This window comes from Mustela nivalis (genome assembly GCF_964662115.1).
Source record: "Mustela nivalis genome assembly, chromosome: 6".
Taxonomy (NCBI): domain Eukaryota; kingdom Metazoa; phylum Chordata; class Mammalia; order Carnivora; family Mustelidae; genus Mustela; species Mustela nivalis.
The window spans coordinates 151,297,007-151,402,145 of NC_139025.1; the positions used below are offsets into that span (position 1 = coordinate 151,297,007).

Below are 105,139 nucleotides of genomic sequence, written 5' to 3' on the forward strand. Positions count from 1 at the left end.
TCCCGTTTGCTGTTTACTCTTTCCATATGCAGCTTCCCCAGGTCCCTTCTGGTGACTTCCCCCTAGGGACCTGGGGTGCTGCCGCTCCTAAGAGATCAGATGCTGTAGTGGTTTTAAACTTCCCGCTGTCCGCTCACCAGTGGCGGGAGGACATGTGCTCTCCCCACCCCGCTTTCTTTCTCTGGGGAGGCTACTTGAAGCAGATGACCCTTAAAAAAGGCTAACCTCCCGGGCTAAACATCGCTTTGCTGTGATTCAGTGAACAGGTAGCCGACTTGGGTTGGCTCCTTCAGAAGGACTGGCAAGGTGGTTGTTTTCTGTTGTGGTTTTCAATCATTAAATCTCGCTTTGGTCGACACTGTTGAACAGGAACTGCTAACAATGAAACTGAGAAAAATAAACACAAACATGAACAAATGACCTTTTATTTCATACAGAGATACAAAGGCAATTGTGTGCAGCGATCTGATGGGCGGTCCGAACGGCTGGAAGTAAATTCACGAGAAATGTCACCATAGCCGGTGGAAGAGAAGGTCAGAGGCGGAGGGACGAGACAGAGAAGGCGGCGGCTAATAATTAGGAGGCCGAAGGGCTACGTGGAGTCAACGCCGCAACGTGAGCTCGTCTGGACGCTTCCCGTGCGATCCGAACCGTAATGCTACCCAGCGACCACCAAAATCTTGAAGTGTGTTTTGTGCTACTTTGCATTAGGAGCTGTATCAAGGGAACTACAATCCTCACAAATAATCCAAACACCGTATTTTACTAAAGGAGCTGTAAACTCTGCTCGCGGTCTGCTGCGCAGGCCCGATGGGCATCTGGGATGGGTCTCCTGTTAAAGTGAAAGGGTTGACGCTTTGGTTGGTCCCAGTTTTTGAGGTGATGCTACTTGTCACAGCATCTGCTTTTGAGCTGAGGAAAATATTCACTGAAAAATGATCTTCAGAAATACAGGAAAAAACCAGGTCAGGCTGATGGCGTGCCACACCTCACCTCTTCCTGGCTGGGGTGCGTCAAGATGCAGGCAACTCACACTTGCACAGCGGTGGCCCATCTGAGCAAACGGTCTCTCAGGAAAGACACATCTCCAACGCTTACATTTGTAATAGGGACACATCACGTGATTTGTTATTAATGAAACAGTTTATTGGTTTCCAATATAATCAATAAATTTTCAAATGTAAGTTTATTTTGTTAAACTTTCTGTTTTATGATAAAAGAATACTGAACCAAAACATCAGAGAACACAGAGGCTCAGTAGCATGATTTCCAACATATTTTCCTGGATAAACAGTTGTTTGTTTTTTTTTCCAAGTATATGACTTTTTATGTAATAACAAAAGCTTCTGAAGCTCAAAGTTTAGAACTGAATTGTTTTGGACTAAACCCAGAAAAATGGGAGCTCATAAAATAAAGGCAGGGCAGGCATGGGTAGCAACAGAAGAGAAAAAAGTGGGGAAAAGTGATCTTCATACCAAGTTTATGTCCATTGGCTGGTTTTGTTTGTTTTTGTTCTGGTCTATTTAAGGCAGGATTAAGTCCCTGCAACCCTGCAGATAAATCCTAGTGTTGTAGTTATATAAGAAAGTTCTAAGAGTTCAGATATACAAATAAGCCAATTTTTAAAAACACTTTTCTTACAGTATTCTAAAGGCTTTTAAAGCATATAAATCTTCCAAATTTCTATCACCCACATTTCAAGAAGTAAATCTACACTTTAATAAGGCACTCTTAAGATAGAAAATAGTTTTGAAGATAATTCCACTCTACGCTAGGGCTGGCCCGTCCGCGCCTCAGGGACAGGGCTGAGTGGAGCATCTTCTGGAACAGAACCCCCTTCCGCGCACCAGCAAAGAAAAAGCAGGCCCGGCGGACCGTTGTGGCCCCCCCGCAGCCGGGTGTGATCAGTGGGGGCTCTCCCACCCCAATCAGAGCTACACCAACAGCACTGCTCACATTTAATGGTGACATTTGAAAGCCGTCTCTTCCCTTTGCTAGAAATGTTCCCTTTGAACCCAGAACAGGGACTTCTGTTAGCTCCTGTGCATAAAGGAAATCAGGATGGACGAGAACCAAGGAGACCCTGGATCCCTTCATCTGACCGACAGGATGGAAACGTACAGGAACTTCACCTTTAAATGACAAGCTAGTGACTGGAGATGACCTGACATTCGAGTTGTGTGCCTTCCAGCGTGTCCTTAGTGCCGAGCGCACCCACTTCCAAATAACAAGAATTCAAGTCCCACCAACCCTGTTGCTAATTCACACAAACACCAAAGCCTACAAGAGGGTCATGCAGCCTCTTAGCCTTGTACCAACCAAGAGGGATTTTAGTGGAGCATCTGCTCCTTCCTAAGTGACGGAAAAAAAGGAAGGAACAAGAGGGTCAGACTAAGCCTGAAATACAATTTCACTATGAAGAAAGGGCAGTAGAAGTCCCATTAGATCGGGAGGGGTTAAGAGGGTGGTGTTGGGAGTGTATCAAGTTGAGGCTCTGTTCAGGGCTGGGTCTTTGCTTCCAATGATGAAAGAAGGACCCGAGAAAGGGAACTGTGAGGAGCTTCTTTCCTTCATCCTTCTGGGCTGGCAGCAACAGATCAATTACTTCCCGTAGAACTTTTTGTTGAGGAGGAAGATCAGAAGGTTGACATTTACTTTAGCTCTATTAAATAACTTCATGACTGCGACGCCTTCATACTGTAGCTGCAGCAGGTCCTGTTCAAAGAAACATTTGGCCCGTCAACCAAGTCTGTGGCACGAGACAAGACACAAGGTAGGGAGGAGGGACCCGGAAGGAACGAGGAAGGACAGACATGAAGTGGGGTGAGAAAGGAGTGCCCCAGGACAGAACCATCCCCGGCACAAGCCCCCTGAGAGCCCGAGGAACAGGGCACACTGCTCAACAGAATGTCCTGGTCCACTGGGAGTTAAGACGACACGTGGTTCATATCAAAATACACAAAACAGGGAAAGAAAAAGCAGCATGTTCATTCAACATACAGACTTCCTACTTCAGAAGCAACAATATCATGTCTCCAGTTTGTTTAACTGATGGGTCACCTGCAGAAGGTGAAGGCATTTCAATCTAAGATAAACACACGCGTCACTAAAACCAGGACACGGCCACTCGGGGCGTCGTGATGGGGTCCGCTAGAGTCTTACTTCCTATTTCACATGAGAAAGCTTTTATGTTTTGAAAACATGGGGGGAAAGGACCTGTCTATTAGGTGTCTACTATGTATGAGTTCCACACTGGGTAAGCACATCAGATAGTGTCTAAGTGCTGATAAAAGTCTTAGAGGTGTGATTATCCCAAGTTTAAAGATGAAGCTTAAAGATGAAGCTAAAGACGGAGTGGATCTGGACCTGAGTAAAGCCCCTGCTTCTCCCACTGCCCTCCACTGTCCGGAGCACCTTTAGGAAGTTAGCGGTCTCACCCATAAACTTCAGAAGAGAGGCAGGCGATGAGAGAGCAAGAATCAGAGTGCTTGAAAGAACCCCCAAGTTCAAGTTCAACCAGTTCAGCTTCTGGAAAAATCCTAGGGGCTCCATGAGAACGAAGGCCCTGGTGGGTCACCTGATCCTCACTCCATATTTAATGCCCCCGCGCACGGATGAGCATGCCACCCGAGCCGGGCTAGTGAGCCCGCACAGCCCTGGGGATCCTGAAGGCCTGACGGGGTCTCCTTTCACAAAAGCACCTGGGCATGTGCACCATGGAGTCATGGAATCACTGAGAAGGCAATGAAGATACACTACAGTCCTTACGGAGCTCACAGTGTGGGGAGTGCTGGTCAGAGCGGTAACATGTATAGAGGAGGAAAGGACAAGGACTTGTGGGAAGGGGGAGGTCAGCAGGTGCAGAGAGGGCCCCTGCCCAGGCCAACAGGGTAGAGCAGTGAGAAGGAAACGGGGCTGATGAGGACAGAGCCCAAGAGGCCTCGAGGTACCTGGGGCTTTGCTAAGGTGTAAAACCTAGAGATACTACAGAATAAAAATTAGCTAATATTATGTTATAAAATGATTCACTGCAGAGTTCTTCCTGAATTTAAAATGGGATTTAGTTTACAAAGATGCAATTTGCACACAGCTTGTCACAAATACACCTTTAAGCCCCTACATCAAATCAAGATGAGAGAAAACATTTCAAGCTACTGAACAACAGGAAGCAGAAGCTTCAGACAAAAGCTTGGAGAAGATATCCCGGCCTGCCAGAGCTCTCCGGGAGTGCAGACCATGGCAGAAGCACAGCAGCCCTTGCTCCTTCCCCGGCTGCATGCAGCCCAGCTCACTGCGGGTGTGGACAGCCATCCCCGACCCAGTTCCTTTTCACCTACTCTCCTGCCCCGCTGAGAACAACCACTTCACATCAGAGCTTTCGGTTCTGCATGGTGCGTACCCACCTGATAATGCAACATAAACGTCTCCATCTGAACGCCCATGAACTTGGCTTTCACTTCAAAGTCTCCAACTTCTTCTGTTGGACTGATTTCAAAGATAACATTCTTAAACCTGTTGAAACATAACATCGTAAGGGTGTGATTTTTACGTTCTCGTATAAAAATATTTTATGAAATGTAGAAAGGAGATTAGCAATCTTCAAGGGGCGCCTAGGTGGCTCAGTTGGTTAAATGTCTGCCTTGGGCTCGGGTCTTGATCTCAGGGTTCTGGGATCGAGCCCCCTGTTGGGCTTCCTGCTCAGCGGGGAGTCTGTTTCTTCCTCTTCGTTTGCCCTTCCCCCCTCTCATGCTTCCTCTAATAAATAAAAATTTAAAAAAAATCTTCAAGAGTGAAAAGGGGTACAAACTAAAGGTCCAAAGTATTTCCACGGGTGAAGCAGGGAGGGGCCGCCACTCTAAGTGCCACACGCTTGAAGACCTTGGGAGAGGACGCAACCTCTGCCTGCAGCCCTCGCGTTCACAGCAAGAGGGACCACTGAGGACGGCCACGAAGGCCTCTGAAGGGATGATGTCACACGAATTCTCTTGGCCTTCCCTGTGGCCACTGCTGAAATCTAATGATAAAAGCATAATCAAGAGGAAAGAAAGGGAGGAAGGGTGCGTGTGTGAATGCACCATGTTTGACGATTGCAAGGGGTGTGTAAGGAAACTAAAAGGAGTAAGAACAAGAAGAGCCATGAGGGGAGCTGCCCTAGATATCAAGGCACTGGGTACCCAGTACCACCAAAGATACACTGCTATTTCCTGAAAATATTTAAGGTATCATTCATTCTCAACCTGTTATGAATTGGCTTGGAATTTTTTTTTTTTTACACGAGCTTGGAGATTTTATAGCAACAGGAGAAGGTGTTGTTCCCCAGATGATCAAATTATATCAGCCCGAATTTCTGGAACTCAACTACGGAGAAAACTTATCTCCCAGAAACAGAGCTGAGAACCACGAATGATGCAAAAGAGGCCAAGGAGAAGCTACGAGAGAGGTCACAAAGTCCCCGCACGGAACACGAGCATCTGATTCAACAAGAGGTCCTCACTGGTCACTCCCTGAAGGTAACTTCCTGTGATAATTTTACTTTAACCAGTTTGCTTTGTTATCTTTTTTTTTTTTTTTAGATTTTATTCATTTATTTGTCAGAAAGAGAGAGCACAAGCAGGGGAGCAGCAGGCAGAGGGAGAAGCAAGCTCCCTCTGCTTTAAGTTTTCTTTTCTTTTTTTTTTTTAAGATTTTATTTATTTATTTGTCAGAGAGAGTGAGCACAGGCAGACAGAGAGGCAGGCAGAGGCAGAGGGAGAAGCAGGCTCCCTGCCGAGCAAGGAGCCCGATGTGGGACTCGATCCCAGGACGCTGGGATCACGACCTGAGCCGAAGGCAGCTGCTTAACCAACTGAGCCACCCAGGCGTCCCTCTGCTTTAGGTTTTCTGATCTGAAGTAACATATATTCATTATTGAACTTTGGAAATTGGTAAAGCATGAAGAAAAAGAAAAGGCACCTATAATTTCACAAGCCAAAGACAATCTCTAAAATACTCAGTGTATGTTCTTCTGTGCCTCTGTTCACATAAAGTTTATCTAACCACCCACTTACTTATCTACCTTTTTTTTTTTTTTTTAGCATAAGTTATAAATATAGTCCTGTAACCCATCTTCCCTCTGGTAACATTATGAGAGTTTTTCACATTCTTTGAAAGCATCCTTCTTAATGGCCACGCAATATTCCAAGTTAGAGTTAAAATTTAACCATTCATCTACTGTTCAACACTTAAGTTGATTTTACTGTTTACATTATTACGCTTATGGTACATGTTTATATGTAAATCTTTGGTTTTTACCTCTGATTGTTTTTTTATGACAGATGCCTCAAAATGGAATTTCTGGTCAGAGTATTAATTTTTTTCATTATAAAAACCACAAGACAGGGGTGCCTGGGTGGCTCAATTGTTGAGCATCTGCCCTTGGCTCTGGTCATGGTCCTGAGGTCCTGGCATTGGGCTCCCTGCTCAGAGGGGAATCTGCTTCTCCCTCTCCCACTCCCCCTGCTTGTGTTCCCTCTCTTGCTGTGTCTCTTTCTGCCAAATAAATAAAATCTTAAAAACAAAAACAAAAAACTACAAGACATAAAATTTACCATCTTAACTATTTTTAAGTGTGTAGTATGTATATATACGTACATACATATGTATATACATATGCATATACATACATACACACATATACACTGGAATATTACGCAGCCATCAAAAAGGAAATCTTGGCATTTACAACGATGTGGATAGAACTAGAGGGTATTAAACCAAGTGAAATAAGTCAACCAGAGAAAGACAATTATCATATGATCTCACTGATGAGGAGGAATTTGAGAGGCAGGGTGGGGAGTTGTAGGGAGAAGAGAGGAAAAAATGAAATAAGACAAAACCAAAGAGGAAGACAAACCATAATAGACTATTAATCTCAGGAAACAAACTGAGGGTTGCTGGAGGGGAGTATTCTGAAGGGATGACATCACAGGAATTCTCTTGGCCTTCCCCATGGGCACTGCTGAAATCTAACAATAGATTGGGTGGAATGCGGTGGCTGGGTGAGGGATATTGGGGAGGGTATGTATTGTAATGAGCACTGGGTATTATCTAAGACTGACAAATCACAGCCCTGTACCCCTGAAACAAGTAATACATTATATGTTAACTTAAAAAATAGTAATTAATAATAATACATACATATTTTTCCATGTTTTTGAATTCGGTAGTTAAAGAATAGTATCCCATTTTAAAACTTCGAATTTTTAGAGTCTGGCTGAGTTTGCATGTGTATGTGTGTTTGTGAATCATGGCATACTATCTGTATTTTCTCCAGTCATTTTTCAGTTGGAGACCTTGGTCCTTTAGAGGTTTTTTTTTGTGTTGAGCACTTTATGTATTTTTTGAGTTTGTCTCATATTTATATCCCTTCCCTTCTTTTTGTCATTATTTTCTACTGTTCAAATGTCACCCACTTTTTTTTTGCCTTTCTTCTTTTAAATTTGCTGTTAAAGGCTCTGAAACTAGGTTACAGGGACACCTTACTGGCTCAGTCAGTTAGGCATTTGCCTTTGGCTCAGGTCATGATCTCAGGGTCTTGGGATCAGGCCCCACATTGGGATCCCTGGTTAGTGTGGAGCCTGCTCTCCCTGTCCGTCTTCTTTTGCCCTTCCCCTGCTGCTTATGCTCTCTCTCTGACAAATAAATAAATCAAATAAATAAATCAAATAAATAAAAATCTAATAAATAAAATAAGAAAAAAAAGAGAGAAATTAAGTTTCATCTCAAACAAACCTGTTGTTTTACCAGACTCAAAATCAGCAAGCTCAGCTGCCAGAGGTCACAGGGCCAGCTGAGTCGGTATATAACAATGCCTGCTAATGATAGCCAGGACAGGTTCAGGAACCATGTTGACAGCAAGCTGGCACATCCCAGGAAAGAGAAGGAGGGTAATCCCCTGATTCCCAGCCTCAAATGGAATAAAGTAAATTCCTCTTCTTGTTATTCTTATTGATTCTTGGCTTAGACACAGGAGAATAAGAAATGGCATCCTCCTTTAAAGAGGAAAGGTTAAGATGGGGCCCACACAAGCAGGTACGAACACAGCCTGGAGCAAATATTCCACAACAAAGGAGAAGAAATACTTTCCCTTCTATGACAGACAAATTAACTCTGACTATTAGGTCTAGTGCTGTCCTAAACAGATATATAAGTAGATAGAATATATGAAAATGACCAACCACGTAACAGAAATAAAGGCAGTAAGATAAAGAGGTAATGAAGTCAAATATAAGACAAAGTAAAAAAGTAAATACTCACTGGTTCACTTGTAGGTCCTCAATTTCCAGAAGGACTCCTTTTTCATGTAGTCTTGCTGCCGTGTATTTCAGAGAAATCTTTTTGCTTTTCTTTCCTTTCATTTCCCTAGGCTTCTTGGAGACCCTGTGTGTGTGTGGGGCGGAAATCACGCCATTATCACTTTCTTTCTTTTTTCTTTTTTTTAAAGATTTTATTTATTTATTTGACAGAGAGATCACAAGTAGGCAGAGAGGCAGGCAGGGCGGGGGTGGGGAAGCAGGCTCTCCGCTGAGCATAGAGCCCCATGTGGAGCTCGATCCCAGACCCTGGGATCATAACCTGAGCTGAAGGCAGAGGATCAACCCACTGAGCCACCCAGGTGCCCCCATTATCACTTTCTGTATGTAACTGTGTACTACAAGTCTGTCGATAGTTCAAGGATATGAGGTCAGAAAACGAACTTCCCATACACCAGCCTGAGTAACATACTGATTCTAAAATGGCAAGTTAGTATTAGGATTAACCTGAGCAATCTCTGCAGAGGAAACATCACTAAATAGCTTTTGCCTTTAATTGTACTTGCAAACCCACCATGAATTTAACCTTCTAACACCAACATAAAGGAACTATATTGAACCTCAGGGGAGTCCCTGTAAGCCCTGTGCCCTGGCAGGGCAAAAATAAATATATCTCAGAATAAGTAATGTTTAGAAGACTTTAAACCAGTATAGCAAATACAGAAGAATGGGGACAAGTAAAGAGAAATAGACCTTAGGAGGCTATTGGGATAATCAAGGTAAGAAGTGATTTTTCAAAAATAAACATGGGAAGACTAGAGATCCCTGAGAACTGGGATTTGAGGCTCCACAGAAGGCCCTCAAGAGATGGGGCGGGAATGCTGGTACAGGAGTTAAAGGGAGTAACCACCATAGAAGGCAACTGAAAGATCTATAGGAATTACACCTGTACAAAATCTTTGATCCAGTGATTCCACATCCAGGAATTTATCCTCAAAATATGCCCACATCTGCAAAATAACCTAGGTACAAGAGGTTTTGGTATTTGGTGCAGAATTTTTAAAATTCTAATAACTAGAAACAACACAAGTGTCTACCATTACAGACCTGATTACATCAATTGCTGTGTCTCTGTATGCAATGGGGTACCACAGAGCCACTCTGTCTGCTTAGAATGCCTACAAGCAACAACGACCCTGTGGCAACGAGCACATCTAGTGCATGGATTTTGGTTTCTAAACACCACTCTTCATTAGAAAGCACCAGGAACGCTTAGAGAAATGGCTAATTCCAAGCCTGGGGAGGGGAAAGTACAACTTGAGCCAGAACACCTGTGTCTATATGAAGTCAAGAAGTACTCAAAGAATGATGGGGAAAGGCCAAAAGGTCACGGGAACCAGCCCCACAAGCTGGGTTGGGTGGGCCCAACTTTCATCCCTGCCTCACCTCGGTCTTCCAGGGAGGGAAAGAGAGAGCCAGAGTGCAGGCAGAAGAGTAACGAAGCCAGAGAAGGGGAGCTCATGTGGTAAAATGCCAAAAATAGGTGAAGGGTATATATTGCTCTCTTCTCTCAACCTTTCTGAAGTTGGAAAATTCTTAAACTTAAAACTGAGAAGTACAAAATAAACTAACCCTAGATAGCAGTGCAAGTAGAACTTGGACCTACCACCCCATCTCTCTGGGTCCTCAGTTTCCCTCCCTATAAGATGGGCATGTTGCTAATCGTCACTGGAGCCAGCTGGGAAAAAGCTGGGGTCTGGGATCCTGGCCCCAGGAGGTATAGAGAGAGGCCAGGGGATCAAAATGTCTATCATATTCCTTAAGTGATTTTGAGGCACAGCCGGGTTTGGGGAGCTCTAACTAACCCCCTTCCATGATTCTTTCATTTCTAGGGTCAAGAAGATATTTTAGAACAGGGATGTTTAGAAATAAGCACCCTGAAGTACCCCCTCCATTATTTATTTACATCACACAATAACAAATGGAACTAGGTAATCATGCAAACAATCAGAAGCAAAATCAAGAATTAAAGCAAAAAATAACACACATATTTTAAGTAAGAACTTCCAAGGTCACTTCAGTTGCCTCTATTTCTTTTTCCCTTGATGCTGATTCTTTAAAAAAAAAAAAAAAGTATATATATATATATATACACTCACTTGCCCTTGCTGGCCAAGTTATCCAAGCAGGTTTTGATATAGCTTTTGTAGTAATCCACCTGCTCTCCATAGAAAGTGGCCTTCGAGTTCAGAGCAGCGTAAGTTTGTTGCAATTTCACCAGCTCCGCCTTCCTTCTCTGTCTGTATCTCCGCTGATTCCGAATGTCCTAAGACACAATTTTCAAAATGAGGAAAATGACGGTAGGTGTCACATGCTTCTCATATCATCCATGGCAGAGCCTAGCAGTGCTCAACTGTTTGCGTGATCACACGCAGCAATTTTTAAAGATTTTATTTATTTATTAGAGAGACAGCAGAGCACATGCACGAACAAGCCATGGGTGGGGGGAGGGGCAGAGGCAGAGGGAGAAGCAGACTCCCTGCTGCTCCATCCCAGGACTGGGTGATCATGAGCTGAGCAGAAGGCAGATGCTTAACCAACTGAGCCACCCAGGTGTCCCAACAACATCAGTTTATGTTCAAAAATTAGCAAAGAAATTCAGATCTCATTAATCTTTATCCCTGTCTATATTTTCCCCATCTGTATTACAGGCAGGGAAATATGTTACTTTTTTTAGATTTTATTTATTTATTTGACAGAGAGAAATTACAAGTACACTGAGAGGCAGGCAGAGAGAGAGAGAAGGAAGCAGGCTCCCTGCTGAGCAGAGAGACCGATGCGGGACTCGATCCCAGGACCCTGAGATCATGACCTGAGCCGAAGGCAGCGGCTTAACCCACTGAGCCACCCAGGCGCCCCGGGAAATATGTTATTTTTACAGAGTTCCATGTTCTTATAATTTGCTTGCAAAGCTGGTTTAACCTCTAAATACGGTGTCAGGAGAGGGAAGAAAAGATCATCTTACTGTATCAGTTAGCAAGCTCCCTAGTGTGCATGGTACGGCCTTACTGGGCCAGCCCACACTCTGGGCCCACACCAGATCCCCTTACTTGGGAAGACTGACACAAATCAAGTATTTCATGACCCACTGGATGTGAATTTATGTGTCACAGCAGTCATTAAAAAATCTTCCTTAAGGCCAAAGACAAATCAAGGCATAGGAAGCTCTGATTAGGGTCTCTCCCTAGTGACATAGGCCATGGAGTAAGTCATAAAAGGGCAGGCAAGGTCCTTGTGCTGGAGAAGCTGACAACAAGCCCTCAGAGAAGAGGTCCCTGACCTGACTGTGCACTGAAGGCATGCTGTCCTCCAAACAGCTACAGTCACCTCACAAGCCGCTGAGACAGGTTTGCGCATGGCCAGGCTGCCCCTGCCCGTGCCCATGCCGCACGCAGTACCTTGGCAATGTCATTGATCAGCTCCTGGTATCTGTTCTTTGGGTCCACTGTCCCAAGCTCTGTTAGCTTCTTCAAGCCCGACTGGATCTTCTCCTTCTTCTCCTGGAGGGTGAGGTTGCTGTCTTCCTTTACGAATTTGGACTTTTTCATCTTGTCGGGAGTTTTGGCGTCACGAATAGCGCGCCTCTGCATGGCCCTCTGATGTTCTGCTTCCTACAGACACAGAGAAGAGAAAGAAGTTGCTGCCAAGTTCAGCACACTAACCCAAAACTCGAGTCTATAGAGCATATCCACACCCGGATTTATACAGCTCTGACAGTTCATTCTGGAAACAGAGGGAACAAACCTGCCCTCTGACAATGGACAGAGAAACCGCATGGTGCACAGGCGGATCTCCTCTAGAAGAGGTTACATCGCTGAAATCACACGGCCTCATGGGACTTCTGTCCTGGATTCTCTCGTACAGTTAGGAGACTGGGCTCCAGTGCTACAAAATCCCTTGTTTTTTTCCTATCACATTTTGAGCCACGAGAGTCATTTAATTTTCCCAGAAACACAGCTTTGCCCTTGGGTGAATGTGGTAACCACACCAAGGCGATACCAGTACTCAGTTGATGCTTTTTGCCACCTAGACCAGGCCGGGTCACGCGGACGGCCTCCCCCCGCTCTCATGCATGCTGTAAATGCCAGTGTCTAGAGAATGAAAGTCCTTCCTGTGATTCTTCTTTAGGCAGTCAACATCCAACGTTTGCCCATTATGTCTCTGCCCAACATGACCCACACCACTAATCCATTTTTCTGGTGCTTTCTTCCTTCTTCAGCTCCCTGCAATCTGGCTTCTGCATCTCTACTCTCACGCCCAACTACCACCCCTCATTCGTACCCTCTGCACTTTCTCCCTGCCCTAGGCATGGCTTTGGTACCTCCAAGCAACCCGTGGCAGTTTCTCTCCCATTGTTCATTCTCAAAACCTCATTCATCAGATCTATGCGGACAGATCTCACATTTCTGCGGCTAAGCCTCTGGTACCGCATTCTGAACTGTCTGTACCGGAATGCTCCCATTTGGAATGGCTTGTGACTCCTCCCGAACTGGAGCAACTCCCTCTCCCAGAATGCCCCTTCCTCCTGCTGTCAAGACCACTCCGCAACGCACAAGACGAAGGGCATAAACCCTGGAGTCAGACGGAGTCTGATCCAAGATTGGTTCTACCTTGACACGCGGACGGCCGTGGGCCAGTTATGTGACCTCTAACGGTCTTAGACTCCGCGGCTGTAACAAGAGGATGAAAAGCCTCACCTTACAGAGGTAGTGGGAGGAGGACATGAAAGAACACAGGTGAGAGGCCCACACTAACAGCAGGCTCTCATTAAAGACGGGGTCTGCCTTTCCTCCTGTCAAACAAGCTGCAGTGGTTGGTTATGATTCTCTTCTCGTCCCTCCCACACATCTAGTCAGTAATCAATCATAGCAGGTAAGAGCTGAGAGTTCATTAAAAACAGTGGTTTTCAAGGAGTCCTGGGGGCCGCAATAAGGGACACCCACAGGTACCCAGAACCCTGGGGGTGGGGTTGCAAGGGCCCGGAGCAGCTCCTGTTTTTCCTCCTTCATAATCGGGTTTCCCAGTAAACTCTCGTCTAACAAAAAGGATACGTGTGCTCAACATTTCAAACAAATGACCTATTCTTCACATTCTACAAATGCAAAAGAGGGATCTTAGACAGGAAGTGCCTCATCCACCACTTCCCACCGCCAAGCTGCCCCCAACTAGTGGGGCCAGACTTGATCCCACAGCTCAACTGCTTGACCACCATTTGCTGTGAGAGTAGTAAATGGTCCCAGGGTTACAGAAGTCCTTTACTCTGCATCTGTCCAGTGCTAAGCAGAGGTTCTACTTAATTTGTTCTCCGGTCTTACTCCTCCCTGCTCACCCTCACCCACATCTCCATTCTAGAAATGTCAGACCAACTATATGTCAGGCCCTTCCCTCCCTCATGCCTCTGCGTGGACTCTCCTACCCAAGACGCCTCTCGTCTATGCGCACACCCAGTCCCATCCACGCCTCCTGAGTGTGGCTCAAGTCCGTGTCTTCTGACACTTTGCTCCTCACTGGCCTCTTTCCTGAGCTTTGGCTATTTTTAAAGCCAACATCAAAGTCAATTTTTAATGGTTTTCTAAGTATTTCAGATCCGTATGGCACATTTCTCCAACTAGATCATGAGTTCAGTGAGCTCAGGAGCCACATTCTGAAATTTTCTTCTATCTACCAAGGCACTTAACAAAATTCTAATGATATTAGACAGATTATTAGACAGACTTGCCAATTTCGCCTCAGTTAATTAAATTAACACATACACAGATTGCATGAGCCTTATGCCCTGAGAGCAGCGGCCTCTTGACGTGGGAGCCAACAACTTTCTCAGCGGGCTCCAACCACCACCTTGCCCCGGTCATCCGACAGCTGATGGACGGGACCACTGTTCTGGGCTGCCCACAGGGAAGCATCTCCTGGGATTCGGGCCCCACCCCCTCGCCCATGGCCCGCACCAATCACGGGAGCTCCTGTGCCCTTTGTTAAGTTTTACCTGTTCACTGGTGGCTGGGGTTTCCAGGATTTCCGTCAAGGTCTCGCCTGGCTGGAACCGGATGACGTCCACAATTAAACGTTTCGTGCTAAAAGGAGATGGGGGGAGACCGTCACCGTCACCAGGTCTCCCACCTTCCCTTGAACGGAGCTGAGCAGCAGCATACACACGCCGCTTCACACAGGTCCTGCAGGGCAGCTGCTAGCACAAGGCACTCGAGGCCCCAGGCTGACAGCACGGTACCAGGCTGAGGATTTCTCAGGTGTGAGTTTCACCTCAGCCTCTTATTAGCAACTGAGGCAGGTAAGCCCTGCGCCGAGTATAATAGATAAGGGCAGCCGGAATCATGACAGGCTTAAAAGGTCGTGGTGATGGTTTCAGGGATGAACAAGTGGACATGTCCGCCAAGGCCAAGGCATCACTGTGCTGTGTCTGCCTCCTTCTTCCCACTCCCGACACTCCCAGCACTCACTTCAGCAGGATGGTCCGAGCGTCCATTTCTGCATTCTCGTCGCCAGGCACGTCAAACTTGTTGGTCAGCGTGAGGGACACTTCTGTCTTAGCCAGCGCCTCCTTATTGGGGTCATTTAAATTGCCAGCGCTCTCTCCTGCAGTTTGGGGAGAGGAGAGAGGATCAGCATAACAAAGAGAGGAGACCCTGGAGGACAGATGTGAATGCTTGCCTAAGGAGATAGGAATGCCAGCCTAAGGTGCCTAAGAAGATACGTGAATAAGCCAGCAGCTCTGCTGTGGCAAGGACACCTTCTTGTTGAGAAATAAAGAAACTAAAGGCCAAATGACATAAGCAAAGGATCCATAATAACAATTTCATAAATGCTAACAAGCCATTTCAGTCATTGTAATATGACAAATCTCTAAGATAACCTGTTCATTTCCTTTATAGGACTTCTAATTTACTTATAGGATTATGTGTATAATATCCATGTGTAAAAGTCCCCCTTCCACTGGACCTCAGCTTCTCAGAGACGGGGGTGGGACACATCTGTTGTCTTCCCTCAGGCACACTCAGAGCTGGAGGGACACAGAGGCGGAGAAGGTGGCAGTCAAGCCTCCCTCCAGCACCTTCCCTGTCACCTTCTGGGTGGTTAAGCCAGAACTTTACCTATCAGGGACTCGATGGTGGGCACCTCGCCCAGGTCGTCCAGCAGCTCATGGATGGGATCGTTGTGTTCTGGAGCAATGGCGTCCTGATGATCCAACAGGAGCTGCATGGAACACCCAGAAGTCAAGTCCATGTGCGACACAGCCCATCGGCCCTCAGCCCCACCAATTAGGCCCAACAGCACAGAAGGGTCTGATAACCAAGCTCCTGCATTCAAAGAACTGACGGGCCAATCCCCAACAAATCAAGCCAAGTCAACCGTATAACACATGAAGCATCACGCTGGCCTCTGCTGGATGACTTAGGGGATAACGCAGGGAGAAGAAATACCAGTACAGTCTCTACCTCGTGGATAGGAGGGATTTAAGCGGACCCTACATGGGGGAGAATGACAAACCCCACAGACTTCAAAATCCAAAGTTATAATGTACCCTACAACAAATTCAAAAAATTCACATGCACACTCGTACTTAATGTGTGCTACTTACGGCATCTCTTAGGTCAGAGAGAAGTACACTGGACCCATGACCCCAGTGTCTTGGGGACACTGAAGCAGAGCCTTTAAGATACTATTGTCCTAAGGGATACCCTCAGAGAGTGTAGTACCTGAAATTTCCTTTACCTTTTTTTTTTTTTAAGATTTAATTTATTTATTTATCAGAGAGAGAGAGAGAGAGTGCATGAGCACACAAGCAGGGAGAGGAGTAGAGGGAGAGGGAGAAGCAGGCTCCCTGCTGAGCAAGGAGCCCAGTGTGGGACTCGATCCTAGGACCCTGAGTTCATGACCTGAGCTGAAGGCAGACACTTAACTGATTGAGCCACCCAAGCTTTACTTTTTATGTATTTCCTCTTCTGTTTCTCCAAATGAGAAAAGAATGAATTACAAAAATATTGGGGGGAAAAAGAGCACCCAAGGGAAACCACTCTAAGGGCCACAGAGGAAAAAGTGGGTATTTTAGATGTTGAAAAATTAACACCGAGGGCCACGACAAATAGATCAGTGCTCACAATGGTGACTCTGGAGCCCACCCGTGGCGACTCTGTTTCAGTGGGCCTGTCGTGGGGTCCAGGAACTTCATTTGTGACCATCAGCCCAGGTGACTCCAATGCAGAGGGCCTTGGATCACTTTGAGACACTGAGCAATCTTGTTAATACGCAAAGGGAAACAAGGCAGATGTGATGTCAGCAAGACCAAAGGAAGGGGAGGTATCCGGCTTTCCAGAGATGGTAAGCAGCACCCAGGGAAGGCAATCAAGGACAGAACAAGGAAGTTAAGTAATTAAAGAAAAAATACTTACAGTGTGGGTGTTGATGATTTCACCAATAGAAATGTAGATCACTGGTTTGGTGAGGGTCACTAAATCAGAATATTCATCCACATTAAATTTATCCTGAAGCTCTGGGACATCACAAGCAGTTTGGAAAAACCGTCTGAAAATAAACAGGAGAGCCAGATCCCCAGGTGACACATGTGCAGAGCCAGCGATTAGAAATCCCACAAACCTCCGGAGTGGGGCGTTCAAAGAGAAGACCGTCAGTCCAAAAATTCCAGAGAAGTTGCACATGTTCGCTGCTCTTCCTGGCCTCAGGGTGGCGGTTCTAATAACTTCTCCCTCCACCCAGTTTTAATTCCACCCACAGGAACTGCTCACCCGTAATTTAAGACCATTTGCAAACACTGGAGTCATTAGGCAAACCAACTTTATCTTTAAGACAATGTCCTGAACTCACAACTGGATGTTTAATTTGCAAATGCTGAAAGCACTCTCCAGTTCTTCTCTGATTACAAATTAACACCTGCCCAATGTGGGTTCACTGCTTTTATGCTAAATGTGGGCTACTCTGTTGGAATATATTTTAACAGCTCAAAAGCCTCTTCTTCACATCCAGAAGCTATGAGCACATCAAACATATATCCAGCAGCATAGCAGGGTCCAGGGAAAGCCAAGTGTGGTATCTATTTTTGTCCCGACACTCAGAGATAGAAACACGCCCACAAGTACCTTGTTCCTTGCCCCCTACCTGAATTTCTGGTAGGACTGGGAGAGATACTCGTTAATGATGCCCAGGTGCGCATTATCTCCCAGAAACATCTTATTGGAAGCTGCATGCTGGAGCATCTTGGCAATGGAGCCAAGATTTCGGCGTTGGTCTGTGGTGAGCTGGCCTCCGGCTGACAGGTCAATGATATCAAAGGCATCGGGAGCAACAATGGCTGGATTCATGTATCGATAGTAAAGCAAGTTACCAATAATCTGCAAACAGACGGAAAAGAGAGATGGGTGTTAAAAACCACTCCACCGAGCAAGCCACAAAAGACTTTGCTAGCAAAGAAAACCAGAAAATGCAGTCCTGTGGGGAAAAGTAAATACCATGCACGCACCCACACATGCATACATGCACACACTTCCTCTCAGGGTCTGAAATTAGCACGACCAAACATCCCACAGTTGGATACAGAGAAAAAGAGAACGAGAACAGAACTGAATATCACTACAAGGAAAGAGCAGCTTTAGGAGGTAACAATGACAGATTTAAAGTCTGTCACTGAGTGTTTTAGGGCATCCTCTGTTCACATTATCACAGCAGCAAATCGGGCTGCCGTAGCCTGCATGACCTCATTAGCATAGTGTCATCTGTTCAACCCCCACCATCCTCATGCTGCAGACTTCAACGGTGGACAAGTTCATGCCTCTGAAATTAAAGTCACTCGACACACATCTCCACAGAAGAATTCAAGGATAGTCATAGCATTTCCCTAGGAGTTTCATTAAAAAAAAAAAAAAATTAATTCACCTGAATAGAAAGTCTAGAATCGAGGCCTCATTGTAGGAAAGCACAGAACTAGGAGAGAGAAAAAAAAAGCGTTCAGATTAAGGGGAGGGGAAAAAAAAGGGGAAGGAGCATAGCCGAGTAAGAAAGACAGTTATCAGCAACAGCCTTAGCAGAAACAGCGCTTGATGCCATTCACCCGACCACCAGCAGAGGGAGAAATTCTTCAGCAAAAAGATAGGACCCAAGAAATTTCTCTTCAGATAGGAAAATCCTCCTCCTCTACTTGTTGGACATCTGTGTGCCATACAGTAAAGGAGCTACACAGGGACTAGGAGAGGTATCATTTATGATTTACGATCACCGATCACTTTCAAGAGCTCACAACCAAATGGGAGCTATTGTCGGAATCTACGCTTGCACACTAGCTGAAGGGCTCAGTCGGGCCTCTCCTCAACAGTCTGCCGGAGGACAAGGACGGGCCAGCATCCGGTCTTACCTTCAGCAGCTCATCCTCACCGGCGTCAGGGAACTTCTCATGCAACGAGTCCTTCAGCACTTTGGCGATGAAGCGCATCCCATAGCTGTGGGACAGACAAAACTCCATGAGAGTGGCCGGGGGGGCAGAAGGGCACCCACACTGGGCTCTATCCGGACTCCCGACTCATGGCACTCACGGGATTTTGTCCACAGAGCTGATGATGGCCGAGAGGAACTTGTCGGTCACGGCCCGCATGTTCCTGATGGAGTTGTCTAGCCGTGTCTTGACCTCTTCATGAGCCAGAGCCTGCTCAGGGGTCACATCATAGGGCAGTTTGCTGGGAAAGCAAAAATCACCCCCAACTGGGTTAGGTAACAACCAGGAAGAGCCCGAGGCAGGACTGTGTCTTTCAGAAACAGAAAGACCCAGAGAGATCAGCTAAGGTGCTGATGCTCAGACAGCCGGTCAACGTGGGGCCGGAATCTGAGCTCGGGCTTTTCAGGTGTGCACTGGGTACCTAGAACTACGTGCCAGGCACTGTGACAAGCCCTTGGGATAAAAGCTATCATAAGACACGACAGCTTCCCGAGTCTCTCACAGTCTGGTCGGAGAGACACGCTGATACTGGTAAACATACTACGCCGTACAATAAGGCAACCGGTGCCCCAGGGCAGGGCTGCCACTCAGATGGGAGGAACGAAAGAGACACCTGAACTCGGGGAAAAGGAGAAACACTGTCCTCCAGGAAGGAAGCTCAAATGCAGAGCAATGGAAGAGGAGAAATGAAGTGGTCAAGTAAAGAGGGGCTGGGTTGTGGAGGGCCTGGTAGGTAACACTGAGAGGTCTGGACTTCCCTGGACGCCAGGGAGAGCCACCAGAGGACAGGAGACCTGAGCCTGAGGAAGATTTCTGTGGCTCCCCATGAAGAATGCATTAAAGACGGACAGTCCCTGATGAGAAAGATGGGTTAGTGCCACAGCCTGATTAAGAAATAATGAGGGCATGAGCATGGTTGCAGCAGTGGGGACCAAGGAGACAGATCTAAGATGCTAAGGGGACACAATCAGTGGGATGTGGTGACTCTCTGGGTATTGGTGAGGGAAGTGACAGTTACATACAGAAACTGAAGCCTGAGGAGCTGATAAGATCCCTCAGAGAGAGTCTAAAGAAACTGGCAAGAAAATATAGTAGACATGCTAGGCTTAACTGGGAAGGATAGGAGGCGCTAAAAGACAAGAACGAAATGCTGGGATCAAGGTTCTGGTACTGCCAACGAGGTCAAAAAGGAGTAACGATTATCCTGGATTATCTGGGTGGCTAAAATCCAATCATAAGTGTCCTAACGAGACAAAGGCAGGGGGAGATTTGACAGACAGGGAGGAGAGGGTGCCGTGACTACAGTGATCCAGCCACGAATCAAGGATGCCAACAGCCCCCAGGGAAACTGGAGGCAAGGAACGGATTTCCCACTAGAGCCTCCAGGGGAGCCTGGCCCTGCCGACACCTTGCTTTTGGCCCATTGATACTGATTTCGGATTTCTGGTCTCCACAACTAAGAGAGTAAATTTGTTAGTGTAAACCACCAAGTTTGTAGCAATTTGTCACAGGAGCAGAAGCAAACAGATACAAGCAGATAGATACAATGGCATTTGTCATGTTATGTCTGAATTACAACTAAGCAGACTACCAACACCAGACTTCAGCGAAAATCAGTAAAAGCATTCTGTTTGAAACTGTCTATGTGGAATTTGTAAGAGTAGCATATGTTTTGTTATTTGTAAGTTATGTGTTCTGTACATTTTATATCAACAAAATGTTTAACTTTGTGTGTAACTGACATTTGGTAAAAAATAGTAATGAGAAAAGGGAATGAAAGTGCTCAGCACAATGAGTGAAGTCAGAGAACAGAACGTTACATTTCTCAGATTTTAGAGGCAAACATTCCCAAGAGGGGACCAGGTCCCAGTCCCTGTGTCTAGCGTCTGAAGCTCAGGGATCCGCGACGCCCACAGGCAGGATCAGCTCCCACTGCACTGTTACACCTCCCAGTTATCACTGGCAAAAAATGTATTGAAATCAATTTCCATTTTATGAAAAATATAACAAAGTAAGACACCAGTTTGTGACAGGCGCTCACGGGGCGGGGGGGGGGGGGCAACCCTGGCATGCCTACCAGAACTTTGATCTGAAACGGCCTGACTCATGGACCATGAGAAAGGGTAACTCCGCACCCTTGAGCCAGTGTCCTGTAGGGCAGGGACACCCTGGGTTGCAGGCAAAACTTCTCAGTCTGGCACGGCATTTGTCAACCACAGTCCCAGATCTGAGCCTCAGGTTTCAGGGCAAAACACAAATGCCCTTTCCACCACACCCAGCAATGACCCGCCTCCTGGTGACAGACACACGGTTACTGAGAACAGATCAGGTGCCCAGTGATCCAGAGGGGATAAGGCCTTTCTCAGAGTCAGCAGAGTGTCAGTCCTCAATCCAGAGTGCGCCTTCCCCTTTGCCTGGGGGCCAGGCACCTGGACAGCATGACACTGGGCAGCAGAGCTCAGAGCGGGAGCTTGTGCCAGTCCACGACTCCATCTGGGACGGGAAGGAGCCCGAGCCAGGATGGAGTCAGCACCTTGCTTCCTTCCCTGAGAAATTGTGGTTATGAGAAATACCAGCTGAACTCCACATGTGCTGAGGTGCCCAGGATTTTCAGCTACTGGCCCACAGAGGACGCTCTAAGTAGTGACAATACGAAGAGCCAACCTTGCTCAGCTCCAGGGAACTTCACGCACAACCTTGACCTCGACCTACTCCATGACTGCCAGGAAAAACCAAAAGCACCTGAACCAAGCTGCTCAGTCTCTCCGCTCCCACTCAAGCTGGAGAAAACCAGACACATGCTGGCTCTAGGAACTGTAATTTCCCAGCATCGCACACTCTACTGACACACCTTTCTCTAGATGTGTTAATGCTGGTGGTTAAACAGCGCCCTGGCCCAGAAATCCTGAGTTATGTTAGTCCAACCTGCCCCCAGGGTTCCAGGGCCGCCCCACACCATCTCCTCCCCTTTAACAAAACACGCTGATCTCACGCACCTAAGTCCTCCCGTCCAACTGCATCTCCAAAGATGCCAGTGTCCTTCAGGTCCGGGACCCCCAAGCACGTTCTACCTCAGAGCGCTCAGACATGAAGCGCCTACACCTGGCTCTCAGCAAGACCGGCCCCATCTTATTAACCTTCAGGCCACAGTTATGTGAAATTCCACCTTCTCAGAGACGCCTTCCCTAACCACTAGACCTAAGTTACTTCCGTCCTGTACTCCCCATTATAGTTCCTGAGGCAAGACTTCATAAAACTCTCAATCCGTCATTTCATGTTCAGGTGCCTGTCTCTCCCATGCAAGAAACCATGAACAGAGGGCAGAGGGCCTGTCTGTTCCATTTGTACTGTACATATGCCCTACACAGAGCCTGGCACGTGGCAAGCACTCAATAAATATTTGTGGATAATAAATAAATTGTGCACTCAATAAATATTTGTGGATAATAAATAAATTGTGCAGGGATAAATCACCAGGTCAACAATGTAAAGAGGAGGCTTCTAAGGAAAAACTATCTGAACAAGTATTACTTTATAAATCAAAGGTTAAATGCTTAAAAAAGAAAATAACAAAAATACCAAAAAGGTGTTGCAGTTGCCTTACCTTGCCTCTCCCGTCTGAGACTCCATCTGATTAACCCAAGACTTGTATATATCCACAGGGTCAGTTTTGATGTTGAGAGACTTGTCATCCATAATCTCCTTCACGACGGGGGCCAGGATTTGTCTCAGGGCATTCTGGCCCCGTGCGCCTCGGTTAAAACTCACAACCATCTTAATGACTGTAGGATTTCCTGTCACGATCTCTTGAATCTGATCTACTTTTGACCTACAAAACATCAGACACAAATTCAAATTAAACTAATCATGGAGTCTATCAACGTACAGACAGAACATCTACTCAAAGAAGGCCCCATCCCCTGGAAAGAGAAACCACTGGAAGGAAGGAGGTATGTGCTCTTTGTCTAGAAACACTGCCTGACACTGACCTGAACCCAGGACCCTCCTGCTGTTTGCAAACTCAATCACGGGAACATGACTAAGACCTTTACTAAGATAAAAATGTGGCATCTTCGGGTGCTTGGGTGGCTCAGTGGGTTAAAGCCTCTGCCTTCGGCTCAGGTCATGATCCCAGGGTCCTGGGATCGGGCCCCTCTCTCTCTGCCTACTTGTAATCTCTCTCTGTGTCAAATAAATAAATAAAATTTTAAAAAAATTTAAAAATGTGTCATTTTCATGTTCGGATCTGCTTTTTAAAAAATCGTTATCTTAATGTAGAATCTTCCTAAAATCACTTCAGTGAATCTCTAACTCTACCACTTCCTTGAAGCAGCAACACTTTGTACTTATGATTTAAAAACTGGAAGCTTCTCTCGAGTCAGTGTTTCACCTAGATCATAGTGTTAACTGAGGTCAAGCAGAGGATGGGCAGGCCTGAATCTCAAACTGTGAGTGAGTGTGACGGGGTCCCGGCCCAGCAGCCATCTGCTCGTACTTGATCTCCTCCTGGAGCGCCGTCTTGAAGAGCCGTAGGAGCAGGTACTCCTCTCGCTGGTTGGACGCGTAGTTGTACAGGGTGAAGATTACAGAGTCCATGAATTTGGTGGATTTGTTCTGGGGCATCTGAAAAATCAGCTTTGCCAAATAGGTGGGGTTCGTCTGAAATAAAACCAAGGGATACATAATTTCTGGGTAATATAAGGACTGGCACGGATATTCACACTCTGTTGAACTTGAAGCCTTAGGATGTGTGGAAGTAATCAGGAAAAGTAGACATCCCTTTGCACCCCTCAGGGGAAGCCAGAAATGCTCTCACAGAGATGCATGTTAGCTAAGGTCTTCTTGTGGGAAAGGAAGCAGGTTAAGCCTTCTAAGAGCGGCTCCAGGAACCACTCACCTGCAATAAATAAAAGAGGTGTTGGTAAGCCTCCAGCTTCTCTCTCTTCTCCTTGCTCAAAGCCTTGAGCCCTCCCTTCTGCTTATTTAGCATCATCATATCAGACAACTGCTCCTTATTCTTCTTGGTAAGTTTTTTACTGTGGGAAACCACATCCTGGAAATGAAAACATACACATAAATCAAAAAGCTTTGAAAGATGAAACTGGGCACTGCGGGAAAGGCCTTGGAACCCCAAAAAACTTGCAGATCCCATTAACTATTTTAGAATCTCTACACTGTAGCCTATTTTCAGCACACCCATCAAATCTCCTACTTCCAGCTCCCTCTTAAGAACTTGCAGCAGGGGCTCCTGGGTGGCTCAGATGGTTAAGCATTTGCCTTCGGCTCAGGTCACGATCCCAAAGTCCTGGGATCAAGTTCCGCATCAGGCCCCCGGCTTAGTGGGAAGCCTGCTTCTCCCTCTGTCTCTCCCCCTGCTTGTGCCTTCTCTGTCTCTGTCTCTCTCAACTGAATAAATATCATCTTTAAAAAAAAGAACCTGCACCACAAAAATGTCCATAGACTCAGAAAACCAACTTCTGGGAATCTATATTAAAAACAAAGTCTTAAATACCACAAAAGCTATGTGTTCACTAAGACATTAACTACAATGTTATTTGTAATAAAAACTTGAAAACAATGAAATGTCAGGTAGGTGCTGCCATTAAAAACAGTATTTAGAACTAGTGATCACATGTGAAGCATCTTATCCTCTAACAGTAAGCGAAAATGGAAGATACAAAATGACCGTGGGGGGGGGGGTGGAATTCTGGGATGATTTTTGTATCTTTTCCTCTATTTAAAATTTTGCTACTGAATTATTTTGTTTTTTACGTAATTTTTAAAGAAGGCATTAGCTGAGAAGAAAGCCAGCCTCCACCCTACCTGCAAGTCAGAACAGGTAAGACAGAGGGAACCAAAAGCAGGACAAAGGGCCCCAAGGCCTTTGCGGGTGCCAGATCATACCTGCAGTGTGATTTTATTTTTCACGAGCAGTCCAATTTTGATATCCATGAGATTGAGGTCATTCTCCAGCTGTTGGTTAGAACGAATGAGGGTAATGACCTCCTCCCGCATCTTCATCAGATCAAGTTCCTCCTGAAAATCTTGGTCACTTTGGTCAAGAAGGTGGACAAATTTTCGGACCACGATCATCGGAGGATCCTCAGCATTGACTGACAGAAAGAAAGCGTGTGTCAGACACATAATGCAATTACCAGAAGAAGTTCTAAGTCTTGGGGAAACGTCAGCCTTGTCTTGAAAAAATAACTCGACACACACATAAGATACTTGTTTATTTTTGAGACATGCAAAGGCAACTGGCAAGTGTAGCCTTCTCGGTCATGCCATCGCTATGTTATTATAACAAAGGTTAAGACGGCAAGCATCAAGACATCTAGCCATGGGTTAGCAAAGGGACTTACATCACAAAGCAGCACCCCAGCTCCCAAGCCTTGCCTTCAGAACCCGAAAAGAGATCCGTGGAGAATACCCAGAACCTGGTAGCTCTCAACCACTGCCTCAACTCTTGTCTGCCGAGCACAGTTACTCACTGAGAGTCTTGTAGTCATCACGAGCTTTGTTTGCCCGAATAAAGGCCTGGATTTTGATAATGTCATTTATCTAAGGAACAAAGAAGAAATTCCTTTGTTCATCTGTTCACCAAAAATAGAGCAAAACTAATTCTACTGGTCCTCATCCTCAAGGGTACTTACATGGTCTCGGAAATACTGCAGGCGATCTCTATAGCGCTTTCTAGCCTGGTGCATCCTTGCCAGGGACTGAATCTGTGGAGAAGGGATCCTGGATATTAGAACAGTCGCCCTTCTCAACACAGAGCACACTCACGTCCCCCGCTGAGAAGCGCTGCTGGACTCCCGTACCTTAACAACTTCATCTTTGTGGGCACGCAGGTAAGCTAAGCGATCTTGATATGCCTTCTTCTGCTTGTATCCTCTCCACTGTGACTGAAACCATCAAATATGAGAAGACATATTATTGTCCAAGGAGCAGAGGGAGTTAAAAAAAAGTCTCATCTTTGTCAATTACCCAAATGCAATTCACAATGAAGCTTTCCAAAGAACCATACCCAGTGACAGGAGAATGAGGGCGTGGGCTGTCCCTCCATCAGGGGAGCACAGGGTTACCTCCCCCTTCCCCTATGTTAGCACAGCACTTCAGGCCTTTCAAGGCCACCCACACAGGTTCTCTTATTGGCTCCTTACAACAAATCAGGTGAGGAAGGTAAGTATTAGTATCCCCACTTGCAAACGAGGAAGCAAACTGAGAGGGGCTCACCCCCATCTGGCAGGGGTGGGGACCTGATTGCTAACTTGGAATTCTTCCAGTGACACCACACTACCCTGTCACTGCTGTCAGACCAGATTCAGATCTGACACAAAGGAGCAGTGTTGGAAGACAACGAGGTACCTAGGAAGAACCCTGTCTGGGCCAGACTACTCACCCTGAAAACCCTCCAGCCCACGCCGATCATTCTGATCACAACAATAACAAAGAGGAAGTACTTATCAAAAAAGGGAGAGACCAAGAAGAAGTCAGAGGGCAAAAACCACTCCCACTGGATCGTAAGAGCTAGTGCTTCTTACCCCTGCTCCTGAAGCCCCCTGCCCCCATGCGGTCTGCAGAATGGGCTCTGAGATACCTGAATGCAGGTGATGGCCGGGATTTGTTTCTTCAGGAAGTTCATCCTGGATCGGAACTCTTTTCGAACCAAGTATCCACGGCAGCGAGCCTGCAGCCTGGTGATCAAGCCTTCGTTGGCTAGCCAGAGTTGTTCTCGGTTGTACGCAGCCGTCACCCCCGAGATGGAGCTCTGGAGAAGCAGCCGGTCATGTCAGAGGACACACACGGGGGGCACGGACACTTTGACCACTCTCCTCCCCTGCACACACACCAACCCTCACGCCCAAGTCTGCCCCACGTCTCTAATGAAGCAGTGGGAATGAAGACTTCAGGGCTATTTCCCAGGGCCAAGTTGTTCTCACATCCAAAAAAAAAAAAAAAAGTTGCAAACACACATGTGACCTTTACACACTCACCAACCCAACCCTGCCTGCCAGAAGCATGCTTGCTGACAAGAGAACGGGATGGCAGGTATAACCCAGGAGCCCCTAGAATGCCACAGTCGAGGAAGGACACCACAGGGAAATGGCAGGACTGCAAATGGCCTTCAAAGTAGCCCGGAGTGTGTGGATTGGGACCACAGGCACCGGAGAACCAGCACGCCTTCCAAGAGAGGAATGGAGCCAGGAGACTGATTTTAAGAGAAGCAGCACTGTTATCAGAGCAGCCGGCAGTGGTGAATCAGAACGCTGTTACTGTAATCCAAGTGAGGGGTGACCCGGGGCTGAGCAGGGGTGGCAGCCGCGAAGACAGTGGGAACATCTGGTTACCCCCCTCATATCCACATTCCCCTTTTCCTTGGTATCAGAGTCCTGGTATCGTTTTCTGGCCACCAACATGTGCAAGTAAAAGACTCCATGAGCTGGGGGTGGAAGCAGCCCATGCAGTGTACGCAGTTGTCTGGGGAGACTTCAGGGAAGGCTCCCGAAGAGAGACAGATAGGGGACATCCTGCCTTCTCTGCTCTCCTTCCCTTCCTCCGATTTCCTGCTTGAACTGGTAACTGGATGGCTGATACTCCAAGAGGTTATTATGAATGACAAGGTGACCTTGAGAGTAGAAACACGTGCTAAGAATGGCAGAGCAGAGAGACAGATGGATCCTGGGAACAGACGGCTATGGAGTCACGACACCTTCACTGGACTGCCAGACTTCAGAATTACTTAATGGGAGAAAAAAATTACACCTTTATATACTATTGGGGCCTGTTTTTCTGAGACTGTGTTTGAGATGCCTGCTGGACATCTAGACTGCAAATGGAAAGGCAGACCTGGCGGTTAGGAGAACTGAAGTCCAGAGGTACAAGATTAGGGGGTTCGTAAGCGCCAAAGAGAGAGCTAGAGCCACGGACCTGAATGAGGCCCCAGAGATGATCAAGCAGAAGGGAAGGAGGCCGGGGGCATTCTGTCGTGATTCAGTGGGGGAGAGAAGACGGATTAAGAAGGAGCCCTGGAAAGTGGGAAAACCAGAAGAGAAGCACACTAAAGAGGCCAAAAGAGCCACAAGTTTAAGGAAGAAAACACAGTGAGAGGTCAAATAGGAGGAGATCTCCTAAGTGAACCTGGCAATTAAAAGGCTATCCGTAAGTTCTAAAGCAAGAGTTCTACCAAGGTAAAAGCAGGACGGGAAACCACAGTGCTGTGAGCTAAGAAGTGAATGGTAATGGGGGATGAATTAGTGAGGGGCCAGACTAACTTTCAAGGCATTCAGCATGAAGAAACACATGACAAATCTGTAGGCAAGGCCACATCAGGAAAATGCCACAGGATTTTAAAAATATTTGTCCTTTTTTTCCCTACAATGAAGGCAGCATGCCTACATATGTAGGCTACTATCAGAAATGTACCCTGGGGCCAACGGCATCAGCGTCGGGAAGGGGGAGCCGGTCAGAAATGCAGATTCTTAGGCCTCATCTCATACCCACAGACAATTCAGAAAAGCACAGATCCAGGTTCCCTATGAGAATAACTGGAACTATGAGAAGACAAGGAGCACAAGGTGGTTGAGGAACTGAAAGAATAAAATCAGAGACAATATGAACGATAAGGTTTGGAGAAGAAAATGACTAAGGATTCCATGAAGATCCAAACTGACTCAAAGGGCAGAAGTGGAAAGTGGGAGAATTCAATTTGAGGGCCACTATTTTTTTTAAGGAGGTTAGTGCCTACACCAAAGTGAAGGAACATCCCTCCCCTGTTTAAAATTCTATTAGGTCTATATGCAAAACATTAAGTAGGCGCATCTCTGTGGAAGTTAATGAGATAATTGAAGGGGTGTGCGACTCAAAGTTAAAAATCACTGTTAGAAGAGGTGGCCTGGTTCCTTACTGGGGTATGTCAGGCCCTGGAAACTCACCAAGGCCTTTCCCCACATGCCAGTAGACAGGCCCAGGACTGCTCGTCTCCCCGTAAATGGCCCATGCTCCCCAGTGTCTTTCCCCACAAAGTCCCTTCCCCTTCTCCACGCCTGCTAAAATATGATCTGTGCCATCTTTCTCCAGAACAAAATTAACTGCTTCCTCTACATTCCCTCTACATCACTGTTTTCGAGCATCTGTTTTTGTCTGCCTCTCACTGCAGGACCTCAGTCCCGTGCTATCTTCACCATCACTCCGGGAAGAACAGGAACCCAGAGACTGACACATCTTTACATCCCATCACAGAGTTTGAGCGCTTTCCTTAAATTTTCTCATGGTGAAATCATCAGCAAAGAAGGTGCAACACTGACCAAGAAGGTGAGAAGAGAACTTCAAGCCCGAGGCAGAAACGCATCCCTCTGATAGGTGTTCTGAATAAGGGGACTATCTCACTTTCTGCACATGTGGGCACCGCAGTTTTTCTTCCCAGGATTTGGGAAGTGCTGCCCAACAGAAGCAGATGGCCTGTACTGTCCTCTCCTTCTAGGAATCTCAGTCCGCAGGGCACCTGACAATATCTCAAGGTCATAAATTTGAGCCCCCCCACGGTATGCATAGAGATTACTTAAAAATGAACTAAAATAAAATTAACATTTCTAACTATGACCTAGGGGAGCTCCCTGAACATCTCCCCTCCATACCTTTTCCTCTCTTTTAATGTTATAAGACAACTCTGGTTTAATGCACATGAACCCAGGACCAAGTAATGTTAAAAGTGCACAACAGCCCATCAAGGACACAAACCCTGCAAACTTAGAGGCTCACTTTAAAAACCAGAAGTGGGCATGAGACAAGTACAGACATGACTAAAATTCAAATCCAAGTTGGTTCAATTCTGAATTACTATTAAGTTCTTGGGCGGGAGGCTTCAAATGAAGTTGGAGGGGGAAAGGAAGGGAAGTTTTAAAAGATTCATCGAGGAGGGAAGCCTGTCTGGCTCAGTGGGAAGAGTGTGCACCTCCTGATCTCGGGATCATGAGTTCGAACCCCACATGGGGTATAGAGATTACTTAATAAACTTAAAAAAAAAAAATTGAGGAGGTGACACTTGAGATAGGTAGAAGTTTGACAGATATACATGGCAGGGAAGGGACACCTCATGACAGTCGGGATTAGTGTTGTCCACGACTGCAGCCCTACTGCTTAGACGAGAGCCTGCTACACTCATGGAGGTGGGAGTAACCACTGAATCCATGAGCAACCAGTAAGAATGACCAGCATAAGCAAACACACAGAGGATGGGGGAAAAGCACTTTAAAAGCGGCTATACAGCAATGTCCACAATAGCCAAACTATGGAAAGAACCTAGATGTCCATCAACAGATGAATGGATAAAGAAGATGTGGTATATATACACAATGGAATACTATGCAGCCATCAAAAGAAATGAAAATCTTGCCATTTGTGACGACATGCATGGAACTAGAGGGTACTATGCTTAGCAAAATAAGCCAATCAGAGAAAGACAACTATCATATGATCTCCCTGATATGAGGAAGTGGAGATGCAATGTGGGGGCGGTGGGGGCTAGGAAAAGAAAAAATGAAAGAAGATGGGATTGGGAGGGAGACAAACCATAAAAGACTCAATCTCAAAAAACAGACTGAGGGTTGCTGGGGGGAGGAGGGACGGGAGAGGGTGGTGGGGATATGGACATTGGGGAAGGTATGTGCTATGATGAGTGCTATGAAATGTGTAAACCTGGCGATTCACAGACCTGTACCCCTGGGGATAAAAAGACATTATATGTTTATTAAAAAAATTTTTTTTTAATTTTTTTAAAAAGCGGCTATAAAAACACTGAGCTTATCTGAAAGTGCAGATTACATTTTAAAACAGCACAGTCTGGGGGCACCTGGGTGGCTCAGTGGGTTAAAGGCTCTGCCTTCGGCTCAGGTCATGATCCCAGGGTCCTGGGATCGAGCCCCACATCGGGCTCTCTACTGAGCAGGGAGCCTCTTTCCTCCTCTTTGTCTGCCTACTTGTGATCTCTGTCTCTCAAATAAATAAATAAAATCTTAAAAAAAAATAAATAAAAATAAAACAGCACAGCCTGGAGTTTGTAGGATAGTCAGAAAAGACTGGAAAGGTAAATCAGAGATTAATAGTCACTGCATTTAACAAGCAGTTCAAGCAACTTTTCATTTTTCTTTTTTCCTAATCAACCAACTTTACTTTAGTGAGCACATAATTTACCAAACTTCATTCTATAGCTCAGATGCCTTACTAATTTACGTACTTAGTCATCTCCTCAACCACTAGGAAAAAACGAGCTCACACAGTTCATTATATAGCCTTAATTTTAGTCCAGGGCTTCTAAGCACAGGCCCTGTCCTCCTCACTAGTATTGGCTCTAGAACACGTTCTCTCAGCTTTTTCTCTTTGTGAGGAAATGGGACCTACCTGGATCTCCTCCCGAGAAAGCTGCATTGAATTCTGCACGAAGTCTGGGGGCTCCTCCCATCCCCCTTCCTGGGTCTCCAGGTTGTGGTAGTAGTAGTATCCACCTTTCACCCAGTGCTTCACCCACTTGCTGTTATTATCTCCTGACAGAAAATAAAGGGTGGATAAAGAGACCCGGAGCCACATCCCACACTCATGCATCCAACACTGCAGGATTATTCTAGCCCGGGTAACAGTCCAAACAGAACCATTCCAAACCCTGTACCTCGCATTCATAAGAGTAAGGGGCATCCTAAGTCCCTCTAAATCACAGTTTTGTGGTGTCTCATTTAGCTCAGTCATTTTTATGTTATAAAAAGAGAATATGAAGTCCAATTGTGGATCTGACCTTGACTAACTTTGTTTCTTCCAAATCAGCATCTAAGACCTTCCATGTCAGAAAACCATTCCAATAAAAAGATCTGCAACCATTCGGCCTCTCCAGTTAATAAACAAGAAGGCCATGCAACAGGATGAAAAATCTTATCTTTATTCCCCTCTTTTTGCAGATAAACGACTTTTAACTCTTTATAGACTTAGGTGATCAGAACTCTGATTGCCCTATGAAATGTTGCCCTATTAAAGATAAATTGTCAAATACTTGGATCCTTCTTGCTTTTTCAGAAAATTGACCTTTTTAACACAGCTGCTCTCAAAGGGGGTGGGGAGGTGGGAATATATATACATGTATTTTTAAAATAGGGATATTATCTCTTTAGGAGCTCTAAAATAAGCCTAAATACTGTGCCTCTATACTAAAGTATATTTCCCTACAGCTGCCTCTACCCCCCATGCCCCTAGAGTCAAGCTTTTCCTTTCAGGGCATATATTTATGTCCCCAAAACTCACCTGCTGCCAGTTTCTTCTTCTTGGCCTCAGCAAGGTCACTTTGGTAAGTCTCACCACATTCGGGGATGACTCCATACAAGCCGACATCAGGGGAACGAAGGGCACTCAGTGTCTTGCCAACATCACCACCGTCCACTGCCTCATTAATGGCATAGATTCCTAGGGCAACTATCCCGGAAGAGAATCGTCACCAGAACAGTTTAGGAAGTGTCTAAAGTCACACACTACTTCACCCACTGTCTGCCTCCTGGCAAACTGCCCCTGCCCACACCCCATCTCTCTGCCAAGCTGAACGCTGAAACAGGAGCACGGCGTCACCCCACTCGCCATGGGAACAGAAATAAACCACGGATACGTACACCTCTGTGCTTCCTGGGTGTCTTTGTTGGACTGCCAGATCCCACCTTGAATTTCATCCAACCACAACACAGCTGACTCATCCTGGGTTTCCTACGTACCACGAGAAAGCAAAACAACATCAGAGGTAAGGAATTAGGGTACAAGACATCAATGGGGTTTTGGGGACTCGATCACATGAAGAAGGAGTTTCAAACACATCAGACACACCAAATAGTCAAATGAAAGAGGCTGGGCATCAACAACCCGGTAGAAGAGTACAAGAGACACGCCTCAGATGCAGCTGACGCGTGCGGGAAGATGAAGGCGAATGGTTTGGGAGGTCAAGAGGAGCTAGAAGTGGCAAAAGGACCAACTGGCAAGGGGCCCAGGGACTTCATTAGTGTGACAGGGGCCACCCTATGAATATGAACATGTGGTACTTTTTAAAAAGCCTCCTTGGGCAACAACACTGACATTCTTTATGATGACAGTTTTTAAGAGCATCAGACTTTATCACTGGTAAAGCCAGGAGCCATTACAGGCAATCTAACATACCCCACCCCTTTAGATTCTAAAACTTGAATGTTAAATCAGTTGTGGGAAACTTAAAAACACATTTTCACACAGAAACATAATAAATGGTGATTAGTTTCCTTGGTATGGCCAACAAAGGCCTCACAGGTCCATAGTGTGGTCTGAGTTGAATACTGGGGACACAAATGAAATAGCAGTGTTGGCTTACTTCCCTCTTTCTAAATATGTCTTGGGCTTTGTTTTTTTTTTTCCAAGAGAGAGACCACATGAGCTGGCAGGGGTGGGGGTGAAGGGGAGAAGGAGAGAGAGAATCTAAAGCAGGCTCCTCACCTAGCACAGAGCCTGACATGGGGCTCGATCTCACCACCCTGAAATCATGACCTGAGGCAAAATCAAGAGTCAATGCTTAACTGACCAAAGCACCCCCAATTTTTTTTTTTTTTCAGAGCTTACTGGCAATCATTTGCTCTGAAAGGCTTTTTTTTTTTTTTTTTTAAAGATTTTGAGATCACAAGTAGGCAGAGGCAGGCAAAGAGAGAGAGGGAAGCAGGCTCCCCGCTGAGCAGACAACCTGTTGCAGGGCTCGATCCCAGGACCCTGAGATCATGACCTGAGCTGAAGGCAGAGGCTTAACCCACTGAGCCACCCACATGCCCTCTGAAAGGCATTTTAAGTAGAACTGGACTGCCATAAATAGCCTTCCAGTGTCCACGAATCTGGCTACCACTCTCTGATTTGGGCAAGTGGCTTCGGGAGCAGCCCCGGGACTCCATGCTCTGGGGGCACGGGCAACACGGTCCATACCCTGCCGCTGCCTAGTCTCAGCCCAAGAGTCAGAGATGGAAACCTCTGACACCGACGTAGCTTTCAGGGGTCATACTGGGGTTACAGAGGTTTCAACTGTCTCCAACAGGGTCGTCTGTTCGCTCATGTTTCCAATTCGGTAGATGAAGATGGGAGTCTTCTCCACAGGAGGTGAGGAACCTCAGGTTTTCACACGGCCAGGCTGACAGCATCACATTTGAGACGATCCTGGCAGAGCCAACAAAATTAACTGCTTCTCGGGCTCGAGCTACTAGCCTTCGGGGTAAATGGCAGATCAAAACCCCACTCTGACTGTCTGGTGTAAATATGATCTGCCAGTGAGACAACGGGGTGGGGGTGGGGCAGGAACCACAACGATGGTGCCAGATGAAGCAGGGTCTGGGCTCGGAGGCCAAGTGGAACTTTTCACCACTCGCAGGAGGCCCACCAGCCGAAGTCGCCAAAGCTCAGAGAAGGCCTCACCTCCCCCCCACATTACTGTGGAGGGAGACACAATGTTTCACTCGGCAAAGCCAAGCCGTCCCCAATTCCTGCCATTTATAAAACACACTGATGACAGAGAAGGCCCAAGGCAGGCCACTGACACTGAAAGCAATGATCTACTCCTTTGAAATGCAGTTTGCAACGAAAGATCATTTAAGCAAACTATGGTAAGTGCTGGGCTTCGAATCCCAAGGGGGCACTGTCCCAATTTTAAGAAAATGATGGTGGGAACAAATCACCACAGAGCTGCAGAAGCTCGCGAGCTTCTACTGCCTGTCCCTGTCCGTTACTGCAAACAGAAAAATGGCCACACACGATCCCCCTAGAATCACACGAACAAATTCCGGAAATGCCAAGCACGAGTTTCAGGGTGACACAGGAGGATGAGGGAGCCACAGCTCTGGGACGGTGTGAACAGAGAGATCCTCAGTGAGAGGGCTGGAGGCGCAGGCTCCAACAGAGGAAGCCTGAAAATCCTCTCATGTAAAAACAGAAGTATTTCCACAGAACCAGGCTCTTTGGGGTTCGCTTTTAAGTTAATTACCCATCAGACTGATACCTCTGAGCAGAATCTGCTACATGCAGAGCCAGGAGGTTTGGCACAGGAAGGCACAGCTTACTAAGAATTCTGCCTGTTCAGAGTTGTGCCTTCTCTCTGCCCCAGGCGGACTAGAGCAGAACCATGAATGCATATCCGAGTGTCCTCCCCTAAGAAGCAGGGAGCAGAGCTACAGTATGGAAGGCAAGAGAAGGAGAACAGATGGGTGTCGCAGGTGTGTCTGGGGGAAAATGATACAGAAATACTGGGAAAAAGAGGCGGCATACACCCCCTCATCCCAGGGCAAGGAAAGAACAGGTTCTCTCAGCTCTGATCAGATCCAGTAAGATGACAAAAGCCCCAGATTCCCCTGCACACTCTAAAGAGATCACCCAAGATTAACACAAATCACTGAGCAGAGAGTTACAATCTCTGGGCTAGGTGCTGTGGAGATTACGGAGATAAAAAAGATTTAAAGTGAAAATGCTACATAAAATATGCTGAAATACTGCTACTAACAACGCTAATGCTGAGCCAACTGGCTCCATTTCAGGAAAGGTGAAGAGACAGAAACCAGAAATAAGAGCCAAAAAAGTGGGCAGTGACTATAGGTAAAAGAGGTGGAGAAGCCACAAATTATGGGAAAAGGAAAGGGACAAGGAGCAAAAGAACAGCTATCATACACGTACACGCACATGTGTGTGTAAAGCACAGACTCGCACACCTTGAGAGGGCACTTCTTACCCCTTAATATGTCCTTAGAAGTCTCTCCTGTTATATGCAGCATGGTTTGCATGTGTGAGGATAAATAAAATCCAGGCTGCAGCGGATCATGTGTACATGTATGCAACATATGTAAGAGTTTATCTGTCATCACACATGCAAACCATGCTGCATATAAACTCTGCCACACATGCCATATACACATGTAGACACACACATATATGAACCTGAATCTCTACAACAGATGCATCAACTACGCACCACAAGCACTGAACATCCAGAATGCAGCAGAATCGTGTGGCCCGCTGGATTAGGTACAGTAATCCTTCAGTTACGGCACAGAAGCGGTGTGCCAAACAAAAGTATTTCAATATCCCAGCAACTGAGACAGTCACATAGGTGCATACCAGCTTATTTTTAGCTACATGCATGTCTGTCTGTGTACACACATACTATAGGGTGGGGGAACAGAACAGAGATTTACCAGTCATTCCTTCAGAATCCCTGATACCCATGGCTTGGCATTCAGATATTACTGACCAATACTGACTGAAAGCCACAGCAAGGCTGTCTTCCTTTGAACTTAGAGCTTGCCCAGTGCAAACAGCTTTTTCTCCAGGGGCATTTACCAAAAAGAGAAAGAGGCACTTGTTTAATATCACAGACGTCTACAGCAGTGGATAAAAATGTAGGCAAACAATAAGCTAACCCAAAAGATTAAAAAAAAAAAAGTTTGAGAATGAGACGTGCAGAGAGCTTTGAAAAGTCTCTGACATGCTCCTGAGATGGAAATCCAGAAGGCCAGATGCACGTGCAAGCTGTGCGCATGCTCAGAAGACATCTGGTAAGGCTGTAAGGGCTCATCTCTGGCTGACCTTGAGGTTCTGTGCAAGCATGAAGCGAGGGCTAAGGCAGAACTGTAAACTGCCTGGCTGAGTAGTGAAGGTGTGCCCCAACATGCACACTGGCCCTCTGCAAAGGCTGGGAGCTTTACTGATTCTAGGCATTTAAAAATCCTCTGCCTACGGGTGCCTGGGTGGCTCAGTCAGTTAAAGGTCCAACTCCTGGTTTCTGCTCAGGTCATGATCTTGGGGTCGTGGGACGGAGCCTCGTGTTGGGCTCCACACTCAGCCAAGAGTCTACTTGTCCCCCTCCCTTTGTCCCTTTCCCTGACCCCACTCACTCACTCTCAAATAAGTAAATAAATAAAAAAAATATTTTTTAAAAAATTAAAATATTCTGCATCATCATTAGCTGATCTGTAGCTAATCGAGCAGACTTCAGTAGCCACACATGACTTAATAGAATTGAAAGTCACCAAACAAACAACAGTAACAAACATAACAATAAACCCTGAGGAAGGGATAGACTCTTATTTCTAGAGTTACCCAGTAATCCCACGGTTGGGTATTTACCCAAAGAATACAAAAACACTAAGTGAAAAGCCTTATGTTTTCTGCAACATTATTTACAATAGCCATATTACAGATGCAGCCCAAGTGCCCATCAACAGATGAATGGGTAAAGGAGATAGGGTAAACGGCATACTACAAAGCCATAAAAAAATAGACTCTTGCATTTGCAATAACATGGATGGGACTAGAGAGTATGATGCTAAGTAAGTTAAGCCAGTCAGAGACAAATATCATACGATTTCCCTCATATGTGGAATTTAAGAAACAAAGCAAATGAGCAGTTTCTTGACAAACCAAAAAACTGGACTCTCAATTATAGAGAACATGCTGATGGTTACCAGAATGGAGGGGAGTAGGAGAATGGGCGAAACAGGAGATGTGGATTAAAGATCACCCCCATGATGAGCACTGAGTAATGCACAGAATTGCTGAATCACTGTCTTGTATACCTGAAACTAATGTAACAGTGTATGTTAATTATACTGGAATTAAAATTTTTAAAGGAAGAAGAAAAGACAATTCTATGAAACTACCAAAGTGGGGGGTGGGGGGAAGAAAGAAAGAAACAGGAAAGCATGGTTCAAACAGGAAAAAAAGGAAACAAAGACTTAACTCAGCTATTTCCAATCTGCTCAAAGAATTAAAGAAAACCATGTCTAAAGAACCAAAAAGATAAGAACAATATCTCACCAAAGAATAACAATAAAGAGACAGAAATTTATTTAAAAAGAACAAAATGAAATTCTGGAGTTGAAAAGTACAGTAACTGCAATGAAAAATTCACTAGAGGGATTTCAGCATGCAAAAGAAATAATCGGTGAACTTGAAGACAGGTCGATTTAAATTAGTCTGAGGAGTAATCTCCAGACTGAGGAACAGTAAAAAAAAAGAATGAGGAAAAATGAACCAAGCCTCAAAAACCTGTGGACACCATTTATAATACCAATCTATGCATAATGGAATTCCCAGAAGGCAATGAGAAACAGTAGGAAGCATACAGAACACTTGAAGAAAATCTGAACTGACCTATAACAAATACAGACATGGAATTAGTAATCAAAACACATTCTACAAAAACAAAACAAAACAAAACCCAAAACACAAGACCACATGACTTCACTGGTGAATTCTACCAAATGTTTAAAGGCAGTCGACACCAACCCTTTAGAAACTCTTCTAAAACCTCCAAGAGGAAGTAAAGCTTCCCAGTTCAGTCTATGAGGCCAGTAATTACCCTAATATCAAAACCAGACACAAAGATATCACAAGAAAACTACAGACCAAATTTAAATTAAGATATTTTGCTTGCTAAATTTAGAACTCAGATGATTATTTTTAAAACCACTCCCAAAATGGCTAGAGGAACTAATAAGCTAAGGCCTAAAAAAAAGCCAATTTACCAAATATGCAGTCTACTAAAGCCAAGCCTGGCAGTATGAAGCAAATTTTCCTCTAACCTGCCCCCCTCCCTTCTCCTCCTTTGATGAACTCTCAAAGTTATTTCCCAGCAAAAGGAAATGCTTCAAACTCTAGTCACATCCTCTAAAACTTTAACTGCCAGGACCCAAACAAAAGGAACAGTCAGGCTTACAGCATGAGTGAGAGCAGGTACAAGTTATACCCTCCAACGACTCTCTCCTTTTTCAGAGGTTGCCTTTTTTTTAGAGAACCAGATCTAGGTTATTCGCCCAAAGCCCACGCCTCTGTCCATCAGACACAAGATTCCTTCCAGACTTATGTGGTAGCAAAAACAAACACCGCCACCATTGCCTTCCCAAAACTACTGCAGCCAGGCCCCAAGTTAGAGATTCTGAATCAGCAGGAACAGAGTTAAAGCTTAGAAATCTGTATTTTAAAAATGACTTTCCAAGTGTTTTAATAATCAGCCAAGTTTGAGAGGCTCTGATCCAAATGATCCCAAATTAATATCCAAGACAGAGAACTCCATTTACAACTTCCCTACAGCCAACTGCTTCTCACCCAAGTAGATGAAATCAGTTGATCCCTTTTTCTAAGTTTCCTGACTACACAACAGGAGCTGTGTTTCAACATTCAGCACAACCATGTGCCTCTTAAATGAAACCTCCTACTTGCCACATTTACATGATTAGGACATGGTAATGCCAACTACTCTCCTGACAATGGAATCAAAGGGGACCTGTCAACAGTATAGTATTACCCACACTCTTCTATCCCAACCCAAACTTAACAGAGCCTGCATAGGTGTGAGTATACAAAAGCTCCAATAAACACAGAAGCCCTGGTCTGTTTTTCTACCTTTGATTTTCCAGAAAGAATCTGACCCCCTAAATTAAGAATTTCTTTTAGAGGGGCACTGGGCTGGCCCTGTCAGTAGAGCAACTCTTGATCTCAGGATTGGAAGTTTAAGGACCACCCTGGGTATAGAGGTTACATACATTTTTTTAAAAATTGAAAAAAAAAAAAAAAAAAGAATTTCATTTATTTCTTCTGCTTGTTACGAGAACCTCATTATAGGGAGCCTCTAAGTCAGAAAAGAAAAGTATCGTCCTTCCAACAATGAATTGTTATTAGTTAGGAAGAACCTAAAAGGAGATCAATCACAATTAGAAAACAGAACTATGCCTTAACCATGGAACTAATATCTGAGGGTCTACTACATACAAAGCAACTTCCTACTCAGCAACATGATAAGAGGAGGTATAAATCTTGTCCATATCCTCAACAAGCTGGCTGAGAGGTAAGACAAACTTTTTAAATGATATGCTTGTGTTATAATCAGCTACAAAAGTCCTCCTATGCTCCTATGCTCCTATGTTCATAGCAGCATTGCTCCTAATAGCTATAAAACAGAAACAACCCATGTCCATCAACTGATGAATAGATAAAAGGAGCTAAAGCCACACAATGGAATATAATTTGACCGTAAAAAGAAATGATGTACTACCAGTACATGCTACAACTTGGATAAACCACGCTAAGTGAAAGAAGCCAGTCACAAAGGACCACATGTTAATGATTCCATGTCCGTGAAATGTCCAGAACAGGCAAATCCATAGACAGAAGTAGACTTCTGGTTGCCTTGAGCTGGAGAGATCGAGGGAAAATGAGAAGTGACTTATGAAAGCCAGATTTCCTTTGGAGTGATAAAAGTGTTCTAAAGTTGACTGCAGCGGTGGTCGCACAATTCTGTCATGACTGAACACCATGGAAATGTATACTCTGAAATGGTGAGATCTAGGCTATGTGAATTATATCTCAATAAAGTTATCATAAATACATGACATTATCTGCTAAAGCTTAACGCATGTACATTCCCTATGGTGCGTAAGTTCTACTCCTAAATGTACACCTAATAAAAATGATAATGTATTTACCAAGAGACATGTACTAAAATATTCAAAGAAGCATCATTTGTAATAGCCAAAAAGTGGGAAGCAATTCAAAATTTCCAATAACAGAATCTAGAACCACAGAGGGGAATGGGACACAACAGTAAGAATGAACAAACTATTGCTTCTTGCAACCACACAGATGAATTTCACTAATACTATTTTGGGCAGAAGAAGCTGGAAGCAAAAGAGTATGTAATGTATGGACTCCTATACCGTTCTAATACCGTTTTAAAACAGGCAAAAAATCAACTGTGGTGTTAAAAATCAGGATGGTGGTTCCCAGCAGGTGGGACAGTAGGAGATGGACGAGGGCAGAATGGGATGCAGCACACTGTTCTGTTAAGTTTTTCCCAGGTATGCTCAACTTTTGAAAATTTATACAACTGCATACTTACATAACTTACACATTTTTTGGATCTTACACTTTGACACAGAATTTACTTAACGAGACACAAGAATGGGGGCACCTGGGTGTCTCAATTGGTTTAGCATCTGTCTGACTCTTTATTTCAGCTCAGGTCATGATCTCAGGGTCGTGAGGTCAAGACCCAAGTCAAGACCACACTGGGCATGAAGCCTGTTTAAGATTCTCTTTCTCCCTCTCCCTCTATCCCTCCCACCCCTTCCTTCTCTTAAAAAAGAAAGAGATAGAAATAGGGATGTGTTTACAACAAGAACAACAGAGAACCACACACACACACAAAGTCGGAACATGTACTGTCACATCTCATGTCCCTCCAGTGCCCTGAATCTAAAGGTGTCCAGGAAACAGCCCTACCTTTATCTTGGTTCCCGGAGGGAGGAAGTTCTCTGAACACAAAGGGACAAGTTCACTCCACTCACCTGGGCTTTCTCTCTCTTGGCTCTGATCAGTGTGTCTTGATAGTGCTGGGCCACCTCTGCAAGGACGCCCTCAAGTTTGGCCGCAGGAATCTGTAGGGCCTGCAGAGTCTTCTGGGCGTCACCTTCATCCAGGGCTTCATTAATTAAACCAATGGCTAAAATCCCTAAATATGAAGTGACAAAGGTTATTTTTTAAATTAAGAAATGATATAAACACATCAATTTTTAAACATGCTAAGTAAACAGAAATCTACCCAAGCACTATCGTGACTCAAATTACAATTTGCCGCCTGTAATATTGAGTAGCATTTAAATTTTTAAAAATTTTTGGTTTGTTTCATTTAAAATAAACTCCCTGGTATCCATAGTCCCATTGAAACCTCAAGTCTCTGTTTTATTTGTAATTGCTCTAACATGAAAGAGAATTTTGACGAAACTGGCTTTAATAGTATAGCTTTCACATTCCAATGTGATTGAAACCATTTCTGATTCACAAAATGTTAGCGTTCAAGGGCTCGTAAAAAGTCCCCTGATTCAACATCTTTAAGAAAAGACTAGGCTCAGAGATTTCTTCCTCGAAATTCCACTATGAATCGTTCAAGGGCTCGTAAAAAGTCCCCTGATTCAACATCTTTAAGAAAAGACTAGGCTCAGAGATTTCTTCCTCGAAATTCCACTATGAATAAGTGGACAGCGGATCCCACCCCAGGGCTCCCCAACCCTAAGGCAAGGCTCTTCTCAATCAAAGCACTGTTTTTCACAGGAAAACAAATTAAAACTAGAAATGTTCACTCCTCAGGTATCTCGGGCAGCTGTGCTACTTCTGTAAAGATTCTGTGGTATAATAAAAACTCAGTTGACCTTTGACCTCAGTTCCTGGGAAGGCACCACTAACCCCATTAGAATTTCCTAAATGAGGGTGCCTGGGTGGCTGTGTTGGTCATGTGACTGCCTTTGGCTCAGGTCATGCTCCTGTGGTTCTGGGATTGAGTCAGCATTGGACTCCCCGCTCAGCGAAGAGTCTGTTTCTCTCTCTGCCTATCTCTCCCCCATCTCATACTCTCTCGATCTCTCTCTCTCAAATAAATAAAATCTTAAAAAAAAAAAAAATTTCCTAAATGACTGGATTATCTATAATTATCTGTTATTCCCACCCCAGCTTCTAGGACCACCCCAGAGTTTAGGCCTACGAGGTGGCCCCCCTCCTTCCACTCATAGTCTAAGGATTGGGGGCTGGTCATGCTAGAAAGACCAAACTTGCGAGCAGAATACGGGGGCTCTGAGCCCCTTGACATTGTGGTATCAGCCCAGCTTTCCTATCTCGAGAGAGGGGGTGGGGTGGACTGGAAATGGAGTATAGTTACATGGCCACTGATCAATCCTTCACAATCATCCTTAAAAACCTCTGCCTGGCCAAAGTTCAGGAGAGCTTCCCTCATTGTGATTCACATCCCAAGGACACTGCCTGAGACACAGAAGCTTGGCATTTGGGTCCCCACTATATTTGGGATCACTGTTGGCCTCCTCTTTTGGCCAGTCCTGATTTGTATCCTTACTTTAAAAACGATAATCATAAATTCAGCACTTTCTGGAGTTCTCTAAGTCATTCCGGCACACGACTGGACCTGAGGCGGGGTTGCTGAGGGAAGCTCTGAGTTTACAGCCAGCAGCTCAGAAGCATGGTGACCTGGGAGTGCCTCAGAGCCCGGGCTGGTGACTGAAACGAGAGGAGTCTTAGGGAAGACCTAAGGCGGGGTGGTGAGTGTCAGAACTAAACTACCTGTTATAAAACATTTAAAAATGACAGATCACGCTCAAGTCACTCCTGAGAGTTTTAGTTCTGGTTACATACCACCTGACTGGAGCAGTTGCCTGACGTTTTGGAAACAATGTGCCACCCTGGCTGGAGCAGCGTTTAGAAGCAGCTCACGGAACCCCACCACGTGGCACGGGCATTCTCTGAGGGGATGGGTGGGCCCATTACTCACGCTCGTGCTCCTCCTGCACCACCAGATTCACATGGTCCACGCAAGCCTGGATGTCATTCCACGTAATAAACGCAGTGTTTTCTGCATGTGCCTGTGTTTTTAGTTTCATCAGCTCATCCAGATACCTGCCCCGCCCCCCAACAAAAAAGGCAATTAAGCACAATGTAAGAAAAGGGACCTTCAGGATTGTCAGGGGTGACAGGAATGAGAAGACTGGAGACACAGCATCCAAGGACCAAAGACAGCTAAGACGCTCCGACAGCCTCACATATCCTGGGGGGCAGCTTTGAGACTTGGGGAGTTACCTTCAGCAAAATGAGAAAATGCAAAAATAGCACTTTTTCTTTTAAGGTTGTGCTTTTTTGTTTGTTATTTTAGTAACCTCTACACACAATGTGGGACTCAAACCCACAACCCCAAAGTTGTGAGAGAGAGAGCTGACCCCCAACAGACAGAGTACAGACAGAGGAACAGTGTCCCACGGATCCCATCTACTGCCCTGGGCACCCACCTCTGACAGTTTTCTTCTTCGATATTGGTAAGGCCTGTCACAGAACTGCTCAGCTGTTTCCACACTGTGTTCATGTCCCCTGACTCCAGCGCCCTGTTGATTAGGGCCACCGAGGACAGCATTTCCACGGCGACAGAGAGCTCAGGGTGGGTGAGGCTATGCTGTACAGAGAAGGGGAGGGGAAAACGGTGAGGACAGACAGTCTTGGATACAGAGGGAGGTCAGAGGTTCAATTAAGCCGTAAGAAGTCTAAGTTTCTGGTTTAAAAAAAAAGCTCTGCCAAGTACACTGAGAAGTGGGGATTAAATTCACCCCCACCCCACTCCGCTCTCCAACACAGGCGCGGCTGACTTACTTCAGGACTCTGCTGCTGCAGGGTAGCCAGCTCTTTCTGATAAAGATCAGCAGCAAAGGGGTACACCTGGGGCAGCTGGGCCTCGGGATTCGTGAGCTCCAGGATGGTCTTCTCGGCAATACCCTTCTGGATGGCAGCATTGATGGCTGCCACAGCTGCCAGCCCTGTGCAGAGAACGGGCCAGAAATGCAGCTGGCTTGGGAACGCCCGAGGGGAAGGAGACGCAGTTCTCACAGGACAGAGTTATAATCTGCAGATAAACTGTGAACTGTGATGTCTAAAGTGGAACTTTCATCTTTAAAAAGACAGCCTCCCCCATTGTGTGCTGGGTAACTGTCCACTACGCCAACCACGTCCTAATAAAGCTGTTTCCACTCCAATTTGTCCTGCACCTCTTTCTAAAACATCTCTTCCATCCCGGGCGGCCTGGTGACTCAAGTACCAGCTTCTCAAGCTGCCATTCAAAGGTTTCCACAATCTTTCCAAGCCTTTGTCTTACACAGCTTGGGCCCAGCTATCTACAAAGATCTTATTCTAACCACTGCTGCCTCCATACATCTTTCACCATCCGCATCTCTGCTCACACTTCCTTTTCCTCTCTGCACACATTGGGAACGTTCTTCTCTCTCTTTCACCGTCCAGAAGGTACCCACCAAGCCCTGAAGTATCGTCTCCTCCAACGCTCAAGCGCTTGCTAGCCGAAGTGAGCCCACACGGACTCGGGTTCTACTCTGAGAACTAGAGGAGCCCTCCTGCCAGAGGCACCCTGTACCCGATTACGGCTGCAGGCTTGGAGTGATGGGAGCTGACCTCAGACGCCCCAGGGACCTAAGCCCCACTCAGGATCTCAGGGAGGGGCCCCGTACTTCTCTGATACTGTTGGGCAGCACCGTTTGCAGCGTCCACGCCACACTGGAGCTCCTCCTTCTGCAGGGGATCGGCCTGGCCACCCTGAGAAAAGCAGAGAACATTTACGTGAAGATTCTCATGCCTCTGCCTCCAGGCCTTACGGTGGTATCTTCACAGCAGTCACAGGGGGGAAGAACCACGGCACTAAGTGACAGCATCGGGCTCCATGTGGAGAAAGCGACAGTCCTCCTAAGAGCCAAAGCCCCCGCCAGATCTGGGGTAGAGTGACTTTCCAGATACCAGCACATTAAAAAAAATAACAACAGTCTATGAGAGGCATCAAAATATTGACACAAGAGGTTTACAGACTCATTAGCACATTAATGCTGCTTACTCTGGCTGGGATATGCTGGGAGTCTGCAAAATGTACACTTGTTTGTCCTCATTCAGACAAAAAAGGAAGCCACTTGCATTTGTCCTACAAACCCCACTGAGTACAATTCCACAGTCCACTCTTCCTGCACGTTAAGCATTTCCCAGTGTTGGCTGGAGAAAACTAGTGACGTGTGCTTTCTTTTAAGTAGAAATCCCCAAAGTCAGAAAGTAAAAGAGACTCAGGTTTTCCCCACAGCTTTTAGTTGGGGGACAAGCAGCATGTTTCCAGTGAAGGGGTGGTTAGGTTCGGAGAGAGGTACTACCTGTTTAAGAGAGCTTACAACTGGAAAAAGCAAAAGAGAGCTAAAGACAGTGTGTTTTTTACCTGAGGATATTTTAAAAACCTACATCTATATGCAGGAAAAAAAGTCATACTAAAAACCATAGGTTATATTCTAACTACAGCGGGGAAAGGCCCCATCAAAATCTTTAAAGGACAGCGCACGATTCACATGGCTGTGCCAGAATGTCTGTGGCTTCGGCCCGCCCGACTTTTACCTGTCTCTTCTGCTCTCTGTCACTCAGGAGCTGCTTGAGGTACCAGTCCCCATTCTGCTGCTGCAGCCCTCGAAGGCCCAGAGCTGGAGACTGCAGGGCCTTGAACAAGGCAAGTGCCACACCCTGCTCCAAAGCCAGGTCCACATTTGCTAAGGCAGAAGACGCTGAGGAGGGAAAAAGGCCACAGTTTATGAGAACACTATGGGAGCATCACAGCCTAAAATATTCTTCCTTCCCCAAAACCAATCTAGATTTCAGATGAGGGAAATATAGTTCAGATGGCCTTTGTTCTGGAATATCACGGAAGCACAAGATCTTGGGACTGGAAGAAAACCTTAAAGTCACCAGGTCCAGGGGTCCCCAGTAAGGCTGTTAGTCAGTTAATGGATTGTTGGACACGCCTCAGGCCTACTAAAGAGCTTCCAGATGCAGACACCTTGGCACCGATATGGGCAGCAACAGAAGACGCAACAACCTAAACCAATGCATGTCTAAATACCCTCTAAACACCAAGTTATTATTTAGATGAAACTCCTGAACAAGAGAACGTTTCTCCCACAGGAATTTACTACATCTTTGGGCAATTTTCCTTAAAAACAAAACAAAACAAAACAAAACAAACTGAAAGCTTTCACCCTACTGCTGATGCTTAAATACATCCAGTCCCTCTTTCCCTCTGACAGTCCAGCTCAGACTAAAGAGCCCTCATTCCTTAACAGCATCAGTCTAAATCCCTTCACTACCCTGCTACCTCCTAAACACACCAGGACAGTGAGTGCCCAGACAGCAAGGGTGGTCTGACCCCGGGGAATGGTAGCGGCTGTCTACACCCTCTTGAACTCTCTACTCCGAGAGGATCGTGGTCACAAGAGATCTTTAACATCTGGCAGTGAAAACCTAGGTGTTCCTTAATCTGAAAATAATAAAGACACATTCCTTATTGTGTTGTTGTTAAAATTAAACGAAATCACACACATGAAAGCACTTTGTATATTGTAAAATCAACAAGGTCTTAGGTTGGCAGTCAGAGCAAGGTATTTTCTGACTTCAAAAATAACAGCCACTGGGAAGTAATCATTACTGTATTATTTTCAGTTTCCCCATTTTTAGAAGAAAACAGAGTTCTCCCACCATTCTCCACCCAAGGATCTGATTTTATCTCCAAAGTAGCAAAACAAATCAATAATAATATACTAAAAATCAAAATATTTGGAGCATAGCAGCACTTAAAAATTTTAAATGTTTCAATGTTAGTAAAAACAAAAAACAAAAAGAAAATTAATATGAGGTGTGTTAAAAGGAAAATAAAACTTAACTTAAAAATTTTTAAATCTCTGTAGATGCCTAAGGGGCTCTTCACTTCTTCCCAGTGATCACACCTGCAGCTCAGCTAACTCATCACCACACCAAGGCACCAGCTCCTGGAGTCCAGGCTGCGGGTCCCTGTGACCATTAGCCAACGACCCGCCCACACTCCCTCAACAGCATTTACCCAACACCTGCCTTGTGCCTCAAACACAGCTGTGAACAGAACAAATGATGTCCGTCCTGGTAGAGCTTTTACAGGAGTGGGGACAGAAAATAAAACCAATACAGGTAAACAACCAGGCCTTCTCTAGGTATGCGATGTAGAATTTGAGATTATCTATCTACAAAAGCATCTGGCTGATTATGCTTTTACTAGAAGCATTCTTACTACATAAATAAATTTAAATAAGCATGTACTAACGTTCATACTATAAAGATGATGAAGTTTAGAACATTATTTAAATAGTTTCTTTCACTAAGGTCTAATTTTCCTTGTTCTTCAAAAAAAGTAAATAAAAGCTTGTTCTCGTTTTTAACTATCCGGCCTGCAGCTTTCTCCTGGGGCAGTGGCTTCAAAGTTGGTCTCAAACTCTCAGGGAAAGAATCTTATCTATATTTAAGATAATTCCTGGGACCCAAAGTTCCCTTATCTTTCTAGCACGCAACCTTCTTTTTGCAACCTTCTCTTGCTCCAGAGTTGCTGTCCGGTTAGGAAAAGACTGTCCCTCTCTGGGGAATCCTGCCTTATCCTCCCTGTCTATGCAGTGAAGGTTCTTACACAAACCTCCAAGGAGAAGTCATTGTTCCTTTCTTTTTCTATGACTGCACCGCATACACCTTTGATACCTTGTTCTAAGCAAGTTGCCCTGAAATTACTCACTTGCAGGTCCATCTTCCCTGCTACACTGAAAGCAACTTGGGGGAAGTTTTTAAAGAAATATTTATTTTAGAGAGAGGCAGTGGAGGGGGAAGGGCAGAGGGAGAGGAAAAGAATCTCAAGCACAACACGGGGTTTCATCTCACAGCCCTGAGATCGTGACCTGAGATGAGACCCTGTCGGGCACTTAACCCCCTGAGCCACCCTGGGCACCCCTGAAAGGAACACTGTAATCACATATGGCTACGGCTCTTCCCCCAGAGGTTCATAACTGACTTAGCCAGGTAAAGCTACAATGATTATAAAATCCTAAACAACATAGTAAGAAAAAAACAGCCTTATTAAAACAAAGAGTGTTTTGTGCAGTGTACACAGCAAGAAACATGCTGGACTTTCTTCTCACACAGAAAACTAAAGATAAAAGGACACTCTGGTTTGTATCTGCTGGCTTAGGATTCATAGGTAGATACAGTGCAACACATCACCCACATGTGAATGGAACAACTGTTACTCTATTCAGAAAACCATTATCTTAAATGAATCAGGATGGAACAGAACACAAAGACTGCTGGTCGAGATTTAAAGCTCCCAGTCATATGGAGCTGGTAAAATCCTGTCAAGTTCTCTCTAGTTATTCAGATTCTTGGTTCAAAAGAGAAATTAGTGCCTCCCAGTGAACACAGAGGACACAGATTACTATTACTATCGTTATTATCCTCTTGAGCAAATAAAGGTCAAGTCTGGTTGAAATCAAATAAGCTTTTTAGTTCTTCTGGTGAGTCTAACCATTACACTAAGAATTACAGGGATTTCAAAAGAAGCAGGACTCCTAAGTAATCTGTACTTCAAGGAGTTAGAGATGTCAGAAACAAAGGCAAACAATATAAGACAACATATAATTGCATAGAAAATTATGCAGTTAGTCTATAAATGCCACAGGAGAGCGAGAATGGGCGCAGGTGCAAAGTGAGGTGGACCGTGAATGCCAGGTATAATCTGGGTCAGGCATGAGGGCATTATAGCGGGAATACACAATCAGCAAAAGCTGTGATAATGCCAATGTTTATGGGTACTCACTAAATACCAGGCAATTTGTATGCATTATCTCACCATCGGCAAAACAAGTCTATGCCACAGGGGTCCCATGTCACACAGCTATTAGTAAGAAGCCCAGAAAGCAAGTCCCAGGTCCATGCCATTCCAGAGGGAGACTCCTTCATGAGTCAAGAAAGGAACAGAATGAATATGGGATACAATTAGGCAAATGAGTTCACAGAGAGTTGTATGCATAAAATACCACATTAAAAACTCCGCTAGGCTAGGGAATCTGCTTTTTGCTGAGCAAGTAGTGAGGGACCAATCAATGCAGGTTCTATAGCGGAAGAGTGACAAAATGAAAATGACATTTTTAAGACATAAATTCCTCAAAAGTATGTAACACATATAGAGAAAAATCAGTAAGAATGGTATAATCTCATTTTTGTTTAAATATATTTTTAAAGATATGCATAAAAATATCAATAGTAGTGGGGCACCCGAGTGGCTCAGTCAGGCTCCCTGCTCAGTGGGGAGCTGGCTTCTTCCTCTCCCTCTGCCCCTTCCCACTGTTTCTGTGCATGCATTCTCTCTCTCAAATAAATTAAAAAAAAAAAAAAAATCAATACTGGTTATTTCTAGGGAATGGAGGTCTAATTTTTTGTGTGGTTTTGGTTTATATCTGGATAACTTTTATTACTCTTTGAAGTAAAAATGAAATTATAATACTACTTTCAAAAATAGGAAAAATATGGGCGCCTGGGTGACACAGTTTATCAGGCCTCCAACTCTTGGTTTTGGCTCAGGTCCTGATCTCAGGGTTGTGAGACTAAACCCCGCACCAGGCTCCACTCATACCATGGAGTCTGCTTGAGATCTCTCCCTCCCCCTCTGTCCCTCTCCCTGCTCTCGTTCTAAATAAATAAATAAAATCTTTTAAAAAAATAAAAATAGGAAAAATAGGGACACCTGGGTGCCTCATCATTTAAGTGTCCGACTCTTGATCTCAGCTCAGGTCATGATCTCAGGGTCATGAGTTCAAGCCCTGTGTTGGGCTCCACACTGGGCATGGAGTCTACTTAAAAAAATAAATAAGGAAAAATAAAATCCCTATTCAGATTTTTTTTTTAAGTGTGTTAATAAAGGGTAAAAGAGTGAAATTAGCCAACAAGAGGAGTTCTAGCAGCTATAGCAGATAGAGGGAGGGCCTGCCTAAGGAAGACAGCATCTGAAACAGAAGACATATGTACCAAAAAAAGGCAGAAGCAATAGTTCATGAGCAAATCCACTAATGTCTAAAATAAACTTAGGGACGCCTAGGTGGCTTAGTCAGTTAAGCATCTGCCTTTGACTCAGGTACCATCCCAGGGTCCTGGGATTGAGTCTCAAATTGGGCTCCCTGCCCCACGGGAAACCTGCCTCCTCCCCCTGCTTGAGCTCTCTCGCTCTCTCTCAATCTGACAAATAAATGAGTAGTCTTAAAAAAATAAAAATAAAATTAAGGTAAATAAGCCATGTCGTCAGTCCAAGAACAGATCAACACCCACATTATTCTGCAGCATCCCTGAAGGTACCCAACTCAGGAACATACTTACTGTTAACTTTGTTTATATTGCCTTGAATTTCAGCTTGAGTGAGCAGCTCCTCATAAACGTCCCTTTCTCTCTCAGAGTTTTCTGTCTGAAAGTGAGTAAAAAGTGCAATGAATCAGTTCAGTTCTCTAAGACCTCAGAAACATACTGCTCCCCCAGCCAGGAGAGAACAAAGAGTAAGGGTGTGGCTTAAAATCATTAATGGAGCACACAGTGCAATGCTACACAGCCCTTAACTAAAAACATAAAAAGCAGACCCACTTGTTAACAACAAGCCCAAGGAAGCTTCCAGAACTGGGCAGGAGCAGGAAGCCCTGGTGAACTCTGCTCACTCAGGAGCCTGCATCCTTGCCTTAGACTTGAGCGGAACGGCACACCCAAGGATCAGATCTCAGAACTTCTCATCGGTTCACACAAAATTAAAGAATAAAAGTCAAATTGGAATCTAATACCAAAAGACTGCATACTATGTAAATCCATTTCATTTATACGTAATTCTTAAAAAGGTAAATACAGTGTTCGATTCAGACTGGAGGTTGCCTGGGGTTAGGGATGGGGAGTGGAGGCTGATTGTGAAGAGGGACCGGGGGACTCTGGGGTTGATGGTTTTGTAACCACACACGTTTGTCAAAACCCATCGAACCATACATGTAAAACAGTAAATTTTACTGTGTATAAACTATACTTCAAGAAAAGTGATTTTTAAAATGGACTCATATCAAACAATGAAAGAATATAAATCAATTAGAAGGAAGAAGTGCTCCATTTTTACCCTATTTTTAGCGTTGGTCATTTTCTCCTGCTTGGCCCGATAAAGCACATCCTGGTACGTGGAAGCCAAGGGCTCTTCAAGATTTACAAGCATGGCATTGGGGTTTCTCAGAGCCACAAATGTGTCGGCTGCAATTCTACGGTCAACAGCCTCATTAATGGCAATAACGGCAGCATGCACTAAGAAAATAAAATTAAATTAAAAAATCAAAACACAGAACACTGGGGTTATATAGAGTAAGGGAGGTACATGACACACCCAGAACAACATCGTGCCCCCTACTGCAGGAAAAGGCTCACTGTGATAGAGAAATGAGGACTGGAGTTGGAGGAATGGCTCCCTGAATCCAGTAAGCCTAGTCTCCTCTGGGATGCACAGAGCCACAGCTCTCCCTGTGATCCCATGTCTGGGATGCTGAGTTTGGAATCTCACAGGGAAATATTTGTTAAAGAGCTTTGCAAGCAGGTATTATGGCAATGTTCACCCTCAATCATCATGTAAATACCATGATAAAAATAACAAACCCAAAGAGACAGTGAAATGTAGAACTCACTTTCTAATGCTTTCATCTAAATCAAAATCACTCACTTCCAAATAACAGTAGCAGAGAAGACCGCAGCAGTGTTGACCTCCCTCTACCGACCTAAACTTGCTAGCAAAACTCCTAACGTCTGGGACCATCACAGTATTCCTGATTGAAGGCGGTAGCAACAAACCTATCTGAACCCACAGTTTCTCCTTGCTTACACGCAGCTTCGTCCACCGAGAGCTCGTTAGCCAGGATGCCCCCGATCTTGCTGAAGGCGGGCATCTGGATCCCGTACTTCTCCAGCTCGATCTTCATGTTGTTGATTTCCTCTTCTACAGAAAAAGATGAAGACCCAGGCGAGCAAATTAAGCACCTTTCCAGAATTCAGAGAAGGAAAGAGATTCCCCAACTACATAATGGGAAGAAGTGGTGGCTACCTCCTAGAACTGTTACGAGGATTTAATGAGATGATATACAGAAAGCACTGAACATAGTGCCTGGCACAAAGCATACACTCTATAGACATTAACTATTATTACTATTATCAAGAGCACCAAAAGTCAGTGTAACATGAGAAAGAGCCCTACAGAAAAGAGTTGCTCAAAACTGCTACTTGTGGGACACCTGGGTGGCTCAGTTGGTTGGGCAGCTGCCTTCGGCTCAGGTCATGATCCCAACGTCCTGGGATCGAGTCCCACATCGGGCTCCTTGCTCCGCGGGGAGCCTGCTTCCTCCTCTGACTCTGCCTGCCACTCTGTCTGCTTGTGCTCACTCTCTCTCTGACAAATAAATAAATAAAATCTTAAAAAAAAAAAAAAAACAAAAAAACAAAAAACCTGCTACTTGTGGCATTTCCTACAATGTACTTGGGAAGGAGCAGCTGTGAAGGGAGCTCAGGAACAAATGGCCCCCAAGCCAGCCAGATGTCTTTACACACCAAGTCACAAGCTGCTATGGGACCATTCTGCTTCCAAGGCAGGAAGCCAAATGATAAAGAAAACAACATGTAAGGTTTGGCCCATTGCCCCAGGTCTGGTGAACAACTTCCCCAGAAGGAAAAATGTCACAGATAAAAGTTTTATTAAATTTAAAATTCCCAAGTCTATAGAATAATGACCAGTTCAAAGGATTTGAATCTATATTACTCCAACCAATAGTACCACTGTTCTTTTTCTCACCAAGTCCCCATCTCTTCAAGCATCTGACAAAAGTAAATACATACAGAATAAGGTAAACAAGTTCAATTTTTAAATTACTAAATTGTAACTCCTTGCTCTATGCCCACTGTAGGTACTTCCTAAAATGAGAGAACAAAGTCTGAAATTCCCAGTTTACCTGTCTTCTCAATGCACCAGAGAAGCAAGTTACACTTCTTTGATCTCTGTTGCCAGTGTTTTTTTAAGCCCTATGTCTTTAAGATTGGTATTGTTGACTCTCCAGGCTATTTCCACATAAATCAAGCATTTCCTGCCAAGTCTGTAACTCCTTACCTGTGAAGTCAACCTTTCCATATAGGTCTTGAATCTGAGGAGCCAGGCCCAGTTTGAACAGGTACAAACTAGAAGACACGATATGCAAAAAGAGTTAGGCCTCCCAGCTGTACCCAGGGCTGCTCTTAGATTAAGGAGGAAAGTCAGCATAAAGAGAACAAACATTCTGAACATATATACCCCTGCATGCTGCCCTATCCCCCCTTTTGCAGCTACCGCACTTCATCTCAGAACCTTTTCTGAGTTCTACATCATATTGTTCTAGAAAGTCACTTCATGCAATGCAAAAAGCACTGGGCTGGGAATCAGAAGACACAAGTTCAAGTCCCAGTTCTGGTACAAATCCAGTGTGCAGTGTGAATGCAGTCTATCTAGGTGGAGAAACCTTCACTTCTGTACACCTTCCTGTGATCAATAAGTTTTAACTAACAAGATATCTATGAAAGTATCATGAAAATGGGGGTGCCTGGGTGGCTCAGTGGGTTAAGCCTCCACCTTCACCTCAGGTCATGATCTCAGGGTCCTGGGATCGAGCCCCACGTCGGGGTCCCTGATCAGTGGGGATCCTGCTTCCCCCTCTATCTCTGCCCACGCTTTGCCTACTTGTGATCTCTGTCAAATAAACAAATATTTTTTTTTAAAGAGTCATGAAAATGATTCAAATAAAAAGTCTTATTTAAACTGAATTCATGGGCGCCTGGGTGGCTCAGTGGGTCATGATCTCAGGGTCCTGGGATCGAGCCCCACATCGGGCTCTCTGCTCAGCAGGGAGCCTGCTTCCTCCTCTCTCTCTCTCTCTGCCTGCCTCTCTGCCTACTTGTAACCTCTCTCTGTCAAATAAATGAATAAATAAAATCTTTAAAAAAAAATAAACTGAATTCATATTACTGATGGAAAAGTTTCAGGTAATTCATGAGTCTTAAATAAACATCTTATCTTTACTGTTTAAATAAAAAAAAAAAGAAATCTATTCAACTTTAAATCTCATGAAGGCAGGAACAATAAAAGTCTTGTTCACCACTATCTACCTGGAACCTGACATGTATTAATAAATATTAACATTTCACAGACAGACAGGTGGATAAGAAAATGTCTACAAGCCTGAATGACCATAACTGGATGCTAAGGACCCAGCAGATCAGAATCAACAATAAGAAGTGTACTTGACAGAGATGGACACAAGCAAGACACCGACAGACTAGCAATAAGGGAATAAATTAAAAACGCTTAGGAAACAAATCACAGAAACTCAACAGAGTGACCTACAATTTGTGTAAATAATCTGTAAACCTCAGCTTGATCTAAACACGAATACGGATCATGTATTTTGCATTCACAGAACTGATCAGGACTTGAACTGTATATGATAAACACAAATGTATAATCTAAAAAAAGTCAAGTTTTTGGAAAAGACATTCAAATTTATACATTCAGAGTAGCTAATTATTTTCTCAGATAATTACAAGTATGAATCATATGCATATGATTAAGTGTTTTTTAGAGTAAGATGCTCAAAACGGAACTATACAATGTTCCTCTCAACAAAATTTTTCAAAGCAAAATAGCCAATAACATTCTGGATCTATACCATGTACCCACAAAATATATTATTTCTCCCATATAATACATCCTACCCATATTCCAAATTTCTTCAGGAATTTCTCACTCTTTTATTTCTATGTGGACAGCAGAAAGTGATTGCCACACATCAAGAAACTTCAAGAATGTCACTTTTATAAGCCCAAGAAGAGTTCATTTTTTAGATTTTTCAAAGGTAAATTAAAGTTGTTAAGACATTCCACGCTGCTACAAGTAAAGTAGAAGAGAAGCTAAGACAGAGGCACCATCTTTCTTTTATCTCAATTATTGAGAATATTTTAAGGAGGTGCTGGAGTTATGAATGTAACTACAATGGCCACTTTGACCCTTTTGCCCAGAACCAAGAGTAGTCAACTTCAAAGCTGAAACTTTCAATCCTACCAGTAAACACCCCTTTCCAATCTTTGCTCCTGTTCTCCCTAATTTTACAAGTAACTGTTAGTTGCCTACAACAGTCAGCCTATGATTGAGCTCAGGTTCATTTTCCTTTTCTTTTTTTCCTACTGAACCTGTACTTCATGGTAATGGGGAAAGGAGGGTGTGGATTCCTCTTATCTTTGCTGCCTGCAGAGCAACCTAGAAGTCACTATGCTGATCTCAAAGACTGTTAATAAAGGCTCTTAAACACAAACACAGCAGTTGCTTAGGAAACAGAATCTAGTACCGTCCACAGTCCCTGATCTAAATTCTTTAGGCCAGATATGAATTTAGGATTTCTCAGATATTAGAAAGGTTTTATAGTGTATACAGTATTATACAATATCTGTTTACTTAAGTATAAACAGTATTACAAAACACACCAGCAAGCCTTGAGGCAGCACACCTGAAAAAATATATTATTTTTTTATAATTATAATTTTATAATCTATTACTCTGCAGAGAAACATACACATAATCACAGTAAGGAGACAAATATTCTTTTTTTTTTTAATAAAATTTTATTTATTTACTTGAGAGAGAGACAGTGAGAGAGAGCATGAACGAGGAGAAGGTCAGAGAGAGAAGCAGACTCCCCATGGAGCTGGGAGTCCAATGCGGGACTCGATCCCGGGACTCCAGGATCATGACCTGAGCCGAAGGCAGTTGTCCAACCAACTGAGCCACCAGGCGTCCCAGGAGACAAATATTCTAAATAACTAATTAATTCTGATCAGATTTTGCCAACAAATGAGTTTGAAACAAACTTAAAGATGATTTTCAGCTTTTACATTTCTTTAGGATTATGGGCTAATTTAATCCCAAAATCAGTTCTTAGAAAGATAAAACATCAGAGGAAATGGAAATAAAGAACTGGGGTCTTGGGGCACCTGGGTGGCTCAGGTCATGATCCCAGCGTCCTGGGATCAAGCCCAACTTGGGCTCCCTGCTCAGCAGGAAGCCTGCTTCTCCCTCCGCCTCTCCAGCACTCCTGCTTGTGCTCGCTCTCTCATAAATAAAATAATTAATTAAAAAAAAGAATAGGGGCACCTGGGTGGCTCAGTGGGTTGAGCCTCTGCCTTCAGCTCAGGTCATGACCTCAGGGTCCTGGGATCCAGCCCCATATCGGGCTCTCTGCTCAGCGGGGAGCCTGCTTCCCCCTCTCTCTCTGTCTGCCTCTCTGCCTACTTGTGATCTCTCTCTGTCAAATAAATAAATAAAATCTTAAAAGAAAAAAAAAAAGAATTGGGGTCTTATCTGAGGGTGGAATGTAATCCAGAAAAGTAATTAAGCAGGACTAAATACAGTGACTATCTCAAAAGAGAAGAAGAAAGAAAGGCAGGAAGGGAGAAAACAGGGAGCTAATTATACTTTCTGTTACTACAAATCCAAAAGGGAGAAAGGGCCTCACCACACACAGTGAAGCAAGGTGCCTTTCTCCAACACTGCTGTACCATGCGCTGAAGAGGAGGCTCCCAGCAGGTATACACTGCCTGCCTATCAACAACGGCCAGCCCTTTGGGAAAAACACTCCAGGGAGGAAAGAAATCATAAATCACCAACCAGAACACACTGCTCTGTATATAATTTCCAAGCACAGGCTGCATACTGAAGAGAAATGAATAACAATAGCAGACTTCCTCCCCTTCCAATTCTGAGAAAAGCACAGTTAATTCTTCATCTCCAATTCAGGGACTTTGGGGGCCTGGGACCCAGATGAAGTTGGAGAGAGCTGTCGCTGCAGAACTCACAGAGAGGAGCTCTGCCAGCGGGGCCTTTTGCCGGCCACGTTCAGATATCCATTGTAGGTACAACCTTCACAAGGTTATCAACAAAGGCAAACCTCACTTTAACACTGAGCCAATCACAACACTCAGAATTAATCTGATTTTGGCTCAGACAGATACACTTGAAATTGCTACAATCTGAACATTCCCCTAAACAACACCCACTTCTAAGTGTTTTCTATTAAATCTTGGGTTACTTTTGTTTGTCCGTTATGACATGTACCTTGGAGGGAAATGTATGACATGTACCTTGGAAAAGCAATGTAAGGCATGACCTCTGTCCCTAAGATGCTAATAATGTAATAGAGAGAAAGACAGTGAACATATGCAAGAAACATCAGAACTAAGAAACAAAGAAACATAGGTGTTTAGACAGAGGAATGAGCAAGAGTCACTGAAATCACAAACCCTCACCAAGAAGATGGGAACTGAATTAAAACTTGACTGGATACACTGAGACAAACATGAACAGTCATCTGGTAAAAGAAAGTACCATTTTCTTTTCTCATTTATAAGGCAGAAGATAATCCCTTGAGCTAGAGAAGGAGAAGGAAGGCTTGTTACAATGTATGATTTTGACTACCTAGTGCATGTGAGGCATCTAAGTACTAGAGACACAAAGATCGGGGGAGTCCTGCCCCCAAGGAGTGCAGGGAAAGCCAGCAGCAAGAACGAAAAACCCAAGGATGATGGAAAGCCATGCACTCGAAGAGGTCTGTGCAAACACCAGAAGAGCACAAAGATGGGAAGCAGCTAATTCAGTCTGAGGGAGAAAAAGTAAAAGAAGGCATCCAGAAATGTGGCAATCCACAGTAGCAGCTGAAGAAGAACGTGGGTTAAACTCGGGAGTAAAGGGCATCCAGGCCATGCAAACAGAATAAACAAAGGCACAAGAGCGTGGCTATGCACTGGTCCTCAGCTACATTCGTTCTTTTGTGGGTTTCACACGGCTTCCAGGGATCCAAAGGGTCTGGCACATATTTGATCAGACCTGAGACAACAGGCTTCTCACAGGTCAATATGATACATATATTCATGTATGTAATTAACATTTATTAAGCACACATAGAGGATGCCTTATAATTTCATTAAATGAGCAGCCCGAGCAAAGAAACCACAGCCACATGTCCCACTCACTTCTACCTTCTCATATAGCCCTGCGGCCACCAGGTAAATCTGTCCCGCTCCGCGTGGTGCTTTCATATCTACTGAACCCCACCCTCCCTCCACACACATTGCCTCTTCCTTCCAATACAGTATTTCGCCGATTCTAACAGCCAAGGGCCTGAAATTAAGCCATCTTCAGAATCTACTATGAAATTATGAAAAAATTATACTTTGTTTCAGTTCCTATTTGTCATATCTGTTTCACATAAACATTACTTAATGAACAAATGGCTTGGTGAGGACCTAGAAAACGAAGTAAATTAAAAATCAACCATTGGACAGTTGCTGGCATTATCTGAAGATGTTGATAAAATTTAATTACACTACTAAATTATTAAGACATGGTGATTGTATTTTGTAATTCAGCTATTGGCTTGTGGCAAAACAGTAAACAGTAATAAGTTTTGAAATGTACATGCTTCTTGTAATTCTTAAGAGATTTTAATTAAAAAGAAAAGAACTGCATCCCAGCTGAAATGTACAGTTCACAGGAATACTAGATCAACAATGAAAGACTATACTTTGTTTTCAGAGCCAAATTATCTGCTATTATGGGGATAAATAAATCCCTTCTCCCTATTCCCTAGAAAAACACAGCTGTTTCTCACCACTTTGTTAAGACAAAAGTATCCCATTCTATTTGGAAATCCTGAAGCTAATGCAAGAACTTTCTCGTTGCACCATGGACAAAAAGCTATACATTCAAGTCAGACATTATTCCTACACTGCTTTCTTTTTTACTGAGACAGAACTGATATGTAACATCACATTAGTTTCAGGGGTACAACATAGTGATTCAATATATGTATATATTGCAGAATGGTCACCTCAGTAAGTCTCACTAACATCCATCACCACACAGAGTTACAGATTTTTTTTCCTTGTGTTGAGAAACTTTTTTTGAAGATATATTTATTTAATTTAGAGAGAAAGAGAGAGAGCATGTGTGCTAAAGTGGGGTCGGGGGAGGGATGGAGGGAGGGGTGGGGAGGAGACTCCCCCTACCCCGAGGGGGGAGCCTGATGCAGGGCTCGATCAAGACCTGAGTCAGCACCAAGAATTGGATGCTGAAGCGATTGAGCCACTGAGATGCCTCATGCTGAGAACTTTTAAGACCTACTGTCTCAGCAACTTTCAAGCATACACTATACCATTAGTAACGCAAATCCCTGGGAAGTAAGTTACAGCCCCAGGGCTTAGTTGTTTTACAGCTGGAAGTGTTTTTTTGACTCCCTTTACCCATTTCGCCTGCCCCCAAGTTCCCACCTCTGGCAGTTTAGCAGTCTATTTTACCAAGAAAATCTGATTACCTGAGTGCGTGGATACAGTAGATACATCTTGGCATGTTTTTTCGATCATAGATATCTGTAGTTTCTGGGTAAAAAATCTAAGGAGGAATAAAAGAAGCAGAATAAGGTATCCATCCACTGGATCGTTCACCAACCACCAATTATACAAATAAAACGATCAGCAAACATTATTGGCATTCAGCAAGTAACTTCATTAGGGGGAACAGACAATTCATCTTAAGTAATGCAAAGAATAAAACGCTATAATAGAGAATAAAAAGCACGACGAGTTGGAAAAGCCTTATTTGGTTAATCCACTGAGTTTCACCAGGTATATGAAAGGGATTTGCTTCCTGCAGACTCAGAATGAGCAGAAGACACACAGCGCTGAGCAGTTTAAACCACCGACCAATGTGGGAAGCTCCGGAGGACCGTGATCTGCCCAGTTACCATCTACCATATCTAGACACAGAATAACTCAACCATGAGCATTTACTGGGGTCCTTTCGGTTGTGTGAATTACTACATTTAGACATTGGAAAAAAGCTATAAATTATTAAAATGTGTTATATGCAGCGATGTCTGGCTGGCTCAGCTGGTGGAGTGTGTGACTTGATCTCTAGGTTGTGAGGTTGGAGCCCCACACCAGGTACAGAGATTACTTAAAAATAAAATCTTCAAAAAAAAAAAAATGTGTTACATGCTTGGGAGAAGAAAAAAGATACACAGATAAAGTAGATGAAAGAGCGGATATTGTATGGGAATGTGGAAGACTGGTGGTTCTCCTTAGTGACTGTCACAAATAATCGATTACTTGTGTTATTATCTCTTTGACTAGACACTACATGAAGGCAGGGATCAGGTCTATGCAATTCATTGCCATATCTTCAATGCCAAGCCCAGAGCCAAGGTCATGGAAGGGATTCTACATTTAATGAATTAACAAATGAGGTCAAACAGGAACACAGTAGGTTTAGACTGGGTATAATCCTGAATTTCAAGATCTATCTATTTTCATGGTGATGTGGCACCACGAAATTAATTCTATAATGTAGGGAGAAAGGAGATGATAATGGTCTGGAGAAGTGAAAGACTGAATTTTGAGGCCGTCAGAAGAATCTGAATGAGTAGTGAAAGGTAGCAGGAGAAGGCCTGTAGCGCCGTGGGCCTGTCAGAGCCCTTGACCCACCGTGTTTGTCTGTTTTCATGCATTTCCCACAATACCTATGACTCTCAAATAGAAAGAACCGCCCCCCTTGAGAGATGGGATGCACCAGAACTGTCTTTTGATCATTTCTCAAACTCCGCATGCTCACTTTCCAAGATGGAGATATCATCATCTCCTGAAAGGTGAAGATCATGGTCTCCCTGAGCCACCCTTTCCGAAAACAGCATAGAATATATTTTAGAAAGTAACAGAAAGATACAGTTGGGTAGGGTAGGATGCAATCCGATTATGAGGGCCTCGAAAGTCAGACAAGTCTGAACTTGATATGTAGGCGCCAGAGAAGTCCTAGCTGTGAAGCCAGGGATAAAAACAGAGCCTCAGAAGATCTGACTGGAGACAGGACACAGGGTACATTGAATCACGGAGAAACTGAAGCTCAGGAGGCACACTGATAACCTCTCTGAACAGATAAAAGAAACATTTCAAATACATGAGGAAGGCTGGGGGCATAACTGCATTTAGGAGTTCAAGGTAGCCTCAAGATTCTGAGATGGGATGACAGGGGAATTGAGGACAGGCTACCATTTAGTATAGAGGAGGGGAGGTTCACTTGGGGGAAAAGGAAGGTTTACGCTCAGACAGGAGGAATTCTAGTTAATAGAAAACTATCCGAGAGCTGTCGAGCAGCCATGTGAAACCGTGTGTTTAACTTATAGCAAAGCCTTCAAAATAACTGAACGCATGAGAACAAGAATGTAAGTAAATAAGGACAGCAGCTTAAGGAACCCCCACGACTAGGAAATGGTAGGCAGAACACAAGAGGAAGATGGAGGAGGAGTTGAGTAGATGGAAAACAATTTAAAAATCAAAGTCAAGGGGTGCATGGCTGGCTCAGTGAGGAGAGCACGTGACTCTTGATCTTTGGGTTATGAGTTTGAGCCCCACACTGGGTGTAGAGATTACTTTAAAAATAAATTATTTTTAAAGATTTTTTTAAAAATTTATTTATTTGACACAGAGAAAAACAGAGAGAGAGTGGAAACACAAGCAGGGGGAGTGGGAGAGAGAGAAGCAGACTTCCTGCTGAGCAGGGAGCCCGATGCAGGGTCCATCCCAGGACCCAGGGACCATGACCTGAGCCGAAGGCAGACGCTTAATGATTGAGCCACACATGCGGCCCTTAAAAATAAGATCTTAAAAAAAAAAATCAAAGACAAAAATCATAAAGTATTTTCTGGAAGAGGTGGCCAACAAGACCAATTATAACAAAAAGACAAAAGTGAGAAGAACCAAAAACTTACCACATTAAGCTTTTATAATTAGCCTATATGTACCATATTAAGAAATTAGGAAAGATATCCCTACAGACACTATATATGTATTGTCAATTATATATATTATTATATTATATTATATATATTGCATATATATAATATATATTGTCAATTATATATCATACATTGTATTATGGGCAACAATTTTTAGACTAAGTATCATTAATCCACATTACAAGTCTTCTGGACCTAAATCATATAGAGTGGACATTTCCAGGCTGATAGCCATGATGGCCCTATTGTCTCTGAAAGCCTTTGGGGAACTCTATGTTTATTATAGCTATGGTCCAGGACAATATACTACCATTAGTAAACAAAAGAAGTAGTAAAATTATATCAGTAAAAAAGCATTTTGTAGTAACAATACTACTAGTAATAGCACATATTAACAAAGCTCTTAGTACCATTTAAAAGAGGTTAAATCATCATTGCCCGTCAGGCATACTACAAAAGAAACAGGTACTACAAGATACAGGTGCACAGAAAGGCCAAGTAGGCGTAAGAAGTTGACACACTGCATTTCCTGACATTTGTGGGCCTAATTCTCAAACCTACCAGTGAGAGGAAGAGAGCTTCAGCATTCTGCTCTGAAAAAAAGAGGACAAAGGCTAGTCTTCTGCCAAGACTTGGCTCTGGATTTAACTCAATTCAAAACACAGATATGCAAAACTGAGCTGGCCCTATGCTAAGTACCGAATGTTCGAATGTTCGTCTCCCAGTGGTTCTAGCCCCTCTTGGACCTCGGATCCTCCCTACCTCACTTCTTTCAGAAGTTATAAAATTTGGTTATAAAAATTCAGACGCCACAGGGAGTTATAAAGAAAATAAAAACGCCCCTTAATCCCATCACACAGAAATCCCATCCCATTACAGACTTTTCCCAAGAATAAAAGGGAAATTTTTTACATAAAATGATACATACATAAAAATAGAGATCTAGGGTGCCTGGGTGGCTCAGTGGGTTAAGCCACTGCCTTTGGCTCGGGTCATGATCTCAGGATCCTGGGATCAAGTCCCGCATCGGGCTCTCTGCTCAGCAGGGAGTCTGCTTCCTCCTCTCTCTCTCTCTGCCTGCCTCTTTGCCTACTTGTGATCTCTCTCTGTCAAATAAATAAATAGAATCTTCAAAAAAAAAAAAAAAATAGAGATCTATTTTTTTACATAAAAATAGTGATCTCACCTTAGCCAGAACACAAACTCTTATAACCTTAGGCCATTCGGGTTTTTTCTCCCACTTAACACCTCACAGACAACTTCTCTTGTCAATACAGAGTAACATCACCCTTTCTAACGAGCTGTACTAGTATTCGACTGGCTGCCACACAGTTAATGCCCCCAGTGAAAGAACATGTGGCTGCTATCTTTTCTATTCTAAGCAATGCTGAAAAACTCTATGTGCCCATCTTTTCGGGCTTGTCTGATTTCGGGGGTGGGATGAATTCCTAGAAGTAGAATTCTTAGGTCAAAGGATATGGAAAACAAAAAAGATGTTCATGCCTCTATGAGTTGATGATATCGCATGGCCTTCCGGGTTCAGGACAGGACCAGGGATGGGGGGCAGAGGGGGATGTGGAGGCTGGAGATGGCAAATTTCACTAAGAGTGGTGCTAAATAAAATAAATTCCTGAGCAGAACACTCGAGAACACACACTCACTCCAAACCCATTCAACTGTACACATGCAGGTTCTGCATACCAACCGTACCTCAAGAAAGATGTTTTAAAAAACAAAGACTACAGGGACACCTGGGTGGCTCAGTTGGTTGAGCACTGCCTTTGGCTCAGGTCATGATCCCAGCATCCTGGGGTTGAGTCCCGCATCGGGCTCCTTGCTCCCCAGGGAGCCTGCTTCTCTTGCTGCTTGTGCCTGCCACTATGCCTGCCTGTGTGTACTCTTTCTCTCTGACAAATAAATAAATAAATCTTTAAAAAATAAAAATAAAAAAAGAATGTATTTCTCCCAATCACTGTGTCATAAAAATAAAAATAAATAAAAATAAAAAAACACGAAGACTATAGCCTTGACCAAAACAAGATACGGGAGGTATATGCCATCATGTTGCCTCTACAACTTGAAACATAAAACAACAGCCTATCATGTTCTCTTACAGACAAAAGAGTATTCTGTAGCTGTAAAATGACACTTCTAAAATATTTCCTCCTATTTCTTAAAGTCAAATTTTAGTGTAACAACATTGTGAATAAATAAAAACACTGAACTGTAGACTTTAAAAAGATGGATTTCACGGCATGTGAATTTTAATGTAAGTCTACAGTTTGATGTAATAAAAGTCAATGACATCATAGGGAACTTCTCTAGGGTGAGGTGAGCAGGGATGGGGAATAAAAAAGAGAAAGAACAAAACTATTCCCTAAAACAAACAGAAGAAAGAGATCCTTTAGTATTTAAAAGAAAGAAAGAAAATATCCTCAAAGGTTCAATTAAGAATAACTTGATAGGCAGAATGACAACTATGCGCCAACACAGCCTCATGTAAGCCAGAACTCAGAATCTCACGTAAGTTACCTTAGGCAATCCAATCTCATGCATGGCATTCAACCACTGAATCACGTTATCAGTATGTCTAAAGTGCAGGCCAGTTGCCTAGAACAAATAAGAGACAGTTAGGCACTGTTGGAAATATTGAAGCAAATACCAAATAAAGACTCTCTTTGCAAAACTTCCCTTATGCAACTTTGCAAGGGCCCCTTAAATTGAAAGTCTATAGCATTATGTTCACATTCCAATCCTAAAAAGTCGAATCCACATCTCAGTTCCCTTCATCTAAGAACCATCTGGAGAATCTGCCTGTGTAACGTGGTCTACAGAACACAGTCTTCAGAATTCAATTATCCTGGATTCAGTCCCCAGCTTGGCTGTCTACTGATGACACTGAGTAAGTCGCTTCACTTCTTTGAGCTTCGTCATCTGTAACACCTACTTCACCAGTTTGTTGTAAAGATGAAATGGGAAAATGTACATAAAGCACTCAGGGTGGTATCTGGCATGTAGACAATACTCATAAACCGACAGATACCATTAAATATATCAATCAGGGTTTTCATTCTACACACACAAACACCCACTCATGTGGTGGACATGGTGTTTGGTGGTATAAAGGACTCATCTCCAGGTCTGCTATTTTAGAGAAAGATTTACTCTCAAGAGGAAGATGGGCAGGACTACTGTTTCTATCGCCAGCAGTCTTCACTCTTGTTTTGAATGTCCTGTTGCCTGGGTGGCTCAGTCAGCTGAGTGTCTTGATCTAGGTTTTGGCTCAGTCATGAGCCAGGGTCATGGGATCCAGGCCCGCTTTGGGCTCTAGTGCTCAGTGGGGAGTCTGCTTGGGATTCTCTCCCTCTGCCACTTCCACCCACTCATACTAGTGCTCTCTCTAAAGATACATAAATCTTTTTAAATTAATGAATGAATGTCTCGCTGCTCTGTCCACACTGTAGAGTGCTCCACAGAACAGCTCCAGAACTGTCTTCAGAAAAGAAAAGTTTCTCTTTGAGATGTTAATTTTAGTTGAGGACCTGGACCTTCCTTGTTGTCCTTTGAACATAAATATAGAACATAAAAACCTCCTTGGACTCTGTCTTCATCCTTAGCTCATTCCAAGTTCTGGCCCAACTCCACAGTCAACCCACTTACATCTGCCCTTGGTTTTGCAATCTTCCTCTATCTTTTACACTCATCCTTTTCCAAATAGCTGCTCGTAAGAAAGCTCCCCCACAGCAGATTTTGGTCCTTGTCAACATCCCAACTTGATTTTTCTTTTTCAGGGCCCTGGGCCACAAGCATCAAAGCCTCTCACTGACCTCGATAAATTGGACTGCTTTTCCAATTTACCTCAAATTTTAATGTCACAGAGGGATCTTTATTCCCCCTAAAGTTGCAAGGTTATTGCTTTAATTTGCCAATAGATCTCAGTGCTTGGCTAAAATTAAAGTTGTAATTCCCCCTAGTTACTTCCTCTACCTTCTAAGAAATTAAAAAAAAAAATCATCACGAACCATAAAGATTTCCAGACATACCCCATCACAGGAATTGTATCAAAAATACAGAGAGTTGGGGCGCCTGGGTGGCTCAGTGGGTTAAAGCCTCTGCCTTCGGCTCAGGTCATGATCCCAGGGTCCTGAATCGGCTTTCTGCTCAGCAGGGAGCCTGCTCCGCCCCCCCCCCCCTCTGTCTACTTGTGATCTCTGTTTTCAAATAAACAAATAAAATCTTTAATTAGAAAAAAAAATACAGAGAGCCACCTTTCATTACTATACCTGACTTTGCATTATCTTCTCCACTCTCCACCAGGTGTTTTATTTTAAAGGAACACACACACTCACACATATTTCTCAATAACTCTGGGACAGGATAAAGTCCACAAATCTTCTCTTTCAAGTTTAAGGAAATTTAAGCCCCAAGCAAGGAAGGACTCACCTTGTATCTGGTCTGCTCTCGATCGTAAATCTTCTTCAAGGATACCACTTTGGGAGAGAAGAAGTTTCCTAGTTTGGCAAGGTAGACCCCATTCCTAAGCCCCTCCTCCAGTTCTGTGGTGGGAGGCAGGTCTTCCCCGAGGCACGCTTCCATCCACCTGCACGAAAGGGAGAGGACGTGACAACAGAGGAAGGGTCTGATCCCCTCCTTAAGAGACTTTTGAGACTCATTTCCATTCTCCCTGGAGTTTAAGTTCCACATAAGCAACACTCTTTTAAGATCCAATTTCACACACATCCTTGTCCTGACCCAGTCTTAGGAAAAGACTGGAAAACTCCTGAGCAACAAAGCCACCTTCTTCTCTACCCTGCTTTCTTCTGTGGCAGTAGAGCTAACTGGCTCCCCAGCCCCTGACTGCCCAGAAACCTCAGGCCCTAACCCGAGGTCACTCCTGCAGAACTCCTAAGAAAAGCCATGTGTAGCTGATGGCAGCACTTCAGTTGTTCAAAAATTCGAATGTATGTTCTCTTCCAGTTTCAGAATCCACAAAGAATTTCTAGGTCCAGCTTTTAAGGCTGTTTGGGGGTTACATGAATAGTCAATGATCTCAACTGAAACAGGGAAGGAAATGCAGTAAAAATGAATGTGTGTTTGTCAGAGGTGGGGGAGGAGACTGCATTTTCCCCTAAAACATTTCTCAAGAGATTTCAGGGAGGCTCAAGATAAAACAATGCACATCTGCATGTATTTTCTATCAACATACGTGTAGGAAAATAAAAGTCATTTAAAGGCGATGCTTTGGCTTTTTTTTTTTTTTTTTTTTTTTGGACAGAGAGAGCCAGAGCGAGAATAGGAACAAAGCAGGGAGAGCAGCAGAGGAAGAGAAGCAGGCTTCCCAGCAAGCAGGGAGCCCCATGTGGAGCTTGATCCCAAGACCCTGGGATAATGACCTGAGCCCAAGGCAGATGCTTATCAACTGAGCCATCCAGGCACCCTGATGGTTCTGCTTTTTTAAAAGACTATTTATTTGAGAGAGAGAGACCAAGGGGGCGGGCGAGGAGAGAGTTGAGGGAGAGGGAGAAGCAGACTCCCTGCTGAGCAGGGGCTTGATGCTGGGACCACCAGGACTCTGAGAGCATGACCTGAGCTGAAGGCAGATGTTTCACCAACTGAGCTACCCAGGCTTCCCGTATGCATGTTTATGATTCTTTTATTAATAAATTGCTCAGACCTTAGATTTATGATAGTTCTATAAATTGCTACTTTTATAATTCAGAATAGACTTTCTTGTATTAATTCTGACTTTCCAAACTGAGGTTACTGCTCAGAATTTTTACAAAACAGTAAGGAAAAGGAACAATTTCTCTGTGTTTCTCAAGTTCTAAAAATAGTCATAGTATGTATTTAAATAAATACTGGCTGGGGTGTATGCATGGGCCAGAGAATTTTCTCATCATTCCCTATACCCAGTGATAATAAGTTTTTACCTCTGGCTTTTCTTTCAGGTACTGGGAACTTAAATCACGGCTGTTGGAGGTGGTGGGGGTGAGGGGGGGGGTGGTAGGAGCACACAAATGAGTTTTCCAGAAGGGCTGCCACGGTAGTTAAGACAGATACCAATGGGTAAGAGCTACAAAATCCAAACCTCTGCAAGAGCCCAACGACCAGAAGGGCAAAGTGGAAAAGAATACAGCTCACTGGTATGGAAAAGAGCTGTAGTCCAGGATTCATCTCCTGTTACCAGCCTTCCAATATTTTCTTGCTAAAAAGGATACAGCAAATGGCTCCTGCCAATCCCAGCTCTCAAGGGACAGTGGAACTTGTGTTCTCATTAACAGAAACAAGCCTAGAACAACTGCAGTCTAATCCAAGAACAGCCCTTCACCATGTAATGAAGAAAAAATTACTTATTTTCTCCTCAAAACAAGGTAAACACATAGACTGTGGATAAAGAGCACAGCGCAATACTTTTGCCTTGAATGAGGCTAGATACCAAAGGCGTTTCGGTTCTTCTCTGAGATGACTACATCAAAGTCAAAGTCAAAGAAGGAACCACAGCGTCATCTCCCACAAGCTTTTATCCACGCCTTCCTGAGGCAAACTGCTGTAAAGCAGGCCTGATTAACAGCTAGTTTTGTAGAGTGGAAGAGAATACCTTGCACATCACAGAAATGTCAGGCCAGAAGAAGAAGAGGCAACTGTGATCTGATGAAAAGGGGTAAGGAAGAGCTAGAATAAACAGGCAAAATACAGAAGTGTCTCTCCATGCCCCAAACCCAAAACTGCCCTCCATATTCCCACACACAGGGTGGGAACCTCTGTCTCACAAGAGAGTATCAATGGGTTTCATTTATAAGAATTAAGTTTAAAAAGTAAGTTAAATCGGGACCATATTGCTTTGAAAAATGAAGAGCACTCAGTAGGATGCTATGTTACTCTAATTGTTAATATTAGCTGAAGTAGAGATTCTACTATAGTCCTGAGAAGATTCAACAAACCCCCTTTTCGGTCCTCCACAGCCCATCTGAGATTTCCTCCTCTGCCACTAAACCACAGAATCACAAGATGATAGCCAAGAACTTAAAGCACTTCTAGGGCAAATCCCTTTGGGTTTTGTTTTGTTCTTTCAATATAATAATACATATTCATTAAAGAAAATTAGTAGACACCTCTCAATATTTTATGAATATTTTCCATGTTATTATATAATTTCTGAAGACTGAGTTACACAAAAATTCTCCAAAGTGCTTAACTGGCCACCTATGTTGGACACTTATGTCACTTCCAAACAGTTTCAGGTATTAAATAATACTGCAAGGAACATCTTTGTGCACAATGTTCTGCTGTATTTAGAATTAACTCCTAAGGAAAGGACCTTAGAAGTCTAACTCCAAAATTAAAGAAATATAAACATTAAAGAAACTTTTTTTATTGTTCAAAAGCTTGTCCAAAGGCTGTATCTACTTATACAACCCCCTCATTTTATAAGTATAAGGTCTATCTGTCCAAGTCAACTACTAGCTACCGGCAAAGGCAGAATCAATCAGGTCCCTGATTCCTAGTTGATAATCCTCTTCACTAGACCACTGTTACTCTTATCCCATCACTCCAAAAACCTAACAGGGCTGAGCCCCACAGAGCAGAATGAACAGGACCAAGTTGCAGGTATCCTATACAGGAAAAAGTCTAGTATCTCTCCAGATTCTGTCCACTAAATGGGGTTTTAGGTATTTAGTGTAAGTTCACACTGATTTTCAACTCAGACACAAAGCTTTCTTATAAAACATAAGCATTTAATTTAGCTTTTTGAATACATTTTATTTTTTTTAAGATTTTATTTCTAAGTAATCTTTACACCAAATTGTGGGGCTCAAACTTACAATCCTGAGATCAAGTCACATGCTCTACCAAATTAGCCAGCCAGGTACCCCTTGCTTAATAAATACATTTTTAAATAAATCTGCATAGATCCCTACCTTACACCACACACAAAAATCAACTCAAAATGGATTACAAACTTAACGTTAAGACCTGAAACCATACACTCCTAGAAGAAAATATCACAGGTAAGCTCCTTAGCGTCAGTCTTGGCAATAATATTTTTGGATTTGACAGCAAAAGCAAAGGCATCAAGAGCAAAAATAAACAGAAGTGGAACTAAACCAAACAAAAAGCTTCTGCACAGGCAAAGGAAACCACCAATAAAAGGAAAAGGCAACCTACGAAAAGGAAGAAAGCATCTGCAAATCATGTATCTGATAAAAGGTTAATATCCAAAAAAATTAAAGAATTCATGCAACCGAAGAGCAAAAACCCAAGCAATCCAATTTACAAATGGGCAGAGAAAGTGAACAGACATTTTCCCAAAGAAGATGTACAAAAGGTGCTAACTGTCAGCAAATGAAATGAAATGCAAATGAAAACCTCAACGAGACATCACCTGACACTTAGAACAGTCATCATCAGAAGGGCAAGAGACAAGTGTTGGGAACGATGTGAGAAAAGAGAACCCGTGTGCACTACTGGTGGGAGTGTAAACTGGTACAGCCACTTAAGGAGATATGTGGCATTTCCTTAAAAAATTAAAAACAGGACTGCCTGCGATCCAGCGATCCCGACTCTGAGTAAACAGTCGAAGGAATGAAAGCAACTGTGGAAGAGATTATCTGCACTCCCGTGTTCACTGCAGCATCATTCAGAATAGTCAAGATAAGGAAACAAGAGACGTGCCCATCAACAGATGAATGGATACAGAAGATGAGACACACACGCGCACGTGCACACACACTGGTCTATTATTCAGCCATGAGAAAGAAGGAAATCCTTCCATTTGTGACAACACAGATGAACCTGGGGGCATTATACTTCACAGTATTGCTCATATATAAAATCTAAAAAAAAAAAACACCAAAAGAAAACTCATAGAAACACAGTCTAAAAGTAGTTGCCATGGGGTAAAGGAAATAGGGAGAGGTTGCCAAAAGGGTACAAACTCTCACACATAAGAGAATGAGATCTGGGCGCCTGGGTGGCTCAGTGGTTAAAGCCGCTGCCTTCGGCTCAGGTCATGATCTCAGGGTCCTGGGATCGAGTCCCGCATCGGGCTCTCTGCTCAGCGGGGAGCCTGCTTCCTCCTCTCTCTCTCTCTCTCTCTCTCTCTCTGTCTGCCTCTCTGCCTGCTTGTGATTTCTCTCTGTCAAATAAATAAATAAAATCTTTAAAAAAAAAAAAAAGAGGATGAGATCTGAGGCTCTAATGTAAAACACGGGGACTGTTGTGGACCACAATTCTTGTGTAACTAAAATTTGCCAAGAGAGTAGAATTTGAACATTCTCACAAAAAGAAAATAAAACCTAAACCTATCATAATGTACACATATGACAAATCACAATGTATACGTTATTTCTGTACACGTTAAATATCCTATAATTTTATGTTAATTATACCACATAAAGCTAAAAATGAGAAAGTAAATAAACCTAGAAACGCCTGGGTGGCTCAGTTGGCTAAGCATCTGCTTTAGACCCTTAGGTTATGATCCCAGGATCCTGGGGTAGAGCCCTGCGGCCTGGGGCTCCCATCTCAGTGCAGAGCCTGCTTCTCCCTCTCCCCTTGCCCTTCCCCCAGTCTATGCATTCTCTATAAATCACTGGCAACACAACTTTTTGCCAGTTCTTATGTTCAGCACAGAATCCCTCGGGTGGAAATCTCACTAAAGATCTCCTCCTTGGGGCGCATGGGTGGCTCAAGGGGTTAAGCCTCTGCCTTCTGCTCAGGTCGTGATCTCAGGGTCCTGGGATCAAGCCCCGAGTTGGGCTCTCTGCTCAGCAGGGAGCCTGCTTCCTCCTCTCTCTCTCTGCCTGCCTCTCTGCCTACTTGTAATCTCTGTCTGTCAAATGAATTAAAAAAAAAAAAAAAAAAAGACCTCCTCCTCTGCCCCAACTCCTCCACTCCCTCCACCTCCCACTTACTCAACCACTTTCATGCCTGAATGCTTTCAAATCCTCTCATGAGCCTGACTGCTGCTGCTGATGTATAACCAAACGTTCATTTCTGGATTCTACCAGCCAGAAGTTTTTACTAAACCAGCACCTGTTCCCCTTTGGCACCCTAAGCCGCCCTGTGGAGCAAGACAACACATGGAATTCAAAATATAATGTGGCCATGAAGCACACTGGGAGTTATATGCAACTGACAAATAACTGAGCTCTATATCCAAGACCAATGATGCATGATACACAATTTAAATTAAAAGAAATATATATAGTACACACACACACACACACACACACACACACACACACGTATATAACGTGGCCTGCACTGGACTTTAAGAGACCTGGGTTTAGGGGCAGCTGGGTGGCTCAGCTGGTTGGGCATCCAACCCCTGGTTTTGATTCAGTCATGATTTCAGCATCCTGAGATTAATCCCCACATCAGGCTCCCTGCTCAGCAAGGAATCTGCTTGTCTCCTTCTCTCTGTCCCTTCCCCTACTTGCACACTTTCTCTCTCTAAAATATATAAATATATCTTCAAAAAAGAGTTAAAATAAACAGAGAGAGAGAGACGCAGATTTATAACCTGTCCCTTATCAAGACAGTCACGTAGCCAGTTTCTTTGTTTGTTAAAAAGGAATGACAAGGGGAGCTGAGGTGGCTCAATGGGTTAAGCCTCTGCCTTCAGCTCAGTTCATGGTCTCAGGGTCCTGGGATCGAGTCCCGCATTGGGCTCTCTGCTCAGCAGGGAGCCTGCTTCCCCCTCCCTCTCTGCCTGCCTCTCTGCCTACTTGTGATCTGTCTGTCAAATAAATAAATAAATAAAACCCAAACTCTTGTTACAATCTACTGTCTCCTTCAATAACTGTAATAGCTACCACCTCAGAACATTCACTAACAAAACCTCAGGTTCTGAAGCTGGACTTCCTGAAGCACCCTGCCCCACAGTACCCAACCTCATCAGTGGACTTTCCTGTATCAAGCACCCGGAGAAAAGCCCATTAAACACTAAGCACTGGTGACAATGACACAATTAGTGTGAAAAATGAGAGTTTATATAAAGGTTTGTTTTTAATATAAATAGATCACAATTCTCATAAATAATAATCTTATCTACCTCTCACATATAGCCTATTTCTATGGAGCTCTGTTTTATACATATTTTAAATCAACTTTTTTTTCTTTAAAGGTTTTACTTATTTATGTGAGAGATAGAGACAGAGATAGCGAGAGAGTGTAAGTGGGGAGGAAAGGGAAAAGCAGACTCCCCGGTGAGCAGGGAGCCTGACACAGGACTCAGTCCCAGGACCCTGGGATCATGACCTGAGAAGGCAGAAGCCACTCAGGCGCCCCTTAAATCACCTCTCAAAAAAACACCTGTCCACTCTGATGGCTACACATCCATTCAGGGCAGCATTTTCTTTCTTTTTTTTTTTTTTAAGATTTATTTATATACATATTTATTTATTTATTTATTTTTAAGATTTTATTTATTTATTTGTCAGAGAGAGAGCGAGCACAGGCAGACAGAGTGGAAGGCAGAGTCAGAGGGAGAAGCAGGCTCCCTGCGGAGCAAGGAGCCCGATGTGGGACTCGATCCCAGGACGCTGGGATCATGACCTGAGCCGAAGGCAGCTGCTTAACCAACTGAGCCACCCAGGCGTCCCTACATATTTATTTATTAAGATTTTATTTGCTTATTTGACAGAGAAAGCACAGGCAGGGGGAGTGGCAGGCAGAGGGAGAGGGCCAAGCAGTCTCTCCACTAAGCAGAGAGCCCGATCTGGGGCTCGATCCCAGGACCCTGGAATCATGACCTGAGTCAAAGGCAAATGCTTAGGGGTACCACCCCGGCACCCCTAAGATTTATTATATATACAGAAAAAGAGTGGCGGGGGCAGAGGGAGAGAGAGAATCAAGCAGACTCCCCGCAGAGCTCGGAGCCCAGTGCAGCCAGAGCTCAATCCTAGGGCCTTGAGATCATGACCTGAGCTGAGATCAGGAGTGGGCCGCTTAACCAATTGAGCCACCCAGGTGCCCCAGGACACATTTCTTTCCTTTTTTTTTTTTTTTAAAGATTTTATTTATTTATCTGACAGAGAAAGAAAGAGCACAAGTAAGCAGAACAGCAGGCAGAGGGAGAGGGAGAAGCAGGTCCTCTGCTGAGCGGGGAGCCCAATGTGAGGCTCGATCCCAGGACCCTGGGACCATGACCCGAGCCGAAGGCAGACACTTAAATGACTGAGCCACCCAGGCACCCTTGTGCCCTGTAGGACACATTTCTAATAGACTACACCATGCAAGAGCTATCAGCAGCTTGAGATGTGCTAAATGCCTGCAACCACCTTCAAGGAGATCACCCCCGGGAACAGAGGTGATTAAACAACTAGCTACAATGGGATGATATTTCAACTAGGCTTTATAAGATAAATTATATTTGGAGAGAAGAAAAATGGGAAAAGGAGACATCTGAGATAAAGCAAAAATGAAGGGCAAAAAGGCACAAAAACAGGAGCGCCCATCTGGCTCAGTTGGCAGAGCATATGACTCTTGATTCCAGGGTTGAAAGTTCAAGCCCCCTATCAGATGTAGAAATTACTTTTAAAAAATAAATAAGTAAGGCATGACAATAAATAGTGTATTTGGGGAATGATGAGTTACTGTAGTAGAGATGTATCTGGAGCACCAGCATTTTAATTCTCAGGCAGTGGGAACCACCGAAGTTTTCGAATAGAAGAGTGGGTTGGTCAGAGGAATCCAGTAAGGTCCTTGACTAGGGCAATGGTGGGAAGGGAAAGAAAACTGGTGAGCAATTACAAGGGAAAAACTGACCCCTCCTGACAGCTGGTTAAACAGCTGTAAGTAAGGGCTAGGAGTGGGAGACAATGGCTTTATAGACAACAGGAAAAGAAAAGGGGGGGGCAAAAAGCAAAGTTAAGTCCTGACTTCACATCTTGCTAATGACACAGAACATCAAACGGGTTCAAGGGGCCTGGCCGGCTCAGTCAGTGGCGCATGCAGCTCTTCATCTCAGTCATGTGTTCCAGCCCCAAGCTGGGGGTAGAGTTAACTGAAAAAAAATTAAATTTAAATTTAAACAATGGATTAGAGAATTTAAAGAGTAAGATAAAAGGAGGGAAAAATTACAGATGAATGGTTGTACAATCCTGAAATGGGAAAAGCCTTTTCAAACAAATTTATGGCAGCAGATATAAAGGAAGAGGGAGGGGCGCCTGGGTAGCTGAGTCAGTTAAGGAACTGACTCTGGATCTTAGCTCACATCTTGAGCTCAGGGTCCTGGGTTTATGCCCTGTGTTGGGCTCTACCCCCCCCCCCAAAAAAAAGAAAGAAAAAGTGAGGGGGGAATAAAGTGGCTACATAAAAAGCAGTTAAACTTCAGGACATTTGGGAGGCTCAGTTGGTTAAGCGTCTGCCTTTGGCTCAGGTCATGATCCCAGGGTGGTGGGATCAAGTAGCACATCAGCCTCCTTGCTCAGCAGGAAGCCTGCTTCTCCTTCAGCCTGCCACTCCCCCTGCCTGTGCTCACTATCATGCTCTCTCTCTCTCTCTATCCCTCTGACAAGTAAATACATAAATTTTTTTAAAAATTAAACTTAAGGCAATTAAAAAAATTTTTTTAGAGAAAAGATAAACTGGAGGGAAAACTCTGCAACATAACAAGAAATTAACAATCTCCTATATACATTTTAAATGCTTGAAATAAATAAAATGACAAATATTTCCCTAGAAAAATATAGAAACATAAACAGGCAACTCACGAAAGAAGTAAATGGCCATAATTACAGGAAAAATTCTTAGTCTACTAATCAAAGAAATGCAAATTAAAGTAACAATAACACCATTATTTGGCTACCAGACTGGCAAAGATAAGGAACAATAGTGACTTATTATTGTCCAATATGTGGGGAAACCCCACATTCTCACACTGTTCCAGAAGAAAATCTGGCAACATGTACCATGTTTAGTAAACTTTCAGAAACTTCTATAAAAGGCAAAAGGTTGTTTTATTTTAAAAGATGATGTGGTGACTTGTGGTGCGGATGACTAAATGAAAGAGGATGCCAGGCAGCGAGGCGGGGCCACCGGCAGAAGCAGGCCAGAATGATAAATTCAGGCCGGAAACGTGTTCAGCTCGAAACACGAACAGGACGTCAGGTGGTGACAACCTGCAGGCAGTGGAAACACAAGTCTGGAAAACTCAGGGGGCAGACCCAGCTGGAGATAAGGCGTGAAGAGTGGCACCATGGTGCGGGGGGGGGGGGGGGGGGGTGGATGAGCTCACCAGAGAAACGGACCGTAAAGCAACATATAATACGGCCAGGGGATGCCTGGCTGGCTCAGTCAGAGGAGCATGTGACTCTTGATCTTGAGGGTCGTGAGTTCGAGCCCCATGTTTGGTGTAGAGGTGACTTAAATAAATAAATAAATAACTTAAAAAAAAAGTCAAGACTGTGCCTCAGAGAACACCAACACCAACACTTAAATGTATTACAAACAGGGGCTACTAAGGTAAAATGAGAAACATGAGAGAATCGCATGACCACAGGGAAGGAGAACTTTGCCGGAAGCTGGGAGAGGTCACCAACTTTGATGCTGCAGAGAGACGGATGGCCTAGGGAAAAGGATGTACCAAACACGGAAGAAGGCCATCTGTGACCCCCATGAAGGGGCATCTTAGTGGAGTGGTGAGCAGGGGAAGGGAGATTACAACCAGAAAAGCAAATTCTAGGGGGAACTAGAAACAGCCAAGGCAGACTTCCTTTTCAGGAAGTTTAAGAAGGGAAGAGAAATTGGAGGAATGGAGAAAGGGTTGGTCTGAGGTGGTGGCATGTCCTAGGAAGGCACCTCTCTCTCTTTATGACTCAGGAAGAGGCACTTAATTGCAGGCTGCAAGAAAGCAACACGTGCTGAGGGGACCGAAGAGACGAGACATAAAGAGCCAAGGAAGAAGGCAACGTTCTAGAGAACACGGGGGCACTAGTTATGGAGGAGGAACAGACCCAGTTCTTCCCTGCGTAATGAGGGAAGGAAGTAAGAATGACAATTTACCTAACTAGCCTCTCTGAGCTTCAGTTTCCTGTCCGTAAAAACACGGTAGTTGTGAGCATTAACTGAGATGCTATATGCAAACCCACACCCATGGGCCCTAAGTCATGGGCGCTGTGCACCCGTGTTCCACATACAGGAGGACGTGTGTGCAAGAGCCAGATCCCAGGAACACCCAGTACCCTGCCTTCCTTGTCCTGCAGAGAGCATCTGTCAAAGGGACTGCAGGCTGGGCCCTACCCGTTCCAGCCCGCAGCAAGACAAAGAAACCAGTATTCAGAGAACTGGTGCGGTAAGCCCTGAAACAAGCCCAGACCTCCAGCATGCACTGGGAGAAAACAATCAGGGTGGGAATGTGAATTAGGGGTCTGTGAGGAGGAAACAAGTTGAACGGGTTCTGCTGAGCATGTGACTTCAGTGGTTTCCCAGCTCGGTGCAATACAGAGGGGAACATACCAATGCCGGAAATGACTACTCCAAACCATCGAGATTCGGTTCCTCCAGGAGCCGCTCCTCTGGTCACCACACCCCGCTTGCACAGCAGATACCCCCACATGCCAGGGTTACTCGCTGCTGAAAACGTCCCAAGCTGGGCAGTCTCTTCCTGGCAATCAGGATTTTACTCAGACGCCAACATGTCTAAGCACCATTGAGGCACTGGAAACAGCCTAGTAATTTCAACCCAGCATGGTAGGAACACGTCTTAAGAGAAACAAAGGCAGAGTATTCGACTGAGAACTGACCAGCTAAAGAAGGAAGGGCATTAGTGCTACTTTCTCAGAGAGAAGGGCATTTAGGTCTTGAAGGACTATGTGTGGGGTGGGGTGGTGGTGATGGTGGTGGTCAGGGGGGCGAACATGTCAGGCCAAGGGGAGAGAACGTGCAGACCCTCTGAGGGATCTGAAATGGGAATGAAATGATCAGGGGCACCTGGGCAGCTCAGTCAGGTCTTGAGCTCAAGGTTCTGAGTTCAAGCCCTGCACTGGGCACTGGGCTCCACACTGGGCAAGGAGGCTCCTTTGAAAAAAAAAAAAAAATGAAATGATCGGATATAACTTGAGCGGTCACTCCAAGCAGTACGGATCATATGGATGAGGAGGTATCCTAAGGGGTGAGGAAGATCGAGGGAAGCACCAGCAGTAATCCAAGAAATGATAAAGGCTTGTTTTCCAAGCCCTGCAAGCACATGAGAAACCTTGACAGTTTCTCCTTTAAAAGAAACTTTAGTGTGAATTAAGCCAATTTGAACAGCTGTAAGAAAGAGTGAGAAACAGAAGAGAAACTACTCTTTGCTGAACCAGATAAATTGTATCAAGTCCACAGGCAGAAATTAAATGTTAATGGTTATCCTCTTTCAAGAGCCCCTTTCTTCCTGGGGTGATGGAAACTACTCTAAGGTAACAACTGCACTATTTGGTCAACTTACTAAATATCATTAAGTTGTACATTAAAAAATAGGAGAACTTTATGGCATGTAAATTATTACTTCAATGAAGTTTTTTTTAGAGTCCCTGGGCTAAAAGGATTAACTGCACATTCCCAGAGTCTTCAGATGCAGACCCCAGGGAAACACTACCACGCTGACCTACCAAGCCCTCCATCTTTACTTTACCATCTATCACAAAGCGTGAAAGACCTTTTAACCTTAAGTGGAAAAATAAAATAAATGTTCCAGCTGAGCTGACCTCAGGTGATCCGAAATCTCAGCAGCTGCGGTCACGGCTGGCCGTGAGCAGCATGGGAGAAAAGGACCAGGAGAGAGTCCTCTATGAGGCAGCAGACAGCTAGTTATTTCTTCGCAAAAGCACTTCTCAGTCCTCAGCGCCTATGGCTGCAGCTGCTGGAGCCCTGGGGGAACAAGGGGAGCCTGCAGAACAAGTCATGGGTCAGAAATTTAATTTTCAGATCTAGTACTTAGTGAGAACAGATCACGGAGAGGTTAACTGTCATACTCACTGAGGACATACTCCTTCCCCTCTGAGGCTCACAGTATATTGGGGAAGAGAAAAGTATAAGGCGTTTATAATATATTGTGAAAAGTTATATAAAAAAGATACGGTGGTGAGGAGTGGCAGAAACACAAGACAGGAACATCTAATTCAGACCTGGAGTAAGGGTGGGTGTTCCCTGGAGGAGGTGCTACTTTCACTTTACTTTCTCTGACAGGCAATATATATACAAAGGTTAAAATTCAAAAGTATAAAAAGCTGGGGGGCCTGGGTGTCTAAGTCAGTTAATCATCTGCCTTCCGCCCAGGTCATGATCCCAGGCTCCTGGGATGGAGTCCTGCATCAGGCTCCCTGCTCAGTGGGGAGTCTGCTTCTCCCTCGGCCTGCTGCCCCCCTCCTGCTGTGCTCATTCTCTCTCTGACAAATAATAAAATCTTAAAAAAAAAAAAAAGGTATAAAAGCCACCCAGTTAAAGGGGAGAAAATTTCCTGAAGTGAACAGAGTAGAGTGTCATATGCCACCGAGATTAAGAAAGCTACATATTGGCCCAGCACCTGTGTGGCTCAGTCAGTTAAGCATCTGACTCTTGATTTCAGGTCAGGTCCATGAGCTGAAATCATGGTCGGGAGACTGAGCCCTGCACTGGCCTTCTCCCCGGGTGTGGAGCCTGCTTAAGATGCTTTCTCTTCCTCCCCCTCTGCCCCTCCCCTCTCAGTGTGTGTGGGGGTGCATTCTCTTTCTCTCTCTCTCAAATAGTACTGAAAATTTTCCAACGGACATAACAATTAGGTCATCAGTGATTCGAGCAAGAGAAATTTCAGTGGGGGAAGAGGGCACACAAATCACACCCACAGGAGTTCAAGATAAATAAGTGGACAACGGGGAGTAAAGACAAATTTTTCCTAAAAGAAAAAAAGAAGGGACAATAATCAGAGTAGGGCCTAGTATTAAGGGAGTAGATTTTGAATGGATGAGGACGTTTATTACTACAGAGAAAAGAATCAGCAGAAAAAACCTTAGTTATAGTTAAGAAAACAATACTGGAATAACAACCCTAGAAGACAGAAGGGATAGGATCCAAACCATGCATAGAAGATAGAGACTTGGGTGCCTGGATGGCTCAGTCAGGTACACTGGCCTTCAACTCGGGTCATGATCCCAGGATCTTGGGATCAAGCCCCACGTCTGGCTCCCTACTCAGCAGGGAGTCTGATTCTCCCTCTCCCTCTGCAACCACCCCACCCCTCCACTCCTGCTCTTGTGCTCTCTCTTTCAAATAAGTAAATAAAATTTAAAAAAAAAAAAAAGAGGAAGAAAGATACTTCTCCAATTGCTACAGGGAAGGTAAAGCTGGAAGGCTAAATGACATGGGATAAATTTGTTAGGATCAGAGAAATTAAGAGAGCTTGTAGAGAGAGTGAAGGTCATCAAGCCATAATGAGAAGCTAGGGATGGAGGGGACTACTGAGAATACAGATTGGTAAAATTTTTGATCAGCCTCACATGTGACAATTCAAATGTTACTTTCAAAAGTCACCTCCTCCATGCACTCTTCCATGATCTACCCTTGGAAATAAGATCTCCTTCCTCCAAACTCCCTCTAAACTTGACCTCCTGGGTGCCTGAGTGGCTCAGTTGGTTGAACAACTGCCTTCGGCTCAGGTCATTATCCGGGGGTCCAGGGTTCGAGTCCCACATTGGGCTCTCCCTGCTTTGCAGGGAGCCTGTTTCTCCTTCTCCCTCTGCCTGCCTCTCCCCCACTTGTGCTCTCTTTGTCAAATAAATAAATAAAATCTTTAAAAAAACAAATAAACTTGACCTCTTACCCTCTTAATATAGTTATTTAAGTATATAAGGGTGGGATCCTTTTCTGATTTATCTCTGAAGCATGGGGCTCGGTAAGTAACTGAACGACACAAAGTGTTCCTTCCCTCTGGCTTCAGGACTACAGTACTGAGGTCTCAATCATAACCAAGTACTAATACTAATATCATCATAAGCTCCTATCCCCACAACACTGAAAGTCCCTTCACCACCCCGACGCCCACACTCCACACACTTTGCCCCAATTCAAATGATCATCTACTTTGTGGAAAAGCCCTGTGGAAGGGGCGCTCCTGGATACCAAGGAGAAAAAGACAGTCTCAACTCTAAAGGAAGACAAAAACATGTGTATTTATACTTTGCCTTCTCTCCCTTCTAATTTCAGCTTATCTTGCAAAACTCAGCCATAAAATAACCTTTCCCTCATCTAAACTCTCACACATTTAACTGCATCATTTCACTGGCAGCTGTAGGTCGTCTTGTGACATCAGTTAGACCTTTCAGCCTTTGATGTTGAGTAACTTCTGAAATGGTGATGCCCTATCCGGCCGATCAATCTGCACACCCACTAAGGACAGGCTGAATTAAGCTGCTGTCATCTTCTGCAGTTCTAGTTCAGAGGGGCCTGAACAGAGCCCAGAAATGCTTTCTACCTGTTTTATTTTATACAAAGTGCTTTTCCCCAGTGTTTCAGCCATGTCAGAAAGAAGAAGAAGAGCAACAGAATGTTATCAAGTTACTTAGGGGCGCCGGGTGGCTCAGGCAGCTGAGCATCTGCCTTTAGCTCAGGCCACCATCCCGAGGTCCTCGGATCCAGCCCCACGTCGGTCAGGCTCCCGGCTTCTCCCTCTTCCCCTCCCCTGTCTCGTGCTCTCTCTCTCTCTCAAATAAATCATGAAATCTTTTTTTTTTTTTAATGTTCATTTAAAATCAAAGTACCTCTTAGTAACACAGGAAATGAAAATAAAAACTGTTTTGAGTAACTCAAGAAGTACTTAGGTTAGAACAAAATCTTCCATCAGCTGTTGTACAGTCTATGCTTAAAAATCTTTTGCAACATGGATTTTTCCAAAGCACATTTTTTGGGAATTTTTTTTTTTTTTGAGATTTCTTACTATTATAAAGTTCCTTATATTTGGTAAAGATTTTACCATATCTTTCTTTTTTTTTTTTTTAAAGGTTTTATTTCTTTATTTGACAGAGAGATAGCATAAGAAGGAGAGCAGCAGGAAGAGAGAGAGGGAAAAGCAGGCTCTCCACTGAGCAGGGAGTCTGATTCGAGGCTTGATCCCAGGAGCCTGGGATCATGCCCAGAGCCAAACGCAGCCGCTTAACCGACTGAGCCACCCAGGTGCCCCACCATATCTTTATTCTTATTGTTATAAAGTTCCTCGTATTTGGAGCTCCTGGTTGGCTCAGTCGATTAAGAATCTACTTTGGCTCATGGGGACCCTGCTTCTCCCTCTCCCTCTATCTGCCACTTGTTCTTCCTCTCTCTCTCTCTTAAATAAATAAACAAACAAACAAATAAATAAATAAAATCTTAAAAAAAAAAAAGTTCCTCATATTAAGCAGATTTCCATTGCTTGGTTCTGTTCCTCTGTGACCACACGTGACAAATTGAACCCCTCTTCCATTTTTCAGGGATTTTTTTAATGATGTATGCAAAATGTTGGGGGGCCTGGGTGGCACACCAGTTAAACATCTGACTCTTGGCTTTGGCTCAGGTCGTGATCTCAGGGTCATGAGATCAAGCTCTGCACCCAGTACAGTCTGCTTAAGACTCTCTCCCTCTCCCTCCCTTCTGCACACATGCTCACACACTCTCTCTCTCAAATAAATAAATCTTTTAAAAAATAACATAGGCAAGATGTTAACAGTTGAATGAATTCCTATACTGGATGACTATTGCACTTCTGAGATTCTACATTTCTAGAGTCCCCCTAACTCCTGTCTCCATATTAAATAATCTGAGTCCTCGCAATGATTCCTCATACATCGTAATTTATAGACCTCTGATCATTCTGGTTAGGCTCATTCAACATACCCTAGTCCTTGAGCAATAATCGTGTCTCAACCAGTGGACCAACTCCCACTGATTGGGAGTGGCTCCTCAGGTCTTATGTTGAAAAGGATTCTGATCTATCAGCAGGGCCTGCTGCAGGTGTGAAAGAATCCTGCCACTATCTACCATCCCTACTCTAGACTATTGTCAAGATCCCTCTTAAATTATGGCCTCCAGACCTGAAGACCAACTTCAGGTAGCCCCTGACCAACACAGAGGACAGTGAAAGAACCTCTTCCTTTTGCATATGCCACATTTCTATTAATTTAACATAAAAAGATCATTTTAGAGAAATTAGCTAGAATTTTCCAGAGTACATTCAAGCAAGTTGTATTGTGCCATTAAAAAAAAGATTAACAGTGTGTAATGAAGTTGGCATTGAGGAAACAGGTTTTAGATTAACAGCTTTGGCATATATACTGTTTAGAGATGAATCAACTTGCCAAGCTACATAATTTATTCTTTGTGCTAAAGGAGAATACAATTCAGGATTTGAACACTGTGTGGCTGACTTTCCAGATCACTATTTTTTGAGGTATATTCTACTAATGAGTATTATGGAATTAAGAAAGAAAGTGTTTAGTAGTCAAACTTCAGAAATCATGGATTAAGCCAAATTAAAGAGATTATTTCCTCTGTGGGTTAATCTTCATCATGGGCTGTAAATTCTGACTCTCCAAGGGAGAAGATAGTGTAAACAGTATTTCTCAAACCTAGTTTACTATCAGACTCTTCTCACAGACCATCCTTCTTAAAAGGACTCTTGTTCCAGAATTGTGGGGTTTTGTTTTTAAGATTTTATTTATTTACTTTAGAAAGAGGGAGAGAGGGAGACTGTAAGCTGAGCAGGGGGCATAGGGAGAGCGAGAATCTCAAGCAGACTCCCTGCTGAGCGCAGAGCCAGTCCAGGGGCTGGGTCTTACCATCCAGAGATCCTGACCTGAGCCCAAACCAAGAGCCCAATGCTTAACCAACTGAGCTACTCAGGTACTCCTCCTGTTCCAGTATATATTGGATTGAGAAATGCTGTTCTTTGCCAGAATGATGGATTTGAGAGACTACTTCATATAAGAATTTGGGGCATGTTTATGGTCAGTTCTCAACTGTTACATGTTTTATCTGCAGTTTCTTTCTATTCTTCAGAGTTCTCATGTTCTTGGCTTAGCTTAAATTAAAGCCATTATTGTAGGTATAACTGATGAGCTGTCATCAGTAATCTTTAAGGCATTAGGCAGAAGTGTGGTTTTTTTGTTTTTTGTTTGTTTTTTGCTTTGTTTTGTTTTGGTTTTAATGTGGTTTTTATTTTTATTTTTTTTTTAAAGATTTTATTTATTTATTTGACAGAGAGAAATCACAAGTAGACGGAGAGGCAGGTAGAGAGAGAGAGGAAGGGAAGCAGGCTCCCTGCCGAGCAGAGAGCCCGATGCGGGACTCGATCCCAGGACCCTGAGATCATGACCTGAGCCGAAGGCAGTGGCTTAACCCACTGAGCCACCCAGGCGCCCTTAATGTGGTTTTTAAAAGTGGAGAAGGGCAAATGTATTAATTATTAAAAAGGAAGAGAAGGTATCACAAATTGTTGTCTAGCAAATGAGTCTTGGGCAGAATTCCTAGCATAACGTCAAACAGATGGCTTATGAGCACTTAGTGAGGAAAGAAGTGACACTTAGGATTCAGCTAGGACTTCTCAAGACAAGCCCTTTCACATTAACATCATTTCCTGTTGGACAGGGTCACCAGATTGGTGAATCAGAGAAACACAGTAATGTGTAGGTTTTAGCAAGGCATTTACAAGTATGTCTCATGCAACTTCAGTGACAGGTTGGATAAATGTGGACTAGGCTATAAGGAGGTTAAGATATAGAGCCGGTTGAATAAACCATATTCAAAAAGAGCTGCTAGATGAGGAGTGACTGCCTAATGGGTGTGGGCTTTCTGGGGGTGAAAATTTTCTGGAATTAAATAGTCATAGTGGCTGCACAACATTGTGAATATACGGAAAAAAAGTATTGAATTGCATACTTTAGAATGGTTAAACGTGGCAAATTTATGTTACGAATTTTATCTCAATGAAGAAAGGAGCTATTAGGTTTTAAATTCAAAGAAAGCTCTCTAGGGAGTGTTACAGGTAAAACATTTTTATTGGCACTTATCAGCGATATGTACTGATTGAATTTGAGTTTGCCTTATTGCTGGAGTGATGGGTTAATACACTGCATGACAGCTCTGCTTTCAAAATACCTTGAATCTAATGATGAGCTTTAATAGTGATAAAATGTGACATCCTATACTGGGGTATAGTTGCAAATGGACTGTCTAGGTACAGGACAGAGTAGTTCCATTAATGGGAAATAGCATTAGTGGGAAACCTGAACAAAATGAAATAAAACTATGTTGTTAAAACACATTCTATTAATGAGTCAATTTTTTTATTCTCTATTGACTCTAACAATGAGTCAATTCCCTCAATATATAAAGAGCTCTTACAAGTCAGTAAGAAAAGCCAGAACTCCGGGTGCCTGGGTGGCTCAGTTGGTTAAACACCTGCCTTTGGCTCAAGTCATGATCCTGGAATCCCAGGATCGAGCCCACAATGGCCTCCCTGCTCAGCAGAGTCTGCTTCTCCTTCTGCCCCCAACCCACTTGTGCTTATTCTCTTACACACTCTCTCAAATAAATAAAATCTTTAAAATAAAAAAAAAAGTCAATGACTCAACAGAAAAATGAGCAAAGAGTTCAACTAAAACAGTTGACAGAAAAAGAAATACATCTGGCTTTTAGACACGTATAAAGATGCTCAGGGATGCCTGGCTGGCTCTGTTGGCAGAGCACATGGTTTCTTCAGCTCATGGTTTTAAAAGTTTGAGCCCTACATTGGGTGTGGAGCCTACCTTTAAAAAAAAAAAAAGGAAAGAAAGAAAAAATTAAAGTTTTTTATTTTATTTATTTTTTTTAAAAGATTTTATTTATTTATTTGACAGAGAGAGATCACAAGTAGGCAGAGAGGCAGGCAGAGAGAGAGGAGGAAGCAGGCTCCCTGCTGAGCAGAGAGCCCGATGTGGGGCTCGATCCCCAATTAAAGTTTTTTTAAAAGATGCTCAGCTTCACTCAAAATTAGATAATCTGAAAATGAAACTACAAGGAAATACCATTTTTCACCTCCAAAATTCACAAATACTCAAAAAAACTATTCATACTGCAGGCTGGTAAAATTATGGGTAAGCCAGCCCTCTCATATATTGAGGATGGAACAACCCTCCACCGAGAAAGTTGACAATATTTATCAAAACTAAATGTACACACTCCGAAATTCCACTTTTAGAAATTTACCCTCCAAGAATATGCACAAGCATGAGATGGCAAATACAAAAAGTTGCTAACTAGAAGACTATTTATAATAACAAAGTTGGGGGAAATGTGCACCGGTAGGTTAAATCTATACACAGAAGAGCTGTGCAAATGTGGAGATAAAAATGTGGCACTCTAGGGCACCTGCGTGGCTCAGCTGGTTGAGCGACTGCTGTCAGCCCAGGTCATCATCCTGGAGTCCCAGGATGGAGTCCCACATCGGGCTTCCTGCTCAGCGGAGGTCTGCTTCTCCCTCTGACCTTCCCCCTCTCGTGCTCACTTGCTCTCATTTTCTCTCTCTCTCAAATGAATAAATAAAATCTTTAAAAAAAATGCAGCACTCTAATGTACTCATGTGGAATAAGTCACAAGATGCAAAGCAAAATGTACAGTGCACTATCGCTTCTAAAGAAGGAAATAAAAGTGACTTGTATCTCTACGTACTGAATACTGAAGCACATGCATTCATGACAGTGGTTCCATCTGGAGAAAAACTGGGTGGCTAGGACACAGCTTTTCACTGTATACCCCAGCATAGACTCTAAGACAGGTTCATGTATTATCTCTCTCTTTTTTTTTTTAATGATTAGGAAAAAAGTTTTAGTTAAAAAACTAAAATCTACCTAAAAAATATTTTGGGGGGAATTCTCAAGTTTTTAAAGGAAAACCCTCAGAGTCAAACCACTGCTTAGCACTACCAATTCAACCAATGATTAAGAAACACTGTCCAGACTAATGATAGAACAGTATGTTTTCAGGGCAGAAAGATATTTTGTTGCAATAGTCCTGTAAGTAGTAAGTATATTTTGTTTCCGTATAGCTGTTCTAAAGGTCATCTGACCTGCATGTTATTTGGGTTTTGTTTTGCTTTGATTTGATTTTATTTGACAGAGACAGAGCGGGCAAAAGTGGGGAGAGCAGCAAGCAGAGAGAAAGGGAGAAGCAGGCTCCTTGCTGACCAGGGAGCTGGATGAGGGGCTTGATCCCAGGACCCCAGCATCATGACCTGAGCAGAAGGCAGCTGCTTAACTGACTGAGCCACCCAGGAGTGCCGGCATATGTTATTCATAATGAAATGACTGGCTATACTGTGAGGCTTTTTCTTAAGATTTGTTATTTATTTGACAGAGAGAGACAGCAAGAGAGGGAACACAAGCAGGGGGAGTGGGAGAGGGAGAAGCAGGCTTCCTGCTGAGCGGAGAGCATGATGTAGGGCTCTATCCTAGGACTCCAGGGTCATGACCTGAGCCAAAGGCAGACACTTAAAGACTGAGCCACCCAAGCGCCCCGAGGCTTTTTCTATTTATTTTCATATCATTTTACTACAATGATCATCGGTTTTTCCTCCTTCTTTTCAATTTTTCCTTTTCTAATTTTTCCCCATTAGCTCCCTTTATACTTCAGTTTCTTCTGCTTCAGTTTTTAGGAACACTAATTAATCCTATTCTAGAGAATATTTTGATTTTGATGTGGCTAATTATCCCCAGAAACAGATATTTTCTACGTTATGGATAAATACCCATTACAACAATAGTATTTTCCTTCCACTACAAAAGTCTTACAATTTTGCCTAAAGCCAGCATCCTCTCAGTCCCCAGACATCTGCCCCAACAGAAGCCAAGCCCTGGGCTGGCAGCTACCTCTCCAGTGCTCCTTCTGCTTTTCGTTATGATTTCCAGTGAGTCAACAGGAAGGTATTCTGAGTAAAGAAGAAATAGAGGCCTTTAGACAGGACTTTCCTCCACCCACAACACCAAAAAATACAGCTCTTGCCAAACGATCCAAGGCAATTTCCAATCCAGTTTGCCACTCCTGTCTGCATGAGGTCATTATTTAAAAAACAAGCAAGTGGGAAGAAGAAATGCTTTTCTAAGCTAAATCAAAAGTAGATCCCAGGCTGTGAACAAGGAAACCAATTGGGAACTCTCTGGCCTCCCCAGAGCCCCCGTATTTTACTCCATCATCTCTATTGCATCCATTTCCACTTCCAGGAAAAGTCTTTGTGAACAGGAGTTAGGTCAAAAAAGTTAAGCATACACATTTGTCACAGGCCAGTATCATGCTTCTAGACACCTACAAAATTCCCTAAACTTAGATTTTACGTTCATCATATTTTTTTTTTTAGATTTTATTTTTTAAGTCATCTCTACACCCAACTTGGGGCTCAAACCCACAACCTTGACATCAAGAGCTGCATGTTCATGGCTGAGCCAGCCACGAGGCCCTATGTTTACTACGTCTCTCATAAGCATGAATAAATCTTTTACCAATCAACATTTTAAAAAAGATTTTATTTATTTATTCGACAGAGAGAGATCACAAGTAAGCAGAGAGGCAGGCAGAGAGAGAGAGGGAAGCGGGCTCCCTGCCGAGCAGACAGCCCGATGTGGGGCTCGATCCTAGGACCCTGGGATCATGACCTGAGCAGAAGGTAAAGGCTTTAACCCACTGAGCCACCCAGGCGCCCCCCCAGATCAACAAACATTTAATAGCTACTTACGTATGTCCATCACTATCTTTAGCTCTCCACTGAATAAAGAAAGTATAAGATAGAATCCAACACTCTAGTCAGACACTAAGCTATGAGACAAATCAAAACAAAACAAAGACATGAGACAATCAGAGAACTGTCGTGAGACAGTCAGAGGGGCAAGCCAGAGACCGCAGCAAGCAGCAGGCAGGCGCAGACAGTACCTCGCCCATAGGACAGCCTGGCAGTTACCAACTCCAGGAACCAGTAGACTTAAACGGTGGGCTGACATGTCGCCCCTTCCAGGCCTAGAGAGGCTGACAGCACCAGTAGTACTAGGGTCACCCAGAGCAGGCTCAGAAATGCACGGAGAGTTACAAGACTATCAGGCGAGGGATACTAACTCATTTTTTCCCCCTCTGTAAAAATAATGCCTATCTCACAGTTGTGCTGTATATCAAGTCCATCATCATTCTGCTGCGTTACCGGTAGTGATGACTGCTGTCAGTATTTTTAGAAGCAGTAGAACTAAGTAGCAGACTGACCCTGTAAGTACTTGCCAAACCTGAAATCCGGATCTACCACTTACTGGATGGGCGAGTCAGCCTCCAGCCTTGCTTTCTTTTCTGTTAAATGTAGATAAGAATAAGTACCTCGAGGGGCTTCCAGACTAGCTGGTCAGAGCACACAAGGAAAGCGGTAAGCACAGCGCCAGGAGTGCAGTAACTGCTCACGAAATAGTAACAAATGGTCCCAAGGGTGACAGTGAAGAGGGAGAGGAGGACCGTGATCTTGAGGCAGACAGAAAATACCTTCTAGTATGACGTCCTTGCAAACTGCAGGGTTGGGTTTTGGGGTTTTAGTCTGTTTCCTTTTAGCTGTTGTAAAAGTATCTATTGAGGTTTCTGTAATAAAATGCCTTATTAAAAAATGACAAAGTAATTCTTCCTGACATAGAATTAGAAGAAAAAATTAAAAACATCCAAGTTTAAGCAAGTAAACTTTTTCTCCAAAGTAAAACATTAACCAGATCTTCCACTTATTATATGTTTATGATGTTTGAATCACACACGTCAAGGCAAAGGGATCAAATCAGAAAACCAGGACCTCCTCTGGGAGAAAAACCAAGCGGCAGAGTCATGATTCAATCAGGTGGGGAGCCAAGCCTCCGTACTCAAGTGGCACTTCACTCAGTCTGCTCAAAGATACCGTCTCTAGGCAACCAAGTCCCAAATTTTAAACAAACAGCCCCAGTCAGATGAATCACTTCCGGATGGTCTCACTTTGCCTACCAGCACTTTCTTATACAAATACTTCCCGTGAAGGAGTTTATTCAGCAGCTCAATTGCAAACAGCGAGGAATTAGTTTATCAAATGCCACATGGCTTAAAAATGTTCAAAACAGGTCCTGCCACCGACAGATATCCCCAAAGTGCTAAACTTTGAAGCAGAAGAAATTACACTGAAATCAGGGACAGGTCACCATGCAAAGCCAGAAAATTAAATTCCTAGAACATGCCAATGTAGGCCCTCAAATAGATTTTTACTATTTTTTCACTGGGAACATTAAAATATATAAACACAACTGTTACTCTGACCTTGAAGACAAGAAATATATGCCAAATTTGATCAGATGGATGGCCCACTTAGCCCAGTTAGACTTTCCCAACCTTGACTGTTGGACAATCCACACACTTAGCCAGCCAACTAACACTGGTTTCCTGTGGCCACACCCACTCCAAGACTTACTGAAAATAAGGGGAACTGGTGAAGTATTAAACCCAACTCCTGGCTGCAAGCTCCTTTCTTCTGCCTGAAAAGAATGCTATATGTGTCACACTATTCTTCATGAACTAATTAAAGACCATTTCATCTGTTAACAAGAACAGAGAGGGAAAAGGAGTTAACAGTCCAAAATGAAAACTGCAGTAGGACAGAGCAACTGTCATTAACAGACCAGGAAAAAAATCAAGACATTAGAAAATCAAGTCAGGGGGTGCCTGGGTGGCTCAGTGGGTTAAGCCTCTGCCTTCGGCTCAGGTCATGATCCCAGGGTCCTGGGATAGAGCCCCACATCAGGTTCTCTGCTCAGCGGGGAGCCTGATTCCCCCTCTCTCTCTGCTTGCCTCTCTGCCTACTTGTGATCTGTCTGTCAAATAAATAAATAAAATCTTTAAAAAAAAATCAAATCAGTAAATCAGAAGATAGATGTGAGACACATATCTAGAATGCTGATAAAACAGACAAAATGATAAAGAGCCATAAAACAAACTATACAGATCTAACCTACCAACAGATACCCCAAAATAAAACCAATAATAACCAATAATAAATCAGAATAAAAAATCAGAACCAATTAACAAAGGTTCAACAACTTCCTAGAGCTAAAACAAAAAAGATAACATAAATCAAGAGTTTCCACATAACAGGCAAAATTACCAAGCCAACATCAACTCTAATATGTAACTTGAGGAAACACTGAGAAACAAGAATTTTCCAAGTTTCAAATAATGAAAAATTGTGAAAAAAAAAAAAAAAAAAAGAAAGTTACTTGTACGGTGCTAAAATCAAGTTAGCTTTGGGGTGCCTGGGTAGCTCAGTAGGTTAAGCCTCTGTCTTTGGCTCAGGTCATGGTCTCAGGGTCCTGGGATCAAGCCCCGCATCAGGCAGGCTCTTTGCTCTGCAGAGAGCCTGCTTCCCCCTCTCCCTCTCTGCCTGCCTCTCTTCCTACTTGTGTTCTCTGTCAAATAAATAAAATCTTGAAAAAAAAAATAAATCAAGTTAGTTTCATTTAGATATTTCTCAGTAAGTACAAGAAAATGAAGTCCAACACATTTTCTCAAGAAAAATGAAATACAGGTGCACCCAGGTAGCTCAGTGGGTTGAGTGTCACCAGACTTTTGGTTTCTGCTCCAGTAGTGGGACTGAGCTCTGGGGCAGGCTCTGCGGACAGTGGGGGAGTCTGCTTGGGATTCCCTCTCTCTCCCTCTGCCCCTCTCCCCACAAAATAAATAAAACCTTAAAAAAAAAAAAAAAGAAAGAAAGAAGGGGTGCCTGAGTGGCTCAGTCATTAGGCATCTGCCTTTGGCTCTAGGCATGATCCAGGGTCCTGGGATTGAGCCGTGAATTGGGCTCCGTTATCAGCAGGGAGCCTGCTTCTCCCTTTCCCACTCCCCCTGCTCGTGTTTCCTCTCTCGCTGTCATCTCTCTCCATCAAATAAATAAATAAAAGCTTAAAAAAAAAAAGGAAAATGAAATATATTTCGCCATAGAAGAATGAAGAGTCTAGAAACAGAACTATACACAATTTAATATTTGACAAAGTAGATATCAATTGCTAATAGCTAGTAAAAAGATTGTGGGTTATTTGTTTTGTTTTGTTTTTTGTTTTTATTTGAGAGAGAGCATGGGGTGGGGGGGGGCAGAGGGACAGGGAGAAGCAGACTCCCCGCTGAGTAAGGAGCCCAACTGGGGGTGCTCAATCCCAGGAAATCATAACCTGAGCCAAAGGCAGAGGCTTAAGCCACCAAGGCGCCCCAAGATTGCTTTCAAATGACAGAATAATTTAGAAAACACCGTAAGATTTAAAGACCTAGATTTCTAAAAAAAATTTAAACCATTAAATCAAAGAAAAGCCAACAATATAAACTTCACACTTTAGCAAGGCTTTAGAGAAATGAAACTACCTAAGCATTGAATTTATAGAAGAAATTACAAAGAGAAAGATTTAACACCTCAACTGCATAAAATTTAAAACTTCTGTACAAAGGGTGACTGGCTGGCTCAGTGGACCACACAACTCCAGATCTCGGGGTTGTAGGCTGGAGCCCCACAATGGGTGTAGAGATTACTTAAAAATAAAATAAAAATAAAATAGAAAAAATTAAAATAATAAAACTTCTATACAGTGGAAAAAAATAAATAAAATGGAAAGCCAGGGGCGCCTCAGTGGGTTAAAGCCTCTGCCTTTGGCTCAGGTCATGATCTCAGGGTCCTGGGATCAAGTCTCAAGTCAGGCTCTCTGTTCAGTGGGAAGCCTGCTTCCCTGCCTCTCTCTTTGCCTGCCTCTCTACCTACTTGTGATCTCTGTCTGTGAAATAAACCTAAAAAATATATATATATATATACATATATATATATCTTAAAAAAATGGAAAACCAAGAGAAAATGTTGGTAGTAAATACAACGGAAGGGGGGCACTTGGGTGGTTCAGTGGGTTAAAGCCTCTGCCTTCAGCTCAGGTCATGATCCCAGGGTCCTGGGACCGAGCCCCCACATGGGCCTCTCTGCTCAGCAGGGAGCCTGCTTCCCTTCCTCTCTCTGCCTGCTTGTGATCTCTGTCTGTCAAATAGTAAATATAATCTTAAAAAAAAAATACAAGAGAACATTGATGTCCATATTATGACAGTTCATGAAAGTTAACCTCATGACCCTACTAGACAAACATCATCAACAGTTTGCACAATAAAATAAAACTGATAACAGGTACATGGGAAAAATGTTTAAACTATCCAGCAATCAAAGCAATGATTTTAAACTGGAATTAGCCTAAATAACTTACGGATGTTATGTAACCACTGAAAATAGTAATTAAGACAATACTATAGCAATTTAAAAGTCTAACTTTGTGAATGCCACTATCTAAAAATTTTATAGATGGTTTTTCCTTTTACTTAAGCCCTTCCTTTCTTCTGTATTACAAAATTTATGATCACTGTAAAAAGCATTTTAAACATACCAAAGTGTTCTAAAATAAAAAGGAAAAGTCTTCTCACACCCTCCACCCCCACACTCCACTCCCTAGAGGTAGCCTCTATTTCTGGTGTTTCCTTCCAAACAAAAGCTTAAATCTGAAGTGAAAAACTAGAGCTACCAACCGTTAAGACCTTGAAAGTGCCCAGATAATTCTCCAGAAATGTTTACTAACACGTCATCATCTTCGTATTACATCTGTTTTTGCCCCAGGGACCAGGACAGACAATATACTCACTGAGTGTTCACTGCAGCCCTACCATAGCTCAGACACTGTGCCGGGCAAGTAGCCCTCACGGCACCTTAGGCACCTCCGTAAGATGTGGGGCATCTCCATTCTGCAAAGTACAAACTTGGGCTCACTCCAAAGGTGATGCTTAACCAACTCACTTTGCAACTTAAACAACTTGCAAAACCAGAATCAAAAATCACACCTGCCAAAACTGAAAGTCCTCATTCTTTTCACTTCATGTATCTCAACCGTCAAGATTTTAAAAACGTTTTGTTCAGACTTTTAAAATGTCTGTTTCATTTAATTATAAGTATTATGAGACTAAAGTCATATGACCTTTCTTAGTACTTAGTGCTTAGTACTAACAGATGACTGCCTAATATGTATCAGGTTACTCTCCAGATTTTTTTTAAAAGATTTTATTAATTTGTCAGAGTGAGAGAAAAAGAGAGTGTGGGCACAAGCAGGGGGAACAGCAGGCAGAGGGAGACGCAGGCTCCCCGCGGAGCAGGGAGCCTGACACAGGACTCCATCCCAGGACTGTGGGATCGTGACCTGAGCCGAAGGCCAACATTTAACTGACTGAGCCACCCAGGCATCCCTACTCTCCACATTTGTAAATTGTAACTTTTGCTAAGTGTCTCAGCTACACCACAGGGTAAACAGCAGTAAAACATTTTCCTGGCTACACTAGGAGCTAATCTTCCCATTTGTAACATTATTACCATGTGCAAAAGCACTCTTAGTTTGAACTTTAACAAATACTTCTTAAAAAATATTTTATTTATTTATTTGACAGAGAGAAAGAGAATAGCAGGGGGAGCAGCAGGCAGAGGGAGAGGGAGAAGCAGACTCCCCACTGAGCAGGGAGGCTGATGCAGGGCTGGATCCCAGGGCCCTGGGCTCATTATCTGAGCCAAAGGCAGATGCTTAACCACTGAGCCACCCAGGTGCTCCAATACACTTTTAAATGCAACCAACTTCTTATTAGTAAGTCTATCCAAAGCAGGTGCACCAAGGTAAGCTTCAGAAAAGAGAATAGGGATTTTTTCATCTGTGTCATCATTTTAAGAGTTAAGACTAGGGGTGCATGGGCCAGTCAGTTAAGTGCCTGCTTTAGCTCAAGTCATGATCCCAGGGTTCTGGGATCGAGCCCCACATCAGGATCCCTGCTCAGCGAGGAGCCTGCTTCTCCCTCTCTCTCTGCCCGCCGCTCCCCCTGCTCTGTGCTCTCTTCTCTCTCTCTGTCAAATAAATAAAATCTTAAAAAAAAAATTAAGACTAAATCCCACCCCGTACTTTAATAACTATGAATACATAAGTATACCCAGCTTGCAGTCAAACGTGCCATTAAGTAACGACATTTACATGGCCCCGTTACTCACACAGGGTCTCATGAGGCAACTAAATTAATTTTCCCATCTGTAAGAGGAGAGCATGGATCAGCCTCCTACAAATGAAGTGATATTCCTCCATTTGGGGATTCTAGAAGCCGGTGGGCAAGCTGTTCTTCTGAGCCACCTCACCTACCATTTTTTATTTTCTTGCCTAATTAAACGTCTTTAACTTATTTTCATGATCGCGGTGTACCAGCCTGGATATATCCAGATGTTACTGGAGTTCTGATCCCATGAAGAGGAGAAGAGATCCGAAGAGCCCATCCTGTTCAATGTCAACAACAAAGACATATGCACAAAAGAGAATTTGTTCTCAAGACTGGATTTGTTTTCACGATCCTTTCTCAATTCCCCCAAACTAGAGAAGGAAGAGTGTCTCTATCTGGTGCTATGCTCTTGTTAACACCATATCATCTCTGGTGGTCTCCAACCAGCTGGAACCCTTAGTTCCCCTTCTACAAGGGGCTACGGTACCCTGCCCCTTCAGCTGGGGTAGGGACACAGCAAAAGGAACGTGGCCCAAAACAGCAAGCCTCTGAAAGAAGGCACACTTCATCGTCAAACTCAAAGACTGCTACGATCACCCTTCTTACTGTGACCTTTAACCTAACTGAATTCTCTCCTGGCTCCGCTCAGGCACTGTCCTCACCTGCACGCTGCCTGCTCTGCCAGGCCCGATGTGTTCTCTTCTTGGGGCTGCTCACGTAGACATTCTGACCTTTCCCTCGATTACTTCCTTCTGACCGAGACTCAAGCACTTCCTGTACCTCTAGCATTTAAATTTTGCCTCCCCAAGTGGAAATGTTAGTCACCTCTACAACTGCCCCTTAGCCAAAACAAATGTAAGGCCCATCAGAACAGGCAAAAAGATAAAAATAAACCCATAAAAATACACACACATTAGGGAGCCTGGGTAGCCCAGTGGGTTAAGCCTCTGCCTTCGGTTCAGGTCATGATCCCAGGGTCCTGGGATCGAGCCCCACTTTGGGCTCTATACTTGGCAGGGAGTCTGCTTCCCCCACTCCCTCTGCCTACTTGTGATCTCTCTCTCTCTCGTCAAATAAATAATTTTTTTTTAATTAAAAAAATAAACCCACATTTAAAATGCCTTGTCTGCTTTGCAGTCCTTAGCAAAAAGCCCTGAATCCTCAGATGATATTTTATTCATTTCCATATTAAAGCTACTCTCCAAAACATAGGAAAAAGCAGAATCTCTATATTCTCTTTTTTCCAACCACTCCTGGTGCACTCTTCTATGGAACCACTCCTGAATTCTCCCACTTAACCTTTGAGGGAAACGTAAACCCACACCACAACACACTGTCATTTCTCTATAAGCACCCTTCCACTCACTGTTTCCACACACTCATATTCATGCTCTCTACACAATCTCCTCTCTTCTCGGGAAGGAGCTCTGTTACAGGTAGGGGAGAAAACGGAGTGTCCTAGGATACACAATGGAGCCCCTGTACTCGAAGGGGAGGAGCATCGGTATTATAAATAGAACCAAAGAGGGTAACCTTTTCTCCCTTGGATCTCTCTGATCTTTCCCCCTGGACTTGGAAGGGGTGTAAATTCCAGACTCTGGGGCTCCTCCAACTTGGGAGGTGTGGAGGTTGTGAAGGAAACAGGATCCGGGCCAATCCGAAGAGGTAAGCCAGGCTCTAGCTGGACGGGAAAGTGTGGCCCTCACCGCACACGAGGTGGAGCTCGGCTCACCAGGGCAGAAAACCCAAGAGGAGCTGAAGCCCCAGCTAATACGGAAGGGCAGGTGATTTGCCTGTGGTTTACCTCAAACGCTTTTTAGGGGTGGTAGCACCCACTTCAGATGGCCAGTAGAGATCGTAGTCTTCTTTTCTAGGGGATTCTTATTCTTCCAAGCCCTTTCTGGTAGTAAAATCCAAATACACGCCTCCAAAGTTGATTTTCTCTTCAAAGCTTTCAACAATAACCACCACCACCACGGCATCCTGTGACTGCCTCCATAAAACAAACCAGGCACATTTCCACAACGCCAGGCCAAGAGGGCAATGTGCCACGATTTTACCCTTCCTTATAACCCAAAGCATAAAAAATAAAGACTGTAACCAATGTCTCACTGCACTTCCTAAGTTTGCAAAAGCGTCTAGCTAAAGAACCCCCCAGGTGATCATGGATGTTAAGGAAATAGGCTGCTTTTCAATTCTGGGAAAAACACCTGACAGAAAGGAATGCACTCCAGAGCAGATGGAAATGTGCCTTGCTGCCACAGCACTCGGAGAAGGAAATGTGACTGACAGAAAACACCATTCTGGTCAGATTGTCATAACCCAGCACAAGGCCAAGTTCCAAAAGCTTTCTGGATCTTGCTTCTCAGTGAAGGGGGCCCAGCAGAACCACAGGAAGCCTTTAAAACATACAGATGTAGGGAACCCTGGGTGGCTCAGTCAGTTAAGCAACTGCCTTTGACTCAGGTCATGATCCCAGAGTCCTGGGATCGAATCCCAATCTCGACAGGGAGCCTGCCTCTCCCTCTGCCTGCTGCTCCCTCTGCTTATGCTCTCTCTGACAAATAAATAAATAAAAACAAAAATATACAGATGTCTAGACCTTCAGCCCAGATTTTCTGAACCAGAATCTCTATGGTAAGACCCAAATATCTGTATTTTTAAGTTCCCCAGATGATCTAACTAACTGTATGAATTTTTTTTTTTTTTTTTTTTTTTTTGAAAGAGAGCTAGCACAAGCAGTGGGGAGGGGAAGCGGACTTCCCACTGAGCAAGGAGCCCGATGTGGGGCTGGATCCCAGGACCCTGGGATCAGGAACTGAGCTGAAGGCGGATGCTTAACTAACTGAGCCACCCAGGCACCCCTGAATTGACTTTTTTTTAAAAAAAGCTACTGCTCAGTCAAGAAAACTACAAGTAGACCATGCAAACGCAGGCTCTGGTGTCCTCGCTGAAATGAAAGAGTTCAAGCAGAGGAGTAGCTGAACTACATCAGTGGAGCAAGGGAGTGGCAGCCAAGAGAGCCTGTGTTAAAAGGGAATTTCAGTGTGGAAACCCAAGATTAAAACAAAAGCAGAAGTGCTTCAGATGGAGGAAGGAAGGGCGCTGGGGTTCTTCCCTCTCATTCCCAAGTCACCTCAACAGAGACACCAGAGGCTTCACAGAGCACAAGATGGTCTCCCAGATGCCAGCTGCAGCTTTCAGATTCTTTGACCTTCCAAAACCAGATCTAGTTCAGTTTAAGTAACAGAGGACTTAATCTTCTCCCCCTCCATGGGGCCCTTACAAACTCTGTGAGAAACATCCCCCTCCTTTTTTTTTGGAAACATCCCCTTTTCTAATTACATATTCACTTCCTGCTGTTTAAACCTTCTATTTAGAAAAATAAGTGTTATTATCATTCTTCCCACCTAAACCATCATTAATCCCCTCCCCCTAGTCTAAAGGAAAAGGTTTAAAGCTCAGAAAAGCAGCAGCCCCGATTCAAGACACCTAAAGCATGCCAGAGGGAACACCAGGGACAGAAAAAGGAAAATGGGACCAGGGAGGGGCACAAAAGGGACTCCAACTGTGTCTTTTGAGAGGAAAAGGAAAAGGACTAACACTTGTAACTTCAGAAATACGAGGATTTTTTTTTTTTTTTGTATTATTCTCTGAACTTTCCTAGACTGCTTTAAGATTTTCAGTATTAACCAAACCAAACAAAAATACCTTTGTTTATTAGCACCATTTGAAACACCCTTGATTTTCATGAGACTTTGATCACAAATACCTTCCATTATCCCATACTGGCCTTTTCCACCAAAGCTCACATATAGGAAACATGATCTGTAATTACATCTATCTGCCCTGGGGCCTTGTAAAGAAGCACAGGCAACAGAACAAAAGAAATGAACCGCTGATAGCGAACTGACACTCCAAGAATAAGACGGCAAGGTGTCAGAGCATCTGAAAAAAGAAAAGCTGCCCTATACACTCACTTTACAAAGAAAGCAGAGGATGCTGACTTTGGTAAACTTTGGACATTGCCAAATGGATGGGCCTGTTCCCAGAGCACTACCAAAGCAGAAAATGAATCCAATTCATATATTAAAACCAGTGAAGAACCTGTGAAACATTAAGGCCAGGAACTTCAAACTTCAAAAATGCTCTTTCTGGGGCACCTGGCTGGCTCAGGCATAAAGCATGTGACTCCTGATCTCAGGGTCCTAAGTTCGAGCCCCATGTTGGGTATGGAGCCTACTTTAAAAAAAAAAAGAAAGAAAGAAAGAAAAGAAAAGTTAAAAAAAAAAAAAACTGTTATTTCTCCCAAACAGCTGGTAGTGCCCAAAATGTGCATCATAAGCACAAAACCAAACAACACATATCTGGAAATTTTTCAGAATACTTAAGTGCCCATCAAAGAGTTTCACAATAAACTGCCATCAAGGCTACTTACTCCCATGAATAAATACCCTACCTATACTTACTCCTTCAAACTACCAGCCTCCTCCAGTCACACCTACAACACATTCAAAGAGATCTCTGTGTTCACACCATAACAGCTCCCTTCTCTCCAGCCGGCCAATCTTTACCTCTTTGCTTCTTCCAAATGACAAAGGTACTCATAAGCCACATTCTGACGTCTCCTCTCATCCATCTCCTCGGCAGTGAGTCTCTCATTATCCAGGACAGCTAAAACATGAAAGAAAAGAATGTAAACACAAGGACCTATAACCCTTCTGAGCAATAAAATAATGCCACAGCATCAAATTCCTGTTAGTCACCGAAAGAGGCAGGGTAACCTGTGGAGATACATGGACAGCCAGATGTACTACAATGACTTTCCTAGAACGGCAATTACGGGGTTTCAAGTACATTCATCTAACCCCTATGATAACATAAACATTGTTTACTATATAGACAATAAATTTTATTGTAACTTGAAAAAAGTATACGGACTTGAGATTTTGGCCCAGATCTGCTCTGGTCTATCTGCCAGACTCTGTCTTGATACAGAGCTGATCATGTCATTTTCCCTTTTTTATTAATAACCAAAGCCAGCAATCACTGAGAACTAAATGGCAGTACTGTGCGAAGCATTTTCCGTGCATCCTCTCACTGAAGTCCCACAGCAGTCCTGTGATCATCCCTCCTCTTTTACAGATGAGGTAACAGGCTGGCTTGCTCTTCGCTCCACCGCTAATCAGCGCTTGGATTCAGATTCAAACCCAGGCAATCCGTGTCAACCTGCCTCCTTCATGGACACCCAAGGTAGGGCATAAACTCCAAATTCCTTGGGATGGCACTCAAGGCCTTTCCCAGTTTGGCCCCAACTATTTTTAGAAACTCTTCTCCCTTTCCCTGCCCCCTCTCATCCCACCACTGTGCCCTTCTACCCTTCAAGACCTTAATTCACGCTCTTTCCTCGAGTTTCCTCTCTGACCCCGCCCTGCCCCGTCGGACTTTGCGTCGTTCAAGGCTCGCTGCTGAAGGCTACCTGTGTTCCCACTGCCTTCCCCCAAGCCCCTCCTCCGCACGACCCTACTGCCAGGCCGGTTCTGCCCCTTTTATCTCTATGGCACCTGCCTGTCATTAGGTTGTACACCTGTCCCTGTCCGATTAAAACGTTCTTGGAAGGCAGGGCCTGATCTTACTCATCTTTAATTCCACAAAGTGGCACAGTACCGCACACCTAACTGTTGGGTGAAATGATCCTAAAAACGGACCCTTATCCCGAGAACACACACTAAAAACGAAATCTCCGGGTTCCGAAGGGCTCGCCTTCGGCCGGTGGCACGGCTCTCCCACCTACAGTTCAATGACGTTCCACGGACAGCGGCAGAAAATGAGGTTCAGAAAATGAGGAAGTCATGGGGTTGGGTTCTGGTTTTTTTTCTTTCTTTCTTGTTTTAACTTTTGAAATTGTGCGAGGGAACTAAACCCGAGAAAGGTGAAGTGGCCCGCCCGGGGCCGCCCCTCTCCGCCGGCCGGGGGCCCGGCAGGTCCGCACCCCGGGGCCAGCTCGCAGGCAGCAGTCGGGGCAGCGCCTCCCCGCGAAGCGCGAGGGAGCCCGGGTCTCCGGGACACGCCCTGCCCCGGCCTCCTGCCACCTCACCCGAGGTCGTCCCCCCCGCGCCAAATCTCGGCGGCTCCCGGAGGCGGACTCCGAGGCGGGAGGCGCTGGGTGGGGCCGAGGGTCGCGGCGTCCCGGTCCCGGAGAGGAGGCCGCCCGCGTCCTCGCCACCGCTTCGGAGACCCGGCTGGGCGCCTCGCGGCCCGCCACCCCTCCCTCCCGCCGCCCGGCCCGGCCGGCTCTTCCGGGTCCGCGCGGCCCGCAGCCGCCCTGCCGCACCCTCCCGCCCGCGCGAGCCCCCGGGAAACCGGCGCCCCGGAGGCAGCGAGCCCGGCCCCCAAGCCCCGGTGCCGCGGAGCCCCCGCACTCACAGCCATAGTGCGGCCGGGCCACGCCCAGTCCGTCAACCTCGTCCGCGGCGGACATGGCGGCCGAGCCCGGGTCTCTGCTGAGGAAGCGGTGAGACCTTGAAGGCGCGGCCGGCGGCAGCTGCAGCTCCTGCAGAGTGCGCGGGCTGCCCGGCGGGCTGAGGCCCCGCCCCGCCGGCCGGCCCCGCCCCCGCGCCCCGCCCTGCTGGCCCCGCCCCGCGCAGCGACGCCCTCGGGTGGCGGAAGGAAGGAGGCAGGTCCTCTCGGCTAAGCAGGGGTGGCCGCCCCCGCCCTGGAGCCCTGCCCTGCGGGCCACCGCCCCATGGGCAGGTCGGGGACTGAAAAGGCCGATTTACGGGGAAAAAGAGGTGTTCCTAAACCAGAGTAGAGTAGAGGTTGCGCGGAAGAAAAAGGTGTTACAGAAGAAACAAGCGCTTATGGGCCGGGATGAAATGCAGCATTAAATAAATCCACATCAAAGTTTAAGAAAGGAGCACCTGAGGGACTCCGTGGATGACGCCTCTGCCTTCATCTCGGGTCAGGACCCCCCGGGTGCTGGGATGGAGACCCACGTAGAGCTCCCTGCTCAGCCGGAGCCTGCTTCTCTCTCTCTCTCTCCCTCTCTCTGCAGCTTCCCTTCCTTGTGCTCTCTCTCTCTGTGTCAAGTAAATAAAATTTTAAAAAATAATAATAAAAATAAAAGTTTAAAAAAGTCTTGAAATCAAGTGCCTGGGTGGCTCAGTGGGTTGAGCCTCTGCCTTCAGCTCTGGTTATGGTCTCAGGGTCCTGGATCTAGCTGGCATGGGGCTCTCTGCTCCTCAGGGAGTCCGCTTCCCCTTGTCTCTCTGCCTGCCTCTCTGCCTACTTGTGATCTCTCTGTGTCAAATAAATAAATAAAAAAGGCTTGAAATAAAAGGACGGCCCCCTCTTTTCTCCTGTCTACCCAGCTAAACTCCTTTGCACCAAAGGGTTGGAGGAAGGAGTCCTTTGCAGTGGCCCAAAGTGTTCTTGTGGTTTGAAAGCAGGACCCAGACTGCCTCCGCGGGTGCACCATCTGGCCTGTCCCCTCCCAGATTCGCTGGCAGACGCCAGATTCAAACTGCTCCCCGCCTCCTATCTGAGAAGTGGTCGCTAAGGCAGGAGAACCGTCCAAGCTTCCTTCCCTTGGTTTCCCTGCCTCTGTTCTTGGCAAGTTCTTCTTTCTTTAGGGGATTCTTTGCCCTTTTTAGGGATGTCCCTTCTCCTTTTTGGCTTGTGGCCTGCCCTTAAAGTACTGGTATTCTACGGAATTCTGTCCTCAACCTCTTCCCTTTTTCCTTTGCCCAGACTTTCTCGCTATTTTTATTCCCGCTCACCTTATGCTGCCCAAGAGCTGTAAATGTACATTTCCAGACCAAACTGTGGATGACTTGACTCAGTCTTTTCAGCTGTGTAATGGACATTTTCACCTGTAAATCCTGCAGACACTTCAAATACAATGTGTTGAACACGGACTGTTCCTGCTGTCTTCTCTGTTAATGCAAGTGCTCTTTGGCCTTCAGGACAAGGCCTGGCTCCCTGGCTCCCTGCCTCACGCCCTACACCCAATCAGCATTCTGAAGTGCCTTGCTTTTGTCTCTATCACCTCTGTCATACTGCTCAGACTGTCACCATCTCTATGCCCTCTTCTGCCAGCCAGCTCCCCAGTGTCAGAAGCATATTCTTCCTAAAGTGCAAATGCCCTTGCTTTCCTCCTTTTTATATTGTTTCCTTATTATACCCTTCAGCATATGGTCCAAGTTCTTTAGCATGCCAAATAAGCCCCTTCACAAACTGACTTTTTTTTTTTTTTTAAGTAGGCTTTGCCGCCCAATGTGGGGCTTGAGATCAAGAGTCACAGGCTCTACAAACTGGGCCATCCAGGCATCCCCTGACTGGAGGCTTTTTGGTCTAGCCATTTGCAATCTCTTCGGTCTTTCTTCAAAATAAAATGAGAATCTTGAAGACTTAGAATGAAATACCTTTCATTAAAAAACAGGCAAGGGGGGCACCTGGGTGGCTCAGTAGGTTAAGCATCTGCCTTCGGCTCAGGTCATGATCTCAGGGTCCTGAGATTGAGCCCAAAATTGGGCTCTCTGTTCAGCAGGGAGCCTGCTTACCCCCTCTCTCTCTGCCTGCCTCTCTGCCTACTTGTGATCTCTCTCTCTCTCTCTCTCTCTCTGTCAAATAAATAAAGTTAAAAAAGAAAAAACAGGCAAGGATTTAGGTTTTGGGGGTGGTTCAGTGGGTTAAGCTCTGACTCGATTTTGGCTTCTGTTATAATCTTAGGGTCGTCAGAGCCAGCCCCCCACACCCGCCCACCACACTGGGTGCAGAGTCTACTTGGGATTCTCTCTCTCCCTCTCCACCTCCAACCTCCTACTGGTGCTCGCTCTTTCTCAAAAAATAAATAAATAAAACAGGCAAATGTTTAATTTTTTACAAATTCAAAAGTTCCTAAACGCTCAAGTTCAGCTTAGAAATTTTATTATTCTACACCTGACATATTTTACCAATCACTTTTCAGAAACTTTGAACAATTTTTGGTCCCATTCACAAACTTAGTTAATTCAACATCTCCAAACATTTCAAATTATGTCTATAAAGTTAATTTACTGGGTTTCTATATAATTTCTTCAACTGTCTAACCTAGAAACCTTCAAAGCTTAGCAATCCTTATAGATCAAACTTACAAATAAATGAATCTAAATTTCTCTTAGATGGCCCAGTTACATGTGCAAAATTAGTAAGAGTTCAACCTAAAGCTTAAGTCTAAAACCAACTCAATTATTCATACGAGGCTGTCACTCTACTGAGCCAAATTTTCTTAAACATTGCAAGTTCAGGGGCACGTGGCTGGCTCAGCTGGTAGAGAATCTGAGTCTTTTTTTTTTTTTTTTAAGATTTTATTTATTTGACACAGAGAGAGAGCAAAAGCAGGAAGAGCTGCAGAGTGAGCAGAGGAAGCAAGCTTCCGACTGAGCAGGGAGGGGATTGTGAGTTCAAGCCCCATGTTGGGAGTGGAGATTACATTAAAACTTTTTTTAAAATCTTAAAAAGAAAAACATTGACCTTGGGATGCCTGGGTGGTTCAGTTGGTTAAGCGGCTGCCTTCAGCTCAGGTCATGATCCCAGCGTCCTTGGATCAAGTCCCCCATCAGGCTCCTTGCTCAGCGGGGAGCCTGCTTCTTTCTCTCCCTCTGCCTGCCACTCTGCCTGCTTGTGCTCTCTCTCTCTCTGTCAAATAAATAAATAAAATCTTCTTTAAAAATAGAAAGATCGGGCTCCTTGCTCGTCAGGGAGCCTGCTTCTCCCTCTCCCTTTAGCTTGCCACTCTGTCTGCCTGTGCTTGCACTCTGTATCTCTCTCTCTCTAACAAATAAATAAAAATCTCTAAAAATAAAATAAGAAAGAAAACATTGACAGTGCATAAAATGTGAAATATGCCCACATTTCTTCTTAACCCAAACATATTAATCCCACAGTTTTTACCCCGTTAAACTCTT

General features: G+C 44.2%; 1 protein-coding gene across 3 annotated transcripts; it reads right to left on the reverse strand.

The window, feature by feature from the left end:
• Window positions 1-409: 409 nt before the first annotated feature.
• On the reverse strand, window positions 410-101,796 carry IQGAP1 (IQ motif containing GTPase activating protein 1). 3 transcript variants are annotated; one of them, XM_082736140.1, is made up of 38 exons: window positions 101,619-101,796; window positions 99,767-99,866; window positions 66,606-66,762; window positions 64,695-64,772; window positions 59,688-59,764; window positions 53,408-53,475; window positions 52,136-52,249; window positions 51,389-51,567; window positions 50,620-50,704; window positions 45,805-45,968; window positions 44,889-44,973; window positions 44,023-44,186; window positions 43,668-43,828; window positions 43,157-43,281; window positions 41,169-41,332; window positions 32,454-32,544; window positions 32,095-32,262; window positions 31,207-31,349; window positions 26,408-26,578; window positions 25,629-25,712; window positions 25,461-25,532; window positions 25,299-25,368; window positions 24,712-24,920; window positions 23,705-23,860; window positions 23,303-23,466; window positions 22,412-22,636; window positions 18,908-19,048; window positions 18,730-18,814; window positions 17,481-17,713; window positions 16,757-16,889; window positions 15,458-15,560; window positions 14,807-14,942; window positions 14,335-14,422; window positions 11,750-11,962; window positions 10,451-10,617; window positions 8,296-8,418; window positions 4,404-4,512; window positions 410-2,715 (listed from the first exon to the last, which is right to left on the reverse strand). In XM_082736140.1, the coding sequence occupies exons 1-38, from the start codon at window positions 101,671-101,673 to the stop codon at window positions 2,602-2,604; spliced, it is 4,974 nt and encodes a 1,657-aa protein (XP_082592266.1). In that variant the 5' UTR covers window positions 101,674-101,796; the 3' UTR covers window positions 410-2,601. The 3 variants fall into 3 exon arrangements, with proteins under 3 accessions (XP_082592266.1, XP_082592267.1, XP_082592265.1); XM_082736141.1 differs by having other exon boundaries at window positions 52,136-52,523; window positions 52,754-53,475; window positions 101,619-101,664; XM_082736139.1 differs by lacking the exons at window positions 99,767-99,866; window positions 101,619-101,796 and adding an exon at window positions 77,356-81,477.
• Between the last annotated feature and the right edge of the window lie 3,343 nt (window positions 101,797-105,139).

What these genes read in the sequence shown, in the direction of transcription:
- IQGAP1 (XM_082736140.1), bottom strand. Translation starts at nt 101,673, where the DNA reads ATGTCCGCCGCGGACGAGGTTGACGGACTGGGCGTGGCCCGGCCGCAC. An exon ending in ACAAAGATGAAGTTGTTAAG is followed by an intron (nt 25,533 to 25,628) that starts GTACGGGAGTCC and finishes CCTTCTCCACAG; the next exon opens with ATTCAGTCCCTGGCAAGGAT. An exon ending in AAATCATCAACACCCACACT is followed by an intron (nt 15,561 to 16,756) that starts GTAAGTATTTTT and finishes TGTTCCATGCAG; the next exon opens with CTCCTGTTGGATCATCAGGA.